Genomic DNA, 144,179 nt, shown 5'->3' with positions numbered 1-144,179 from the left:
AGCCTACGATGGCACAGAGCTGTATCCTGTTTTGTTTTGTTTTTTTTTCTCATATGAGCAATTTGAAGCTTTGAATTTTTTCCTCTAAATGCAGTTCTGTCTTTATTTCAAAAAAGTTGATTGTGCTTTGGTTGATGTCATTTCAAAATACTTGAAGGGAGCAGTGACTCATGCCTTTAACCCCAACACTTTGGGAAGACAAACTGGGAGGATCATTTCAGCCCAGGGGTTTGAGACCAACCTGTGCACCATGAAAAAAACCCTCCTCTACACAATGTTTTTTTTTTGAGGGCAGGGATGGAGTCTCACTGTGTTACCCAGACTGGAGTGCAGTGGCACGATCTCAACTCACTGTAACCTTTACCTCCCAGGTTCAAACAATTCTCATGCTTCAGTCTCCATTCTCAGAAGCTGGTATCACAGACATCTGCCACCATGCCTGGCTAATTTTTGTATTTTTAGTAGAGATGGGGTTTCACCATGCTGGCCAGGTTGGACTCGAACACCTGACCTCAAGTGATCCACCTGCCTTGGCCTCCCAAAGTGCTGGGATTTCAGCTGTGAGCCACTGGTGCACGGCCTCTTTTTTTTTTTTTATTTAGCAGGGCATGGTGACATGCATATGTAGTCCCAGTTATTTGGGTGGCTGGTGTGGGAGAATCACTTGAACCCAGAAGATTGAGGCTGCAGTGAGCCATGCTCATACCACTGCTGTACTCCTGCCTGGGCAAAAGAGAGAGAGCCTATCCAAAAAACAAAAACAAAATCTTAACCAAAAAGGATCTTTGAGCTTAATTTTAAACCAATCACATCCTCTTCCACCCAAACGGAGACATGGGTGTGGGGGTGCATGCATGTAATCCCAGCTACATGGAAGACTGAAGCATGAGAATTGCTTGAATCTTGGAGGCCGAGATAACCACAAGCCGAGATGGCACCACTGCACTCCAGCCTGGGCGACGAAGTGAGACTCAGCTCCCTCAACACCAAAAAAAATTATGAAAGCCAGGTGGTCATTGGATATATGAAGATTTCTATTGTGTTTTCTTAGGGACTGTCATCTCTGTCTTTGTAAAACTCTTTTAACTCTGAAATATTTTGATAAATTTGATGAGGCCAAGGATCCCTCAACAAAGATACTTTCAAGTTTTCTTTCTTTCTGTCTAATATCAGGAAGAGATTCAACCCTTCCCTATCTCACATTCAGGACTGTGAAGGACACATATCAGTAAAACTCCATGTTTGTGGAGGGAATCAGTGAATGAGTCCTGGACTTTCACCCTATCCGTAAATTTTTCATTTTGATGGATAAATATCTAATTCGATCAGTTAATCTGGAAGAAAGCCAAAAATCCAATCAGGATTACCTGGGTAGAGATTAAGAAGTCTAATCAAATGTAGCTCTCTCTCTCTCTCTCTCTTTTGAATCTAGCCTACCTCCCAGCTGGAATGCAGTCGTATAATGTCAGCTCACTGCAACATCTGCCTCCTGGGTTCAAGCGATCCTGCTGCCTCAGCCTCCCTAGTAGCCTGGACTACAGGTGCAGACCACTGCACCTGGCTAATTTTTGCTGTCTTAGTAGAGGCAGGGTTTTACCATGTTGGCCAGGCTGGTCTTGAACTCCTGATCTCAGATGATCCACCTGCCTTGGCCTCACAAAATGCTCAGATTACAGGTGTGAGCCGCTGCACCCAGCCAAAGTGGTTCATTTTGAATATGCGTAAGAGGTGTGCATTGGAAACATCTGTCTTGCGAACTGTCACATAGCTTTCAAAGCTTCTCACTGAAATTTTCAATAATGAGGCTGGGGTGGAGGCTCACACCTATAATCCCAGTACTCTGGGAGGCCAAGGGGGGTGTATTGCTTGAGACTAGGAGTTCAAGACCAGCTTGGACAACATAGTGAAATCCACTGTATTTACAAAATGTAAAAAAATAAAAGATTAGCTGGGTGTGGTGATGCATTACTGTGGTCCCAGCTACTTGGGAGGCTGAGGAGGAAGAATCCTTTGAGCCTGGGAGGTCAAGGCTGAACTGAGCAAAGATCCCACCACTGCACTCCAGGCTGGGTGACAGAGCAAGACCCTGTCAGAGACAGAGACAGAGAGAGAGAGAGATAAGGAGAGAGAGAAAGAGAGAGAGAGAGAATGAGAGAAGGGAGGGAGGGAGAGACAAGAAAGAAAGAAGGGAGAGAGGGGGAAAGAAAGAAAGAAGGGAGGGAGAGAGGGAAAGAAAGAATGAAGAAAGAGAGAGAAAGAGAAAAAAGCTTAAATAATGAAAAGAAAACAAATAGAATCTATTCTAGGGATGCCCCATGAATGTTCTCAACAAACTTGCTTGTAGAAACTGAAAATATAGGCATGTAGGCTTGTGACGCTCCCATTCCCATTGTTTTAGAACCCTGAGTACTTAGTAATTTCCCCAAAGGTGGGAGGGGTTAGCTTTCAGGTTCCTCCACACTCATTAGTCACTGGATGGAGCACTGGATAGAAAGGAAGTGCTAGTGGTGGCCCTGCCTCCTCACTGCTGGGGAGACGCTCGTGCTGATGCAGCAGAGGCAGAATGCTGGCTTAGTGGCCAATGAGTACAGAGTAGAATTGCAGTAAACCGAGGGCTCTTTCACCATTGCCAGAGCAGTGACTTTGGCTCTGGGAGAACATGAGATTGCATGGGCTTGGCCTGAGAGTGATGCCTTTTCTCTGGGTTTGTCCTCTGGAAGTTTTCCTTGCAGTTTCATGAAGATGAGCATCCGGACTCCACCCAGACTCCTGGAGCTTGCGGGGCAGAGCCTTCTGAGGGACAAAACCTTGGCCATCTCCACCCTGGAGGAGCTGCCCATGGAACTTTTCCCCCCACTGTTCATGGAGGCCTTCAACAGGAGATGCTGTGAGGCCCTGAAGCTGATGGTGCAGGCCTGGCCCTTCCGCCGCCTCCCTCTGAGGCCTCTGATGAAGATGCCTTGTCTGGAGGCCTTCCAAGCTGTGCTCGATGGGCTTGATGCACTGCTTACCCACGGGGTTCGTCCCAGGTGAAGTGGCCCAGGTGGGCTGGTCGGGAGGGCCCAGGCGTCCAACAGAAGGAGCAGCTGGGTCATGAGAAGTGAGGAGGCCCAAGGGGGGATGGTGGTGGTGAGGAAGCTGAGAGGCCTTGGCCATTCACCAGCTCCTCAGGGAAAGCACTGCCCACCATGCAAGTCCATGGAGGTAACAGGAATCTGTCCTCTAATGGCACTGAAAGGCACCATGAAAAGTGAGAACTGGGCCGGGCACGGTGGCTCACAATGTAATCCCAGCACATTGGGAGGCTGAGGTCGAGAGTTTGAGACCAGCCTGTCCAACACAGTAAACCCCAACTCTACTAAAAATACTAAAATTAGCTGGGCATGGTGGTGGGCTCCTGTAATCCCAACTACTTGCTAGGTTGAGGCGGGAGAATCATTTGAACCAGGGAAGCGGAGGTTGCAGTGACCTGACATTGCATCACTGCACTCCAGCCTGGGCAACAGAGGGAGACTTGGCCTCAAAAAAAAAAAAAAAAAATGTAGAAGTGGGCAGGATCCAAGGGAAAAACAGGGTGGAGAAAAGTCAGAGAGAGGGACAAGAATCAGAGAGGGGAGGAGCTGCTATCCAGTATGTGGAGTTTAAGTTCAGAAATGAGTCCTTAAATTCTCAGTCTCACCTCTATTTTCCTGCAGAAGGTGGAAACTTCAAGTGCTGGATTTACAGGATGTCTGTGAGAACTTCTGGATGGTTTGGTCTGAAGCTATGGCCCATGGGTGCTTCCTCAATGCCATGAGGAACAAAAAACCAGTGCAGGACTGTCCAAGGATGAGAGGACAGCAGCCCTTGACTGTGTTCATAGAACTGTGGCTCAAGAACAGGACTCTGGATGAATACCTCACCTGCATCCTTCTGTGGGTCAAGAACAGGAAAGATGTACTACACCTGTGCTGTAAGAAGCTGAAAATTTTGGGAATGCCCTTCCGCAATATCAGAAGCATCCTGAAAATGGTGAACCTAGACTGTATCCAGGAGGTGGAAGTGAATTGCAAGCGGATACTTCCCATCCTCACACAGTTTACCCCATACCTGGGCCAGATGAGGAATCTTCAGAAGCTCGTTCTCTCCCACATGGATGTCTCTCGCTACGTTTCCCCAGAGCAGAAGAAGGAGATTGTTGCGCAGTTCACCACTCAGTTCCTCAAGCTGAACCACCTCCAAATGCTTTATATGAACTCTGTTTCTTTCCTTGAAGGCCACCTGGACCAGCTGCTCAGGTGAGGGAGGGTGCTGAGCTTTCTCTGCAGACCACAGCAGAGCCTGTTACAGTAAACACTAGTTGGCATCTACTGTGAGCCAGCCTATGAGGATGTAATAGTGAAGGGGACACTAGAATGTCCATGCATTGTCCTGTTGGTGGCCCTGTCCTGAAATGGGTATCATGCAACCATCCCAATAGAGGCAGAGGGATCAGCTAAGGGAGATGCTATAGAGAGGCTGCCTTGCTAGGAAGCTAGCTACTGGACGGTTCAGATCTAGTGAGGGTGCCTTTCTGAATTCTTCCTGAGGACGTCTGTCTAAGTTAAGATGATGAAAACTAGGCCAGGGATGGTGGCTCATGCCTGTAATCCTAGCACTTTGGGAGTCTGAGGCAAGAGGCTAGCTTGAGCCTACGAGTTTAAGACCAGTCTGGGTAACATCCCAAGACCCCTGTCAGAAATGAATAAATAAAAGTAAAAACAAACAAGTTAAATTTTTTTTTCCGAGATGGATTTTCACTTTGATCGTCCAGGCTAGAGTGCAGTTCTGCCATTTCAGCTCGCTGCAACCTCTGCCTCCCAGGTTCAAGCGATTCTCCTGCCTCAGCCTCCTGAGTACCTGGGATTACAGGCGTGGGCCACCACACCTGGCTAATTTTTATATTTGAAGTAGAGACAGGGTTTCACCATGTTGGCCAGGTTATTCTCGAACTCCTGACTTCAGGTGATCCACCCACCTTGGACTTCCAAAGTGTGGGATTATAGGTGAGAACTACCACGCCCAGCCAACAAGCTAATTTTTAAGAAGATGATGTGAAGTAGGGAAATGCAGCGGGCACTGAAGAGGGGAATGGTCAGCAAACCTGCACGTTTCAGAATATAAGCTTTGTGCCCCACAGTTTGGTGAACATGAATGATCCCATCTCTAATTCCCTGTTGTAAAATGTTGTTTTGAGCTCCAGGTAAATTAATTACCTAGGAAATGCATGATTCTGAAACAGAGGATTGGGGAGGAGGCACAAAGAATGGTGAAAGTGACAGATGTTTTGCTGATGATACAGGTGTGTCAGGGATGCCTGCACCCCACTCACCCCAGCTCATGTTGCAGGATCCTACCTGGGTTTGTCCTTTATCTCTGAATCTCCAATGAGCTCCTGTGGCCCAGAGATGTGGTTTTCTGCCTGACAGATGAGGAAAGGCAGCTTTCAGGATTCTGTGAACTTGATCCATTCCTATAAATGGTGGAGAAATGACTCAGCCTCAAATGGAATTATTTTTCTCTCTCTTTTTTTTATTGCAGAGTCTCGCTCTGTCACCCAGGCTGGAGTATAGTGGCATGATCTCTGCTCACTGCAACCTACACCTCCTGTGTTCAAGCGATTCTCCTGCCTTAGCCTCCCAAGTAGCTGGAATTGCAGGCGCCCTCCACTGCACCTGACTAATTTTTGTATTTTTGGTAGAGAGGAGGTTTTGCCATGATCGCCAGGCTGGTCTCAAACTGCTGATCTCAACTAATCCACCAGTGTCAGCCTCCCAAAGTTCTAGGATTACAGGTGTGAGTTACTGCGCCAGGCCTAAAGTGGAAATGACGTCAGTGGCAAAGCTCTTCATCACGCATCATCCTAAGTGTTGATCATCAGGCCATCAGAATGACCCTGGGCTTGGGCAAAATGGTCTCCATCCACTACCTGGAAGCCATCCCCCTCCACCCTCCACTCACACCTATGATTCCCCAGAATTAACTTCTTGCTCTCTCTCCCCAGCTGTCTGAAGACCTCGTTAAAGATCCTCGCAATAACTAACTGTGTGCTTTTGGAATCAGACTTGAAGCATCTATCCCAGTGCCCGAGCATCAGTCAACTAAAGACCCTGGACCTGAGTGGCGTCAGACTGGCCAATTTCAGTCTTGTGCCTCTCCAAGTTCTGCTAGAAAAAGTTGCAGCCACTCTTGAGTACCTGGAATTAGATGACTGTGGTATCATAGACTCCCAAGTCAACGTCATCCTGCCTGCCCTGAGCCGCTGCTTTGAGCTCACCACCTTCAGCTTCTGTGGAAATCCCATCTCCACGGCCACCCTGGAGAACCTGCTGTGTCACACAATCAGACTCAACAACATATGCTTGGAGCTGTATCCTGCCCCACGGGAGAGTTATGATGCTGATGGTACTCTCTGCTGGAGCAGATTTGCCCAACTTAGGTCTGACCTGATGGGGAGAGTGAGGGATTTAAGGCACCCCAAGAGGATCTTGTTCTGTACTGACTACTGCCCTGACTGTGGCAACAGGTCATTTTATGACTTGGAGGCAGATCAGTGCTGCTGTTGAATGCCTGCCTATTTGGATGGATATGGCAAACATTTTCTTCTGGACACTTGGAAACTAAAACCTAGGTCTTAGGTACATCCTAAAGGGAGCACAGAACCCATCGCTTCAGACATGGGCTCTGAAAGTGGGAAAGGAAAGGTGATCAAGCAGGGGCCGGACTTGGGGGAATTGTTGCCATGGATTTGATGGGACTTTGGGGACCCGTGTCCTGTAGAGTCAGAAATGGGAATGTGAATATCTAGAGTGGAATTCAGGCTTGAGAATACATGAGGGAGTTACTCTTGCATGGATGGTTGTAAAGAAACAATCAGAAATAAAGGAAAACTGAGCGGAAACTGTCTGGTGCCCTCTATTATTAAGTAACCTGTTTTCCACTTTAAGCCTCAGGAATCTTCAGTTATTGATGGAAAAACAAAAGGCACTGAGTTGTCCAATCAATAAGATGCAGCCCAAGAAAATCAAGGCATTGAAATAAAATTTGGTTATTTTAATCAGTTTCCTCCCATTCTTTTATTTGAGACAGAGTTTCACTCTTGTTGCCCATGCTGGAGTTTGGAGTGCAATCGTGCCATCTCGGCTGACTGCAACCACCACCTGGGCTTTAAATGATTCTCCTGCCTCAGCCACCCAAGTAACTGGGATTACAGGCATGCACCACCATGCCCAGCTAATTTTTGTATGTTTAGTAGAGACTGGGTTTCCTCACTAAGTTGGTCAGGCTGGTCTCAAACTCCTGAGTTTGGGTGATTCACGCAAGTAGGCCTACCAAAGTGCTGGAATTACAGGTGCGAGCCACTGTGTTAGGCTTTTTATTTATTTGTTTTTTAAAGGTCTCTTTCTGTCACCCAGGCTGGAGTGCAGTGGCACAATCATAGCTCGCTGCAGCCTCTATTCCCTGGGTTCAAGCGATCCTCCCATCTCAGCCTCCTGAGTAGCTAGGACTACAGCTGTGTGAGCCACCACACCTGGATACTTTTTTTTAGTAGAGACAAGCCCTCGCTGTCTTGCCTAGGCTGATCTGCAACTCCTGAGCTTGTGATTCTCCTGTCTTGGCCTCCCAAAATGCAGGGAGTATAGGTGTGAGCCACCACACTTGACTTGGCCTCCTCCAGTTCTTCACTTCTTTAGATGTCTGTTAATTCCTTGTTAGTTTCTGTGGCTGTTCAATGGGTTAATACACCCCACGTGGACACCAAGGGCCTGGAACATTACTGGGCAAGAACAGTGAGCCAATCTACATGGAAAGCACCTTCTTCTCAGGGTCTTTCTCTGCTAGCCAGATGCTGAGATCCTGCCCACTCCTTGTGAGTCTCCACATGGTTCCAGAAGCCTTAGTTAGTGGATGTCAGCTTCACTGCACAAGGAGCCACTCTCTTTCCACTGCCCTGGAAGGGGATGTCCATATTGTGTATTAGCTGGAGTCTCTGGGCAGCACCAACCCTTGCTTGTTCCACTGATGACTAGCAGCCCTTCTTGAATTAAACTGGTTGTAGCCAGAAAAGACAGCCACTTTCCCTTTAACTAAAATACTAAAACTATGCAGGTGTGTAACACTTTTTAAATATTTCCATCTGATATTTAAAAAGTTACATCTTACTTGGGAGCTAAGTCAGATGGATGAGAGATTTTCTCATAGGACCTCCCCTCTCTCCCTATCAAGGAAGAGACTACTGCAGCATGTTCTGGAGTCTCACGTCATCAAAGGGTGGATAACGATCAAGTGCCTGTGGGTGATGAGTGACCTTCCCTGTGCTGAGGAAGCCTGCATAACGAGCACCCAAGTGAACGATCCTGCTGAGGTCTCACAGGCTGGTGTTGCTGTCAGGGATCTTAGCCAAGAGCCTCAGGTTCCTGTAAAATGAGGATGATGATGTCCAACGGCTTATAGGACCCTGGTAGGATCCAATCAGATGGTTCATGTTTAGGGCTTGGCATGGGGCCTGGCATACAGTAAGATCAATACATCTTGTTGTTTTTTCTCTTCTCAGCAGAAGTCCCAGCATTTTTCGTCTTTCAATCTCACTTCCTATTCCTGATAATAGAGAGGCAACAAGAACTCAGGGCATGCAATGGGGCTCAACTTCTGCTCTCTGCCACAATTTCATCATGATTCCCCCAAAGAGCAGAGCCCCAGGAGCCAGCAGGGTGAAGGGTGGGCATTTCTGGACTGGATTCATTCATAATGAGTATGAGATCAAAATTTCCAATCCATAGGTCTCAGGTGCCATCTGCTGATAGATCAGACCAGATGGTGTAATTGAGTGTTGCAAGGATTATATTTTATGGCATTTTTAAAAATTTACTATTATGAGCCAGGTGCAGTGGCTCATGTCTGTAATTCCAGCACTTTGGGAGGCTGAGGCAGGTGCATCAACTGAGGTCGGGAGTTTGAGACCAGCCTGACCAAGATGAAGAAATCCCTTCTCTACTTAAAATACAAAAAATTAGGCAGGCGTGGTGGCACATGTCTGTAATTGCAGCTACTCAGGAGGCTGAGGCAGGAGAATCATTTGAACCTGGAGGTGGAGGTTGCAATGAACTCAGACTCAGCCATTGTGCTCCAGCCTGGGCAACAGTAGCAAAACTCCGTCTCAAAAAAATAATAATAAAATAAAATTTATTTTTGTGGCCGGGCATGTCGTCTCACACTTGTAATCCCAGCACTTTGGGGGGCCAAGGCAGCCTCAGGATTTTGAGACCAGCCTCGCCAACATGGTGAAACCCCGTCTCTACTAAAAATACAAAAAATTAGCCTGGCGTGGTGATGGGTGCCTGTAATCTCAGATAGTCAGGAGGGTGAGGCAAAAGAATCACTTGAACCTGGGAGGCAAAGCTTGCAGTGAGCCGAGAATCCACCACTGCACTCCAGCCTGGGTGAAAAAGGAAGACTCCATGTCAAGGAGGGTGAGAAAAAGAATACTTAACTTGGTTTGAAAAGTCAAAACGAATGAGATTTTAAAAACCAATTTTAAAGACACTGAAAAATAATCATTTCTTCTTTAAAATATATTTAGAATAATACAATTTGAGCTTTGAAAGGAAACATTACAGTTTTAAAAAATATTGAGTTTATTTTATTTATTTTATTTTGTTTTATTTTATTTTATTTTATTTTGAGACAAGGTCTCACTCTATCGTCCAGATTGGAGTGCAGTGGCAGGATCATGGCTCACTGCAGCCTCAACCTCCCAGGCTCAGGTGATCTCCCTGCCTCAGTCCCCCCAGTAGCTGTAACAACAGGCATGCACCATCATGCCTGGCTTATTTTTGTATTTTTAGTGAAGACCAGGTTTCACCATATGGCCCAGACTTGTCTTGAACTTCTGGGCTCAAGCGATCCACCTGCCTCAGCCTCCCAAATTGCTGGGAGTGAGCCCTTATAGGCATGAGCCACCCCACCCAGCCTTGAGTTTATTTATTTATTTACTTTGGAGATGGAGTCTCACTCTGTCACCCAGGCTGGAGTGCAGTGGTACGATCTCAGTTCACTGCAACCTCTGCCTCCAGGGTTCAAGCAATTCTCCTGTCTCAGCCTCCAGAGTAGCTGGGATTACAGGCATGCACCACCACACCTGGATAATTTTTGTATTAGTATTACTGTTTTTTAGTAGAAACACGGTTTTGTCATTTTAGCCAGGCTGGTCTCAAACCCCTGACCTCAAGCCACCTGCCTCAGCTTCCCAAAATGCTAGGACTACAGACGTGAGCCACCACTCCCAGCCTATTTTTTTCTTTATAGCAGTTTTAGATTCACAGAAAAACTAAGCAGAAAGTCCAGAGTTCTCATCTGCTTCCTTCCTCCTTCAATACACAGCACCCCCTCAGGATCAACACCCACACCAACACAGAGAATTTGTCACAATTAATGAGCCACATGGACACATCATTATCCGCCAATGCCCATAGTTCACATGAGGGATCATTGCTGTTTTTGTACAGTCTATGGATTTTAACAAAGGAATAATGACATGTATCCACCATTAGAGCATCATGGAGAGTAGTTTTGTTTCCCTAAAAGTGCTGTGTCTTCTTCCCATTCATCCCATTGTACTCCCAACTCCTCGCAACCACTGGGCTTTCTACTGTCTCCATAGAAAATGGCAAAAGCTTTTTCCGGAATGCCTAACAGGATGAGTCTTTTCACATTGCCTTCTTTCACTTGTACAATAACGTGCATTTAGGAATCTTTCATGTCTTTTTATGGCTTCATAACAGTTCACTGACTGGATGGATCAGTTTGTTTATCCAGTCACTGAGTGAAGGGCAACTTGCTAGATTCCAAGTTTTGGCGATTATGAATAAGCTGCTATAAACATCGAGGTGTGGGTTTACTCATTTCATTAAATATCCAGGAGAATGATTACGGAATTGTAGGGTTATGGCATGTTTTACAAGGATTTCTTCTTCCCTGACAATCTCACTTGTTTGATATTGCTGCTAAAGATCAGGAACTTTGTCTCAATCATCCTGTGTTCCCACTGCTGAGCCTGGAACGTGGCACTTGATACCAAATGCTGTTGACCAGATGATGCATGGAAATGTTTATCATCGGTATACTCACTAAATTGCTACCTTGGGGACATCAACATTAGCTCACTACCAATAATAGAAATACATTGGATTATGAAAAAAAATGGCCCCTGTGATACTGTGGATACTCCATGTGTATCATGAAAGTCCAGCAATTGACCGGGCACAGTGGCTCACATCTGTAATCCCAGCACTTTCAGAGACTGAGGTGGGTGGATCACCTCAGTCAGAAGTTCGAGACCAGTCTGGCCAACATGATGAAACCCTGTCTCTATTAAAAATACAAAAATTAACTAGGGGATTGAGCCAAGATGGCCGAATAGGAACAGCTCCAGTCTACAGCTCCCAGCATGAGCGGCGCAGAAGATGGGTGATTTCTGCATTTCCAACTGAGGTACCAGGTTCATCTCACTGGGGAGTGGCAGAAAGTGGGTGTAGGACAGTGGGTGCAGTGCACCGAGCATGAGCCAAAGCAGGGTGAGGCATTGCCTCACCTGGGAAGTGCAAGGGGTCAGGGAATTCCCTATCCTAGTCAAAGAAATGGGTGACAGACGGCACCTGGAAAATTGGGTCACTCCCACCCTAACACTGCACTTTTCCAATGGTCTTAGCAAATGCTGCACCAGGAGATTATATCCCATGCCTGGCTCAGAGTGTCCTATGCCCACGGAGCCTCGCTCATTGCTAGCCCAGCAATCTGAGATCAAGCTGCAAGGCGGCAGCAAGGCTTGGGGGAGGAGTGCCCACCATTGCGGAGGCTTGAATAAGTAAACAAAGCAGCCAGGAAGTTGGAACTGGGTGGAGCCCACTGCAGCTCGAAGAGGCCTACCTGCCTTTGTAGACTCCATTTCTGGGGGCAGGGCATTGCCAAACAAAATGCAGCAGAATCCTCTGCAGACTTAAATGTCCCTGTCTGACAGCTTTGAAGAGAGTAGTGGTTCTCCCAGCATGCAGCTGGAGACCTGAGAACGGACAGACTGCCTCGTCAAGTGGGTCCCTGACCCCCAAGTAGCCTAACTAGGAGGCATCCACTAGTAGGGGCAGACTGACACCTCACATGGCCAGGTACTCCTCTGAGACAAAACTTCCAGAGGAACGATCAGGCACCAACATTTGCTGTTCACCAATATCCGCTGCTCTGCAGCCTCTGCTGCTGATACCCAGGCAAACAGGTTCTGGAGTGGACCTCCAGTGAACTCCAACAGACCTGCAGCTGAGGGTCCTGACTGTTGGAAGGAAAACTAACAAACAGAAAGGACATCCACACCAAAACCCCATCTGTACGTCAGCATCATCAAAGACCAAATGTAGATAAAACCACAAAGATGGGGAAAAAACAGAGCAGAAAAATGGGAAACTCTAAAAACCAGAGTGCCTCTCCTCCTCCAAAAGGACACAGCTCCTCACCAGCAATGGAACAAAGCTGGATGGAGAATGACTTTGATGAGTTGACAGAAGAAGGCTTCAGATGGTCAAACTACTCTGAGCTAAAGGAGGAAGTTCGAACCAATGGCAAAGAAGTCAAAAACCTTGAAAAAAATTAGACGAATGGCTAACTAGAATAACCAATGCAGAGAAGTCCTTAAAGGACCTGATGGAGCTGAAAACCATGGCACGAGAACTACATGACAAATGCACAAGCCTCAGTAGCTGATTCGATCAACTGGAAGAAAGGGTATCAGTGATGGAAGATCAAATGAATGAAATGAAGTGAGAAGAGAAGTTTAGAGAAAAAAGAATAAAAAGAAATGAACAAAGACTCCAAGAAATATGGGACTATGTGAAAAGAACAAATCTACATCTGATTGGTGTACCTGAAAGTAATGGGGAGAATGGAACCAAGCTGGAAAACACTCTGCAGGATATTATCCAGGAGAACTTCCCCAATCTAGCAAGGCAGGCCAATGTTCAAATTCAGGAAATACAGAGAATGCCACAAGGATACTCCTTGAGAAGAGCAACTCCAAGACACATAATTGTCAGATTCACCAAAGTTGAAATGAAGGAAAAAATGTTAAGGACAGCCAGAGAGAAAGGTCTGGTTACCCACAAAGGGAAGCCCATCAGACTAACAGCTGATCTCTTGGCAGAAACTCTACAAGCCAGAAGAGAGTGGGGACCATTATTCAACATTCTTAAAGAAAAGAATTTTCAACCCAGAATTTCATATCCAGCCAAACTAAGCTTCATAAATGAAAGAGAAATAAATTCGTTTACAGACAAGCAAATGCTGAGAGATTTTGTCACCACTAGGCCTGCCTTTCAAGAGCTCCTGAAGGAATCACTAAATATGGAAAGGAAAAACCAGTACCAGCCACTGCAAAAACATGCCAAATTGTAAAGACCATTGATGCTAGGAAGAAGCTGCATCAGCTAATGGGCAAAATAACCAGCTAGTGTCATAATGACAGAATCAAATTCACACATAACAATATTAACCTTAAATGCAAATGGGCTAAATGCTCCAATTAAAAGACACAGACTGGCAAATTGGATAAAGAATCAAGACCCATCAGTGTGCTGTATTCAGGAAACCTATCTCAGGTGCACAGACACATATAGGCTCAAAATAAAGGGATGGAGGAAGGTCTACCAAGCAAATGGAAAACAAAAAAAGGCAGGGGTTGCAATCCTAGTCTCTGATAAAACAGACTTTAAACCAACAAAGATCAAAAGAGACAAAGAAGGCCATTACATAATGGTAAAGGGATCAATTCAACAAGAAGAGCTAACTATCCTAAATATATATGCACCCACTACAGGAGCACCCAGATTCATAAAGCAAGTCCTGAGAGACCTGCAAAGAGACTTAGACTCCCACACAATAATAATGGCAGACTTCAACACCCCCTGTTGACATTAGACAGATCAATGAGACAGAAAGTTAACAAGGATATCCAGGAATTGAACTCAGCTCTGCACCAAGCGTACCTAATAGATATCTACAGAAGTCTCCATCCAAAATCAACAGAATATACATTCTTCTCAGTACCACAGCACACTTATTCCAAAAATTACCACATAGTTGGAAGTAAAGCACTCAGCAAATGTAAAAGAACAGAAATTATAACAAACTGTCTCTCAGACCACAGTGTAATCAAACTAGAGCTCAGGATTAAGAAACTCATTCAGTGTGTGATGTTCCCTTTCCTGTGTCCATGTGTTCTCATTGTTCAATTCCCACCTATGAGTGAGAACATGTGGTGTTTGGTTTTTTGTCCTTGTGATAGTTTGCTGAGAATGATGGTTTCCAGCTTCATCCATGTCCCTACAAAGACATGAACTCATCATTTTTTATGGCTGCATAGGATAGCATTAGGAGATATACCTAACGCTAAATGATGAGTTACTGGGTGCAAAAGAAACTACCATCAGAGTGAACAGGCAACCTACAGAATGGGAGAAAATTTTTGCAATCTACTCATCTGACAAAAGGCTAATACCTAGAAACTATAATCGACTCCAACAAATTTACAAGAAAACAACAAACAACCCCATGCAAAAGCGGGTGAAGGATATGAACAGACACTTCTCAAAAGAAGACATTTATGCAGCCAAAAGACACATGAAAAAATGCTCATCATCACATGAAGAAATGCACATCATCACTGGCCATCAGAGAAATGCAAATCAAAACCACAATGAGATACCACCTCACAGCTGTTAGAATGGTGATCATTAAAAAGTCAGGAAAGAACAGGTGCTGGAGAGGATGTGGAGAAATAGGAACACTTTTACACTATTGGTGGGACTGTAAACTAGTTCAACCATTGTGAAAGTCAGGGTGGCAATTCCTCAGGGATCTAGAAGTAGAAATAACATTTGACCAAGCCATCCCATTACTCAGTATACACCCAAGGGATTATAAATCATGCTACTGTAAAGACACACACACACGTATGTTTATTGCGGCACTATTCATGATAGCAAAGACTTAGAACCAACCCAAATGTCCAACAATGATAGACTGGATTAAGAAAATGTGGCACATATACACCATGGAATTCTATGCAGCCATAAAAATGGATGAGTTCATGTCCTTTGTAGGGACATGGATGAAGCTGTGAACCATCATTCTCAGCAAAGTATCGCAAGGACAAAAAACCGAACACCACATGTTCTCACTCATAGGTGGGAATTGAGCAATGAGAAGACATGGACACAGTAAAGGGAACATCACACTCTGGGGACTGTTGTGCGGTGGGGGGATGGGGGAGGGATAGCATTTGGAGATATACCTAATGTTAAATGACGAGTTACTGGGTGCAGCACACCAACATGGCACATGTATACATACATAACTAACCTGCACATTGTGCACATGTACCCTAAAACTTAAAGTACAATAAAAAAAAATTAACGACGCATGGTGGCATGCACCTGTAGTCCCAGCTACTGGGGAGGCTGAGGGAGGAAAATTGCTTGAACCCAGGTGGTGGAGGTTGCAGTGATTGAAGATTATGCCACTGCACTCCAGCCTGGGCAAAAGAGTGAGATGCCATAATAGAAAAAAAAAAAAAAAAAGAGAGAAAAGAAAACAAAACAAAAGAAAGTCCAGCATGGTAAGAGGTACATAGAGGTACATGTGGGTGAGCTTCGTTTGTTTTTCATCCTTTTTCCCTTCTCTGGACAGAATTCTCAATGCAAAACATTCCAAAAACACAGAGCAAACATCTTCTATAATCTTCCCCTTATCTGTGACTTCTCTTCACAGTGTGTGTGCTAGTGTCTTCCAGACTTTTTTGTATGATGTGCTATATAGAAGATCAGATCGAACGGGCACATTCCCAATCCTAATAAGTGGTGACTTGCCAGATGTGGACTCACTTTGCAGGGTGCTGGGACCTCTGCGGGAATCAAGCAATAGCTCCAGGACCCAGGGCTTTGGGTCTCTTCTGTGCATCTTCAGGAGCTTTTATTGACCTTTCTCACCACGACCCCCTTCTCAATTACCAACTTCCAATCTGAAAATGACATCCAACTAGATCCTGAACTTCCATCCACTTAACCCTGATTGAGTTCTCAACTTTCTTCTTATTAAGTGATTAAATTAGATATAGATTCATAAAAGTGAAAGAATTAATAATGGGGTGAAGGTCTAAAATTCATTTATTCACTTATTCCATAAACACTGGTAAAGTCACTATGTGACTTTGATAGTGATACAGGGAAAGGTTTAATCAGTTTCTGACACTAGAAAAATGTATATATATGTGGTATCTTTGTTAAAGAACCTTTGGCCACATCAAAAGCATCAAAATGTTTCAGAGTTGAAACAACTTTAAGAAGACAGTGATGTCATCCCTTAAAAACACAATAAAAATCTCGGTGTATCCACTGGTCACCTGGGTTTTGTGCTACCTAACATGGTAGATCATATGCCCATTCGGGTGGAAGACAGTAAATACTGAGGGTGTAATTTATCTCAAGGTTAAGGTCAAGGATTCTCTGAAAGAAATCAGGCCTAAATTACAAAGTGAGGTGGGGGCTGGTCTGGACAGGACTGAGTGTCTTAATGGGACCCTGGGAGGGAAGCAAGACTATATGAAACATGGCAGGTATTTTGTGGGCATTTAGACAAAAGGATTGAAAGGCTTCCTTCTAGATTGAGTTTAAAAATTTAAAAAACATAATTACAAAAGAGATAACGCAGACTCTTAAAGCATCACAGTGTCTTTGAGGGCAGAGAGGGCAGATACATTCTTGGCTCCTACTGGAAGGTGAAGCATCATTACTCACAAACATGATGGTCTTTCCTCAGAATACCAGCTTGGGAAGAGTGAATCTGCGTGTGTGAGCTGGGACACAGCCCAGAGAGGAGGAGTATGATCAGAGCTAAAGAGGGAGACTTTTGAATTGGGAAGCATGAATGGTGGAAGCTGTGTATCCGCAGAATTCAGGACAGAAATGAACCCCTTGGGGGAATCCTGCATCATCCTCTGGACTCCAGCGAGAATTCTGCAGTTTGCGGGGTCTTTCTACCATGTTCTGGTTGCCTGTGCTTCTGAAGGTGTTCCTCTGCTATCCAGGTCAGAGCAGCCTTCAGAGTCCATCTGAAGGGACGGCCTGACCTCAATTCCACTCACTGAATTTCTCCTGGGATTCCAAAGCTTCTCCAGGCATTTTGTCAGGGTCTCTAAAATATTTCTGAACATCCATTTTCCTCCCCCAGCCTGGCTGTCAGAGAAGGTGAGTCCTCTGCTTCCTGGAAATGTCAGCTGATCTCTCCTGCACCCAGGAGTATGGCCACAAACAATGCTAAGAGACACTCTCCCTGGAATCAGCAGTGATTAATAAATTCTTCCCAAATTGTACTGAGCTATTTCAGTGCCCACAGCAAGTCATAAAACAGGGAGCTCCTCAACTGCTGCTCTGGACCTAAAGAGGCACCCGGGACCAATGGAGGGGAACCTTGTCTACCTTGCACAGGAAGAGCTGATTCCTCTGGTTCTCCTAGAAGAGCCAGGCTGTTGGCAGAGCCTGGGATGGTCCAGTGTGGGGGCCATCCCTTCCCAGGCTCTGCTGGCGCAGCCTTAGAGCTGATGAGGCTGCACCTGCAATGCAGTGAGTCTGTTTCTGAGTCAGGGCTTTTCCTGTGATGTTTGCCCTCTGTGCATTTCTAACAGTCAAAAATCTCTGGTCAGGATCTGCTGGCCTCCTGTAGTCCTAAAGAGGGTTTCATTCCAGATCGCATATATAACTATCTTTCCCAAGACCAGAGGCTGCCCCTCTTTTTTCCTCCAATAAAGATATGAGGAGAAGGTCACTCTGAGAGCAGACAGTGGATGTTGAGGGAGGTGCCTGTAGCAGCCTGGGGTCGGGGAGATCTGGGAACTCACTGCCACCAGATGGAGCCAGGGGTACTCCAGAAGGGGAGCGGCCCAGAGGAGCTGATAGGGGCCAGAGTAAATGAGGAGGAGAGAGATGGCAGCAGCGTTGGGGACTGGTTTCTCTGGCTATCACAGAGCCACATCCCTGATAAAATGGAGACTTGGATCTGAGACCCTGAAAGGACTGGGGCCTGGATGTGGGGCTGTGGCTTTCCAAGGCCCTTTGATTTTGTCGTGGTCTACATGAGGTTCCATTGGCTGCCCCACCCAACCCCGGGGCAGATAGTCACTTTAACAGGGAGACCTGGGGAGAGAGGGTCAGTGGCAAACATACACACTGGATGCAAAAAAAAGGGACAGGTCAGAGGGAGGAAACCTTAGCATGAGGCCAGGGGAAGGGAGGCACTTTGGATATGGTGCTGTTCTGTTTCTGCATTTGTCACAGCCTCACAGGATTCTGAGGATTGAACTTTGCAGGAGGGAATGAGGAAGAATGGGGTCTGGACTGAAGTCCCTGTCATCCAAGTGACCCCCATCTACTCCTGCAAACCAGATGAAGGGCTTCCTAGATGTAAGTCAAACCCGGGCCTATCAGGCTAACTGGCAGTTTCTGGTGTATCCGGAAGAAGCACAGTTATCCTCGGTTGAAAAAATCCCACATTGTCCAGGGCTGAGGATTTTCAGGTGGCACTGAAGGGGGAGACTCTGGGGAAAACCCACAGAGAAGATTTTGGTACATTTCACACTCTCAACGCCCAGTGCCTCCCCTTCCTATTAGTCAGGCGTGGTGGCAGGATAATCACTTGATCCTGGGAAGCAGAAGTTGTGGGGAGCTGAGCTAGTGCCATTTCACTCCAGGCTGGGTGGGCAACAAGAGTGAAAGTCTACCTCAAGAAACAACAACAATAAAATTTCCACTGAGTGCCTGGGATGTGCCACTGCTATTCTGGGTGCTGCTGAGAAACATAAACAAGAAGCAAGGCAGCTGGAAAATGAGCTCAGCAGAATATACCTGGCTTGGAACTGCCGTGCAGATCAGAAGAAAAATGCCTGTGCAGGATACAACACGAAGAGCCATCTTTTCTTTTCTTTTCTTTTTTTTTTTTTTCCTTGTTTCTTCTTCTTTTTAAAGACAGGGCCTCACTCTGTTTCTAAGACTGGTGTGCAGTGGTGCAATCTCAGCTCACTGCAGGCTCAGCCTCTCAGGCTGAAGCAATCCTCCCATGTCGGCCTCTCAATTTGCTGGAAATACAGGTGTGTGCCACCATGCCTGGCTCATTTTGCTTATCTTTTGTAGAGACGAGGTCTCACTGTTGCCCAGGCTGGTCTTGAACTCCTGTACTCAAGTCATCCTCCCAATTTGGGCTCCCAAAGAGCTGAGATTACAGGTGGGAGCCCCATGTCCTGCAAAGCCATCTTCATAATCCATGTAGAAAATGATGGTTATCCCAAATCCTTTCATCACTCTTTGTCAGAACATTCACTACTCTCCCACTGCCAGTTAGAAATGTGCAGGAGAATGAAAGAAAAAAGTTAATATTGTCCAGGTGCGGTGGCTCAGCCCATAATCCCAGCACTTGGGAGGCCAAGGAGGGCAGATCACCTGATGTCAGGAATTCATACCAACCTGACCAACATAGTGAAACCCCATCTCTACAAAAGTAGAAAAATTAAGTTGGCATGGTGGCGGGTGGCTGTAATCCCAGCTACTCAGGAGGCTGAGGTAGAAGAATCGCTTAAATCAGGGAGCCGGAGGAGGCAGTCAGCCGAGATTGTGCCTTTGCACTCCAGCCTGGGTGACACAGTCAGACTCCATCTCAAAATAAAACAAAGAAAGTTAATATTTATTAAGTGCACCATAATTCAAAACACTAAGAATTCAAGCTCTTTATTTCCTTGGAAAAACTCACCAAGAGTGCTTAAAATTGTGACGGCCTTCCCCACAGCACAGCACAGAGGAGGCAGCCAGCATCTTCCAGGCCTTGGGGCACTGTCCTGCTTCTTTCTAAGTGGGGATCCCCTCCCTACACACTCTCCTTTGTGCTCCTCAGGCCACAAATATCTCTGAGGCCCGTGACTGTGAGGTCTCTTGCTGGTGGCGTCCCTTCCTGTTTTTTGGGACTTTCTTTTCTGGTGGGTCTCTTGCAAAAGGAATGTGAGCCTGGGAAGAACAGGCTGGACTCTACATCAGGACACAGAGACCCTGGAGGGGCAGACAGTGGAGCAAGCAGGGGCTGAATTTACCTGCTTTTTACTCAAAGGAAGCCCCTCACCACTGTCTTCCCTGCCACAGCAGCTCCAATAAAAAGAAAAAAGTTGCTAACTCAGCACATTCCCTGGAAGAGCAAGAACAAAACATCCCTCTTGGTATTTGTATAAGTATTAAGGCTAGTGTTAGCTGGTTTCTCACTTCTTTTGACATAATAACTCAAGGTACCCTGGGGATCTTGAGTGCATGGACCAGTGAGTCTGAAGGAATTTGTTCTTTGGACGTGAACCCATGGGAAGTGGGTGTGTATTCTGTGGCCAAAGTCACTGGCCTCTTTTATTAGAGGAGACAGAAGTGCCCAGGAACTACCCCCAGGCCTGTGCTTCCAGGGACTGCTCTCTCTTTCCATGTGCATGCCTGAGAGGGTTCTGGGTCTTCACCCATCACCACTGGCTCTTCTAGAGATGATGCAGCTACTCTACACTTTCAGGGGACCCGGTGAAGAAAGAAATCCAAGAACCCACGTGGGTCCACATAGAGTGAGGCTGCCTCCAGACAGGCACAGGAACCCCCAGCCTCTTAGACACTGCCAGAGCCTGAGACTGGGGCACTCACATGGAGACAAATGCATGGGACTTAAGAAGAATCAGGGTTGGAGGGAGCAGAGGAGGGCATGGATGGAACGCAGGAGTTCCTGGAAGCTTGAGGGCCTCACGCACTTGGGAGTGGGAAGGCATCATCAACAGAATGGTCAGAGTTCCTTCCATGCCCTGAGGTCACAGTGGGTGTCCCTCTCTCCCAGCTCCTCCCTGGGCTCTTGTGTCTGGAGTCAGGGCTGGCTCAGCTGGGTTATTTGGTGAGTGGGAAGGACATTAGGCACTCGCGGTCTCAAGTGTAACTTTTAAAATGATCCTCAAATGAGAATTTTCACACAGTGGCCTCCTGTCCACAGGTCCTGTGTCTTCTTGCTGGACTCCTGGGGGATTTGCCCAGACAGGGACATGAGGTATTTTACATTTATCTGCCAAGTGCAAAACGACCTTAATCTGTATGAGGCCAGCTCCATCCTGGAGGGTTGTGACTTTCTAAGTTTTCACACCGCACACACTTATATGTACATACCATGAAGTCATTGCAGAGATGCCCTCTGGGCCAGGGGTTCTCTCACAGAACCCAGTTGATAAAAGCCTCCCTTCTACTCACCTGGGGCCTAGAGACATCAGCCGCACCCTGCCCCGTTCACCCAGCATTTTTTTCTAGGGTGGAAACTGACTCAGAATGCACATAAATGAACACAGCCTCTTACTCATGGACTTAGGGGGAACAGAGAGAATGAGAAGACCAGGGTTGAAAGTGGCATGTCATGAAGTGGCACAGGCAGATGAGGCTGGAGATGTGCAGCCAGTGGCAGCGGTGGCCCAGGAGCCATTGGCAGTTTTGGACTAGTGTGGTGAGGCCACCTGAGGCCTGTTTTCCAGTTCCCCATTATGAACAGGAGGACTCTGATCCCTGAGAGAGGTAACAAGGAGGCAGGGACAACCATAAGGTGTCCACTGCAATGCCCAGGCAGGAGGTCTTGGCATCACCTGGAGTGGCTGCAGACAGCCTGGGGACATCCTGGAGGTAGAGTCAATGTGACTTGCTCTTATGGTTTCAGTAGTGGGTGTGAGGCCTGAGGAAAACCTATGGGTTGACGGCACCTCCTAGAGCTTGGTCTTGACTGAGCAAAGTTGGGAAGAGTAAGTGAGGAGCCAGCATGAAGGCAACGACTCAAGGTCTTTGCAGGACATTTAAATTTAAGGCATTTATGTTATTGAGAGAAAACAACCCAAGAACAATATAACACTCATGAAATAACCCTGTTCAATAAAATTGTAAAGGTGTATACAATTTATTCATTCTTAGGACTCACGTGATAGCTGTTCCCAGATGCTTTCCATGGACTATATATCCTGCTGCTGTAGGTGAGAGTGAGGTGAGAGCCAGGATTCCAATCCCAGCAGTTTTCAAATCCCAGACTTCAACTATGGTCAACCTCAGATCTGGAAGAGAAAAGAGGTGCAGTTTCTATCCTAATTCCATCAGGATCATTATGGGTCTGGCCACAGGGCACGCTGCACTGTTCTCCCATCTCAGAGGAGAGAGTGGGATCCCAAAAGCCAAATGTGTCCAGACATGTGTTGGCATAATATTTTAAAAAATAGAGTTTCAGTTAGAAAGGAGGAGTAAGTTGGATAACTATAGCACAGTAAGGTGACTCTAGTTAGTAATAATATATTGTATAATTGAAAATACTGAGACAGTAAATTTTAAACGTCTCCCATAAAAAAAGTAAAAATGTGAAGTGGTAGCAATGCCAATTAACTTGATTTCACTATTCCACGTTGTAGGGTATGAATACATCAAAACATCATACTGTACCCCATGAACGGATACAATTTTTATTAACAAAATGTTTATAAACGAGAAGAAAAAAACTTTATGGACATGACATAGGAATAGCAGTGATTGGTCTCAGGAAGATGGAAAACCGCAAACAAAGATAAAATAAGAACTCACAATAGAATACAAGGTAAAACAAAACTCAATATAAGAGCCAGAAAGCGGCAAAAGTCCCAGTCAGAGTGACTTGTCCAAGATGCTTCCAAAGAAACCCAGAGAAGGAAGAAAGGGGTGGTAATTTCCAGTCTCTGAAATACTCTCCTTTCCTGGAATATCTAATGACTCTTCTACCTGCTAATTAAAGAAACACCCCTGTCAATATTAGACAGATCGACGAGACAGAAAATTAACAACGTTATTTGGGACTTGAATGCAGCTCTGGACCAAACAGATCTAACACACATCTACAGAACTTTCCACCCCAAATCAACAGAATATACATTTTTCTCAGCACCACATCACACTTATTCTAAAATTGACCACATAATTGGAAGTAAAACACTCCTCAACAAATGTGAAATAATGGAAACCATAACAAACGGTATCTCAGACCAAAGTGCAATCAAATTAGTACTCAGGATTAAGAAACTTACTCAAAACTGCACAACTACAGGAAATCTGAACAACCTGATTCTGAATGACAACTGGGCAAATATCAAAATTAAGGCAGAAATAAATAAGTTATTTGAAAATAATGAGAGCAAACACACAATGTAGCAGAATCACTGGGACACGACTAAAGCTGTGTATCAAATAGACACAATAAAAAATGGTAAAGAGGATATCACCACTGATCCCAGAGAAATACAAACTACCATCTGAGAATCTATAAACACCACTATGCAAATAAGTTAGAAAATCTAGAAGAAATGGATAAATTCCTGGACACATAGACCCTCCCAAGACTAAAACAGGAAGAAGTCAAATACCTGACTAGACCAATAACAAGTTCTGAAATTGAGGCAATAATTAATAGCCTACCAACAAAACAAAGTCCAGGGCCAGAAGAATTCACAGCCGAATTCTCCCATTCCTTTGAAACTATTCCAAACAATAGAAAAAGAGGGTCTCCACCCTAACTCATTTTTATGAGACCAGCATCATCCTGATGCCAAAACCTGGCAGAGACACAACAAAAAAAAGGAAATTTCCGGACAATATCCCAGATGAACATCAATGCAAAAATCCTCAATAAAATTCTGGCAAAGTGAATCCAGCAGTACCTCAAAAAGCTTATCCGCCATGGTCAACTTGGCTTCATCCCTGGCATGCAAGGATGTTTCCACTTACACAAATCAATAAATGTAATCCATCACATAAACAGAACCAATGACAGAAAACACATGATTATTTCAATATGTGCAGAAAAGGCCTTCGATAAAATTCAACACCCTTTCTGGCTAAAAACTAGATAAACTAGGTATTGATGGAATGTATCTGAAAATAATAAGAGCCATTTATGACAAAGCCACAGCCAATACCATACTGAATGGGCAAAAGCTAGACTCATTCCCTTTGAAAACCAGCACAATGCATGGATGCCCTCTTTCACCTCTCCTATTCAACATAGTATTGGAAGTTCTGGCCAGGGCAATCAGGCAAGAGAAAGAAATAAAGAGTATTCAAATAGGAAGAGAGGAAGTCAAATTGTCTCTGTTTGCAGATGACATGATTGTATATTTAGAAAACCCCATCGTCTCAGCCCAAAATCTCCTAAAGCTGATAAGCAATTTCAATAAAGTCTCAGGATGCAAAATCAATGTGCAAAAATCACAAGCATTCTTATACACCAACAATAGACAAACGGAGAGCCAATCATGAGTGAACTCCCATTCACAATTGCTAAAATAAAATAAAATAAAATAAAATACCTAGGAATACAACTTACAAGGGATGTGAAGGACCTCTTCAAGGAGAACTACAAACCACTGCTTAAGGAAATAAGAGAGGACATAAACAAATGGAAAAACATTCCATGCTCATTGGTCTGAAGAATCAATATCATGAAAATGGCCATACTGCCCAAAGTTATTTATAGATTCAATGCTATCCCCATCAAGCTGTAATTGAGTTTCTTCACAGAATTAGAAAAAACTACTTTAAAGTTCATATGGAAGCAAAAAAGAACGCGAATACACAACACAATCCTAAGCAAAAAGAACAAAGCTGGAGGCATCACGCTACCTGACTTCAGACTATAAGACAAGGCTACAGTAACCAAAACAACAAGGTACAGTTATCAAAACAGATATGTAGACCAATGGAACAGAAGAGAGGCCTCAGAAATAATGCCACACATCTACAACCTGTTTTGACAAACCTGACAAAAACAACCAATGGGGAAAGGATTCCCTATTTAATAAATGGTGTTCGAAAACTGGATAGCCATATGCAGGAAACTGAAACTGAACCCCTTCCTTTCGCCTTCTACAAAAATTAACTCAAGATGGATTAAAGACTTAAATGTAAGATCTAAAGCCATAAAAACCCTAGAAGCAAATGTAGGCAATACCATTCAGGACATAGGCATGGGCAAAGACTTCATGGCTGAAACACCAAAACCAATGGCAACAAAAGCCAAAATTGACAAATGGGATCTAACTAAAATAAAGAGCTTTTGCACAGCAAAAGAAACTATCATCAGAGTCAACAGGCAACCTATAGAATGGGAAAAAGTTTTTGCAATCTATCCATCAGACAAATGGCTAATATCCAGAATCTACAAGAAACTTAAACAAATTTACAAGGAAAAAACAAACAACCCCGTCAAAAAGTGGGTGATGGATACTAACAGACAATTCTCAAAAAAAAAAAAAAACATTTATCCGGCCAACAAACATGAAAAAATGCTCATCATCACTGGTCATTTGATTTGCATTTCTCTAATGCAAATCAAAACCATAGTGGGATACCATCTCATGCCAGTTAGAATGGTGATCATTAAAAAGTCAGGAAACAACATATGCTGGAAAGGATGTGGAGAAATAGGAAAGCTTTGACACTGTTGATGGGGGTGTAAATTAGTTCAACCATTGTGGAAGACAGTGTGGCAATTCCTCAAGGATCTAGAACCAGAAATACCATTTGATCCAGCAATCCCATTACTAGGTATATATCCAAAGGATTAGAAATCATTCTACTATAAAGACATATGCACATGTATGTTTATTGCAGCACTATTCACAACAGCAAAGACTTGGAACCAACCCAAATGCCCATCAATGATAGACTGGATAAAGAAAATGTGGCACATATACATCATGGAATACTATGCAGCCATAAGAAAAGAAGTTCATTTCCTTTGCAGGGACATGGATGAAGCTAGAAACCATCATTCTCAGCAAACTAACACAGGAACAGTGAAACAAAACACCTCATGTTCTCACTCATAAGTGGGAGTTGAACAATGAGAACTCATGGATACAGGCAGGGGAACATTACACATCAGGGCCTCTCAGGGTGTCGAGCGCTAGGAGAGGAGTAGCATTAGGAGAAATACCTAATGTAGATGACGGGTTGAGGGATGCAGCAAACCACCATGGCATGTGTATACGTATGTAACAAAACTGCACATTCTGCACGTGTATCCCAGAACTTAAAGTGGAAAGAAAGAAAGAAACAAAGAGAGAAAAAGAAAGAAAGAGAAAGAAAGAAAGAAAGAAAGAAAGAAAGAAAGAAAGAAAGAAAGAAAGAAAGAAAGAAAGAAAGAAAGAAAAAGAAAGAAAGAAAGGAAAGAAAGAAGAAAAGAAAATACAAGACAGGGGAGAGGAGGGGAGGGGAAGCGAAGGGAAGAGAAGGGAAGGGAAGGGAAAAGAAAAGAAACATCCATAAAGTAGGAAAGCTGGCTGGTCACAGGGGAAGCATGAAAATATCAAGCAGTGATTTCATACAGCAGCAAGAAAAGAGCTTGTAATATTAGCTACAAGAATAATGATAAGCCTGGAACAATAAGACCCAAACAAGCAGGACAGGGCTAAGCTGGCTGACACTGAACTGGTCACACATGGCACTGGGTTTGACCCTTGCCCTACCCCAGGCCTAATTATACACCCATTATGACAGTAAATCACACACCAACACCAGGACAGTTCTGAGTATGCCCATATTTAGTATAAAAATAGGTGACACCTAGCCAGGCCCAGTGGCTCATGCTTGTAATCCCAACAATTTGGGAGCCCAAGGTAGGTGGATCACCTGAGGTCGGGAGTTTGAGACCATCCTGACCAACATGGAGAAATCTCATCTCTACTAGAAATACAAAATTAGCCGAGTGTGGTGGCACATGTCTGTAATCCCAGTTACTCCAGAGGCTAAGGCAGGAGAACTGGTTGAACCCAGGATGCAGAGGTTGCAGTAAGCCAAGATCATTGCTCTCCAGCCTGGGCAACAAGAGTGAAACTCCATCTCAAAACATAAATAAATAAATAAATAAATAAATAAATAAATAATAGGTGACACCTCAGTTCTGAGAAAACATCACCATTTTTTCTTTAAATCCTAATGATTATTTGAACCTCTCCTTAGAGATCCTACAAAATTAGAAACCCAAACTCCCCTGTACACAACTCACTCTTCTGAATAAGCCCTCTCTTGAGTATCTACCTTTGCTTTGCAATAGACACTTCTTACCTTTTGCTTCATTCTGCCTACTTCCTAAACTCTTTCTTGCACCGATGACAAGAATGTGGACACTGGTTGGTGACTGAGTCTCTGGGTACCTGGAGATGACCTAATCACTATGGCAATAGTCAGAGTCTAAAAATCACACAGGATATCACAATTCACTCTGGTTTTTCTTGGGGTAAAAACCCAGTAACTTTGGCCCCATATCCCCAAAGGGCATCACTCAGCACAAACTGAGAAGCAGCAGTCCTACCGCTGGGTTGTAAGCATGTGGCTTTATTTCTGGGTTCTCTATTCTGTTCCATTGGTCTATGTCTTGACCTTCATACTGGCACCATGCAGTCTTGCTTACTATTGCCTTATTGTATAAATTGAAGTCAGGTAATGTGATGCCTCCATATTTGTTCATTTTGCTTAGGATTGCTTTGGCTCTTCAGCCTCTTTTTTGGCTCCATATGAATTTTAGGATTCTTTTAGTAATCCTGTGGAAATGATGTTTGTATTTTGGTGTATGCAATTTTTAGATTGATGTCTTTAGATTGATGTTTCATGTTTGCAATTTTTAGATTGCTTTGGGCAGTGTGGTCATTTTCACGATATTGTGTCTGTCAATCCATCAGCATGGGATGTTTTTCTTCTATTTTGTCATCTATGATTTTTTTCAGCAGTGTCTTGTAGTTCTCCTTGTAGAGATCCTGTACCTAATGGTTAAGTGTATTCCTAGGTTGTTTTTGTTATTGTCAGTTTTTGTTGTTGTTTTGCAACTATTTTAAAGGGGTGGAGTTCTTGATTTGATTCTCGGCTTGCTTGTTGTTGGTATAAAAAAGTGTTACTGACTTGTACATACAGATTTTGCACCTGACACTTAAGTGAATTCATTTATCTCATCTATGAGCCTTTTGGTGGAATCTTTCAGGTTTTCTAAGCACATATGATCATATCATTGGCAAACACAGGTAGTTTCACTTCCTTCTTTCCAATTTAAATGTCCTTTCTTTCTTTTGCTTACCAGATTGCTCTGACAAAAACTTTCAGTCCTATGTTGATTACAAGTGGATAAAGTGAGCATTTTTGTCTTCTTGTAGTTCTTAGTGGGAATACTTTCAACATTTCTTCATTCAATATGATGTTGCATGTGGATTTGCCATTTTTGGCTTCTATTATTTTGATGTATGTTCTTTCTAGGCATAGTTTGTGTAAGTGTAGTCTATTATTTTACAAGCTTAGATTTGTATTCTGTTTTACCTGAGTGCATTCTGAGATTTGACACCTATTTTACCTGACATAAGTACAGATGCTCTTGCTGTTTTTTGGTTTCCAGTTGCATGGAATACCTTATTCCACCCCTTCATTTTCCATCCACATGTATGCTTATAGGTGAATTGAGTTTCTGGAAAACAGCATATAGTAGGGTCTTATTTTTTTACTCATTCAAAGACCCTATGCCTTTCACTTGCAGAATTGAGATAAATTATATTCATTGTTTTTATGGATAAAGGCTTAGTACTCCCATTTCATTTCTTGTTTTTTGGTTGTTTAGAAACCTCTCTTCCATCCTTTTCTTATTGTCTTTCTTTGTGTTTAAGTAATTTCCTCTTCTGGAATCCTTGGAATGTGACTTTTCTGGCCAGAAACCTCTGTGTCTGGGGGCAACTTTGCCAGAGTTTTGATGGGGTTCACTGGGTTCATTCTGCCCATGCAGCCTGGTAGACTACACTTGGCTTATGTTTCAGGCCTGGAGCACATGCCTATTAAGGGTGGGTCATTGCTGGAGTGGTGAGGGGTGTTTGAGTGAGCAGGTAGTCAGGCCATTTCGGACAGTCACTGGCTGATGCTGCTGCAGCAGTGGGGCGGACAGCTCCAGGTGCCAGCATGGGTGCCAGATTTCTGCAAGGCTGCAAGTGAACCAGACACAGCACAAGCCTCTTCCATGGTTGTCACTGGAACACACAGTGACACCAACACTGAAAGCTTGGAAATGCTGGGAACTGCAGAACCCCCAAAAGGGAGTCAGAGCCCTGGCCCAGGAATCGACCACATCTGGGCTCCTGGAAGAGTAGTAGCTCTTCTGTTTTTCTCTTCACCTACAACTTGGTGAGCAAGGGCCATGTTTCAGCTTTGTTTGTGTTATTGCTCTTTTAGCCCCACCATTAGGCGGGTCCCAAGTTCTTGTCCTACGACCAGGAAGAATGAAATATGCAGACAAGTGGAGGGTGAGTGAGATAAAGGGGAGCTTTGTTAAGCAATAGAACAGCTCAGAGACCCACAGTGGGTAGCTTCTTTCTGCAGCCAGGGTGTCCTGATCAGTGTTCAGCTCTGAGCAGAGAGGAGGCCCTGGGGTGGGTGACACCTCCCTCCTGGCAGGTTATTCCATCATCACCACAGCTCTCAGTAGAGAGGAGGCCCTGGAGTGGGTTACTGCTCTCTGCAGGAAAGTCATCTCATCATCTCTACAGCTCTCAGCAGAGAAAAGACCCAGAACGGATTGCTTGTCTCTGCAGGAAAATCATCCCAATAGTGGGTAGTTCCGCTCTGCCACTGGTCTTCCTAATGCTCTGCCTGAGTCAGGGGTTTTTTTGGCATCAGACAGGAGAAAGTCTGTGTTGATTGGGTCATAGGTGGCCATGAGCAGGCACAGAAAAGGCAACACATGTCCCCACTCTGGTCCCTATGACTGGTGGCGCAGCCCATGGGCTTCAGGCCCTCCTTGGTCAGAAGGTGGAGCCTTACCAGTGACCCTCACCTTCCTATCCAGGATTCTGTCTGCCTCCCACCACCAACCATGTTGCCCAGGTCACTCGTACCAAGGAGCATCCAAAGATGAGTGCTGATTTGTCCGCAAAACCCCTCAGCCTCCCTTCTACACTCATCAGGGCCCAAAGTCCAGAAGGTTCAAGACAGCAGTGGGACGGTGCATCAGCACTGACCCATGTGTGTACAGGCCCACCTGGGCTGCGACAGCATCTGGGCTTGACCACAACCACACTCCAAAATTAGAGCAGGTGCCATGAGAGATGAGGCAGTGAGAGCAGACACCCCCAAGCTGCAGGAGAAGGGGGGATCTCCTGGACCCTCGAGAGCACTGGGGGACCTCAGTTGGTAACTGTGACCTGGACAGCTTCAGTTACGCCTTTGGAGTACCTGCCCTGCCAACTCGGGAGGACCAGGACTCCCTCTTCTCCCAGGCTCCCATCAGCTCCGAAGTGTACACAGCCTCGGCTGTGACCTCTCTGTGTGTTTCCCTGCAGAGGTGACAGGTGAAATGCAGGTACACAGCAGCTCTGGCCAACAATGCACAAACAAACCCAATGCTCCTGGGTGTGGTTTAACAAGCCCCAACTGCACTCTCATCCAGGAGCTTGCAGGCTAACAGCAGGCAGTGCGCAGTGAGGTAGAAGCTGTGGTGGAGACTCCAGACCTGGGACCAGGTTCCATTTTGCCATGAGAATATGTGGGTGGCACAGTTGGCTGCCTCAGGGACATGGAGCACATTCCTGGCTCATGACCCTGCCAAGGGGGGTGCCTCCAGGAGTGGTTCATGGCTCCCAGGCCCAGCAATCAGGCTGGTCACCCCTATGTTGTGTGGATCTTTGAAACACAGCCTGGGGTGGATCCACATAGAACCTCTCTTCAAGACCCGGGAGCTTGACACTGTTAGCAGGATGGGCACAGTGGCCAGATAGCTGGCCAGGTCCTTGAAGCAGGTGCCATTTCTCCTTCTCACCCTGGCCCCCTGATGGATGGCCCCAGCTCTGCCTTCTGGGCCTGGCATCCACACATCTTGTGCGAGCGGGACACCACCCCATTCCTATCTTCTCCTTGGGGCCCCTCTCTGCCCGTCCCTTTGTGCCTGACTGAGCTGCTCCCCGTGGGCAAAAAAGTAAGAAAAAAACTGATGACTGAGGAGAAGTAAAGAATGGGTGGAGATCATCTGTATGCCTGTTTTCCCAGCGCTTTGGAAGGCCAAGGTCATTGGATCACTCAAAGACAGGATATTGAGACCAGGCTGATCAACCTGGAAAAACCCCGTCTCTATTAAAAATACAAGAATCAGCCACGCTTGGTGGAACGTGCCTGTAGTCCCAGCTATTTGAGTGGTTGAGGTGCAAGAATCACTTGAGCCCTGAAGGAAAGGATTGTGGTGAGCCCAGATTGCACCACTGCACTCCAGCCGAAATGACAAAGTGAGATTTTTGTCTCCAAAACAAAACAAAGAACAAGAATGGGCGGGAAATACTCAAAATGTTCAAATTTTATTTGGTTGCTTTGATGTTCTACAGCTGAAACTCAATCACAGACAAATTAGTATTTCATTATTTTTCCATCAGTAACTCTATCACTAGAGATTTCTGATGGATAAATTGCTACACAGGTTAAAAGTTTTCATTCAGGCACTCTTTGTTTCTGACATTCCTTGGTAACCGTCCTTGCAGGGATAACATTCTCATCAATGCAGAACTTTAGCTTCTCTTTCTGACTCTGTAGGACACGTGTCCCTGAAGTTCTCATTGACGTCACCTCAACATTTCCCTCCAGCCTTGCCCCTTGCTGTTATCTTTTTTTTTTCCCTTGCACTGAGCACTTGCCTGTGATTCCTTTAAGTTGCATGTGACCTGGACACAGTCACTCATCCCAGTAATCGCAGCACTTTAGGAAGCTGAGGCAGGAGGATCCCATAAGCCCAGCTGGAGCAACATAGAGAAACACTGTCTCAAATTGTCTTTAATAAAAATTTTGGAATTATTAAAAATGGAAATAAGAAAAGAGAAAAATAGCTTGCACCTACAGAGTAGACTTTAGTGTCCAAGAGCCTGGAAGAGTACTTTGGATTTATCTACCCCGCTAGGCACGCCTTCCCCAGCAGCAAAGATGGAGCTCCAGTTCCTCAGATGGTGATGAGCCACAGAAGGGCAGGGGGTGGGGCCAATGAAAATCCTCTTGGGCTGCCTGACTTCCCTCATTGTGCACATCAGCTCAGCCCGAAGTGGGGTGAAGATCTCCCAACTGACACGAACCAAGGAATTCAAACTCTCCTCAGGGGCAGGATACGTCTCCAGGATTAACTTGCTCAGCCCACTGGTGTGGCGCAGTAGGTCCTTCAGGGCGTCCATAGACATGCAATTTCTGCCAAAGTAGAAGGTGGTGAGTTGGGAGCAGCGGCTCAGGCCAGGCAGGATGGCACTGTGTTGGGAGTAGTGGAACTGAGAGCCCTCCAAGCTGAGAGTCTCGAGAGAGGCAGCAATTTTCTCTAGCAGAGCTCCGAGGGGTTCAAGACTGATGCGGAACAGCAGCACATAGCTGAGATTCAGATGCTTTAGGTAACCGAGGCTTGGGTACTGGGAGAGGCACTTCACATCCTCTTCCAATAAGTATCCACAAGTTAATTCCAATTTCTCCAAGGGGTTCTGGAGGCACCTGTGGAGATCAAGAAGTTGGTTCTGAGCAATGGTACCAGTTAGATGAAGGTAGTGGGGAATAACCTCAAGGAAAATGCCTGCTTCAAACAAACACATTTGCTCCCACCATCTGATGATGGTCAGCATGCAAGTTGCTGCATGATGAGGACCCTGATCATTCAGAGGCAGTCCCATGTTAGCCTCAGCCCTTTCACCATTGCTTGTGTGATTAGTTCAAGGCCACAACATCTCTAAAGCCTTTTTTTTTTTTGGTCATCTTTTAGCAGAAAACTTCATCTCTGAGCCACAGGTACCCAGTGGGAGATGTGCACAAAGAACTCAACTCAGCAAGGTGTGGGGACATCATCTAGGGCTACCTGTTGGCAGGAGCTCCCTGACATGCCTGCATCTGCAAACCAACTATCACTTTTTATCACTGTCATGCCTACTCCCTCACTCCATCCTGGAAGCCCGCATTTTCCATGTCAATTGACTATCCTGGAGTTCAGAACAACCTTTTAAAGACAGGGAATTAGAGACAGGATCATACGTAATCACTAAGCTGGTGAGGACAGACCTATTGTTAAATGCACAGGTTTCATGCACTTTCCCTCCTTTCATACCCTCGTCTATTGTCTCTTTGACATCATATCAACTTGAAACACACTTTGTAAAAGGAAATTCACACGTGCAACCCCAATAGACCTGAAACCCCCACTAACTAGCTTGTGCATGGTGTCCCTCTCTAGCTTCTACCCCAGGACCCCAGGTGACCCTTCTGCCCTTTTTGGAGTGATCCTGTGATAGCCACCCCAGGACATGGAACACTGAATGGGACAATGTGTTGACCTTCTGGTGACCCCTTCACTGCGACATTGCCACTGGCTGGCACACAGTACATGCCTTCTAGTGTTTGCTGTAGCAAAATAAGGCTGTGCTGTGGTCTGCATACAAAATGCAGGATCATTTCTCACCTGATCAGCTGTTCCAGGTGTCCACTGAAGAAGGTGATCACTTTTATTTTAAGCAACTGGAGGTGTTGCAGCCTGAGGAACACAGAACTGAATTTGGATGAACCATCCTTCGAATTCACTGTCTGACGTGTAATGATGGCACCTGGAGAAAACGAGTTTGCGAAGATTCTTCATCTCCTTCAGGTAACAACGAAGCTTTCTTATCAGTTGTGGCCAGGACATGTTGCGAATTTCCAGCTCCTGAATACTACTCAGATGTGTTATTTTCAATGACTTTCTGAGATAATTAATCGGCGTTAGATAATTGACCAGCTTACTACAGCACAGGTGTACTAAACCTCTCCTTTGGTAAACCCACTGAAAGAGGTATCTCAGGCACTCATCCTGGGGTATTTCCTTGAGGCAGACATCTATGAACACCTTTAAGATCTGGTGTTCTTCCATCCTTTGACAGTCCTCTGCTGTCTCCTTCTTACTCATGGCCTCTGGGAAGCAGGACAGGGCCCAGGCTCCAGGCCTTATGGCCCAGAAATTCTCATCAACATCCCACACATCCAGCACTTGAAGTTTCTACCTCCTGTGGGTAAAGTAAGGGAGAGGCTCAGAATTTAGAAGGACCCATCCCTGACCTTTGCTTTCATTCTCATCCCATAAGTCAGCTACTCCTGTCCTCAGTGCTCCCTGTTCACTTTGTCTTTTCTCAATCCCTTTCCCTTTTTGATTCTGACTGGTCCCCACTTCTATTCCCTTTACCTTCCACTGAGTAAAGGCAGGTTTCTGTTCCCACAGTGGACCCTGTATTGTGAGCAGTCCTTTCTCTGAGGATCTGGACAATGACCAAAGCCTCCCTGAGCTTCCTTGCCAACACCATCAGAAGACTCTGGGCCACCCTTGGGCTACTTCTCTGCCTGACCCTGCTGTTCTTTCCCTGGACACTTGAGTCCTATCTACCAGCCCTCCTGGGTCACCTTGCCTGGTGTGAACCTTCTGTGTAAGCAGCATATGAAGTCCTTCCAGCAATGCTTTTAAGGTCTCCAGATGAAGCGTCTTCATCAGCGATCCCAGAGGGAGGCAGGTGAAGGGCCAGGCCTGCACCATCACCGTCAGAGTCTGGAAGAGTCTCCTGCTGAAGGCCTCCATGAAGAGTGGGAGATAGAGCACCCTGGGCAGCTCCTCCACGGCAGAGATGGCCAAGGCCTGGTCTCTCAGCAGGCTCTGCCCCACCAGCTCCAGGGGTCTGGGTGGGACCTGGATGCTCATCCTGATGGATCTGCAAGGAAAATTTCTAGAAGACAAATCCAGGGAAAACATATCACTCTCAGGGCAAACACAATCACCTCATCTTCTCCTAGGACCAATATCATTGCTCTGGTAGAGGTAGAAAAATTACCACTTTACCCCAATTCCACTCTGCGCTTGGTGGCTTCAAATCTATATTTCTGCTTCTACTGGTACCAGGAAGAATGTCTTCCAAACACCAAGGAGGGAGGGGTCAAAGAGACCACTGGCTTATTAACTTTCATCCATTGCTCCACTGAATCCCAGAACCACCGGATAGTGCCACTGAGGATCCTGAAAGCCAAGCTCTAACTTTCTGAGGAAAAATTCCTTGTCACTTACCACCTTAAAGCAATAAGAATGAGAGTGTCCTGTGGCCCCAGACAACCTACATGCTCAGCTCACACCATGAACATGCTGGGGAAACACTAAAGGGACTTCCTAAAATCGATGCCATTATTTTTTATTTTGAAAATTTTCTACCAGAAATGGACCGGGTGCTGTGGCTCATGTCTGTACCCAACACTGCTGGACGCCAAGGCAGGCAGATCACTTGGGGTCAGAAGTTCGAGAACAGCCTAGCCTACATAATGAAACCATGTCTCTAATAAATAAAAAAAAATTAAGAATCATTTGACTCCAGAAGGCAGAGGTTGCAGTGAGCCGAGATCGCACCACTGCTCTCCAGCCTGGGTGACAGAGTTAGACTCTTAACTCAAAAATAAGCAAATTGACAAATTAATTAATTTAAATATTGGCCAAGCATGGTCATGCATGACTGTCATCCTAGCTACCGTGGAGGCAGAGGAAGGAAAATCACTTGAACCCCAGAGGCAGAGTTTCCAGGGAGCCCAGCTCAGTGCCCTGCACTCCAGTCTGGGTGACAGAGTCAGAATACATCCCAGAAAAATACAAAATAATTCACTGGAACTGTAAAAGTGGTGTGATGGTTTTCCACAGCATTTGGAAGGTATGTAGAGAAATGCTAAATGTAGCCGGGCGCAGTGGCTTACTCCTGTAATCCCAGCACTTTGGGAGCCCGAGGTGGGCAGATCACCTGTGGTCAGGATTTTGAGGCCAGCATGGCCAACATGCGAAACCCCGTGTCTACTAAAAATGCAAAAATTAGCTGGGCATGGTGGTGAGTGCCTGTAATCCAAGCTACTCAGGAGGCTGAAGCAGGAGAATCACATGTAACCGGGAGGCAGAAGTTTCGGTGAGCCAAATCACACCATGGCACTCCAGCCTGGGCAACAGTAGGGAAACTCCATCTCAAAAAAAAATGATAATAATTAACCAGAAACTGTAAAAGTGCTATGATGCTATTCTAGGGCACTGTAACTCCAAGATGAACGTTCCAATACACATCACTTCCACATACTCACAACTACCCACTTTTGGACAGATCCTAGCGGCAAAAATAAATCCCATGATCTGAGCAAAACTGCACTCTTGAGATTGGTATGTGGGATACCTTTAAGGATTTCATGAAAATGAAAGCACACTTGGAGAATCACAATAACACCAAGTCTATGAACTGTAATTGAAGGGCACAAAAACAAATAACTTCAAATATCAAGAAATAAAAATTCATCTAACTGTAAATTTTTAATATATTTATTAAAAACTGCTTCCATAAGAATTTGAAAAGGACAGAAACCAAGCACAAATCACAATTTGATGGATGAAGACAAAACTACATTTAGAGGAAAAATGAAAGCCTAAATCTCTTCATCTCACAAAACAGACAGAAAAATATTCTGTGCCACTTTGGGATGTGTGTCACCATCCCTGACTGGCTGGCTGCAGATCAAATGGGTGTGACCCTAAGAAGGTGGTGACTTACAAGCGCTGGACTCACTTTGCAGAGTTCTGGGACCTCTCAGAGAACCAAGCAGTAGCTTCAGGTACGAGTGCTGTGGGTCTCTTCTGTGTACCCTCAGGAGCTTTTATACCCCTTTCTAACCCCACCCTTCCCTTCTCAATCACCAGCTTCCAATCAGAAAGTGATACCTGATTAGATCTTGTAGTCACACCCAGTCAATCCTGATTGAGTTTTCAACTTTCTTCTGACTAACTGATTGAATTAGATACACATTTATGGAAGTCAAAGAAGAAATAATAGGGTAAAAGTCCAAAACACATTCGTTCATTTATTCCCCAAATACTGATGAAGTTTGGCTAATAGATGACTTTCATAGTGATACAGGGAAGGGATTAATCTGTTCCTGATGTTAGACAAAAAAAAAAAAGCCTTAAGGCTTCCTTATTGGAGGACGTTTGGCCCATCAAAATTGTCAAAATGTTTCAGAGCTGCAACAGCCTGAAGAAGACAGTGATGTCATTCCCAAGAAAACAGAATAAAAAGCTGTGTATATCAAATGGTCACCTTGGTTTTATGCTATCTAACATAGCAGATCATGTGCACATTCAGGTAGAAGAAAGGAACCACTGAGGGCGTGATCTATCTCAAGACTAACTGAAGGCTTCACTGAAGGAAATCAGGACAAAGTGACCAAGTGAGGTGGGGACTGACAGTATGAGACTAGGTGTTCTGATGGGAACCTGGAAAGGAAACAAGACAATATAAAACATGGCAGTTATCTTGTGGGCACCTAGATGTCAGGATTGAAAGTCTATTGTCAAGATTCAGTTTATTTATTGATTGTTTGATTGATTTTCAGACTGGGCCTCCATCTGTCACCCAGGCTGGAGTGCAGTGGCACGATTTCAGCTCACTGCAACCTCAACCTTCTGGCTTCAAGTGATTCTCTAACTTCTGCCTCCTGAGTAGCTGGGAATTATGGGTGCACTCCAACATGCCCCACTAATTTTTGTATTTTTAGTCGAGATGGGGTTTCACCATGTTGGCCCAGCTGGTCTCGAACTCTTGACCTCAAGTGATCTTCCCACCTCGGCCTCCCAAAGTGCTGCGATTACAGGCATCAGCCATCTCACCCACCCTACATTGAGTTCAGAAATTAAAAGGAGAATCATCAAAAGAGATAGGGCAGACCCTTAAACCATAACATTGGCTTTGAGAACACAGGAGGCAGGTATTGTCCTGGCCCTACTAGAAGGTAAAGTGTGTTTACCCACAAAAATGATGGGCTCCTCTCAGAAAAGCAGCTTGCAAAGATGGAATCAGAGAATGTGAGCTGGAGCAGAGGCCAGAGAGAAGATTGGGGCCAGACCTGGGAAGGGAGACTTTCCCAAGCTGGAAGCCACCCAGGTAGAAACTGTGGGCTCTACAGGATGTGAGAAAGAAATGTACGAGATTTCATATGTCCCTGTCATGGTGCAATCATCTGGAAACCTTTTCTTTAGACTCTGGAATCTTCCCACAGTGGAACATTTCCCAGCAACTATTGGCCCCAGTCATTTTCCAGGACCCTTCATCCAAATCTTAATTTCACTGACTCCCTTCCTACATTAATTTGATAATTCATTTTTCTTCCTTCTTAGAGTCTTTTCCTGCTGCTAATATTGAACGCAGAGATTCTTATCAGAGCATCACCGTGAGGCCTACAAAGAAAGCTCAGACAAAGGCACAGTGGCTCATGCCTGTAATATCAGCACTTTGTGAGGACAACGTGGGCTGATCACGAGGTGAGGATATCGAGACCATTCTGGCTACTACGGTGAAACTCGGTCTCTACTAAAAATACAAAAAATTAGCCGAGTGTAGTGGCAGATGCCTGCTCTCCCAGCTACTCAGAAGGCTGAGGCTGGAGAATCGCTTCAACCCGGGATGTGAAAGTTGCAGTGAGCTGAGATGGCGCCACTGCCCTCCAACCTGTGTGACCGCAAGACACTGTCTGAAAAAAGAACAAAAGAAAAAGCAAGCAAGCATGCAAGACAGAAAAAGAAAGTGAGAAAGAAAGAAAGAAAGAAAGAAGAAAGAAAGAAAGAAAGAGAAAGAAAGAAAGAAGGAAGGAGAGAGAGAAGAAAGAAAGAAAGAAAGAAAGAAAGAAAGAAAGAAAGAAAGAAAGAAAGAAAGAAAGAAAGAAAGAAAGAAAGAAAGAAAGAAAGAAAGAAAAAGAAAGAAAGAAAGCTCAGGCCTCCAATCCCAGTCCTTTGGGAAGCCAAGAAATGCAGAGCACTAGAGCTCAGGAGTTTGTGAGGAATATGCGCAATGTGATGAAACCCTGTCTCTAATAAAAATACAAGATATTAGCCGGGTGGAGGCAGTGTGCGGCTGTAGGCCAAGCTGCCCGGGAAGTTGAGGTGGGAGGATCACCTGAGCCCAGTGAGGCTTCTACTTCCCATGCCCCACTTTGTAAACCTGAGGCTGAGGGTGAGCTCAGCACCAATAATGGTTGTGAGAATCTGTGTTCACTGAGCATCCAAGAGGCACAACAGACAGCTGGTACCGATCATACTGGACCTCAGCTCTCACTCATGGAGAATCTAAGGCACGTTGCAATTTTCCCCATTTTTAACCTGATAAACCTGGGACTTGGCCAGAGAAAAACCTGCGCATGTTCTGGGAGCAAATGACTGGCAAATCCCTCAGGTGAGGCTCTCAGTGGAAGCCCCAAGCTGTTCAACAAACTAAGTATTGGAAAGAACTGGCTGACTGACTTCCTCTTCCTGCCTATTTCAAGGGCTGCAGCAGCACCCCCAGGACCCCAGTAAGAATCCTGCGCTTGGGGTCTTTTCTACCATGTCCTGTCACCAGTTCTTCTCGAGGTGCTCATCTGCTGCCTAGCTTAGAGCAACCTTCGAAACCCATCTCAGGAAATGATCTGACCTATTCTCCAGTCCCAGCGTCCACACTGGGATTCCAAAGCTCCTATGAGGCCCTTGCTTAGGCTCTCTAGAATATTCCTGAGCACTGTTTTCTCCCCCAGCCTGAGCTGATGGGGCCGGTGTCACTTTATGCATCCCAAGGCCATCAGCCCATCTCTCCTGGGCTTCAGAACATGGCCACAATGCAGAGAGACCCAGCAGTAATTAAGAAATTTTCCCCAATTCATGTTGAGTGATGTTGGTGAACATGGCAAGGCACAAAGCAGGAAACTCCACAGCTGCTGCTCTGGACCTAAAGAGGCACCCTGGACTTCTGGGTGGTGACGCTGCCTGGCTTTCAGAAGAAGATCTGACCCTTCTGGTCTTCCAAGGCTGCCAGGATGATGGCAGAGCCTAGGACAGGTCCCAGTGCAGGGGCCATCCCTTCCCAGGTTCCCCTGGCCCAACCCTTAGAGATGATAAGGCTGCACCTGGAATGCAGTAAGTATTTTTTTGTCCAAGCCACGTCTCTTCTTTGCCTTAGGTGAGGCTTTTTTCAGCTGGGTGCTATGGAAGAACTCCAGGCCCAGTGGGCATCACTGCATTGACCACATGGTAAGCATGTGTGTGTGTGTGTGTGTGTGCGGCCACCTAGAAAGGTACAACTCTACCTGACAGAGCTGGTTCTATGGAAGAGAAAAGTAGAACATCCCACGAATCTGATAGGACAACTTCCTCTGGGAGTCCCGCAAGAAGACATGGGATCTGCGGACAAGAGTTCGCTGGGTAAAACTCCTCATTTGAGGATAATGTGTAAAGTTGAACTTTAGACCCTGAGGGATCTATGCCTTTCCCACAGGGTTGCAGCGGAGCCAGCCCTGACTCCCATGTACAATAGCCCAGAGACATCTTGGGAGGGAGGTAAACCTGCTGGGGCCTCAGGGCTCAGAAAAAGCCCTGGACCTATCTCCCAGTCATGCCTCTCCCACTCCCAAGTGCCTCTGGTCCTGGAACTGTCAGAGACCCCTGTGTCTTTTCCATGTGCTCCTCTTCTCCTTTCACTCAGCCCTGCCTTTGCCAATGATCCTTGCATTTGCCTCCATGTGGGGCCCCCAACCCCAAGCTCTGGCAGTGGCTGGGGAGCTAGGGGTTTTTGTGCCCACCTGGAGAAAGCCTCACTCAGCATGGGCCCTTGTGGGTTCTGCAATCTTTTCCTACACAGGGTTACCTACAGGTGTTATAAATGCATCTCCCCTAGAAGAGCCAATGGGGATGGGTGAGGAATCTGAAATCACTCAGGAACCCCACATACAAATGAGAGCGAGGGTCCCTGCAAGCACAGGCCCCGGGGTAGGTCCCGGCCCTTGTTGTTACCTTCTGATTTCAGAGGCCTTGGGTTTGTGGTCACAAGAGCCCTACCTACTTCCCATGCACCCACAGCCCAAGATAAACAAACTGCTGTATCCTCTCTGGTCCACGTACGTGAGATCTCCAGATCATGCCACTTCATTCCAACCTGGGAGGCAGGGTGAGACTCGGAGCCAAAAAAATAATTAGCCGAGCATGTTGGTGGGCACTTGTATTCCCAGCTACTTGGGAGGCTGAGACAGAAGAATCACTTGAAGCTGGGAGGCAGAGGTTTCACTGAGCTGAGATAACACCACTACGCTCCAGCCTGGGTAACAGAGCAAGACTCTGTCTCAAGAAAAAAAAAAAGAAAAAAGAAAAAACAAAAGAAAAAGAAAAAAAGAAAAATTAAAAGTACTGAGCTGTGTTTTTAATGAAGTCCTGCCCCAGGAAGTCAGGCATCCATGATATTTCCTCATTTTTATCAATCCCTCCTGTTCTTTACTTCTCTTTACAAATCTATTACCTCCTTGCTTTCTTCTGTGGCTGATCGTTGGGTTAATACACACAAGATATACAGACAGGGCCAGGAACATTCTATGTGGGCAATGAGTGTGAGTCAGTCAAGTAAAGCCCCTTCTCAGGGTCCCTCCCTGCTAACCAGATGCTGAGACCCTGTTCAGTCCTAATGGGCAGATCCAGAAGAATCCATTTCTGACCATTAGCTGTGCTGGGAAACAGCTTCATTGCACAAGGAATGATCCCTGCTTTGGAAGGGTGCATTCACATCGCTGATTACCTGGAGCCTCCGGGCATCACCAACCCATACCTGCCTCATGGTGGGCAGTGGTCCTTCCTTAATTAAATTGTTGTGTCTTATAAAGATATCAAAATTCCCTTTTAGCAAAATACTACTAATAATATATAAATATGGCCAGATGTGGTGGCTCATGCCTGTAATAGTAGCACTTTGGGAGGCCGGAGCAGGTGAATCACAACATCAAGAGATCAAGACCATCCTAGCCAACAAGGTGAAACCCTGTCTCCACTGACAATACGAAAATTAGCTTTGCATGGTGTCACATGCCTGTACTCCCAGCTACTAGAGAGGCTGAGGCAGGAGAATTGCTTGAACCCTGGAGGGTGGAGGTTGCAGTGAACTGAGATTGTGCCACCACTCTCCAGCCTGGTGACAGAGCGAGATTCCATCTCAAAAACAAAACAAAACAAAATAATATATAAATACTAATAATCATATAGACATGAAACATGGTTTCAATATTTCTTTACCACATTGAAAAATCAAGCATGCTTTTTGGGGGCTAGGTCATATTGATGAGAGATCTTTTCTTAACACCCTTCCCACATCTAGCAGACTAAAGAAGAAGACTAGTGTATGCAGGGAAAAGAAAGAGAGATCAGTTTGTTACTGTGTCTATGCAGAAAAGGAAGACATAAGAAACTTCATTTTGATCTGTACCGTGACTTTGCCCTGAGAGGCTGTTATTCTGTAACTTTAGCCCAAACTTTGAGCTCACAGAAACATGTGTTGTATAGAATCAAGGTTTAAGGGATCTGAGGCTATGCAGGATGGGCTGTGCTGACAAAATGTTTACAGGCAGTATGCTTGATAAAAGTCATCACCATTCTCCATTCTCAAGTAACCATGGGCACAATGTACTGCAGAAACCCACAGGGACCTCTGCCTTGGAAAGTCAGGTATGTTCAAGGATTCTCGCAATGTCATAGTCTGAAATATGGCCTCATTGGATGGGAAAGACCTGACCTTCCACCAAGCCTGACACCCATGAAGGGTCTGTGCTGACGAGGATTAGTAAAAGAGGAAGGCCTCTTGCCACTGAGATAAGAGGAAGGCCTCTGTCTCCTGCCTGCCTCTGGTAACTGAATGTCTCAGTATAAAACCCGATTGTACATTTGTTCTATTCTGAGATAGGAGAAAAACTGCCTTGTGGTAGGAGGCAAGACATGTTGGCAGCAATTCTGCTTTGTTACTCTTACTCCACTGAGATGTTTGGGTGGAGAGGAGCATAAATCTGGCCTATGTGCACATCCAGGCATAGTACCTTCCCTTGAACTTATTTGTGACACAGATTCCTTTGCTCACATGTTATCTTGCTGACCTTCTCCCCACTATCACCCTCCTCTCCTGCCTCATTCCAATTACTGAGATAGTGAAAAGAGTAATCAGTAAATACTGAGGGAACTCAGAGACTGGTGCCAGTGCGGGTCCTCCATATGCTGAGCACCAGTCCCCTGGGCCCATTTTTCTTTCTCTATACTTTGTCTCTGTGTCTTATTTCTTTTCTCAGTCTCTCAAACCACCTGATGAGAAATACCCACAGGTGTGGAGGGGCTGGCTCCCTTCATCTGGTGCCCAACATGGGTCCTTTCTCGAGGGTGAAGGTATGCTAAAAACGTGAGCATTGAGGACAGTCAATGAGAGATTCCCGAGTACATCCACAGTCAGCCTTTTGGGAAGCTTGTGCACTCGGAGGAACCCAGGGTAACAATCGTACAAACTTAAAGTAAGTATACCTCTTATCTCAGCTTCATTAAAATTCTTCTAAGGAGGGGGAGTTAGAGCTTCTACAGAAAATCTAATTACGCTATGTCAAACAATAGAACAATTCTGCCCATGGTTTACAAACCAGGGAACTTTAGATCTAAAAGATTGGGAAAAAATTGTCAAAGAATTAAAACAAGCAAGTAGGGAAGGTAAAATCATCACACTTACAGTATGGAATGACTGGGCCATTATTAAGGAACTTTAGAACTATTTGAAATAGAAAAAGATAGTATTTCAGTTTCTGATACCCCTGAAAGCTGTGTAATAGATTGTGAAGAAGAGACAGGGACAAAATCCCAGAAAGGAATGGAAAGTTCACATTGTAAAAATGAAGCAGAGTCTGTAATGGCTCGGTCAACACAAAATATTGACTACAATCAATTCCAGGAGGTAATAGATCCTGAATCATCAAAATGCGGGGAAGGAAGTCCAGAATTATTGGGGCAATCAGAACCTAAGCCACAATGGCCATCAACTCCTTCTCCATTGGTTCAGATGCCTATAACATTACAACCTCAAATGCAGGTTTGACAACTGCAAACCGCAAGAGAATATCAAGTAGAAAAGCATAGAGTCTCTATGCCAGCAATGCCAATTCAGATACAGTATCCACAACATCAACCAGTAGAAAATAAGACCCAACCACTGGTAGTTTAAAAATACTGGCCGCCAACTGAACTTCAGTATCAGCCATCTCCAGAGGTTCAATACAGACCTCAAGTGGTGTGTCCCCTGCCAAATATCACGGCACCTTACCAGCAACCCATGGCAGTGGTGTTTAATCCTACATCACCACCTAGTGTACTAGGTAGTACACTGCATGAAATCATTGATAAAACCAGAAAACAAGGAGATCTTGAGGCATGGTAGTTCCCGGTAATTTTACAACCAATACCAGCCAGTAAAGGGGGGCAAGCAGGAGCGTCTGTCCAAATTGAGGCTAGATATGAATCTTACACCATGAAAATGTTGAAACAAATGAAGGAAGGAGTTAAACAATATGGACCCAACTCCCCTTATATGAGAACATTGTTAGATTCCATTGCTCATGGAAATAGACTTATTCTCTATGATAGGGAAATTTTGGCTAAATCTTCCCTTTCACCCTCTCAGTTCCTACAATTTAAAAACTAATGGACTGATGGAGTACAAGAACAGGTATGAAAAAATCAGGCTACTTATCCTGCTGTTAATAAAGATACAGATCAATTGCTAGGAGCAGGTCCAAATTGGAGCACAATTAGCCAACAATCAGTAATGCAGAATGAGGCTATTGAACAACTAAGAACTATTTGCCTCAGGGCCTGGGAAAAAATTCAGAACCCAGGAACCACTTGCACTTCTTTTAATTCAATTAGACAAGGCTGTAAAGAGCCACATCCAGACTTTGTAGCAAGGTTGCCAGATGCCACTCAAAAATCTATTTCAGACGACAATGCCCAAAAAGTTATTGTAGAAATAATGGCTTATCAAAATGCAAATCCAGAATGTCAATCAGCCATAAAGCCATTAAAAGGAAAAGGTCCAGCAGGAGATGATGTAATTACAAAATATGTTAAAGCTTGCGCTGGGATTGGAGGAGCTATGCCTAAGGCAATGCTAATGGCTCAAGCAATGATGGGAGTCACTTTAGGAGGACAGTTAGGAGATTTGGGGGAAAATGTTATAATTGTGGTCAAATAGGTCATCTAAAAAGAACTGCCCAGTCTTAAATAAACAGAGTGAAAATAAGGAGCTACCTGGCCTGTGTCCAAGATGTGGAAAACGAAAACGCTGAGCTAATCAATGTCATTCCAAATTTGATAAAATTGGGCAACTATTGTTGGAAAACAGGATGAGGGGCCAGCCTAAGGCCCTACAACAAACTGGGGCATTCCCGATTCAGCCATTTATTCCTCAGGGATTTCAGAGACAGCAAACCCCACAGCAAATACCACCACTTCAGGGAGTCAGTACAACAATACAACAGCAGTCCCCCGCCACAGCAGGCAGCGCAGCAGTAGACTTATGTTCCACTCAAAAGGTTTCTTTACTCCCTGGAGAGACCCCCCCCCCAAAAGATTTCTACAGGGGTATATGTCCCACTGCCAGAAGGGACAGTGGGTCTTATTTTAGGGAGATGAAGTCTAAATTTGAAGGGGGTCCAAATTCATACTGGCATAATTGATTCCAATTTTAAAGGGGAAATTCAGTTAGTGATCAGCCCACTATTCCCTGGAGTGACAATCCAGGTGATAGAATTGCTCAATTATTGCTTTTGCCTCATATTAAAATTGGAGAAAACAAAACGGAAAGAACAGGAGGATTTGAAAGTACCAACCCTGCTGGAAAAGCCACTCATTGGGCTAGTCAGGTCTCAGAGAATAGACCTGTGTGTGCAGTCACTATTCAGGGAAAGCAGTTTGAAGGATTTGTGGATACTTGGGCTGATGTTTCTATCATCGTCTTGAATCAATGGCCAAAAAAATGGCCTAAATGAAAGCCTGTTACAGGAGTTGTCAGTGTGGACGCCGCCTCAGAAGTGTATCAAAGTGCCATGATTTTACATTGTCTAGGACCTGATCATCAAGAAAGTACAGTTCAACCTATGATTACTTCTATTCCAATTAATATATGGGGCCAAGACTTGCTACAACAATGGCATGCAGAGATTACTATCCCAGACTCCCTATACAGCACCACGAGTCAAAAAATCATGACTAAAATGGGATATCTCCCTGGCAAAGGATTAGTCAAAAATGGAGATGGCATTAAAGTCCCAAATGAGGCTGAGGGAAATCAAGAAAGAAAAGGAATAGGATATCCTTTTTAGGATTGGCCACTCCAAAACCCATTCCATTAACTTGGAAAACAGAAAAACCTGTATGGGTAAATCAGGGGCTGCTACCAAAACAAAAGCTGAAGGCTTTACAGTTATGAACAAAAGAACAATTTGAAAAGGGACATATTCAGCCTTCATTTTCACCTTAGAATTCTCCTGTGTTTGTAACTCAGAAAAAAATCCGGCAGACGGCCCATGCTAACTGATTTAAGAGCCGTCGATGCTGTAATTCAACCTATGGGGGCTCTCCAACCTGGGTTGCCTTCTCTGGCCATGATCCCCAAAGATTGGCCTTTAATTACAATTGATCTGAAGGATTGCTTTTTTACCATTCCTCTAGCAAAACAGGATTTGGAAAAATTTGCTTTTACTATACCAGTCATAAATAATAAAGAACAAGCCACCAGGTTTCAGTGGAAAGTGTTGCCTCAGAGAATGCTTAATTGTCCAACCATTTGTCAGACTTTTGTAGCTCAAGCTCTTCAGCCTGTTAGAGACAAGTTTTCAGACTGTTATATCATTCATTATGTTGATGATATTTTGTGTGCTGCAGAAATGAGAGACAAATTAATTGACTGTTACACATTTCTGCAGACAGAGGTTGCAAATGCAGGACTGAAAAAAGCATCTAAGATTCAAATCTCTACTCCTTTCCATTGCTTGGGAATGCAGGTAGAGGAAAGAAAAGTTAAACCACAAAAAATATAGATAAGAAAAGACACATTAAAAACATTAAATGACTTTCAAAAATTGCTAGTAGGTATTAATTGGATTTGGCCAAATCTAGGCATTCTTACTTATGCCATGTCAAATTTGTTCTCTATCTTGAGAAAGGATCCAGAATTGAATAGTAAAAGAACATCAACTCCAGAGGCAACTAAAGAAATTGAGTTAATTGAAGAAAAATTTCGGTCAGCACAAGTAAATAGAATAGATCACTTAGCCCCACTCCAACTTTTGATTTTTGCTACTGCACATTCTCCAACAGGTGTTATTGTTCAAAATACAGATCTTGTGGAGTGGTCTTTCCTTCTTCACAGTACGATTAAGACTTTTACATTGTACTTGGATCAAATGGCTATGTTAATTGGTCAGGAAAGATTACAAATAATAAAATTGTATGGAAGTGACCCAGATAAAATCATTGTTCCTTTAAACAAGGAACAGGTTAGACAAGCCTTTATCAATATTGGTGCATGGCAGATTGGTCTTGCTGATTTTGTGGGAATTATTAATAATCATTACCCAAAAACAAAAATCTTAAAGTTTTTAAAATTGACTACTTGAATTTAACCTAAAATGACCAGACATAAAGCTTTAGAAAATGCTCTGGTGGTGTTTACTGATGGTTTCAGCAATGGAAAAGTGGCTTACACCAGGCAAAAAGAACGAGTCATTTAAACTCAGTATCACTCAGCTCAAAGAGCAGAGTTGGTTTCTGTCAGTTCAGAGTTATAAGATTTTAATCAGCCTATTAACATTGTATCAGATTCTGCATATGTAGTACAGGCTACAAACGATATTGAGACAGACCTAATCAAACATAGTATGGATGATCAGTTAAATCAGCTGTTTAATTTGTTACAACAAACTGTAAGAAAAAGAAATTTCCCATTTTATGTTACTCATATTCGAGCACATACTAATAATATACCAGGCCTTGAACTAAAGCAAATGAACAAGCTGACTTGATAGTGTCGTCTTCATTCATGGAGGCAAAAGAAGTTCATACCCTGACTCATGTAGATGCAACAGGACTAAAAAACAAATTTGATATCACATGGAAACAGGCAAAAAATATAGTACAGCATTGCACTCAGTATCAAGTCCTACACCTGCCCACTCAGGAGGCAGGAGTTAATCCCAGAGGTCTATGTCCTAATGCGTTATGGCAAATGGATGTCAAACATGTACCTTCATTTGGAAAATTGTCATTTGTCCATGTGACAGTTGATACTTATTCACATTTTGTATGGGCAACCTGCCCAACAGGAGAAAGTACTTCCCATGTTAAAAGACATTTATTACCTTGTTTTGCTGTCATGGGAGTTCCAGAAAAAAATTAAAACTGATAATGAGCCAGGATACTGTAATAAAGCATTTCAAAAATTCTTAAATCATTGGAAAATTACACATACAACAGGAATCCCCTATAATTCCCAAGGACAGACCATAATTGAAAAAAACTAATAAAACACTCAAAGCTCAATTGGTGAAACAAAAAAAGGAAAAAGAAAGTAAGGAGTATAAGACTCCCCAGATGCAACTTAATCTAGCACTCTATACTATACATTTTTTTAACATTTATAGAAATCAGACCACTACTTCTGCAGAACAACATTTTACTGGGAAAAAAGAACCAGCCCACATGAAGGAAAACTGATTTAGTGAAAAGACAACAAAAATAAAACATGGGAAATAGGAAAGGTGATAATATGGGGGAGAGGTTTTGCTTGTATTTCCCCAGGAAAAAAACCAGCTTCCAGTTTAGGTACCTACAATTTACTGAAGAAGTTGTCATCCACCAAGGAAGTGGAACCGCTGACCTGGGCCCAACTAAAGAAGCTGACACAGTTAACTAAAAAAAGCCAGAGGAATATAAGGCTAACACAAACTCCAGAGACTATGCTGCTTGCAGCTTTGATGATTGTATCAATGGTGGTAAGTCTCCATGTGACTGTAGGAGCAGCTGCAGCTAATTATACTTACTGGGCCTATGTGCCTTTCCCACCCTTAATTCAGGCAGTCACTTGGATGGATAATCCTATTGAAGTATATGTTAATAATAATGCATGGGTACCAGGCCCCACAGATGACCATGGCCCTGCCCAACCTGAAGAAGAAGGAATGATGATAAACCTTTCCATTGGGTATTATTATCCTCCTAATAGCCTGCAGAAAGCATCAGGATGCTTAATGCCTACAACGCAAATTTGGTTGGTAAAAGTACCTACTGTCAGTGTCACCAGTAGATTTACTTATCGTGTTATAAGCAGAATGTCACTTGGGTCACAGATAAGTAATTTACAGTACTCTTCTTATCAAAGATCATTAAAATTTAGGCCTGAGGGGAAGCCTTGCCCCAAGGAAATTCCCAAAGAATCAAAAGACCCAAAAGTCTTAGTTTGGGAAGAATGTGTGGCTGATACTGTGGTGGTATTACAAAACAATGAATTTGGAACTATTATAGACTGGGCCCCTTGAGGCTAATTATATAATAATCATATGGGCCAGACTCACTCATGCTCACAGGCTCCATCTGTCTGGCCCACTAATTCGGCCTATGATAGTGATTTAACTGGAATGCTGGACCAGGTTTAGAGAAAGTTAGAATCACCCTATCCATGGAGATGGGGTGAAAAGAAAATTTCATCACCTCGACCAAAGTTAGTTAGTCATGTTACTCATCCTAAACATCCAGAATTATGAAAGCTTACTGTGGCCTTGCACCACATTAGAATTTGTTCTGAAAATCAAGCTGAGGGAACAAGAAGTCGTAAGCCATATTATACTATTAACCTAAATTCCAATCTGACAATTCCTTTGCAAGGTTGTGTAAAACCCCCTTATATGCTAGTTGTAGGAAACATAGTTATTAAACCAGATTCTCAAACTATAACGTGTGAAAATTGTAGATTTTTTACCTGCATTGATTCAACTTTTGATTGGCAGCACCCTATTCTGCTGGTGAGGGCAAGAGAGGGCATGTGGATCACTGTGTCCATGGACCGACTGTGGGAGGCTTTCCCATCTGCCCATATTTTAACAGAAGTATTATAAGAAGTTCTAACTAGATCCAAAAGATTCATTTTTGCATTGATTGCAGTGATTATGGGTCTTATTGCAATTACAACTACTCCTGCGGCTGCTGGAATTGCTTTACATTCCTCTGTTCAAACTGCCAAATATGTAAATAATTGGCAAAAGAATTTCTCAAAATTGTGGAATTCTCAAAACCAAATAGATCAAAAATTAGCATACCAAATTAATGATCTTAGACAAACTGTCATTTGGATGGGAGATAGGCTCATGAGCATGGGATATCTTTTTCAGTTACAGTGTGACTGAAATACTTCAGGTTTTTGTATTACACCCCGAGCCTATAATGAGTCTGAGACATGTTTAGATGCCATCTACAAGGAAGAGAAGATAATCTTACTTTAGATATTTCAAAATTAAAAGAACAAATTTTTGAGGCATGAAAAGCCCATTTAAATCTGGTGCCAGGAAATGAGCCAATCATGAAAGCTGCTGATGGCCTCACAAATCTTAACCCCGTCACTTGGATTAAAACTATCAGAAGTTCCACTATTGCAAATTTTGTATTAATCCTTCTGTGTCTGTTTTGTCTGTTGTTAGTCTACAGGTGTATGCAGCAGCTCTGGAGAGACGGCAACCAGTGAGAACAGGCTATAATGACGATGGCAGTTTTGTCAAAAAGAAAAGGGTAATATGTAGAGAAAAGAGAAATCAGACTGTGATTGTGTCTGTGTAGAAAGGGAAGACATAAGAAACTCCATGTTGACCTGTACCCCGAACAATTGCTTTGCCCTGAGATGCTGTTAATCTCTAACGTTACCCCAACCACTGTGCCCCAAGCTTGAGCTCACAAAAACATGTGTTGCATGGAATCAAGTTTTAAGAGATCTGGGGCTGTCCAGGATGTGCCTCATTAACAAAATGTTTACAAGTAGTATGCTTGGTAAAGTCATCATCATTCTCCATTTTGATAAACCCGGGGCACAATGCACTGCAGAAAGCCACAAGGACTTCTGTCCTGGAAAGCCGGATATTGTCCAAGGTTTCTCCACATGTGATAGTCTGAAATATGGCCTCGTGGGATGGAAAAGACCTGACCCTTCCCCAGCCCAACACCCATGAATGGTCTGTGCTGAGGAGGATTAGTAAAAGAGGAAAGCTTCTTGCAATTGAGATAGAGGAAGGCCACTGTCTCCTGCCTGACCCTGGGAACTGAATGTCTCGGTATAAAACCCAACTGTACATTTGTCCAATTCTGAGATAGGAGAAAAACCACCCTATGGCAGGAGGTGAGACATGTTGGCAGCAATGCTGCTTTGTTATTCTTTACTCTACTGAGATGTTTGGGTGGAGAGAAACATAAATCTGGCCTACGTGCACATCCAGGCATAGTACCTTTTCTTGAACTTATTTGTGACACAGAATCCTTTGCGCACATGGTTTCTTGCTGACCTTCTCCCTATTGTCACCCTGCTCTCCTACCACATTCCTGTTGCTGAGACAGGGAAAATAGTAATCAATAAAAACTGAGGGAACTCAGTGACCTGTGCTGGAGCAGGTCCTCTGTATGCTGAGTGTCGCTCCCCTCGGCCCACTTTTCTTTGTCTATCCTTTGTCTCTGTGTCTTATTTCTTTTCTCAGTCTCTCATCTCACCTGATGAGATATACCCACAGGTATGGAGGGGCAGGCCACCCCTTCACTCTAGTCATCAAAAAAGTCTGATTTCAGGTCAGATTCATAAACATCTTGCTTAAACCAGGGGCTGCCCTTCTTTCTTCCTTCAATAAAAAACTGAGTAGAAAAATCACTCTGAGAGCAGAGAGTTGATCCTGAGGGAGGTGCTTGTAGCAGCCCAGGGGTTGGGGGAGGCCTGGGGACTCATCCGGGCTGGATAAGGCAAGAGCAATGAAGAAAAGGGACAGGGCACAAAAAGGGAGTGGCCCGGAGGAGCTGATAGGGCCCAAATAAAAAGGAAAGAGGGAGGTGGCAGCAGGGCAGTGGACCAGGTTCTCTAGCTCTCACAGATCTCTGTCCACCAAAGCCTGGAGACTTGTGCCTGAGACCCTGGGGAATGTAGGGCTTGGATGTGGGGCTGTTAGTTCATAAGGCCCTGCGCTGCCTTAGGTGCAATGGGCTGCCCCACCCCACCCCAGGGGCACAGAATCAGGCCAGTGAGAAGTGCTAGGGAGGAAGAGTGGGTGGTGAGTGTCCATCCATAATGCAAAGACAAGGGACAGGTCAGAAGAAAGCAACCTTGGTATGATGCCAAGGGAATGTTGCTATTTGGAAATTATACAGTTCTGTCTCATCTCCTTACTCGTCAGAGCCTTATGGGACCATAAGGAGTGGGCTTTACAGGAGAGAATGAAGCAGAATGGGGTCTGGGTCAGAGTCCCTCTCTTCCATTCGACCCCAAATCTCTTCCATGGAGGACAGAAGTCAAGCCAGGGCCCATCAGGTTTTCCAGCACTTTTCTGTGAATCCAGAAGAGGCCTAATCATCCTCACTCAAAGAAATTATTCAATTTCAAGTTCTGAGGCTCAACAGGAGCCTCTAGAGGGAAGACTCTGGGAAAGGTCCAAAGAAAAGATTCTGGCATATGTAGCCCCCCAAAAACACAAGGCCTCCCCATTTACTCTCTTCTTTTCTTTCATTCAAATATTTTTACTGAGTTTCTAGAATATTCCACGTGCTATGCCGGGTGCTACTGAGGAAGAAAAAGTAAAGGCAAGGAAGCTGCAAAATGAAATCAGCAGAGAACATTTGTCTCCACATTGTGGTCCCGGCCAGAAAAATAACTGTGCAGGAGGAAATGTGCAGAGTGATCTTCATAATCCATATGGGGAACATGAGTTGCCCCATGTCCTCACATCAGCAGGACCAAGAACAGAAACCATATGATCTTTTCAATAGATGTTGAAAAAGCTCTCAATAAAACTCAACATCTCCTTATGATAAAACTCTCCACAAACTGGGTATAGATAATAACACCTCAAAATAATAAAGGCTGTTTTTGACAAACCCACAGCCAACATCATACTGAATGGGGAAAAATGGAAAGCCTTTTATCTGAGATCTGGAACAAGACTAAGATGCCCACTTTAACCATTTTTTAACATAATACTGGAAGTCCTGGCCAGAGCAATAAGGCAAGAGAAAGAAATAAAAGGCATCCAAATTGGAAAGCAAGAAGCCAAATTAGCGTTGTATGCAGAAGACATGATCTCATATTTAGAAAAGCCTAAAGACCTTAACAAAAAGTCTATTTTCCTAAAAATTTAGGGTACAAAGACAACATACAAAATTAGTGGCATTTGTGTATGCCAAAAGCAAACAATCTTAAAGGCTGTTAAAGAAATGAAGAAATTATTCCCATTTTCAATAGCTACAAAGAATATAAAATACCTTTCCTGGTATGTTCAACATCCTATCCTTTACTACAAGCTTGTTCATCCTAAGCTTTATCACAAGCTTGTTCTACCTGCAGCCCTTGGGCCACATGCAGCCCAAGAGCTCTTTGAGTGCGTAAATGGTTCCAGGGCAGAGTCCTACCTGATCCGGGGGCTACATTTGTAAGGCACTAGTCTAACTGTCCCATGGAAAGGTAGTTTAGCAAAGGGAGTGGCAATCTTAGGGTAAGAGGATGTTTAAACACATCAGTTAATAGATTCAGATTAATTAGGTGATGAGGATAATAGGAGAAAATGGTTGATGTCAACTCAGTCACCACACAATTCTTTTTACTTTCCTCCCTCAATTATCTCTTCAGCATTTTATTTTTCTTCTTCATCTTTAGTACTTGGTATTTTCCAGAAGCTCTTTTGGAATCAGTCAGTCTTTTAGAATCCTCCAAAAGTCAATTCTTAAAAATGCGTTTCTGTGTTTCTGAGGTGTCCAGGATTTCTCCTTTTCCTATGAGTCCTGTTATTCTTTTGGTGGACATTTTTTTTTCTTTTGTAATTTGTGGCTGTTACAAAAACAAAAGCTTTATATGTCTGACTTTTGCCTTTCTACCAAAATGGCTGGACAGTACCAGAGATAATTTAAGTTTGTAGTGACCGAAAAGAGGAAGGTTTAATCTAAATAAATTGTTCATTTACAGGACAATGATTGTGGATGGACTAAAGTGTGGTCTGTCCATACAGTAGAACACTGCACAGTAATAAAAACGAAGAAACTACCTATGCACACAACAACGTAGATAATTCTCAAAATTACCAATCAGAACAAAAGAAACCAGACACAAAGACAGCATCCTGTATGCTTCCATTTATATGACATTCCAGAAAATAGCCTAAAAAGACCAATTGGGCTGGGCATGGTGGCTCATGCCTATAATCCTAGCACTTTTGGAGGCCAAAGCAGGAAGATCACTTGAGGTCAGGAGTTCAAGACCAGCTGAACAAGACGGTAAAACCCCATTTCTAACAAAAATACAAAATTAGCCGGGTGTGGTGGTACACCCCTGTAACTGTAGCTACTTGGGAGGCTGAGGCAGGAGAATCATCTGAACACAAGATAATCACTGGAACTCAGGAAGCAGAGTTTACAGTGAGCTGAGATCATACACTGCCCTCCAGCCTAAGTGACAGAGCCAGACTACATCTCAAAATAAATAAATAAATAAAGGCCGCATGCAGTGACTCATACCTGTAGTCCCAGCACTTTGGAAGGCCAAGGCGGGTGGATCACAAGGTCAGGAGTTTGAGATCAGCCTGGCCAATATGGTGAAACCTCATCTCTACTAAAAATCCAAAACTAGCCTGGCATGGTGGGGGGCGCTTGTAGTCCCAGCTACCTGGGAGGCTGAGGCAGGAGAATCGCTGGATCCCAGGAGCTAGAGGTTGCCATGAGCCAAGGTCACACCACTGCACTCAAGCTAGGGTGGCAGAGCAACACTGTCTCAAAAAAGAAAAAAAAAAGACCAGCTGTTTCCACAAACTAGAGATAGTGTGACAAACCACAAAGGACACAGGAAACCGACTAGGAGTCGTGAAAATGGGTTATGTCTCTCATGAGTGAAAACGCATGTTAAAACTCATCAAACAGGCAGGGCATGGTGGCTCATGCCTATAATCTCAGCATTTTGGGAGGCAGAGGCAGTCACATCACCTGAGGTCAGGAGTTGGAGACCAGCCTGGCCAATATGGGGAAACCCAGTCTTTTCTTTTTTTTTCTTTTTTGAGATGAAGTCTCTCTCTGTTGCCCAGGCCAGAGTGCAGTGGCATGATCTTGGCTCACCACAACCTCTGCTCCCTAGGATGAAGTGATTCTTCTGCCTCAGGCTCCCAAATAGCTGGGAATACAGGCACCCACCACCACACCCATCTAGTGTTTGTATTTTTAGTAGAAACAGGGTTTCACTATGTTGGTCAGGCTGGTCTAGAACTTCTGACCTCGTGATCTACCCATCTCAGCCTCCCAAAGTGCTGGGATTACAGGCATGAGCCATCGTGCCCAGCTGAAACCCCATCTTAAATAAAAATTTGAAAAAACCAACAAATGAAAAAAAAAGCTCATCAAAATGTACACTTGAAATGTGTATTATTTTCTATCAATAGATTATAGGAAAATATGATTTATTTTTTAACTAAATTAATCAATGTACATCTATCTCAAAACTAACATCTTGTTCCTGAAAAAACATTGAAGGAAGTCATATGAAGGATGGCACCCATGTACATTTTATCAGCACCCAATGTAATGTCTTTTATTTAGAGACAAATGTATGAAGACTATCTTTAAAACATGCATAGCAATAATGTAATAAACTCAAGAAAGTGGCTACCTCTGTGCAGGAAGAGACAGGGCTTCAGCAACAGGGGAGGGTTACCCAGGAAGAGTCATCTGTAGCTATAAATTTATAAGAGGTTTAAAAAATTTTTTAAAAAAATGAATATTGTAAGTGTAATAATGAGTGTGAGTATCTGTGTATTTTTGATATTAGTCAGTATACTGTAATGTGGCTTTGTGTTTCTGTTTTTGTTTTGAAGACAAGCTCTCATTCCACTCTATTGCCCAGGCTGGAGTGCAGGAGCACAGTCATGGTTCACTGCAGGCTCAACCTCCTGGACTCAAGTGATTCTCCCTGCTCAGCCTCCAGAGGAGCTGGGGCTACAGGTGTGCCAAAAGAAGCCCAGCTGTTTTTTTATTTTATTTTATTTTATTTGAGATGGGTCTTGCTTTGTTGCCAAGCTGCTCTTGAAATCCTCGGCTCCAGCAATCTTCCCACCTCAACCTATAAAAGTGCTGGGATTACAGGTGTGAGCAAACACAGCTGGCTTCTGTGTATTTTTCTTTCTTTCTTTCTTTTTTTGAGGCAGAGTCTCACTCTGTCACCCAGGCTGTACGCAGTGGCACAATCTCAGCTCACTGCAACCTCCACCTCCTGGGTTCAAGTGATTGTCCTGCCTCAGCCTCCTGAGTATCTGTGATTTGCCAGGCATTTGTCTGTCATTTGCCATGATGCCTGGCTAATATTTGTATTTTTAGTAGAGACGGGGTTTCACCATGTTGACCTGCTGGTCTCAAACCCCTGACCAGGTGATCTGCCTGCCACAACCTCCCAAAGTGCTGGGATTACAGGCATAAGCCACCGCACCAGACCTGCTTTTGTGTTTTATTTACAGTGTAAACAAAAATGACAGTGGCGACATATGAGAGATTAGGACAGAGTGACAGGGAATGTGGAGAACTCTTTAGAGAAGTTTGCTATGAGGAAAAACATAAGGAATAACAGATAGAGAAGAATATGGAGATAAGCAAACTTTGTGTTTCCTTTCCTTTTGTTTCTTTCCCTAACAGAAGATTGGGGAGAGGCTGTTTATAAATTGCTAAAAATGATCTATCTGAGAAAATGAAATTGCAGAGATGGAATTGATGTGGAGAGACAACATTGAGAAGCTAAAGAGCAGCTTTGGTGTGTGCAAGAATATTTATGACCTTATTGTTGGTAATTGAAGCAAATCAGAAGAACATTGACATAGAAAAATTGGCAAAGGGTTCAGCTGTGGACGATCCATTGTGTGGAATACTGTATAGAAGTAAATATGAATAAGGATGAATCTTTAAGACCTACACCTAAGTGAATAAAAGCAAGATGATCATCAATGCCACAGGAAGACACCATTTCCATAAGGAAATAATCAGATGTCTCTATGTGCCCATAGAATTCTGTAAGAAATCTTCCCAAAAATATCTGGAAGGTGCTCTAAACTGAGCCCTCCAGATAGAAGCCTGGGAGAAAAAGAAAAGTCAGGGGAGATGTTTGCTTTATCACCTGTGCTGTTAGAAGGTTTACACTGAGGCTGGGTGTGGTGACTCACTCCTGTACTCCCAGCACTTTGGGAGGCTGAGGCAGGTTGATCACGAGGTCAGGAGATCGAGACCATCCTGGCTAACATCGTGAAATCCCACCTCTACTAAAAATACAAAAAAAAATTTAGCAGGGCCTTGTGGTGGGTGTCTGTAGTCCTAACTACTTGGGAGTCTGAGGCAGGAGAATGGTGTGAACCTGGGAGGTGGAGGTTGCAGGGAGCCAAGATCATGCCACTGCACTCCAGCCTGGGTGACTGAGGAAGACTCCATCTCAAAAACAAAACAAAACAAAAAAAGCCAAACAAGGTTTACACTGAGAATGCTGTACTGCATTACTTGAGAAAAACAAGTGTAAAATACAAATGAAGTTTGAGAAATAAAAAGAAAATGCTAAGCCCACTAGCCAACTGAAAGGACTCCCTCTTGGCCAAGGGGGCCCCAGAGAAACCTTAAATATGAGGTGCTCCTCATAAGGGCACAGGAGGTAAAGAAGACTTGCTCCATTGCTGATTTCAGCCAACCACCTGAGGCTGTAGCCAGACTCCCCTCCTTTTTGTGATCTAGCCACAACAGCTAAGCAGCATTAATGCTAAAATACAGGTCATAAGACTCACTGAGCAGACTATGTGTGGCAAAAAGATAGCAACCCACAAACAGGACCTTAGGCCCTGCCAGGCAAGAGTGAAGTCCCAAGTCCCTTCATGGAAAGATTCAACTATGTTCTGACTGCAACACCATTTTCCTTTTTCTCCAGCAGCTCAACCAGCACCAGCCTCTGGATAAGCCAGATGTAAACAACTGCAGCTCACCAGCCACCAAATGCAGACCAGCTGACCCCTTCTCCACAAGCCAGGACTGCAACTGTGATTGGACAGGGGACTCATTTCAGTAACTTTCTCTTGATGAAGGACCCCGAACCATGGACTTCTGGCCAATTGACAGAGGCTGCCCACTGAGTGGAAAAGGGAAAGGGAATTCTCAACAACATGTAGCTTTTTCCCCACAAGATACAACTGTGCAGTTCTAATTCAAGATATGACCAAGAAGCATATTTGGGCTTAAAATCTTTTGACTTCTTTTATTATCTGTCATGCGATGCCATACCAGAGTCAGGCTGGAAAACAAGCCACTTTACAGAGGGTTAAATAAACCCTCACTAAGGGGACTTTGTGTTTTGTAGGAGGTGACTCCCAAGGCCCTTTAGATAGGAATTGGGGACCTTCATTCCCAACTTCACCTTTGGATGTAGGAAACCTAATTATAATGCATTTAAATGTAAAGCCTCCACTGCAAAGTGAACCTGGGAACTATGTGACAGACATGTTTGCTTACTATAAATGTATGCATTCCCCACGCTGTGAATTTTCACAGCTGCTCCAATAACCTGGTGAATATGCCCACTTGGCCAACAGGTTCAGCATAGATTCCTGGGTCTCTCCCTCCCTTCAAGCTCTTGCCTCAGGTCCTGCCTGGAGGCCCATTTCCCAGCGAGCAGGTTGTAAATGTTTAGAAGAAATTACACTCTCTTTTTCTAAATCTATAGACCCCATGATTCTTAGTGGATCTCATTGTTGTTAGAAGTGAGATTCAAAGGAGACCTCCAATATCTTCCTGAGGCCTCCAGAACCAACGCATCCCTCACTGGCAAGAGACCCCTGAGCTCTTCTTGGTGGTGCCATGGGAAGGCCTCAGGTAAATCTTCCGGAATTCAGATGTCCAGCTCTTAGGTGGAAGATCACAGAGACTTTAATTGTTCCCAGTTGGTTCTCTGCAAACAGGCCCTTGAGGGCACCCTCTCTGTCAGTTCCAGGTTTAGGGATATAAGGGACCTTCCCTTCCCAGTTCCCTCTCAGTCCCTGTCCTGGCTCCCTAATTGGGACCTTGCAGGGAATCTCTTTGTTGGTCCTGGGTTTGAGGAGACTCTTCCAGTTCCCTCCATCTGGACCCAATAGAATATTTCTCTGAGGACCCCTGCCTAGCAGGGAGGCATTCAGGTTGGACTCCATGGCTCCATCAAGTTTGGTGAAGATGCTCACCCTCTAGTGGTGCTTACAGGGATGCCTTTGGTAGGTAAGTGCCCTTATGAGGGACCTTAGTTCCAAGGGGACAGACTCAGGCCAGTGACAGTCAGAAACCCTGGTGATTCTGTGTTTAAAGACTGTGTCCTGTATTATGTGGGGGGAAATCTATAAAAAACAGATGAAGTTCATCCATGTGATGACAGCACTGCCATGACACACAGGTAGGGACCACAGCATCAGGAGGGTGACTTCCTCCATATTCAACGTGTTTATATTATTACCGGAAGCTCATGTTGGCTGCCTGACATTTGCATTTTAGTGGTTATAAACTGACTTTTAAGCGCTATGTGATCAACAAGCATTTACAGCCACCTGCCAGGCTCCATGCTCTGCTGTGGGACCACAGGGTGACAGAGACACAGTCCCTCCCCTTGAAGAAGCAATCTCTGTCTACCATGAGATTGTCAAGGAAAAAAATCATTATCAAACACAACCTAGGCACATGGTCCAGCAGCCACGCTCCTTGGCATTTACCCAAATGAGAAAACCTAAAACCTGGATGTTTTTAACCACTACATTCATAATAGACAAAACTTAATAGGGACCAACATGTTCTTCAGCAGATAAATGGATGCATAAACTGTAGCATATCCTGACAATGTAAATTATTAAGTCTTAAAAGACATAGAGGAAACTTAAATGCACATAACCAAGTGAAAGAAACCAACATGAAAAGGCCACATGACATTCTGGAAAACGCAAATCTATGGACACAGTAGAAAGCCCAGGGGTTGCCAGGAATCAGGGTAGAGTCGGATGGATAGAAAGAGAACAGGTGATTTTTTAGGGCACAGAAGCTACTCTACATGGTGGTTTAAGGGTGAATATATGTCATCATCAATTCATCAGAGCTCATAGAATATGCAACACCAACTGTGAACCCTTAATATTAATTATGAACTTTGAGTGATAAGGATGGTTCATGTGGTTCATGCATTGGAGCAAATGGACCATGCTGGGGCAGGATGTTGATCCTTCAGGAGTCCACGCTAGTGTGGGGTCATGAAGTATGTGGGAACGATCTACTTTCTGCTCAACTTCACTGCAACCTTATAACGGCTCTAAGAAAATAAATCATATATCCTTAAAAATATTGCACTTCCTTCCAGCTCCAAAATTGTATAAATGTAAATATTTTTAAATAAGAGCAATTCTTATTCATTGATCTTCAAAATCAGTTTAAAAGGTGTAATTTTATTTGAGACTCAAAACCACATTAAGCATTTTTTAATATACTTTAAGTTCTCGGATACATGTGCACAACTGTAGAGAAAAAAAGAGAGATCAGACTGTTACTACGTCTATGTAGAAAAGGAAGACATAAGAAACGCCATTTTGATCTGTACCCTGAAAAATTGCTTTGCCCTGAGATGCAGTTAATCTGTAACCTTGCCCCAACCTTCAGCCCACAAAAACATGTGTTGTATGAAATCAAAGTTTAAGGGATCTGGGGCTGTGCAGGATGTGCCTTGTTAACGATGTGTTTACAGGCAGTGTGCTTGGTAAAAGTCACCACCATTCTCCATTCTCGATTAACCGGGGGCACAATGCACTGTGGAAAGCCACAGGGACCTCTGCCCTGGAAAGCCAGGTATTGTCCAAAGTTTCTCTCCATCTCATAGTCTGAAATATGACCTAGTGGGATGGGAAAGACCTGACCATCCCCCAGCCTGACCCCCGTGAAGGGTCTGTGCTGAGGAGGATTAGTAAAAGAGGAAAGCTTCTTGCAGTTGAGATAGAGGAAGGCCACTGTCTCCTGCCCGACCATTGGAACTGAATGTCTCAGTATAAAACCCGACTGTACATTTCTTCAATTCTGAGATAGGAGAAAAACTGCCCTATGGCGGGAGGTGAGACATGTTGGCAGCAATTCTACTTTGTTACTCTTTACTCCACTGAGATGTTTGGGTGGAGAGAAACATAAATCTGGCCTACGTGCACATCCAGGCATAGTACCTTCCCTTGAAATTATTTGTGACACAGATTCCTTTGCTTACATGTTTTTTTGCTGACCTTCTCCCTATTATCAACCTGCTCTCCTACCACATTCCTCTTGCTGAGATAGTGAAAATGATAATTAATAAAAACTGAGGGAACTCAGAGACCGGTGCTGGTGCATTTCCTCCTTATGCTGAGTGTCAGTCCCCTGGGCCCACATTTCTTTCTCTATACTTTTTCTCTGTTTCTTATTTCTCTTCTCAGTCTCTCATCCCACCTAATGAGATATACCCACAGGTGTGGAGGGGCAGGCCACCCCTTCACAGAACATGTGGGTTTGTTACATAGGTACACATATGATGTGGTGTTAGCTATACCTAAGAAGCCTTCATCTACACTAGTATTTATCCTTACACTATCTGTCCCTCAGCCTACATTCTGGGCTTTTCCCCTATGATACTCACAGGAGGTGGAAACTTCAAGTGCTGGATTTGTGGGATGTTGATGAGAATCTCTGGACTGTATGATCTGGAGCCAGGGCCCTCTCATGCCCTGCAGAGGCCTTGAGTCAGAGGCAGACAGTGGAGGACTGTTCAAGGATGGGAGAGCACCAGCCCTTGAAGGTGTTCATAGACCTCTGCCTAAAGGAAAGTACACTGGATGAATGCCTGAGTTACCTCTGTGGGTGGATGCACTACAGAAGAGGTCTAGTGTACCTGTGTTGTAATAAGGTGCAGAATTACTCAATGCCAACTTCAAGTTTCAGAAATTTATTGCAAAGCATATACCCAGAGAGTGTCCAGGAGTTGGAAGTCTGGAAAAAGTCCTCTCTGAATAAAACAGGAAAGTTTGCCCATTACCTGAGCCAGATGAGCAATCTTTGCAAACTCTTTTTAGTCTTTGGTTATGAGCGTGAGTTATACATGAGCAGCCAATGGCAGTTCACTCCTGACGTGGACTCTCCATTCCTCTGCCTGTCCTACCCCCAGATGCTTTATATAAGAAAGGTCAGTAACATCAAAGATTACCCAGAGCACCTGCTCAGGTAGGAAAAGATGGTGAGCTTTCTCTGCAGACCATAATACAGACTTTTGTTGTTTTTCACAGTAAACGCTAGTGGGCATCTACTGTGTGCCAGCCACTGGTGATGTCAAAGGGAATGGGATGCTAGAATGTCAATGCATTATGCTTGTTCAGTGCTCTATATTCTGAAGTGGGTATCACAAGACCGCTCAAATAAGGGCAGAGGGATGGCCTGGGGTAGAAGCTACAGAGAGAGATGTGTAGGGCGCTAGTTATTTGGGGATTCAGATCTAGTGAGGGTGTATTTGTGAATTCCTTGTTAGGAAGTGTGTATAAAGTTAATATGATGAAAACCTATTCTTCATAAAGAGGAGGGTATGAAAGAAGGGAAAGTGTGGCCAGGCATGGTGTATCACACCTGTAATCCCAGCACTTTTGGAGGCCAAGGTAGGGGAATCATGATGTCAGGAGTTCGAGACCAGCCTGGGCAACACAGTAAATCCCCATCTCTCTAAAAATACTAAACAAATAGATAGGCATGGTGATGGGCACCTGTAATGTCAGCTCCTTGGGAGGCTGAGGCAAGGGAAGTGGAGGTTGCAGTGAGCTGAGATTGTGCCACTGCACTCCAGCCTAGATTACAGTGTGAGACTCCATCTCAAAAACAAAAAAAAAAAAAAAAGGGGGAAGAGGAAATGAATCAAACTTGTGCATTTCACAGTAGAAACTCTGTCCTCAGCAGCTTAGTAAAAACCAATGATCCTGTTTCTAATTCCCTGTCTGTAAAAGGTTGTTTTGAACTCCAGGAAAGGTAATTGATATGGGAAGTTCATGCTTCTGGGATGGAGGATGAGGGAGTAGGCATGAGAGTGGTACCAATCACACAAGCAAGGGTGAAAGGACTGAGCCTAAAATGGAGCTGCCCCTGAATGATCTGAGTCTTCATCAGGCAGCACCTTGCACGCAGACCATCATCTGATGATGGGAACAAACTTGTGTTTGGGTGAAACAGGCTTCCCCATTGCAGGTTACTATAACACCTGTGTTGTAGTAAGGTGCAGAATTACTCAATGCCCATTTCAAGTTTACCATTGAGATTATTTCCCACCTGCCTCCTCTAACTGGCACCACTGAGCATAACTAACTTCTTGCTCTCCCCAGGTACTTCAAGAACGTCTTGGGGGCTTTTACATTCTGTCATGCTTTCCTAACTGATCGGGACATGGAGTTTCTGTCTCAGTGCCCAAGCCTCAGTCAGCTAAAGGAGCTGCATCTGATTCATATCCTAATGTGGACCACCAATCTTGAGCCCCTTGGAACTCTGCTAGAGAAAGTTGCTGCTACTCTTGAGACCCTCGTCTTAGAAGACTGTCGGATCCAGGATCCCTGACTCAGGGTCCTCCTGCCTGCCCTGAGCTGCTTCTCCCAGCTCACCACCTTCTACTTTCATGTAAAGGAGACCTCCACGAATGCTCTGAAAGACCTGCTGTGTCACACAGGCGGGCTGAGCAAGTTAGGCCTGGAGTTGTATCCTGCCCCTCTGGAGTGTCTTGACAACAGGGGTCATATCAATTGGGAGATCCTCGCCCCATTTCGGGCTGAGCTGATGTGTACACTCGGGGAAATCAGGCAGCCCAAGAGAATCTTCTTTGGTCCCGCCCCCTGCCCTTCCTGTGGTTCATGGCCATCTGAGAAACTGGACTTCCATCTTTGCTCCTAGGGAAGGTCTGTAGTGGGATGGATAAGCTTTCTTCCAGACACGTGAGAACTAAAATCTTGTACATGGGTGTATTTTTTAAATTTTAACTTAATTTTATTTTGTATATTTTTATTTTATTTATTTATTTATTTTATTATACTTTAAGTTTTAGGGTACATGTGCACAACATGCAGGTTTGTTACATATGTATACATGTGACATGTTGGTGTGCTGACCCCATTAACTAGTCATTTAACATTAGGTATATCTCCCATTGTTATCCCTCCCCCCTCTCTCCACCCCAGAACACAACAGGCCCCAGTGTGAGACAGAGTCTCATTCTATCCCTTAGGATGAAGTGCAGTGGCACAGTCTCAACTCACTGCAAGCTCTGCCTCCCGGGTTCAAGTGATTCTCCTGTCTCAGCCTCCCAAGTAGCTGGTGTTATGGGTGTGTACCCCCACACCCGGCTAAGTTTTGTATTTTTAGTAGAGACAGGGTTTCATGATGTTGGTGGAGGTTGGCCTTGAACCCCTGACCTCAAGTGATCTGACTGCCTTGGCCTTCCACAGTGCCTGGTTTACAGGTGTGAGCAGCCGGGCCTGGTCAGGCGCTTTTCAAAGGAAGCACACAGCCGTGTGTTTGAGGCACGTGCTCACTGTGAGTGGAAAGACAAAGGTGACTCAGCCAGGGGCAGGACTGAGTGAAAATGCTGATGTGGCATAAATGAGGGCTTCAGGGACTCAGACATAGAACCTGAAGTTCTAGAGTGATGCAGGAGTTACCACCACAAGGATGGTTATTTAAAAATGTCATAAATAAATGGAACCTGAATGGAAACTTTCTGTTGTCCTCCATGATTCTTCAACCTGTTTTAGACATTTACACTTCAGAAGTTTCTAGAAATCTGCCTCCTGGGTTCAAGCAATACTCTGCCTCAGCCTCCTGAGTAGCTGGGACTACAGGGACCCGCCACCATTCCTGGCTAATTTTTGTATTTTTGTAGAAAGGGAGTTTCACCAAGTTGACCAGGCCGGTCTCGAACTCCAGACATCAGGCAAACCACCCGCCTCAGCCTCCCAAAATGCTATGATTGTAGACATGAGCCACTGCACCTGGCCTCATATTCTGATATAAGCATAAAATGTGTAATGTTCAAATCATGGTAATGGGGATATCCACCATCTCAAGAATTTATCATTTCTTTGTGTTAACAACATTCTAATTCCATTGTTTAAATTATGTAGAAATTTACTATGAAGTACTGTCAACATAAGTTACCCTATTGTGCTACTGAACCCTAGATCTTATTCCAATCTGTGTTTTTGTTCCCATTAACCATCCCCTTCTTATTCTCCATTTCCCAGTACCCTTTCTAGCTTCTGATAACCGTCATTTTACTATTTTTAAGTTTTGTGATTTTTAATTCCCAAATATGAGTGAGAACCTGCCATGTTTGTCTTTCTGTATCTGGCTTACTTCACTTAACATAACGCCCTCCAGTTCCATCCATGTTGTAGCAGATGACAGGATTTCATTCATGTTTATGGCTGAATGATATTCTATTGAGTATATTTACCATATTGTCTTGATCTATTCATCTGTTGATGGACACTTAGGTTGATTCCATATATTGGTTATTGTGGATAGTGCTGCAATAAATAGGAGAGTGCAGGCTGGGTGCAGTGGCTCATGCCTGTAATCCCAGAACTTTAGGAGGCTGAGGTAGGTGGATTACTTGAGGTTATGAGTTTGAGACCAGCCTGACCAACATGGTAGTGTAGATATCTTCTGGATATATTTATTTAATTTTGGATATATATCCAGCAGTGGGATTTATGGTTCATATGGAAATCCTATTTTTATTTTTTTGGGGGAAACTCCATACTGTTTTTCATAGTAGCTGTACTAATTTACATAACTACCAATGGTGTACCAGTGTTCTCATTTCTGCATATCTTCCCTAGCATGCATTATTTTCTGTTGGTTTTTTATTTTTATTTGTTCAGAGACAGAGTTTTGCAGTGTTGCCCAGGTTGCTTTTGAACTTCCGGCCTCAAGTGATCCTCCCACCTCAGCCTCTCAAAGTGCTGGGATTACAGGTGTGAGTCAGTGCACCAGATCTACTGAGTGAATTAGAATCCTCGCAGGAGGCTGTGACTCTGAGTTAGCTGGTTTATATCAGTTGACACACATTTATTAGGACCGGGAAAGCATAAAAATAAATGACTACAGCAGGGTGGAAAAAGCCTGAGGAAAGTATTATCATCCCTTCAAAAGCTACTTCCAGAGATGACCCAAAAGATGCAGCAATCCCCACTGCCTTGCCACGAAAGATTGACTGGTCCCTTGTTATTTATTTATTTATATTTTCTGAGACAGGATCTCCCTCTGTTAACACACCTGGGCTGGAGTGCCTTGGTGTGATCATAGCTCACTGCAGCCTCAACCTCCTGGTCTCAAGCAATCCTCCCACCTCAGCCTCCTGAGTAGCTGAGACCACAGATGCACGCCACCACAGCTGGCGAAATTTTTGTGTTTTTATACAGATGGGGCCTCACTCTCTTTGCTAGGTTGGTCTCTAACAACTGGCTCAAGTGATCCTCCTGTCTCCGCCTCCAAAAGTGCTGGAATTAGTCTTCAGTCACCACACATAGCCAACTGGTTTATTATTGAATCATGTAAACAGAAGACAGAAGTGTCAGTTTTTGATTCCAAGTTTAGAATAGTAATTTCCTATGTAAAACATTCTGGTCTTATGTTAATAGCTAGGGAGTATTTCCTGCTAGAACTTGAAAGGCTCGGACAACTTTACTCATTAATGTACTTCGACCACAGCTTGGTAACCTGATTGAAAAACATAACATAAGAAGTTACCAGGCCGGGAGCAGTGGCTCACACCTGTAGTCCCAGCACTTTGGTAGGCCGAGTTGGGTGGCTTATTTGAGGTCAGGAGTTCAAGACGAGCCTGAATAACATGGTGAAATCCCATCTCTACTAAAAATACAAAAGACCAGGCACAGTGAGTGGCTCATGCTTGTGATCCCAGCACTTTGGGAGGCTGAGGTGGGTGAGAATCACGAGGTCAGGAGTTCAAGAGCAGCCTGTTTAACATAGTGAAACTCCATCTCTACTAAAAATACAAAAATTAGCCACGTGATGGCACAAGCCTGTAGTTCCAGCTACTTGGGAGGCTGAGGCAGGAGAATCACTTGAACTCAGGAGGCAGAGGTTGCAGTGAGCCAAGATCATGCTACAGCACTCCAGCCTGGGCGATAGAAGGAGACTCCGTCTCAAAAAAAAAAAAAAAAAAGAAATTACTATACTATGATATGACTGAATTGGTCACCATAGGTGAACATTTTAAGAGAGTTCTAGAACATAAAATTATCCAATTTTGAAAGAAAAGAATGCAAAGGATCATAAAGTGTTTGTAGCTAAAACAGCTGAAGGGACAAGAGCAAGGGGAGCTCCCCTTACTATTAAAACTCAAATCCAGTTCGTTGTAAACACAGAAACCCTGCTAGAGTTGCCTGCCACCTTTGAAACAGGCCATTGGAATGAAAATTGTCCACCTATGCACCAGGTCTCTATTGGACCGAATGCTTTTGTCCCAGATGTTGTTCACATTACAGGACTTTTCTTTTCTTTCATGTCTTTTTTTTTTTTTTTTTTTTTGAGATAGAGTTTCAATCTTCTTGTGAGGCTGGAGTGCAATGGTGGGATCTCAGCTCACTGCAACCTCCATCTCCCGAGTTCAAGTGATTCTCCTACCTCAGCCTCCCAAGTAGCTGGGATTACAGTCATGCGGCACCACAGCTGGCTAATTTTGTATTTTTAGTAGAAACAGGGTTTCTCCATGTTGGTTAGGCTGGTCTTGAACTCCCAACCTCAGGTTATTCCCCCATCTCGGCCTCCCAAAGTGATGGGATTACAGGCGTGAGCCACCGCATCTGGCTAGAGGAGATTTCTGATGTCTCCATATTGATGGAATTTAAAATAACACTCTGGTAAATTTTTTTCTATAATAGCCTCAAATAAAAATGGAGAAGCTGAGATTCAGATCATTGCAGACTTAGGTACAAAATTGGTGAATACAAAGGCTGCCATATCCAGTTTACAGCCAATATATCAGCAAATCCATTGGAGTAAGGAAAATATTTCTGAGAAGGGGTTTCACATGAAGTTCAGAAAATTCCTGTGTTTGAAGCAGTCCAAATGACATTTGGACCATTTTTAGGAAAGTATGCCTTTTTACTAAGTGACAACATAGGGTTGAGATTTGCTTTCTAAGTTAAGGTGATGTCAAAAGCTTTCTTTGGAGGGAGAGAAAACCCTAGGATTTCATAACTTTCCTTAACCTGAACTGCTTGGTTCCCTAGAAGCCGAAATCTATCATATCGGAACCAAAACTCATACCAACCTTGACCTTCGTGAAGTACTCAAGTGTTTCTACTCTTCCTCCTCATGTGATGTAGAAAGTATTAAAAGTGATGAGTTTAGGTCGGGCATGGTGGTTCATGCCTGTAATCTCAGCACTTTCAGAGGCCAAGTTGAGTGGATCACCTGTGGTCAGGAGTTCCAGACTAGCCTGGGCAACATGGTGCAAATCTGTCTCTACTAAAAATACAAAAACTAGCTGTGCGTGGTGGCCTGTGCCTGTAATTCCAGCTAACCAGGAGACTCAGGCAGGAGAATCACTTGAACCAGGAGGCAGAGGTTGCAGTGAGCCGAGATTGCACCATTGCACTCCAGCCTGGAAAACAAGAGTGAAACTCCATCTCAAAAAAATTAATAAATAAATACATTATAAATAAATAAATAAATGCTTTAAAGAAAAAAGAAATAAACTTTACCTACAAGTTTCATATGCAATTGAATACCTCTTAAATTTTGATGTGAACCGACCAGGCATGGTGGCTCATGCCTGTAATCCCAGCACTTTGGGGGGCCGAGGCGGGCAGATCACGAAGTCAGGAGATTGAGACGATCCTAGTTAACACGGTGAAACCCTGTCTTTACTAAAAATACAAAAAATTAGCCGGGTGTAGTGTCATGCGCCTGTAGTCCCAGCTCTTTAGGAGGCTAAGGCAGGAAAATAGCTTGAACCGGGGAGGCAGAGGTTGAAGTGAGCTGAGATTGTGCCACTGCATTCCAGCCTGGTGACAGAGCGAGACTCCGTCTCAAAAAATAAATGAATAAAATAAATAAATATATAAATAAATAAAAATATTGTGATGTGAACCAACATTGCTCAACTTGTACACTAATGTCCTACAAAATCCTTTCCTTTTCAACTTCAAATGTCCATTTCAAACGCTACACTCTGCATAACTCTACCACTTTGATGCCATTTTCTGATGATGGAGAAGATCACACATGTGTGTGTGGCATCAGAACTATTGACTCCTCCTATTGATGTTTAAGATATTCCATTACACAAACCTGGGTTCATACTTTTTGTTGATAGATCTTATGCCAAAAATGTAGGCAAAAAATGCCAAGCAGGAAATGCCATCACTTCTGAAGATGAATTCATAGAGATGAAATTCTTTCAGATTTTATTTTTCCAGCTTTTTTCTTTGTTTGTTTTTGTGTTTTTGTTTGTTTCCTTGATTTTTGTTTGTTCTGAGACGGAGTCTTGCTCTGTCACCTGGTTGGAGTGCAGTGGTGCAAACTTGGCTCACTGCAACCTCCTCCTCCTGGGTTCAAGCGACTCTCCTGCCTCAGTCTCTTGAGCAGCTAGGACTATGGGTGGGCATCACCATGCCCAGCTAATTTTTGTATTTTTAGTAGAGACAGGGTTTCACCATGTTGGCTAGGATGGTCTCAATTTTCTGGCATCATGATCTACCTGCCTTGGCCTCCTGAAGTGCTGCGATTACAGGTGTGAGCCACCACCATGCCCGGCCTTTTTTTTTTTTTTTTCTTTTGAGATGGAATCTCACTCTATTGCCCCAGCAGGGAATGGGACTCCTCCTATCAATTTTTTTAATTTTATTTTTTTTATTGACATGGCAAGGCTCAAATAAAGTTGAGTTTTTGTTTTTTTTTTTCCATTGGAAGGGACAATACAGAGGTTAAAATCATTGGCTTTAGATGACAACAAAACAGGATAAAACATATTCCTTGCAAGACAACCAGCAAAATTTCATGATCAGAATCAAATCAGTGTCCTTCTCACTGTCAGTAGGTGGAAGCCTTTATCAATACTTGTAGAATTTGAGGCACTCATGAACTCACGATCAGACTCTTTACTCAGGGACAGGATATAAGAGAATCAAAAGACCTTCCACAGGTGGTTAATTTGGAAGCCTGCCCAATGTGACCTGCAGGTTTTCACTGGCAATATGCAGGTGCAGATATGACAAAGAATAACCATGACCTTTATATCCCATGACCCCCAGCTGTTGAGGAATACGATCGTTTTGACACTTTCTGTCCATAAAACCAGGTTACTCATCTTGTGTGGCAACAAAATATATGGTCTACTTAACAGAGAAGAAGACTCTGTAAAAAAAAAAAAAAAAAAAAAAATGTTTATTATGAAGTAAGCAAAGAAATGGGAATAGACGTGAGATTATTCAGGGAGATAAAGGAAGTTGAAGGTTTTGAAAGGAAAAATAAGGAGGATTATATAAATTGTTTTGAGAGACTCCTACTTGGTCATAAGGAATAAAACCAAAAGGGCATCAGAGCAATGATAGATAGATTCCTCTTACATCCCCTCAATAACCCCCAACATGACCACCAAGTCTCGGTTCACTCCCATTAAAAACCCAGCTCAACCCTGACCTGCTCCACCTTCACTTCCATTTGTAATTTTGACATGACTTTATTACAGGACCATGAGGTTCCTATGCCTGCTGCACAGTAACTTAGCAATATTCTGAGACAGCAGGGTTTGCAGCAGAGAGTTTAATGATCACAAGGTGGCTGAATGAGAACCTAGGAGGAGATCCTCAAATTCATCTCCCCAAGGAGTACTGAGCATTTCCAGTGGATCCTGGATAGCAAGGGGCTGGAAAGTTGGGGTAGCGGTAAGAGGGAAGAACTCAACAGGATGTAGAAACTGCATTCTTTGGTGAGTTAGTGCATTGCAGGGCCCTTCAGATCAGCTGGCATCACTAGTTTCACTGACATGCCGAACCTGAAAGAATATCTCAGATGAAAAATGTTAATGTTTTACAATGCTTACATTGTTGTCTGCAGGGAAGTTAAGGGGAACTGTAATCTAAGGTCTATATGATTTTGGAACAGTAGGCTGCCAGCAGCCATGAGGAACCAGGTCAGATAGCAAGCTGACCTCCTGATGAATGCTGAATGTGTTGCAAGCTTGGTTTATTTTTGTTTCTCTCCCTCCCTTCTTCGCGATTACATTTATAAAGTTTATGGATGTGGTTTCAATTTCTTCCAAAGAAGACTGAACCTAAGTCCTGAGACCACTCACGCCCTCAGTGACACCTCTCCTCCACCAGAACGAGCATATAATCTGCTACCTTAGGTTATACAAAATCCCCAAGACCATTCGATACATTGAGATTTTTATTCTGACTTTGTAGGGATGACTCCTCTGTTTTTATAAAGTAAGTATAAAGCATTTTTATATTTTGATGTGACCAAAGATCTCCTAGCAACACTACTTTCAGATTGTATTTTTCTGTCTAATGTCGTAAACAGATCAAGCCCCTCCCTGCCTCACACTCAAGACTATGAAGTTCACATATTAGTAAAATTCCATCAGTGTTTGTGGAGTTCATGAATGAATGAATTTTTTTATTTTTTGACAGAATCTCCCTCTGTCACCCAGACTGGAGTGCAGTGGCACAATTCTGGCTCACTCAGACCATTATCTCCTGGGTTGAAGCAATTCTCCTGCCTCAGCCACCCAAGTAGCTGGGTTTCTTGTGCCTGCCATCAGGCCTGGCTAATTTTTGTATTTTTGTATTTTTGTAGAGACGGGGTTTCACCTTTTTGACCTGGCTGGTCTTGAACTCCTGACATCAGGTGATCTACTCAACTTGCCCGTCCAAAGTGCTGGGATTACAGATATGAGCCACCTCACCCGGCCTTGAATGAATGTATTCTTAACTTCTACCCTATCCCTAACACTGTCAATTTCTTGCTTCACGAACTGAATACAGATATGTGATATGAATGGATATCTGATTCAATCCATTAATCTGGGGAGAGCCAAAAACTCAATCAGGATGAAGTGGGTGGAGCTTCAGAAATGCAATCAGATATCGCTTTTTGATTGGAAGCTCGCAGCGGATATGTGGAGGGGTGTGGGTGGGAGTTGTGATTAGAAAGCTCAATAAAAGCTTCTAAAGACCCACAGGAGAGACGCAAAGTCCTCAAGCCTGGAGTTCCTGCTTGGTTCTTCCTGAGGTCTGAGCACCTTCTAAACTACATCCAGATCTGGTAAGTCACTAAGTTCTGTAAGAACACTCCCATCTGACCTACAGTCAGCCAGTCTGGGATGTTGACAGTGCAGCTTACGATGGCACAGAGCTATATCCTGTCTTTTTTTTTTTCATACGAACAATTTAAAGCTTGAATTTTTTCCTCTAAATGCAGTTCTGTCTTTATTTCAAAAAAGTTGATTGTGCTTTGGTTGATGTCATTTCAAAATTCTTGAAGGGAGCAGTGACTCATGCCTTTAACCCCAACACTTTGGGAGGCCAAAGTGGGAGGATCATTTCAGCCCAGGGGTTTGAGACCAACCTGGGCAACATGACAAAAACCCTCCTCTACACAACGTTTTTTTTTTTTGAAGGCGGGGATGGAGTCTCGCTGTGTTGCCCAGACTGGAGTGCAGTGGCATGGTCTCAACTCACTGCAACCTTTACCTCCCGGGTTCAAGCAATTCTCATGCCTCAGTCTCCATCCTCAGAAACTGGTATCACAGCCATCTGCCACTATGCCTGGCTAATTTTTGTATTTTTAGTAGAGGTGGGGTTTCACCATGCTGGCCAGGTTGGTCTCGAACAGCTGACCTCAAGTGATCCACCTGCCTTGGCCTCCCAAACTGCTAGGATTAGAGCCATGAGCCACTGGTGCTCAGCCTCTGCTTTTTTTTTTTTTTTTTAATTAGCCGGGCATGGTGGCATGCATCTGTAGTCCCAGCTATTTGAGTGTCTGGTGTGGGAGAATCACTTGAGCCCAGAAGATTGAGACTGCAGTGAGCCAAGCTCACACCACTGCTGTACTCCAACCTGGGCAAAAAAGAGAGACCCTGTCCAAAAAACAAAAACAAAATCTTAACCAAAAAGCATCTTTGACCTTTATTTTAAACCAATCACATCCTCACTGTAATTCTTCCACCCGAATGGAGACATGGGTGTTGTTGTGCATGCCTGTAATACCAGCTATGTGGAAGGCTGAAGCATGAGAATTGCTTGAATCTCAGAGGCAGAGGTTACAGTGAGCTGAGATGCGCAGCTGCACTTCGGCCTGGGTGACAAAGTGAGACTCAGTTTCCCCAACACCAAAAAAAATTAGATTATACCACCCAGGTGATCATTGGATACACGAAGATTTCTATTGTGTTTTCTTGGGGACTGACAACTCTGTCTTTGAAAACTGTTTTAACTCTGAAATATTTTGGTAAATTTGATGTGGCTAAGGATCCCTCAACGAAGATACTTTCAAGTTTTTTCTTTCTGTCTACTGTCAGGAAGAGATTCAACCCTTCCCTATCTCACACTCAGAACTTTGAAGGACACATATTAGTAAAACGCCATGTTAGTGGAGGGAATCAGTGAATGACTTCTGGACTTTCACCCTATCCCTAATTCTTTCACTTTGATGGATGAATATCTAATTCGATCAGTAAATCTGGAAGAAAGACAAAAATCCAATCAGAATTAACTGGGTAGAGTTTAAGAAGTCTAATCAAATAATCAAATATAGTTCTCTCTCACTCTCTTTTTTCTTTTTTCTTTTTTTTTGAATCTAGCCTATTTCCCAGGCTGGAGTGCAGTGCTGTATTGTCAGCTCACTGCAACCTCTGCCTCCTGGGTTCAAGCAATCCTCCTGCCTCAGCCTCCCTAGTAGCTTGGAGTATAGGTGCAGACCACCACACCTGGCTAATTTTTGTAATTTTAGTAGAGGTAGGGTTTTACCATGTTGACCAGGCTGGTCTCAAACTCCTGACCTCAGATAATCCACCAGCTTCTGCCTCCCAAACTGCTGGGATTACAGCTGTGAGCCACCTTGCTCAGCCTTGAATGAAGGTATTCTTGACTTCTACCCTATCCCTAACACTGTCAATTTCTTGCTTCATGAACTGAATATAGATATGTGATATGAATGGATATCTGATTCAATCCATTAATCTGGGGAGAGCCAAAAACCCAATCAGGATTAACTGGGTGGAACTTCAGAAATGCAATCAGATATCACTTTTTGATTGGAAGCTGGCAGCGGATACATGGAGGGCTGTGGGTGGGAGTTGTGATTAGAAAGCTCAATAAAACTTCTGAAGACCCACAGGAGAGACACAAAGTCTTCAAGCCTGGAGTTGCTGCCTGGTTCTTCCTGAGGTCTGAGCACCTTCTAAACTACATCCAGATCTGGTAAGTCACTAAATTCTGTAGGGACACTCCCATCTGACCTACAGTCAGCCGGTCTGGGATGGGGACAGTGCAGCCTATGACAGCACAAAGCTATATCCTGTCCTTTTTTTCTTCATATGAACAATTTGAAGCTTTGAATTTTTTCCTCTAAATGCAGTTCTGTCTTTATTTCAAAAAAGTTGATTGTGCTTTGGTTGATGTCATTTCAAGATTCTTGAAGGGAGCAGTGACTCATGCCTTTAACCCCAACACTTTGGGAGGCCAAAGTGGGACGATCATTTCAGCCCAGGGGTTTGAGACCAACCTGGGCAACATGACAAAAACCCTCCTCTACACAACGTTTTTTTTTTGAGGATGGGGATGGAGTCTCACTGTGTTGCCCAGACTGGAGTGCAGTGGCATGTTCTCAACTCACTGCAACCTTTACCTCCCGGGTTCAAGCAATTCTCATGCCTCAGTCTCTGTCCTGAGAAGCTGGTATGACAGCCATCTGAAACCATGCCTGGCTAGTTTTTGTATTTTTAGTAGAGGGGGGATTCACCATGCTGTCCAGGTTGGTCTCGATCTCCGGAACTCAAGTGATCCACCTGTCTTGTCCTCCCAAAGTGCTGGGATTAGAGCCATGAGCCACTGGTGCACGGCCTCTACTTTTTTTTTTTTTAATTAGCTGAGCATGGTGGCATGCATCCGTAGTCCCAGCTATTTGGGTGTTTGGTGTGGGAGAATCCCTTGAGCCCAGAAGATTGAGACTGCAGTGAGCCATGCACACACCACTGCTTTACTCCAGCCTGGGCAAAGGGAGAGACCCTCTCCAAAAAAGCAAAACCAAAATCTTAACCAAAAAGGATCTTTGACATTAATTTTAAAGCAATCACATCCTCTTCCACCCAAAAGGAGACATGGGTGTGGTGGTGCATGCCTGTAATCCCAGCTACGTGGAAGGCTGAAGAATGAGAATTTCTCGGATCTTGGAGGCCGAGGTAACAGTGAGCTGAGATGGCATCACTGCACTCCAGCCTGGGCGATGAAGTGAGACTCAGCTCCCTCAACACCAAAAAAAATTATGCCACCCAGGTGATCATTGGATATATGAAGATTTCTATTGTGTTTTCTTAGGGACTGTCATCTCTGTCTTTGTAAAACTCTTTTAACTCTGAAATATTTTGATAAATTTGATGTGGCCAAGGATCCCTCAACAAAGATACTTTCAAGTTTTCTTTCTTTCTGTCTAATATCAGGAAGAGATTCAACCCTTCCATATCTCACACTCAGGACTATGAAGGACACATAATAGTAAAACTCCATGTTTGTGGAGGGGATCAGTGAATGAGTCCTGGACTTTCACCCTATCCCTAAATCTTTCATTTTGATGGATGAATATCTAATTCAATCAGTTAATCTGGAAGAAAGCCAAAAATCCAATCAGGATTAACTGGGTGGAGATTAAGAAGTCTAATCAAATGTAGCTCTCTCTCTCTCTCTTTTGAACCTAGCCTATTTCCCAGGCTGGAGTGCAGTGGTATAATGTCAGCTCACTGCAACTTCTGCCTCCTGGGTTCAAGTGATTCTGCTGCCTCAGCCTCCCTAGAAGCTTGGACTACAGGCGCAGACCACTGAACCTGGCTAATTTTTGCAGTCTTAATAGAGGCAGGGTTTTACCACTTTGGCCAGGCTCAATTTGAACTCCTGATCTCAGAAGATCCACCTGCCTCGGCCTCACAAAATGCTCCAATTACAGGTGTGAGTCACTTCACCCAGACAAAGTGGTCCATTTTGAATATGTGTAAGACGTGTGTATTGGAAACATCTATCATGCGAATGATGCATAACAGTGTCACATAGCTTTCAAAGATTCCCACTGAAATTTTCAATAATGAGGCTGGGGCGGAGGCTCACACCTATACTCCCAGTATTTGGGAGGCCAAGGGGGGTGGATTGCTTGAGACTAGCAGTTCAAGGCCAGCTTAGACAACATAGCGAAATCCACCGTCTTTATAAAAAGCCAAAAAATAAAAGATTAGCTGGGTGTGGTGATGCATAACAGTGGTCCCAGCTACTTGGGAGGCTGAGGAGGAGGAATCCTTTGAGCCTGGGAGGTCAAGGCTGAACTGAGCAAAGATCCCACCACTGCACTCCAGGCTGGGTGACAGAACAAGAGCCTGTCAAAAAGAGAGAGAGAGGGAGAGAGAGAGAGAGAATGAGAGAAGGGAGGGAGGGAAAGACCAGAAAGAAAGAAGGGAGAGAGAGGGGGAAAGAAAGAAAGAAGGGAGGGAGAGAGGGAAAGAAGGAAAGAAGAAAGAGAGAGAAAGAGTAAGAAAGATTAATAATGAAAAGAAAACAATCAGAACCTATTCTAGGAATGCCCCATGAATGTTCCCAACAAGTTTATTTGTAGGAACTGAAAATGTAGGCATGTAGGCTTCGGACGCTCCAATTCCCATTGTTTTCGAACCTTGAGTAATTAGTAATTTCCCCCAACGGTGGGAGGGGTTAGCTTTCAGGTTCCTCCACACTCACTAGTCACTGGATGGAGCACTGGATAGAAAGGAAGAGCTAGTGGTGGCCCTGCCTCCTCACTGCTGGGGAGACGCTCGTGCTGATGCAGCAGAGGCAGAATGCTGGCTTAATGGCCAATGAGTACAGACTAGAATTGCAGTAAACTGAGGGCTCTTTCACCATTGCCAGAGCAGTGACTTTGGCTCTGAGAGAACATGAGATTGCATGGGCTTGGCCTGAGAGTAATGCCTTTTCTCTGGGTTTGTCCTCTGGAAGCTTTCCCTGCAGATTCATGAAGATGAGCATCCGGACTCCACCCAGACTCCTGGAGCTTGCGGGGCGGAGCCTGCTGAGGGACAAAACCTTGACCATCTCCACCCTGGAGGAGCTGCCCATGGAACTTTTCCCCCCACTGTTCATGGAGGCCTTCAACAGGAGACGCTGTGAGGCCCTGAAGCTGATGGTGCAGGCCTGGCCGTTCCACCGCCTCCCTCTGAGGCCTCTGATGAAGATGCCTTGTCTGGAGGCCTTCCATGCTGTGCTCGATGGGCTTGATGCACTACTTACCCACGGGGTTCGTCCCAGGTGAGGTGGCCCAGGTGGGCTGGTGGAGAGGGCCCAGGTGTCCAACAGAAGGAGCAGCTGGGTCATGAGAAGTGAGGAGGCCCAAGGGGGGATGGTGGTGGTGAGGAAGCTGAGAGGCCTTGGCCATTCACCAGCTCCTCAGGGAAAGCACTGCCCACCATGCAAGTCCATGGAGGTAACAGGAATCTCTCCTCTAATGGCACTGAAAGGCACCATGAAAAGTGAGAACTGGGCCGGGCATGGTGGCTCACAATGTAATCCCAGCACATTGGGAGGCTGAGGTCGAGAGTTTGAGACCAGCCTGTCCAACACAGTAAACCCCAACTCTACTAAAAGTACTAAAATTAGCTGGGCATGGTGGTGGGCTCCTGTGATCCCAGCTATCTGTGAGGTTGAGACAGAAGAATCGTTTGAATCTGGGAAGTGGAGGTTGCAGTGACCTGACATTGCATCACTGCACTCCAGCCTGGGCGACAGAGGGAGACTTGGTGTCAAAAAAAAAAAAAAAAAATTGTGGAAGTGGGCAGGATCCAAAGGGAAAACAGGGTGGAGAAAAGTCAGAGAGAGGGACAAGAAGCAGGGAGAGGAGGAGCTGCTATCCTGTATGTCGAGTTTAAGTACAGAAATGAGTCCTTAAATTCTCAGTCTCAAGTCTATTTTCCTACAGGAGGTGGAAACTTCAAGTGCTGGATTTACAGGATGTCTGTGAGAACTTCTGGATGGTTTGGTCTGAAACTATGGCCCATGGGTGCTTCCTCAATGCCATGAGGAATAAAAAACCAGTGCAGGACTGTCCAAGGATGAGAGGACAGCAGCCCTTGACTGTGTTCATAGAACTTTGGCTCAAGAACAGGACTCTGGATGAATACCTCACCTGCCTCCTTTTCTGGGTCAAGGAGAGGAATGATTTACTACACCTGTGCTGTAAGAAGCTGAAAATTTTGGGAATGCCCTTCCACAATATCAGAAGCATCCTGAAAATGGTGAACCTAGACTGTATCCAGGAGGTGGAAGTGAATTGCAAGTGGATACTGCCCATCCTGACACAGTTTACCCCATACCTGGGCCAGATGAGGAATCTTCAGAAGCTCGTTCTCTCCCACATGGATGTCTCTCGCTACGTTTCCCCAGAGCAGAAGAAGGAGATTGTTACACAGTTCACCACTCAGTTCCTCAAGCTGCACCACCTCCAAAAGCTTTATATGAATGCTGTTTCTTTCCTTGAAGGCCACCTGGACCAGCTTCTCAGGTGAGGGAGTGTGGTGAGCTTACTCTGCAGACCACAGCAGAGCCTGTTACATTAAATGCTAGTGGGCATCTGCTGTGAGCCAGCCAATGAGGATGTAACAGTGAAAGGGACACTAGCATGTAAATGTGTTGTCCTGTTGGTGGCCCTGTCCTGAAATGGGTATCACGCAGCCATCCCAATAGAGTCAGAGGGATCAGCTGGGGTAGATGCTATAGAGAGGCTGCCATGCTAGGAAGCTAGCTACTGGGGGGTTCAGATCTAGTGAGGGAGCCTTTGTGAATTCTTTCTGAGGACGTGTGTAAGTTAAGATGATGAAAACGAGGCCAGGGATGGTGGCTCATGCCTGTAATCCTAGCACTTTGGAAGTCTGAGCAAGAGGATAGTTTGAGCGTAGGAGTTTAAGACCAGTCTGGGTAACATCCCAAGACCCCTGTCAGAAATGAATAAATAAAAGTAAAAACAAACAAGACCATTTTTTTTTCCGAGATGGATTTTCACTTTGATCCTCCAGGATAGAGTGTAGTTGTGCCATTTCAGCTCGCTGCAACCTCTGCCTCCCAGGTTCAAGTGATTCTCCTGCCTCATCCTCCCAGGTACCTGGGATTACAGGCGTGGGCCACCACACCAGGCTAATTTTTATATTTTAAGTAGAGACAGGATTTCACCATGTTGGCCAGGTTATTCTCGAACTCCTGACTTCAGGTGATCCACCCACCTTGGATTCCCAAAGTGCTGGGATTATAGGTGTGAGTTACCATGCCCAGCCAAGAAGATAATTTTTAAGAAGATGATGTGAAGTAGGGAAGTGAAGCGGGCACTGAAGGGAGGAATGCTTAGCAAACATGCACATTTCAGAAAATCAGCTTTGTGCCCCACAGTTTGGTGAACACAAATGATCCCATCTCTAATTCCCTGTTGTAAAATTTTGTTTTGAGCTCCAGGTAAATTAATTACCTAGGAAATGCATGATTCTGAAACAGAGGGTCAGGGAACGGGCACAAAGAATCGTGAAAGTGATAGATGGTTTGTTGATGATACAGGCGTGTCAGGGACACCTGCAGGCCACCCACTCCAGCTGATGTTGCAGGACCCTGCCTGGCTTTGTCTTTTATGCCTGAATCTCCCCTGGGCTCCTGTGGCCCAGAAATGTGGTTTTCTGCCTGACAGAGGAGGAAAGGGAGCTTTAGGGATTCTGTGAACTTCATCCATTCCTGTAAATGACGATGAAATGACTCAGCCTCAAATGGAATTATTTTTTCTCTCTTTTTTTTTAATACGAGTCTCGCTCTGTCACCCAGGCTGGAGTATAGTGGCATGATCTCTGCTCACTGAAACCTACACCTCCTGGGTTCAAGCGATTCTCCTGCCTCAGCCTCCCAAGTAGCTGGAATTGCAGGCGCCCTCCACCGCACCTGACTAATTTTTGCATTTTTAGTAGATAGGAGGTTTTGCCATGATCACCAGGCTGGTCTCAAACTCCTGATCTCAAGTAATCCACCAGTGTCAGCCTCCCAACGTTCTGGGATTACAGGTGTAAGTTACTGCGCCGGGCCTAAAATGGAATTCTCCTCAGTGGCAAAGCTCTTCATCACACATCATCCTAAGTGTTGACCATCAGGCCATCAGAATGACCCTGGGCTTGGGTAAAATGGTCTCCATCCATTACCATGAAGCAATTCCACACCACCCTCCACTCACCCCTATGATTCCCCAGAACTAACTTCTTACTCTCTCTCCCCAGCTGTCTGAAGTCCTCGTTAAAGATCCTCGCAAGAACTAACTGTGTGCTTTTGGAATCAGACTTGAAGCATCTATCCCAGTGCCTGAGCATCAGTCAACTAAAGACCCTGGACCTGAGTGGCGTCAGACTGGCCAATTTCAGTCTTGTGCCTCTCCAAATTCTCATAGAAAAAGTTGCAGCCACCCTTGAGTACCTGGATTTAGATGACTGTGGCATCGTAGACTCCCAAGTCAACGCCATCCTGCCTGCCCTGAGCCGCTGCTTTGAGCTCACCACCTTCAGCTTCTGTGGAAATCCCATCTCCATGGCCACCCTGGAGAACCTGCTGTGCCACACAATCAGACTCAACAACTTATGCCTGGAGCTGTATCCTGTCCCACGGGAGAGCTATGATGCTGATGGTACTCTCTGCTGGAGCAGATTTTCCCAACTTAGAGCTGAACTGATGAAGAGAGTGAGGGACTTAAGGCATCCCAAGAGGATCTTGTTCTGTACTGACTACTGCCCTGACTGTGGCAACAGGTCATTTTATGACCTGGAGGCAGATCAGTGCTGCTGTTGAATGCCTGCCTATTTGGATGGATATGTCAAACGCTTTCTTCTGGACACTTGGAAACTAAAACCTAGGTCTTAGGTACATCCTAAAGGGAGCACAGAACCCATCGTTTCAGACATGGGCTCTGAAAGTGGGAAAGGAAATGTGATCAAGCAGGGGTTGGACTTGGGGGAAATGTTGCCATGGATTCGATGGGACTTTTGGGAGCTATGTCCTGTAGAGTCAAAAGTGGGAATCTGAATGTCTAGAGTGGAATTCTGGCTTGAGAATACATGAGGGAGTTACTCTTGCATGGATGGTTGTAAAGAAACAATCAGAAATAAAGGAAAACTGAGTGGAAACTGTCTGGTGCCCTCTATTATTAAGTAACCTGTTTTCCAGTTTAAGCCTCAGGAATCTTCAGTTATTGATGGAAAAAACAAAAGACACTGAGTTGTCCAATCAATAAGATGCAGCCCAAGAAAATCAAGGCATTTAAATGAAATTTGGTTATTGTAATCAGGTTCCTCCCATTCTTTAATTTGAGACAGAGTTTCACTCTTGTTGCCCAGGCTGGAGTTTGGAGTGCAATGGTGCCATCTCGGCTGACTGCAACCACCACCTAGGGTTTAAACGATTCTCCTGCCTCAGCCACCCAAGTAGCTGGGATTACAGGCATGCACCACCATGCTCAGATAATTTTTGTATGTTTAGTAGAGACAGGGTTACATCACTATGTTGGTCAGGCTGGTCTCAAACGCCTGACTTTGGGTGATTTACACAAGTTGGCCTACCAAAGTGCTGGGATTACAGGTGTGAGCTATTGTGTCAGGCTTTTTTTTTTTTCTTTTTTTAAAGTCTCCTTCTGTCACCCAGGCTAGAGTGTAGTGGCACAATCATAGCTCACTGCAGCCTCAATTTCCTGGGTTCAAGCGATCCTCCCACCTCAGCCTCCTGAGTAGCTAGGACTACAGTTGTTTGAGCCACCACACCTGGATGCTTTTTTTTTAGGAGAGACAAGACCTCGCTGTCTTGCCCAGTCTGATCTGGAACTGCTGAGCTTGTGATTTTCCTGCCTTCACCTCCCAAATTGCAGGGAGTATAGGCATTGGCCACCAAGCTTGGCTTGGCCTCCTCCAGTTCCTCATTTCTTTAGATATCTGTTAATTCCTTGTTAGTTTCTGTGGCTGTTCAGTGGGTTAATACACACTAGGTGGACACCCGGGGCCTGGAACATTACTGGGCAAGAACAGTGAGCCAATCCACATGGAAAGCACCTTCTTCTCAGGGTCTTTCACTGCTAGCCGGATGCTGAGGCCCTGCCCACTCCTTGTGAGTCTCCACATGGATCCAGAAGCCTCAGTTGGTGGAAGTCAGCATCACTGCACAAGGAGCCACTCTCTTCCCACTGCCCTGGAAGGGGATGTCCATATTGTGTATTAGCTGGAGACTCTGGGCAGCACCAACCCTTGCTTGTTGCCCTGATGACCAGCAGCCCTTCTTGAATTAAACTGGTTGTAACCAGTAAAGACAGCCACTTTCCCTTTAACTGAAATAATAAAACAATACAGGCATGTAACACTTTTTAAATATTTCCATCTGATATTTAAAAAGTTACATCTTTTTGGGGAGATCGATGAGAGAATTTCTCATAACACCTCCCCTCTCTCCCTATCAAGGAAGAGACTAGTGCAGCATGTTCTGGAATCTCACATCATCAAAGGGTGGATACCGATCAAGTGCCTGTGGGTGATGAGTGACCTTCCCTGTGCTGAGGAAGCCTTCATAATGGGCACCCAAGAGAAGAATCCTGCTGAGGATTCAGGGACTGGTGTTGCTGTCAAGGATCTTAACCAAGAACCACAGGTTCCTGTAAAATGAGGAGGATGATGTCCAACGGCTTATAGGATCATGGTAGGATCCAATAAGATGGTTCATGTTTAGGGCTTGGCATTGGGCCTGGCATACAGTAAGATCAATACATCTTGTTCTTTTTTCTCTTCTCAGCAGAAGTCTCAGCATTTTTCATCTTTCAGTCTCACCTCCTATTCCTGATAACAGGGAGGCAACAAGAACTCAGGGCATGCAATGGGGCTCAACTTCTACTCTCTGCCACAATTTCATCATGATTCCCCCAAACAGCAGAGCCCCAGGAGCCAGCAGGGGGCAGGGTGGGCATTTCTGGACTGGATTCTTTCATAATGAGTATGAGATCAAGATTTCCAATCCATAGGTCTCAGGTGCCATCTGCTGATAGATCAGACTAGATGGTGTAATTGAGTGTTGCAAGGATTATACTTTATGGTGCTTTTAAAACTTTACTATTATGAGCCAGGTGCAGTGGCTTATGCCTGTAATTCCAGCACTTTGGGAGGCTGAGGCAGGTGGATCACCTGAGGTCGGGAGTTTGACACCAGCCTGACAAACATGAAGAAATCCCTTCTCTACTTAAAATACAAAAAATTAGCCAGGTGTGGTGGCACATGTCTGTAATTGCAGCTACTTGAGAGGCTGAGGCAGGAGAATCATTTGAACCTGGGAGCTGCAGGTTGTGCTGAGCTCAGAATGAGCCATTGCACTCCAGCCTGGGCAACAGTAGCAAAACTCCATCTCAAAAAACATAATAAAATACAATTTATTATTATGACCAGGCATAGTGTCTCACCCTTGTCATCCCAGCATTTTGTGAGGCCAAGGCAGCCTCAGGATTTTGAGACCAGCCTCGCCAACATGGTGAAACCCCATCTCTACTACAAACACAAAAAATTTGCTGGGAGTGGTGGCATTCACCTGTAATCCCAGGTATTCAGGAGGCTGAGGCAGAACAATCACTTGAACCCGGGAGGTGAAGGTTGCAATGAGATGAGATCGCACCACTGCACTCCAGCCTGGGCGACAGAGCATGAAAAAATTTTACTATAATGTGAATACTATTAGAGTATAAATATTTGTGTTGTAATTTATGTATATGAAAGATATAGAACTTTTAAAGCATGCAATGTGATATTTTAAGAATGGTTAATGACCAGGTGTGGTGGTTCATGCCTGTAATCCTGGCACTTTGGGAGGCAGCGGTGGGCATATCATGAGGTCAGGAGTTCGAGACCAGCCTGGCCAACATGGTGAAACGCCGTCTCTACTAAAAATACAAAAAATTAGCCTGGCGTGGTGACGGGCGCCTGTAATCCCAGATAGTCAGGAGGCTGAGGCAAGAGAATCGCTTGAACGTGGGAGGCAAAGGTTGCACTGAGCCGAGAATGCACCACTGCACTCCAGCCTGGGTGAAAGAGGAAGACTCCGTCTCAAGGAGGGTGAGAAAAAGAATACTTAACTTGGGTTGAAATTTCAAAACAAATAAGATTTTAAAAACTAATTTTAAAGACACTGAACAATAATCATTTCTTCTTTAAAATGTATTTAGAAAAATACAATTTGAGCTTTAAAAGGAAACATTACAGTTTTAAAAAATATTGAGTTTAGTTTATTTTATTTTATTTTGAGACAAGGTCTCACTCTGTCGTCCAGATTGGAGTGCAGTGGCATGATCACGGCTCACCGCAGCCTCAACCTCCTAGGCTCAGGTGATCTCCCTGCCTCAATCCCCCTAGTAGCTGTAACAACAGGCATGCACCATCATGCCTGGCTTATTTTTGTTTTTTTAGTGAAGACCAGGTTTCACCAAGTTGCCCAAAATGGTCGCGAACTTCTGGGCTCAAGCAATCCACCTGCCTCGGCCTCCTAAATTGGTGGGAGTGAGCCCTTATAGACATGAGCCACCGCACCCAGTGTTGAGTTTATTTATTTATTTATTTATTTTGGAGATGGAGTCTCATTCTGCCACCCAAGCTGGAGTGCAGTGGTACGATCTCAGCTCACTGCAACCTCTGCCTCCAGGGTTCAAGCAATTCTCCTGTCTCAGTCTCCAGAGTATCTGGGATTACAGGCATGCACCACCACACCTGGATAATTTTTGTATTAGTATTATTTTTTAGTAGAGACAGGGTTTTGTCATTTTAGCCAGGCTGGTCTCGAACCCCTGACCTCAGGTGATCCACCCTCCTCGGCTTCCCAAAATCCTAGGACTACGGACGTGAGCCACCACACCCAGCCTATTTTTTTTTTAATAGCAGTTTTAGATTCACAGAAAAACTAAGCAGAAGGTCCGGAGTTCTCATCTACCTTCTTCCCCCTTCAATACACAGCATCTCCACAGGATCAACACCCACACCAACACAGAGAATTTGTCACAATCAATGAGCCACATGGACACATCATTATCCCCCAATGTCCATAGTTCACATGAGGGATCATTGCTGGTTTTGTACATTCCATGGATTTTAACAAAGTGATAATGACATGTGTCCACCATTAGAGCATCATGGAGAGCAGTTTTGTTTCCCTAAAAGTCCTCTGTCCTCTTCCCATTCATCCCATTGTACTCCCAACCCCTTGCAACCACTGGGCTTTCTACTGTCTCCATAGAAAAAGGCAAAAGCTTTTTCCAGAATGTCTAACAGGATGAGTCTTTTCACATAGCCTTCTTTCACTTGTACAATAACGTGCATTAGGAATCTTTCATGTCTTTTTATGGCTTTATAATAGTTCACTGATTGGATGGATTAGTTTGTTTATCCAGTCACTGACTGAAGGGCAACATGCTTGCTTCCAAGTTTTGGCCATTATGAATAAGCTGCTATAAACATTCAGGTGTGTGTTTACTCATTTCATTAAATATCCAGGAAAATGATTACGGAATTGTAGGGGTATGGTATGTTTTACAATGTTTTCTTCTTTCTTGACAATGTTACTTGTTCAATACTGCTGCTAAAGGTCAGGAACTTTGTCTCAATCATCCTGTGTTCCCACTGCTGGGCATGGAACATGGGACTTGGTAGCAAATGCTGTTGACCACGTGATGCATGGAAATGTTTATCATTGGTATAGTCAATAAATTGCTACCTTGGGGACATCAACATTAGCTCACTATCAATAATATAAATACATTGGATTATGGAAAAAAATGGCCCTTGTGATACTGTGGATACTCCATGTGTATCATGAAAGTCCAGCAATTGACCAGGCACAGTGGCTCACATCTGTAATCCCAGCAATTTCGGAGACTGTGGTGAGTGGGTCACTTCAGTCAGGAGTTCGAGACCAGTCTGGCCAACATGATGAAACCCTGTCTTTATTAAAAATGCAAAAATTAACTAGGGGATTGAGCCAAGATGGCCAAATAAGAACAGCTCCAGTCTACAGCTCCCAGCATGAGCAGTGCAGAAGACGAGTGATTTCTGCATTTCCAACTGAGGTACCAGGTTCATGTCACTGGGGAGTGTCAGAAAGTGGGTGCAGGACAGTGGGTGCAGTGCACCGAGTGTGAGTCAAAGCAGGGCGAGGCATTGCCTCACCTGGGAAGTGCAAGGGGTCAGGGAATTCCATTTCCTAGTCAAAGAAAGGGGTGACAGATGACACCTGGAAAATCGGGTCACTCCCACCCTAATACTGCGATTTTCCAACAGTTTTAATAATTGGTGCAACAAGAGCTTATATCCTGTGCCTGGCTCAGAGGGTCCTATGCACGTGGAGCCTCACTCATTGCTAGCACAGCAGTCTGAGATCAAACTGCAAGGCGGCAGCAAGGTTGGGGGAGGGGCGCCCGCCATTGCCGAGGCTTGAGTAGGTAAACAAACAGCCAGAAAGCTGGAAATGGATGGAGCTCACTGCAGCTCAGGGAGGCCTGCCTGCCTCTGTAGACTCCATTTCTGGGGGCAGGGCATTGCCAAACAAAAGGCAGCAGAATCCTCTGCAGACTTAAATGTCCCTGTCTGACAGCTTTGAAGAGAGTAGTGGTTCTCGCAGCACACAGCTGGAGATCTGAGCGTGGACAGACTGCCTCCTCAAGTGGGTCCCTGAACCCCAAGTAGCCTAACTGGGAGACACCACCGAGCAGGGGCAGACTGACACCTCACATTGCCAGGTACTCCTCTGAGACAAAATTTCCAGAGGAACGATCAGGCAGCAACATTTGCTGTTCACCAATATCTGCTGCTCATCAATATCTGCTGTTCTGCAGACTCCACTGCTGATACCCAGGCAAAGAGGGTCTGGAGTGGAACTCCAGTAAACTCCAACAGACCAGCAGCTGAGGGTCCTGACAGTTAGAAGGAAAACTAACAAACAGAAAGGGCATACACACCAAAAACCCATCTGTATGTCAGCATCATCAAAGACCAAATGTAGATAAAACCACAAAGATGGGGAAAAAACAGAGCAGAAAAACTGGAAACTCTAAAAATCAGAGTGCCTCTCCTCCTCCAAAGGAACGCAGCTCCTCATCAGCAATGGAACAAAGCTGCATGGAGAATGACTTTGGTGAGTTGAGAGAAGAAGGCCTCAGACAATCAAACTACTCTGAGCTAAAGGAGGAAGTTGGAACCCATGGCAAAGAAGTCAAAAACCTTGAAAAAAAATTAGACGAATGGTTAACTAGAATAACCAATGCAGAGAAGTCCTTAAAGGACCTGATGGAGCTGAAAACCATGGCACGAGAACGACATGACAAATGCCCAAGCCTCAGTAGCTGATTCGATCAACTGGAAGAAACGGTATCACTGATGGAAGATCAAATGAATGAAATGAAGCGAGAAGAGAAGTTTAGAGAAAAAGAATAAAAAGAAATGAAAAAAGCCTCCAAGAAATATGGGACTATGTAAAAAGACCAAATCTACATCTGACTGGTGTACCTGAAAGTGACTGGGAGAATGGAACCAAGCTGGAAAACGCTCTTCAGGATATTATCCAGGAGAACTTCCCCAATCTAGCAAGCCAGGCCAACGTTCAAATTCAGGAAATACAGAGAATGCCACAAAGATACTCCTTGAGAAGAGCAACTCCGAGACACATAATTGTCAGATTCACCAAAGTTGAAATGAAGGAAAATATGTTAAGGGCAGCCAGAGAGAAAGTTCGAGTTACCCACAAAGGAAAGCCCATCAGACTAACAGCTGATCTCTCAGCAGAAACTCTACAAGCCAGAAGAGAGTGGGGGCCAATATTCCACATTCTTAAAGAAAAGAATTTTCAACCCGGAATTTCATATCCAGCCAAACTAAGCTTCATAAGTGAAGGAGAAATAAATTCCTTTACAGACAAGCAAATGCTGAGAGATTTTGTCACCAGGCCTGCCCTACAAGAGCTCCTGAAGGAAGCACTAAACATGGAAAGGAACAACCAGTACGAGCCACTGAAAAAACATGCCAAATTGTAAAGACCATTGATGTTAGGAAGAAACTGCATCAGCTAATGGGCAAAATAACCAGCTAGTGTCATAATGACAGAATCAAATTCACACATAACAATATTAACCTTAAATGTAAATGGGCCAAAGTCTCCAATAAAAAGACACAGACTGGCAAATTGGATAAAGAATCAAGACACATCAGTGTGCTGTATTCAGGAAAGCCATCTCACGTGCAGAGACACACATAGGCTCAAAATAAGGGATTTAGGCAGATCTACCAAGAAAATGGAAAACAAAAAAAGGCAGGGGTTGCAATCCTAGTCTCTTATAAAACAGACTTTAAACCAACAAAGATCAAAAGAGACAAAGAAGGCCGTTACATAATGGTAAAGGGATCAATTCAACAAGAAGAGCTAACTATCCTAAATATGTATGCACCCAATACAGGAACACCCAGATTCATAAAGCAAGTCCTTAGAGACCTACAAAGAGACTTAGACTCCTGCACAATAATAATGGGAGACTTCAACACCCCACTGTCAACATTAGACAGATCAATGAGACAGAAAGTTAACAAGGATAAACAGGAATTGAACTCAGCTCTGCACCAAGCGGACCTAATAGACATCTACAGAACTCTCCATCCAAAATCAACAGAATATACATTCTTCTCAGCACCACACCACACTTATTCCCAAAATTACCACAAAGTTGGAAGTTAAGCACTCCTCAGTAAATGTAGAAGAACAGAAATTATAACAAACTGTCTCTCAGACCACAGTGCAATCAAACCAGAACTCAAGTTTAAGAAGCTCACTCAATGTGTGATGTTCCCTTTCCTGTGTCCATGTGTTCTCATTGTTCAATTCCCACCTATGAGTGAGAACATGCAGTGTTTGTTTTTTGTCCTTGTGATAGTTTGCTGAGAATGATGGTTTCCAGCTTCATCCATGTCCCTACAAAGGACATGAACTCATCAATTTTTATGGCTGCATATGATAGCATTAGGAGATATACCTAACGGTAAATGATGAGTTAATGGGTGCAGCACACCAACATGGCACATGTATACATATTTAACAAACCTGCACGTTGTGCACATGTACCCTAAAAATTAAAGTATAATAATAAAAAAAAGAACCACTCAAAACTGCTCAACTACATGGAAACAGAACAACCTGCTCCTGAATGACTACTGGATACATAACGAAATGAAGGCCAAAATAAAGACGTTCTTTGAAACCAATGAGAACAAAGACACAAAATACCAGAATCTCTGGGACACATTCAAAGCAGTGTGTAGAGGGAAATTTATAGCACTAAATGCCCACAAGAGAAAGCAGGAAAGATCTAAAATTGACAAGCTAACATCACAATTAAAAGAACTAGAGAAGTAAGAGCAAACACATTCAAAAGCTAGCAGAAAGCAAGAAATAACTAAGATCAGAGCAGACCTGAAGGAAATAGACACACAAAAAAATCCATCAAAAAATCAATGAATCCAGGAGCTGATTTTTTGAAAAGATCAACAAAATTGACAGACTGCTTGCAAGACAAATAAAGAAGAAAAGAGAGAAGAATCAAATAGATGCAATAAAAAGCAATAAAGGGGATATCACCACTGACCTCACAGAATTACAAACTACCATCAGAGAATACTAAAAACACCTCTGTGCAAATAAACTAGGAAATCTAGAAGAAATGATTAAATTCCTCGACACATACACCCTCAGCAAACTAAACCAGGAAGAAGTTGAATCTCTGAATAGACCAATAACAAGCTCTGAAATTGAGGCAATAATTAAAAGCCTACCAACCAAAAAAATTCCAGAAACAGATGGATTCACAATCGAATTCTACCAGAGGTACAAGGAGGAGCTGATACCATTTCTTCTGAAACTATTCCAATCAATAGAAAAAGAAGGAATCCTCCCTAACTCATTTTATGAGGCCAGCATCATCCTGATACCAAAGCCTGGCAGAGACACAAGAAAAAAAGAGAATTTTAGACCAATATCCCTGATGAATATCCATGCCAAAATCCTCAATACAATACTGGCAAACCGAATCCAGCAGCACATCAAAAAGCGTATCCACCATGACCAAGTGGGCTTCATCCCTGGGATGCAAGGCTGGTTCAACAAGTGCAAATGAATAAGCATAATCCAGCATATAAACAGAACCAACAGCAAAAACCAAATGATTATCTCAATAGATGCAGGAAAGTCCTCTGACAAAATTCAACAACCTTCATGCTAAAGACCCTCAATAAATTACGTATTGATGGGATGTATCTCAAAATAAAAAGAGCTATCTATGACAAACCCACAGCAAATATAATACTGAATGGACAAAAACTGGAAGCATTCCCTTTGAAAACTGGCACAAGACAGGGATGCCCTCTCTCACCACTCCTATTCAACAGAGTGTTGGAATTTCTGGCCAGGACAATCAGGAAGGAGAAGGAAATAAAGGATATTCAATTAGGAAAAGAAGTCAAATTGTCCCTGTTTGCAGATGACATGATTGTATATCCAGAAAATCCCATCGTCTCAGCCCAAAATCTCCTTAAGCTGATAGGCAACTTAAGCAAAGTCTCAGGATACAAAATCAATGTGCAAAAATCACAAGCATTCTTATACACCAATAACAGATAAACAGAGAGCCAAATCATGACTGAACTCCCATTCACAATTGATTCAAAGAGAATAAAATACCTAGGAATCCAACTTACAAGGGATGTGAAGGACCTCTTCAAGGAGAACTACAAACCACTGCCCAATGAAACAAAGGAGGATACAAACAAATGGAAGAATATTCCATGCTCATGGGTAGGAAGAATCAATCTCATGAAAATGGCCATACTATCCAAGGTAATTTATAGATTCAATGCCATCCCCATCAAGCTACCAATGACTTTCCTCACAGAAATGGAAAAAACTATTTTAAAGCTCATATGGAAACAAAAAGAGCCCATATACCAAGTCAATCCTATGTCAAAGAACAAAGCTGGAGGCATCATGCTACCTGACTTCAAACTATACTGCAAGGCTACAGTAACCAAAACAGCATGGTACTGGTACCAAAGCAGAGATATAAACCAATGGAACAGAACAGAACCCTCAGAAATAATGCTACATATCTACAACCATCTGATCTTTGACAAACCTGACAAAAACAAGAAATGGGGAAATGATTTCTTATTTAATCAATTGTGCTGGGAAAACTGGCTAGCCATATGTAGAAAGCTGAAACTGCATCCCTTCCTTACACCTTATACAAAAATTAATTCAAGATGGATTAAAGACTTAAACATTAGACCTAAAGACATAAAAACCCTAGAAGAAATCCTAGGCAATATCATTCAGGACATAGGCATGGGCAAGGACTTCATGTCTAAAACACCAAAAGCCATGGCAATAAAAGTCAAAATTGACAAATGGAATCTAATTAAACTAAAGTGCTTCTGCACAGCAAAAGAAACTACCATCAGAGTGAACAGGCAACCTACAGAATGGGAGAAAATTTTTGCAGTCTTCTCATCCGACAAAGGGCTAATATCCAGAATCTATAATGAACTCCAACAAATTTACAAGAAAAAAACAAACAACCCCATCCAAAAGCGGGTGAAGGATATGAACAGACACTTCTCAAAAGAAGACATTCATGCAGCCAAAAGACACATGAAAAAATGCTCATCATCACATGAAAAAATGCTCATCATCACTGGCCATCAAATTAATGCATTTGCATCAAATCAAATGCAAATCAAAACCACAATGAGATACCATCTCACACCAGTTAGAATGGCAATCATTAAAAAGTCAGGAAAGAACAGGTGCTGGAGAGGATGTGGAGAAATAGGAACACTTTTACACTCTTGGCGGGAATGTAAACTAGCTCAACCATTGTGGAAGTCAGTGTGGCAATTCCTAGGGGTCTAGAACTAGAACTACCATTTGACCCAACCATCCCTTTACTGGGTATATACCCAAAGGATTATAAATCATGCTGCTATAAAGACATATGCACAAGTATGTTTATTGCAGCACTATTCACAATAGCAAAGACTTAGAACCAACCCAAATGTCCAACAATGATAGACTGGATTAAGAAAATGTGGCACATATACACCCCGGAATACTATGCAGGCATGAAAAAGATGAGTTCATGTCCTTTATAGGGACATGGATGAAGCTGGAAACCATCATTCTCAGCAAACTATCGCAAGGACAAAAAACCAAACACCGCATGTCCTCATTCATAGGTGGGAATTGAACAATCAGAACACATGGACACAGGAAGGGGAACATCACACACAGGGGCCTGTTGTGGGGTGGGGGGTGGGGGGAGGGATAGCATTTGGAGATATACCTTATGTTAAATGATGAGTTACTGTGTGCAGCACACCAACATGGCACATGTATACATATGTAAGTAATCTGCACATTCTGCACATGTACCCTAAAACTTAAAGTATAATTTAAAAAATTAACTAGGCATGGTGGCATGTACCTGTAGTCCCAGCTACTGGGGAGGCTGAGGGAGGAAAATTGCTTGAACCCAGGAGGTTGAGGTTGCAGTGATTTAAGATCATGCCACTGCACTCTGTTGCCCAGCCTGGGCAACAGAGCGAGATGCCATAACAGAAAAAAAAAGAGAAAGGAAACAAAACAAAAGAAAGTCCAGCATGGTAAGAGGTACATAGAGGAACATGTGGGTGAGCTTCATTTGATTTTCATCCTTTTTCCCTTCTCTGGACAGAATTCTCAATGCAAAACATTCCAAAAACACAGAGCAGACGCCTTCTATAATCTTCCCCTTATCTGTGACTTCCCTTCACAGTGTGTGTGCCAGTGTCTTCCAGACCTTTTTGTATGATGTTCTATACAGAAGATCAGATCAAATGTGCACATTCCCAATCCCAATAAGTGGTGACTTGCCAGATCTGGACTCACATTGCAGGGTGCTGGGACCTCTGTGAGAAACAAGCAGTAGCTCCAGGACCCAGGGCTTTAGGTCTCTTCTGTGCATCTTCAGGAGCTTTTATTGACCTTTCTCACCACGACCCTCTTCTCAATTACCAACTTCCAATCTGAAAATGACATCCAACTAGATCCTGAACTTCCATCCAGTTAACCCTGATTGAGTTTCCAACTTTTTTCTTATTAAGTGTTTAAATTAGATATAGATTCATAAAAGTGAAAGAATTAATAATTGGGTGAAGGTCTAAAACTCATTTATTCACTTATTCCATAAACACTGGTAAAGTCACTATGTGACTTTCATAGTGATACAGGGAAGGGTTGAATCAGTTTCTGACATTAGAAAAACATATATATATATATATATATATATGGTATCTTTATTAGAGAAACTTTGGCCACATCAAAAGCATCAAAATGTTTCAGAGTTAAAACAACTTTAAGAAGACAGTGATGTCATCCCTAAAAAACACAATAAAAATCTCGGTGTATCCACTGGTCACCTGGGTTTTGTGCTACCTAACATGGTAGATCATATGCCCATTCGGGTGGAAGACAGGAACTACTGAGGGTGTAATTTATCTCAATGTTAAGGTCAAGGATTCACTGAAAGAAATCAGGCCTGAATTACAAAGTGACGTGGGGGCTGGGCTGGACAGGACTGAGTGTTTTAATGGGACCCTGGGAGGGAAGGAAGACAACATAAAACATGACAGGTATTTTGTGGGCATTTAGAAAAAAGGATTGAAAGAGTTCTTTCTAGATTGAGTTTAAAAATTAAAAAAAACATAATTACAAAAGAGATAATGCAGACTCTTAAAGCATCACAGTGTCTTTGAGGGCAGAGAGGGCAGATACAGTCTTGGCTCCTACTTGAAGGTGAAGCATCATTACTCACAAACATGATGGGCTTCCCTCAGAATACCAGCTTGGGAAGAGTGAATCTGAGTGTGTGAGCTGGGGCAGAGCCCAGAGAGGAGCAGTGTGTTCAGACCTAAAGAGGGAGACTTTTCAATCTGGAAGCATGAATGGTGTAACCTGTGTGTCTGCATAATTTGGGAGAGAAATGAACCCCTTGGGGGAATCCTGCATCATCCTCAGGACCCCAGCGAGAATCCTGCAGTTTGAGGAGTCTTTCTACCATGTTCTGGTTGCCTGTGCTTCTGAAGGTGCTTCTCTGCTATCCAGGTCTGAGCAGCCTTTAGAGACCATCTGAAGGGACAGCCTGACCTCAATTCCACTCACTGAATTTCTACTGGGATTCCAAAGCTTCTCCAGGCTTTTGATGGGGGTCTCTAAAATATTTCTGAACTTCCATTTTCTTCCCCCAGCCTGAGCTGTCAGAGAACCTGAGTCCTCTGCTTCCTGGAAATATCAGCTGATCTCTCCTGCACCCAGGAGTATGGCCACAAGCAATGCTAAGAGACACTCTCCCTTGAATTAGCAGTGATTAATAAATTCTCCCCTAATTGTACTGAGCTATTTCGGTGTCCACAGCAAGGCATAAAGCAGGGAGCTCCTCAACTGCTGCTCTGGACCTAAAGAGTCAGCCTGGACCAATGGAGGGGAAACTTGTCTACTTTGCACAGGAAGAACTGACTCCTCTGGTTCTCCTAGAAGTTCCAGGATGTTGGCAGAGCCTGGGACAGGTCCCAGAGATGACGAGGCTGCACCTGGAATGCAGTGAGTCTGTTTCTGAGTCACTGCTTTTCCTGTGGTGTTTGCCCTCTGTGCATTTCTAACAGTCAGAAATCTCTGGTCAGGCCCTGCTGGCCTCCACTAGTGCTCAAGAGGATTTCATTCCAGTTTGCGTTTATAATTATCTTCCCCAAGACCAGGGGCTGCCCCTCTTTTCTCCTCCAATAAAGATATGAGGAGAAGGTCACTCTGAGAGCAGACAGTGGATGTTGAGGGAGGTGCCTGTAGCAGCCTGGGGCCGGGGAGATCTGGGAACTCACTGTCACCGGATGGAGCCAGGGGAACTCCAGAAAAGGAGTGGCGCAGAGGAGCTGATGGTGGCCAGAGTAAATGAGGAGGAGAGAGATGACAGCAGCTTTGGGGACCGGGTTCTCTGGCTTTCACAGAGCCACATCCCTGATAAAATGGAGACTTGGATCTGAGACCCTGAAAGGACTGGGGCCTGGATGTGGGGCTGTGACTTTCCAAGGCCCTTTGATTTTGCCGTGGTCTACATGAGTTTCCATTGGCTGCCCCACCCAACCCCAGGGGCAGAAAGTCACTTTAGTAGGGAGACCTGGGGAGAGAGGGTCAGTGGCAAGCATCCACCCGGGATGCAAAGACAAGGGACAGGTCAGAGGGAGGAAGCCTTAGCATGAGGCCAGGGGAAGGGAGGCACTTTGGATATGGTGCTGTTCTGTTTCTGCATTTGTCAAAGCCTCACAGGACTGTGAGGACTGAACTTTGCAGGAGGGAATGAGGGAGAATGGGATCTGGACTGGAGTCCCTGTCATCCAAGTGTCTCCCTATCTACTCCTGCAAACCAGATGACGGTCTTGCTACATGTAAGTCAAACCCGGGCCTATCAGGCTAACGGGCACTTTCTGGTGGATCTGGAAGAAGCACAGTGATCCTCGGTTAAAAAAATCTCAAATTGTCCAGGACTGAGGATTGTCAAGTGGTGCTGAAGGGGGAGACTCTGGGGAAGAACCACAGAGAAGATTTTGGTACATTTCACACTCTCAACGCCCAGTGCCTCCCCTTCCTATTAGTCAGGCGTGGTGGCAGGATGATCACTTGAACCCGGGAAGCAGAGGTTGTGGTGAGCTGAGCTAGTGCCATTTCACTCCAGGCTGGGTGGGCAACAAGAGCGAAACTCTACCTCAAGAAACAACAACAATAACAACAACAACAAAACTTCCACTGAGTGCCTGGGATGTGCTGCCTGCTATTCTGGGTGCTGCTGAGAAAGATAAACAAGAAGCAAGGCAGCTGGAAAATGAGCTCAGCAGAATATACCTGGCTCAGAACTGCAGTGCAGATCAGAAAAAAAAAATGCCCGTGCAGGATACAACACGAAAAGCCATCTTTTGTTTTCTTTTTTTTGTTTGTTTCTTCTTCTTTTTAAAGACAGGGCCTCACTCTGTTTGTAAGACTGGTGTGCAAAGGTGCAATCTCAGCTCACTGCAGGCTCAGCCTCTCAGGCTGAAGCGATCCTCCCATGTCAGCCTCCCAATTTGCTGGAAATACAGGTTTATGCCATGATGCCTGGCTCATTTTGCTTATCTTTTGTAGAGACGAGGTCTCACTGTTGCCCAGGCTGGTCTTGAACTCCTGTACTCAAGTCATTCTCCCAATTTGGGCTCCCAAAGTGCTGAGATTACAGGTGGGAGCCCCATGTCCTGCAAACCTATCTACATAATCCATGTGGAAAATGATGGTTATCCCAAATCCTTTCATCACTCTTTGTCAGAACATTCACTACTCTCCCACTGCCAATTAGAAATGTGCAGGAGAATGAAAGAAAAAAGTTAATATTGTCCAGGTGCGGTGGCTCAGGCCATAATCCCAGCACTTGGGAGGCCAAGGAGGGCAGATCACCTGATGTCAGGAATTCATACCAGCCTGGCCAACATAGTGAAACCCCATCTCTACAAAAGTAGAAAAATTAGGTTGGCATGATGGCAGGTGGCTGTAATCCCAACTACTCAGGAGGCTGAGGCAGAAGAATCGCTTGAACCAGGGAGCCAGAGGTGGCAGTGAGCCGAGATTGTGCCTTTGCACTCCAGCCTGGGTGACACAGTCAGACTCCATCTCAAAACAAAACAAAAAAAGTTAATATTTATTAAGTGAACCATAATTCAAAACACTAAGAATTCAAGCTCTTTATTTCCTTGGAAAAACTCACCAAGAGTGGTTAAAATAGTGATGGCCTGGCCGGGCACGGTGGTCCACGCCTGTAATCCCACCACTTTGGAAGGCCAAGGTGGGCGGATCACGTGGTCAGGAGATCCAGACCATCCTGGCTAACACGGTGAAACCCCGTCTCTACTAAAAATACAAAAAATTAGCCGGGCGGGGTGGCGGGCGCCTGTAGTCCCAGCTAATCAGGAGGCTGAGGCAGAAGAATGGCGTGAATTTGGGAGGCGGAGCTTGCAGTGAGCGGAGATTGCGCCACTGCACTCCAGCCTGGGAGACAGCGACACTCCCTCTCAAAAAAAAAAAAAAAAAAAAATTGGTGACGGCCTTCCCCACAGCACAGCACAGAGGAGGCAGCCAGCATCTTCCAGGCATTGCGGCACTGTCCTGCTTCTTTCTAAGTGGGGATCCGCTCCCTACACACTCTCCTTTGTGCTCCTCAGGCCATGAATATCTCTGAGACCTGTGAGTGTGAGGTCTTTTGTTGGTGGCGTTCCTTCCTGTTTCTTGGGACTTTCCTTTTTGGTGGGTCTCTTGGCATAAGGAATGTGAGCCTTGGGAGAACAGGCTGGACTCTGCATCAGGACACAGAGGCCCCGGAGGGGCAGAGAGTGGAGCAAGCAGAGGCTGAATTTACCTGCTTTTTACTCAGAGGAAGCCCCTCACCACTGTCTTCCCTGCCACAGCGGCTCCCATAAAAAGAAAAAAGGTGTTAACTAAGCACATTCCCTGTAACAGCAAGAAGAAAACATTCCTCTTGGTATTCGTATAAGTACTAGGAGTAGTGTCAGCTGGTTTCTCTCTCCTTTTGACATAATAACCCAAGGTACACTGGGGATCTCGAGTGCATGGACCAGTGAGTCTGAAGGAGTTTGTTCTTTGGATATGAACTCATGGTAAGTGGGTGTGTATTCCTTGGCCAAAGTCACTGGCCTCTTTTATTAGAGGAGACAGAAGTGCCCAGGAACTACCCCAGGCCTGTGCTTCCAGGGACTGCTCTCTCTCTTTCCATGTGCATACCTGAGAGGGTTCTGGGTCTTCACCCATCACCATTGGCTCTTCTAGAGATGATGCATCTACTGTACACTTTCAGGGGACCTGGTGAAGAAAGAAATCCAAGAACCCATGTGGTTCCACATAGAGTGAGGCTGCCTCCAGACAGGCACAGGAACCCGAGTCTCTTAGCCACTGCCACAGCCTGACTAGGGCACTCACATGGAGACAAATGCATGGGACTTTAGAAGAGGCTGGGTTGGAGGGAGCAGAGGAGGGCATGGATGGAATGCAGGTGTCCCTGGATTCTTCAGGGCCAGAGGCACTTGTGAGTGGGGAAGGCATCATGGAAAGAAAGGTCAGGGCTCCTTCCATGCCCTGAGGTCACAACGGGTCTCCCTCTCTCCCAGCTCCTCCCTGGGCTCTTGTGTCTGGGGTCAGGGCTGCCTTAGCTGGGATTCTTTGGTGAGTGGGAAGGACATAGGGCACTCGGTGTCTCAAGTGCAACTTTTAAAATGATCCTCAAATGAGAGGTTTCACCCAGTGGCCTCCTCTCCACAGATCCCATGTCTTCTTGCTGGACTCCTGGGGGATTTGCCCAGCCAGGGACATGAGGTATTTTACATTTATCTGCCAAGTGCAAAAGCATTTTTTTTAAAGTTTTTTTTTTATTATTATACTTTAAGTTTTAGGATACATGTGAACAATGTGCAGGTTAGTTACATAAGTATACATGTGCCATGCTGGTTTGCTGCACCTATTAACTCGCCATTTAGCATTAGGTATATCTCCTAATGCTATCCCTCCCTGCTCCCCCCACCCCACAACAGTCCCCAGAGTGTGATGTTCCCCTTCCTGTGTCCATGTGTTCTCATTGTTCAATTCCCACCTATGATTGAGGACATGCGGTGTTTGGTTTTTTGTCCTTTCAATAGTTTACTGAGAATGATGATTTCCAATTTCATCCATGTCCCTACAAAGGACATGAACTCATCCTTTTTTTATGGCTGCATAGTATTCCATGGTGTATATGTGCCACATTTTCTTAATCCAGTCTATCATTGTTGGACATTTGGGTTGGTTCCAAGTCTTTGCTATTGTGAATAGTGCCACAATAAACATACGTGTGCTTGTGTCTTTATAGCAGCATGATTTATAATCCTTGGGGTACATACCCATAATGGGATGGCTGGGTCAAATGGTATTTCTAGTTCTAGATCCCTAGGAATCACCACACTGACTTTCACAATGGTTGAACTAGTTTACAGTCCCACCAACAGTGTAAAAGTGTTCCTATTTCTCCACATCCTTTCCAGCACCTGTTGTTTTCTGACTTTTTAATGATTGCCATTCTAACTGGTGTGAGATGGTATCTCATTGTGGTTTTGATTTGCATTTCTCTGATGGCCAGTGATGATGAGCATTTTTTCATGTGTCTTTTGGATGCATAAATGTCTTCTTTTGAGAAGTGTCTGTTCATATCCTTGGTCCACTTTTTGATGGGGTTGTTGTTTTTTTCTTGTAAATTTGTTGTAGTTCATTGTAGTTTCTGGATATTAGCCTTTTGTCAGATGAGTAGGTTGCAAAAATTTTCTGTCCCTGTTTGCAGATGACATGATTGTATATCTAGAAAACCCCATTGTCTCAGCCCAAAATCTCCTTAAGCTGATAAGCAACTTCAGCAAAGTCTCAGGATACAAAATCAATGTACAAAAATCACAAGCATTCTTATACACCAATAACAGATAAACAGAGGGCCAAATCATGACTGAACTCCCATTCACAGTTGCTTCAAAGAGAATAAAATACCTAGGGATCTGACTTACAAGAGACGTGAAGGACCTCTTCAAGGAGAACTATAAACCACTGCTCAAGGAAATAAAAGAGGATACCAACAAATGGAAGAACATTCCATGCTCATGGGTAGGAAGAATCAATATCATGAAAATGGCCATACTGCCCAAGATGATTTATAGATTCAATGCCATCCCCATCAAGCTACCAATGACTTTCTTCACAGAATTGGAAAAAACTATTTTAAAGTTCATATGGAACCAAAAAAGAGCCCACATCGCCAAGTCAATCCTAAGCCAAAAGAACAAAGCTGGAGGCATCATGCTACCTGACTTCAAACTATACTACAAGGCTACAGTAACCAAAACAGCATGGTACTGGTACCAAAACAGAGATATAGATCAATGGAACAGAACAGAACCCTCAGAAATAACACCGTGTATCTACAACTATCTGATCTTTGACAAAACTGAGAAAAACAAGCAATTGGGAATGGATTCCCTATTTAATAAACGGTGCTGGGAAAACTGGCTAGCCATATGTAGAAAGCTGAAACTGGATCCCTTACTTACACTTTATACAAAAATTAATTCAAGATGGATTAAAGACTTAAACATTAGACATAAAACCATAAAAACCCTAGAAGAAATCCTAGGCGTTACCATTCAGGACATAGGCATGGGCAAGGTCTTCATGTCTAAAACACCAAAAGCAATGGCAACAAAAGCCAAAATTGACAAATGGGATCTAATTAAATTAAAGAGCTTCTGCACAGTAAAGAAACTACCATCAGAGTGAACAGAAAACCATCTTAACCTATATAAGGCCAGCTCCATCCTGGAGGGTTGTGACTTTCTAAGTACTCACACCACACACACATATATGTACATAACATGAAGTCATTGCAGAGATGCCCTCTGGGCCTTGGGTTCTCTCACAGAACCCAGTTGATAAAAACCTCCCTTCTACTCATCTAGCACCTAGAGACATCAGCCGTCCCCTGCCCGTTTCACCCAGGATTTTTACTCAGTGGAAACCATCTCAGAAGGCAGATAATTGAACACAGCCTCTAACTCATGGACTTAGGGGGAACAGAGAGAATGAGAAAACCAGGTTTGAAAGTTGCATGTTGTGAAGTGGCACAGGCAGATGAGACTGCAGAGTGCAACCAGAGCCAGGGGTGGGCCAGAGGTCATTGGCAGTTTTGGACTAGGGTGATGAGGCCACCTGAGGCCTGTTTTCCAGTTCCCCATTATGGCCAGGAGGACTCTGATCCCTGAGAGAGGTAACCAGGATGCAGGGACAACCATAAGATGAACACTGTAATGTCCATGCAGGAGGTCTTGGCATCACCTGGAGTGGCGGCAGACAGCCTGGGGACATCCTGGAGGTAGAGTCAATGTGACTTGCTCTTATGGTTTCTGGAGTGGATGTGAGGCCTGAGGAAAAGCGATGGGTTGACCACACCTCCTAGAGCTTGGTTTTGACTCAGTGAAGTTGGGAAGAGTAAGTGAGGAGGCAGCATGAAAACAACGACTCAAGGTCTTTGCAGGACATTTTAAATTCAAGGCATTTATGTTATTGAGAGAAAAATCCCCAAGAACAATATAACACTCATGAAATAACCCTGTTCAATAAAATTGTAAAGGTGTATACAATGTATTCATTCATAGGACGAACACGATAGATGTTCCCAGATGCTTCCCATGGACTATATATCCTGCTGGTGTAGGTGGGAGTGAGGTGACAGCCAGGATTCTAATCCCAGCAGTTTTCAAATCCCAGACCTTCAATTAAGGTCAACCTCAGATCTGGAAGAGAAAAGAGGTGCGGTGTCTTTTCTAATTCCATCAGGATCATTCTGGGTCTGGCCACAGGGCAAGCTGCACTGTTCTCCCATCTCAGAGGAGAGGGTGGGATCCCAAAAGCCAAATGTGTACAGATATGTGTTGGCATAATGTTTTAAAAAATAGACTTTCAGTTAGAAAGGAGGAGTAAGTGGATATCTATAGCATAGTAAGGTGACTCTAGTTAGTAATAATATATTGTATAATTGAAAATACTGAGACAGTAAATTTTAAATCTCTCCCCATAAAAAAAGTAAAAATGTGAAGTGGTAGGAATGTCAATTAGCTTGATTTCACTATTCCACATTGTAGAGTATGAATATATCAAAACATCATACTGTACCCCATGAACAGATACAATTTTTATTAATAAAATGTTTATAAAAGAGAAGAAAAAACTTTATGGGCATGACATAGGAATAGCAGTGATTTGTCTCAGGAAGACGGAAAACCGCAAACAAAGATAAAATAAGAACTCAGCGAAGGAACACAAGGTAAAACAAAACTCAATATAAGAGCCAGAAAACAGCAAAAGTCCGGGTCGGAGTGCCTTGTCTAACATTCTTCCAAAGAAACCCAGAGAAGGAAGAAATGGGTGGTAGTTTCCAGTCTCTGAAATTCTCTCCTTTCCTGAAATATCTAATGACTCTTCTACCTGCTAATTAAAGAAACACCCCTGTCAATATTAGACAGATCAACGAGACAGAAAATTAACAACGATATTCAGGACTTGAATGCAGCTGTGGACCAAACAGACCTAGGAGACATCTACAGAACTCTCCACCCCAAATCAACAGAATATACATTCTTCTCAGCACCACATCACACTTATTCTAAAATTGACCACATAATTGGAAGTAAAACTCTCCTCAGCAAATGTGAAAGAATGGAAATCTTAACAAACAGTATCTCAGACCAAAGTGCAAACAAATTAGTACTCAGGATTAAGAAACTTACTCGAAACTGCACAACTACATGAAAACTGAACAACCTGATTCTGAATGACACCTGGGCAAATAACAAAATTAATTAAGGCAGAAGTAAATAAGTTCTTTGAAAACAATGAGAACAAAGACACAATGTACCAGAATCTCTGGGACACAGCTAGAGCTGTGTTTAGAGGGAAATTTATAGCACTAAATGCCCACAGTAGAAAGGGGGAAAGACCTAAAATTGACACCCTAACATCACAATTAAAAGAACTAGAGAAGCAAGAGCAAATAAATTCAGAAGCTAGCACAAGACAAGAAATAACTAAGATTGGAGCACAACTGAGAGAGACAGAGACACAAAAAACCCTTCAAAAAATCAACGAATCCAGGAGCTGACTTTTAGGAAAGATTAACAAAGTAGACCACTAGCCAGATCAATTAAGACAAAAAGAGAGAAGAATCAAATAGACACAATAAAAAATGGTAAAGGGGATATCACCACTGATCCCAGAGAAATACAAACTACCATCTGAGAATCTAAAAACACCTCTATGCAAATAAGTTAGAAAATCTAGAAGAAATGGATAAATTTCTGGACACATAAACCCTCACAAGACTAAACCAGGAAGAAGTCAAATCCCTGACTAGACCAATAACAAGTTCTGAAATTGAGGCAATAATTAATAGCCTACCAACCAAAATCCAGGACCAGACGAATTAGCAGCCGAATTCTACCGTTCCTCTGAAACTATTCCAAACAATAGAAAAAGAGGGTTTCCTCCCTAACTCATTTTTATGAGGCCAGCATCATCCTGATACCAAAACCTGGCAGAGACACAACAAAAAAAAGAAAATTTCAGGCCAATGTCTCTGATGAACATGGATGCAAAAATCTTCAATAAAATTCTGGTAAACTGAATCCAGCAGCACATCAAAAAGCTTATCCACCATGATCAAGTTGGCTTCATCCTTGGCATGCAAGTCTGGTTCCACATACGCAAATCAATAAATGTAATCCATCACATAAACAGAACCAATGACAAAAACCACATGACTATTTCAATATGTGCAGAAAAGGCCTTCAATAAAATTCAACACCCTTTCAGGCTAAAAACTCCTAGATGAACTAGGTATTGATGGAACGTAAGAAAAATAATAAGAGCCATTTATGACAAAGCCACAGCCAATATCATACTGAATGGGCAAAAACTGGAAGCATTCCCTTTGAAAACTGGCACAATGCAAAGATGCCCTCTCACCACTCCTATTCAACATAGTATTGGAAGTTCTGGCCAGGGCAATCAGGCAAGAGAAAGAAATAAAGAGTATTCAAATATGAAGAGAGGAACTCAAATTGTGTCTGTTGTCAGATGACATGATTGTATACTTAGAAAACCCCATCATCTCAGCCCAAAATCTCCTAAAGCTGATAAGCAACTTCAACAAAGTCTCAGGATACAAAATCGATGTGCAAAAATCACAAGCATTCCTATACACCAAAAATAGACAAACGGAGAGCGAATCATGAGTGGATTCCGATTCACAATTGCTGCAATAAAATAAAATACTTAGGAATACAACTTACAAGGGATATGAAGGACCTCTTCAAGGAGAACTACAAACCACTGCTCAAGAAAATAAGACAGGACACAAACAAATGGAAAAACATTCCATGCTCATGGGTCTGAAGAATCAATATCATGAAGATGGCCATACTGCCCACAGTAATTTATAGATTCAATGCTATCCCCATCAAGCTATAACTGAGTTTCTTCAGAGAATTAGAAAAAACTACTTAAAACTTCATATGGAAGCAAAAAAGAACCTGTATACACAACACAATCCTAAGCCAAAAGAACAAAGCTGGAGGCATCATGCTACCTGATTTCAAACTATACTACAAGGCTACAGTAACCAAAACAACATGGTAGAGTTATCAAAACAGATATGTAGACCAATGGAACAGAACAGAGGCCTCAGAAACAGTGCCACACATCTACAACCATCTGATCCTTGACAAACCTGACAAAGACAACCAATGGGGAAAGGATTCCCTATTTAATAAATGGTGTTGCGAAAACTGGCTAGCCATTTGCAGAAAACTGAAACTGAACCCCTTCCTTTCACCTTCTACAAAAATTAACTCAAGATGGATTAAAGACTTAAGTTAAGACCCAAAACCATAAAAACCCTAGAAGGAAACCTAGGCAATACCATTCAGGACATAGGCATGGGCAACGACTTCATGGCTAAAACACCAAAACCAATGGCAACAAAAGCCAAAATTGACAAATGGGATCTAATTAAAATAAAGAGCCTTTGCACAGCAAAGGAAACTATCATCAGAGTCAACAGGCAACCTATAGAATGGGAGAAAATTTTTGGAATCTATGCATCAGACAAATGGCTAATATCCAGAATCTACAAGGAACTTAAACAAATTTAGAACAAAAAAACAAACAACCGTGTCAAAAAGTGGGTGAAGGATACTAACAGACAATTCTCAAAAAAAAAAAAAGCATTTATCTGGCCAACAAACATATGAAAAAAAGCTCATCATCACTGGTCATTTGATTTGCATTTCTCTAATGCAAATCAAAACCACAGTGATATACCATCTCATGCCAGTTAGAATGGTGATCATTAAAAAGTCAGGAAACAACATATGCTGGAAAGGATGTGAAGAAATAGGAATGCTTTGACACCGTTAGTGGGAGTTTAAATTAGTTCAACCATTGTGGAAGACAGTGTGGCAATTCCTCGAGGATCTAGAATCAGAAATACCATTTGATCCAGCAATCCCATTACTGGGTATATACCCAAAGGATTAGAAATCATTCTACTATAAAGACACATTCACACATATGTTTATTGCACCACTATTCACAACAGCAATGACTTGGAACCAACTCAAATGTCCATCAATGATAGACTGGATAAAGAAAATGTGGCACATATACATCATGGAATACTATGCAGCCATAAAAAAATAAGTTCATTTCCTTTGCAGGGACATGGATGAAGCTAGAAACCATCATTCTCAGCAAACTAACACAGGAGCAGTAAACAAAAACACCACATGTTCTTATTCATAAGTGGGAGTTGAACAATGAGAACTCATGGACACAGGTAAGGGAACATCACACATCAGAGCCTCTTGGGGTGTGGAGTTCTAGGAGAGGAGTAGCATTAGGAGAAATACCTAATGTAGATGATGGGTTGATGGGTGCAGCAAGCCACCATGTCATGTGTACACGTATGTAACAAAGCTGCACATTCTGCACATGTATCCCAGAAGTTAAAGTGGAAAGAAAGAAAGAAAGAAAGAAAGAAAGAAAGAAAGAAAGAAAGAAAGAAAGAAAGAAAGAAAGAAGGAAGGAAGGAAAGAAGGAAGGAAAGAGAGAGAGAGAAAGAGAGAAAGAGAAAAGAAAAAGGAAAAGAAAAGAAAGGGAAGGGAAGAGAAAAGAAAGTTAAAGTGGAAAGAAAGAAAGAAAGAAAGAAAGAAAGAAAGAAAGAAAGAAAGAAAGAAAGAAAGAAAGAAAGAAAGAAAAGAAAGAAAGAAAGAAAGAAAGAAAGAAAGAAAAGAAAGAAAGAAAGAAAGAAAGAAAGAAAGAAAGAAGGAAGGAAGGAAAGAAGGAAGGAAAGAAAGAGAGAGAGAAAGAGAGAAAGAGAAAAGAAAAAGGAAAAGAAAAGAAAGGGAAGGGAAGAGAAAAGAAAAGAAATACCCATAAAGTAGGAATGCTGGCTGGTCACAGGAGAAGCATGAAAATATCAAGCAGTGATTTCATACAGCCGCAAGAAAAGAGCTTGTAAAATTAGCTACAAGAATAAGGATAAGCCTTGACCAATAAGATCCGAACAAGCAGGATGGGGCTAAGCTGGCTGACACTGACTCGGTCTCACATGGCGCTGGGTATGAACCATGCCCTACCCCAGTCCTAATTATACACTCGTTATGACACTAAGTCACACACCAGCGCCAGGACGGTTCTGAGCATATCCATATTTATTATAAAAACAGGTGACACCTAGCCAGGCGCAGTGGCTCATGCCTGTAATTCCAACATTTTGGGAATCTGAGGCAGGCGAGTCACCTGAGGTCGGGAGTTTGAGACCACCCTGACCAACATAGACAAATCTCGTCTCTACTAAAATTACAAAATTAGCACAGTGTGGTGGCCCATGTCTGTAATCCCAGCTAATTCAGAGGCTGAGGAAGGAGTATTGCTTGAACCTGGGAGGCAGAGGTTGCAGTAAGCCAAGATCGTGCCATTGCACTCCAGTCTGGGCAACAAGAGTGAAACTCCATCTCAAAACATAAATAAATAAATAAATAAATAAATAAATAAATAGGTGACACCTCAGTTCTAAGAAAACTTCACAATTTTTTCTTAATATCCTAATGATTATTTCAACCTCTCCTTAGAGATCCTATAAAATTAGAAACCCAAACTCCCCTGTACATGAATCGCTCTCCTGAATAAGCCCTCTCTTGAGTGTGTTCCTTTGCTTTGCAATAGACACTTCTTGCCTTTTGCTTCATTCTGCCTACTTCCTAAACTCTTTCTTGCCGTGGTGACAGGAATGTGGACACTGGTTGGTTATTGAGTCTCTGGGCACCTGGAGACGACCTAAGCACTATGGCAATAGTCAGAGTCTAAAAATCACACAGAATATCACAATTCACTCTCTGGTTTTTCTTGGGGGAAAAATCCGTAACTTTGGCCCCATATCCCCAAAGGGCATCACTCAGCACAAACTGAGAAGCTGCAGTCCTACCGCTGGGTTGTAAGTATGTGGCTTTATTCCTGGGTTCTCTATTCTGTTCCATTGTTCTATGTCTCGACCTTCATACTGGCACCATGCAGTTTTGTTTACTATTGCCTTACTGTATAAATTGAAGCCAGGCAATGTGATCCCTCCATATTAGTTCATTTTGCTTAGGATTGCTTTGGTTCTCCAGCCTCTTTTTCATCTCCATATGAATCTTAGGATTCTTTTTTTAACCCTGTGAAAATGATGTATATATTTTGATGTATACAATTTTTAGACTGCCATTTTTAGACTGATGTTTGATGTCTGCAATTTTTAGATTGCTTTGGGCAGTGTGGTCATTTTCACAATATTTTGTCTGTCAATGCATGAGCACAGGATGTTTTTCTACTTTTTTGTCGTCTATGACTTTTTTTCAGCAGTGTCTTGTAGTTCACCTTATAGAGATCCTTTACCTAATGGTTAAGTGTATTCCTAGGTTGTTTTTGTTATTCTCACTGTTTTTATTGTTGTTTTGCAACTATTGAAAAGGGATGGAGTTCTTAAATTGATTCTCACCTTGCTTGTTGTTGGTATAAAACAGTGCTACTTATTTCTACATACAGATTTTCTACCTGAGATTTAAGTGAATTCACTTATTTCCTCTACGTGTCTTTTGGTGGAATCTTTCAGGTTTTCTAAACACATATGATCACATCATTGGCAAACACAGGTAGTTTCACTTCCTTCTTTCCAATTTAATTGTCCTTCATTTCTTTTGCTTACCAGATTTCTCTGACAAAAACTTTCAGTCCTATGTTGATTACAAGTGGATAAAGTTGGCATTTTTGTCTGCTTGTAGTTCTTAGTGGGAATACTTTCAACATTTCTTCATTCAATATGATGTTGCATGTGGATTTGTCATTTTTGGCTTCTATTATTTTGATGTATGTTCTTTCTAGGCATAGTTTGTGTAAGTGTAGTCTATTATTTTACAAGCTTAGATTTGTATTCTGTTTTACCTGAGTACATTCTGAGATTTGGCATCTATTTTACCTGTTTTAAGTACAGCTACTCTTGCTGTTTTTTTGGTTTCCAGTTGCATGGAATATCTTATTCTACCCCTTCATTTTCCATCTACATGTATGCTTAGAGGTGAAGTGAGATTCTGGAAAACAGCATATAGTAGGTTCTTATATTTGTACTCATTCAAAGACCCTATGCCTTTCACTTGCAGTATTGAGATAAATTATATTCATTGTTTTTATTGATAAAGGCTTAGTACTCCCATTTCATTTCTTGTTTTCTGGTTGTTTAGAGACTTCTCTCTTCCATCCTTTTCTTATTGTATTTCTCTGTGTTTAAGTAATTTTCTCTTCTGGAATCCTTGGATTGTGACTTTTCTGGCCAGAAATCTCTGTGGCTTGGGGCACCTTTGCTGGAGATTTGATGGGGTTCACTGGGTTCATTCTGCCCACTCAGCCTGGTAGATTACACTTGGCTCATGTTTCAGGCCTCGATAACATGCCTATTAAGGAAGGATCAGGGCTGGAGTGGTGAGGTGTGTGTGAGTGAGCAGGGGGTCTGGCCACTTTGGACAGTCACTGGCTGCTGCTCCAGCAGTGGGGCAGGCAGGTCCAGGTGCCAGCATGGGTGCCAGATTTCCGCAAGGCTGCAAATGAATGAGGCACAGCACAAGCAGCTTCCATGGTTGTCACTGGAATACACAGTGACACCAGCACTGAAAGCTTGGAAATGCCAGGAACCACAGAACCCTCAAAAGGGAGTCACAGCCCTGTTTCAGGAAGCTCCCATGTCTGGGCTCCTGGAAGAGTAGTAGCTCTTCTCTTTTTCTCTTCACCTACAACTTGGTGAGCAAGGGCCATGTTTCAGCTTTGTTTGTGTTATTGCTCTTTTAGCCCCACCATTAGGTGGGTCTCAAGTTCTTGTCCTGTGACCAGGAGCAATGAATTATGCAGACAAGTGGAGGGTGAGAAAGATAAAGACGAGCTTTATTGGGCACTAGAACAACTCAGAGACCCACAGTGGGTAGCTTCTTTCTGCAGCCAGGGTGTCCTGATGAGTGTTCAGCTCTGAGCAGAGGAGGCCCTGGGGTGGGTGACCCCCTCTCCTGGCAGGTTATTCCATCATCACCACAGCTGTCGGAAGAGAGGAGGCCCTGGAGTGGGTTGCTTCTCTCTGCAGGAAAGTCATCTCTTCATCTCTACAGCTCTCAGCAGAGAAAAGACCCAGAACGGGTTGCTTCTCTCTGCAAGAAAATCATCCCAATAGTGGGTAGTTCTTCTCTGCCACAGGTCTTCCTGATGTTCTCCCTGAGTCTGGGGCTTTTTTCAGCATCAGACGGGAGAAAGTGTGTGCTGATTGGGTCATAGGTGGCCACAGGCAGGCACAAAAAAGTCAACGCATGTTCCCACTCTGGTCTGTAGGACTGGTGGCCTAGCCCAAGGGCTTTAGCCCTCCTTGGTCAGAAGGTGGAGCCTCACCAGTGACCCTCATCTTCCTGTCCAGGATTCTGTCTGCCTCCCACCACCAACCATGGAGCCCAGGTCACTTGTACCAAGGCGCATCCAAAGACCAGTGCTGATCTGTCTGCAACCCCCTCTCAGCCTCCCTCCTACACTCATCAGGGCCCAAAATCCAGAGGGTTCAAGGCAGCCATGGGATGCTGCATCAGCACTGACCTGAGTGTGCACACACCTGCCTGGGCTGCGGCAGCATCCGGGCTTGACCACAACCACACTCCAAAATTAATGCAGGTGCCATGAGAGACCAGACAGTGGGAGCAGACACCCCAAAGCTGCAGGAGAAGGGAGGAACCTCCTGGGCCCTTGAGAGCCCTGGGGGACCTCAGTTGGTAACTGTGAACTGGACAGCCTCAGTTGTACATTTGGAGCTACTGTCCTGCCAACTGGGGAGAACCAGGACTTCCTCTTGTCACAGGCTCCCATCAACTCCAAAGTGTATGCAGCCTTGGCTATGCCCTCTTTCTGTGTTTCCCCACAGAGGTGACAGGTGAGATGCAGGTTCACAGCAGCTCTGGCCAACCCTGCACAAAGAAACCCAATGCTCCTGGGTGTGGTTTAACGAGCCCCAACTGCACTTTCGTCCAGGAGCTTGAAGGCTAACAGCAGGCAGTGGGGAGTGAGCTGAAGGCTGTGGTGGAGACTCCAGACCTGGGACCACGTTCCATTTTGCCATGAGAGGGTGTGGGTGGCACAGCTGGCAGCCTCAGGGATGTGGAGCACAGGACTGTCTCAAGACCTTGCCAAGGGGGGTGACTCCAGGAGTGGCTCATGGTCTCCAGGCCAGGTAATCAGGCTCCACGGTAACCCCTATTGGAGGGTGGATATTGGAAACACAGCCTGGGGTGGATCCGCATAGAACCTCCCTTCAAGACCCGGGAGCTTGACACTGTTAGCAAGATGGACACAGTGGCCAGATAGCTGGCCAGGTCCTTGAAGCAGGTGCCATTTCTGCTTCCCATCCTGGCCCCCTGATGGATGGCCCCAGCTCTGCCTTCTGGGCCTGGCATCCACACATCTTGTGCGAGCAGGGCACCAGCCCATCCCTATCTTCTCCTTGGGACCCCTCTCTATCCATCCCTTTGCACCCGACTGAGCTGCTCCCCACAGGCAGAAAAGTAAGAAAAATGCTGATGACTGAAGAGTAGTAAAGAATGGGTGCAGATCATCTGCACCCCTGTTTTCCCAGCACTTTGGAGGCCAAGTTTGGTGGATCACTCGAAGCCAGGATCTTGAGACCAGGCTGATCAACATGGAAAAACCCCATCTCTATTAAAAATACAAAAATCAGCAAGGCTTGGTGGAACGTGCCTGTAGTCCCAGCTATTAGAGTGGTTGAGGCATGAGAATCCCTTAAGCCCTGAAGGAAAGGATTGCAGTGAGCACAGATTGTACCACTGCACTCCAGCCTAAATGACAAACAGATTTTGTCTCCAAAACAAAACAAAAAACAAAAGACAAGAATGAGTGGAAAATACTCAGAATGATCTAAATTTATTTGGCTGCTTTGATGTTCTACAGCTGAAACTCAATCACAGACAAATTGGTATTTTATTTTTCCATCAGTAACTCAATAACTAGAGATTTCTGATATACAAATTGCTACAACAGATTAAAAGTTTTCATTCAGGTGCTCTTTATTTCCAATATTCCTTGGTAATCAATCTTGCAGGGATAACATTCTCATCACTGTAGAAGTTTAGCTTCTCTTTCTGACTCTGTAGGAAACGGGTTCCTGAAGGTCTCATTGATGTCACCTCAACATTTTCCTCCAGCCTTGCCCGCTGCTGTTATTTTTTTTTTTTTTTTTTTTTTTTGCCTCACACTGAGGGCTTGCCTGTGCTTCCTTTAAGTTGCATGTGGCCTGGACACAGTCACTCATGCCAGTAATCCCAGCACTTTAGGAAGCTGAGGCAGGAGGATCCCATAAGCCCAGCAGTTTGAGACCAGCAGGAGCAACACAGCGAAACCCTGTCTCAAACTGCCTTTAATAAAAATTTTGGAATTATTAAAAAAGGAAATGAGAAAAAAGAAAACAAACTTGCTCCTACATATTAGATTTTAGCGTCCAAGTGCCTGGAAGGGAACTTTGGATTTATCTACCCCGCTAGGCACGCCTTCCCTAGCAGCAAAGATGGAGCTCCAGTTCCTCAGAGGGTGATGAGCCACAGGAAGGGCAGGGGGTGGGACCAATGAAGATCCTCTTGGGCTGCCTGACTTCCCTCAGTGTACACGTCAGCTCAGCCATAAGTGGGGTGAACATCTCCCAATCGACACGAACCAGGGAATTCGAACTCTCCTCAGGGGCAGGATACGTCTCCAGGGTTAACTTGTTCAGCCCACTGGTGTGGCGCAGCAGGTCCTTCAGGGCGTCCATAGACATGCAATTTCTGCCAAAGTAGAAGGTGGTGAGCTGGGAGCAGTGGCTCAGGCCAGGCAGGATGGCACTGAGTTGGGAGTAGTGGATCTGACAGCCCTCCAACATGAGGGTCTCGAGGGAGGCAGCAATTTTCTCTAGCAGAGCTCTGAGGTGTTCAAGACTCATGCGGAACAGCAGCACATAGCTGAGATTCAGATGCTTTAGGTAACTGAGGCTTGGGTACTGGGAGAGACACTTCACGTCCTCTTCCAATAGGTAGCCACAAGTTAATTCCAAGTTCTCCGAGGGGTTCTGGAGGCACCTGTGGAGATCAAGAAGTTAGTTCTGGGCAATGGTACAAGTTAGATGAAGGTAGTGGGGAATAACCTCAAGGAAAATGCCTGCTTCAAACAAACACAAGTTTGTTCCCATCATCTGATGATGGTCGGCATGCAGGTTGCTGCACGATGAGGACCCTGATCATTCAGGGGCAGTCCCAATTTAGGCTCAGCCCTTTCACCATTGCTTGTGTGATTGGGTCACGGCCACAAAATCTCTAAAGCCTTTTTTTTTTCATCTTTCAGCAGAAAACTTCATCTCTGGGCCACAGGTATCCTGTGGGAGATGTGCACAAAGAACTCAACTCAGCAAGGTCTAGGTACATCAGCTAGGGCTACTTGCTAGCAAGGGCTCCCTGTCATGCCTGCATCTGCAAACCAACTGTCACTTTTTACCACTATCACGCCTAATCCCTCACCTCCATCCTGGAAGCACGCATTTCCCACGTCAATCACCTTTCCTGGAGTTCAAAACAACATTTTACAGACAGGGAATTAGAGACAGGATCATTCATGATCACTAAGCTGGTGAGGACAGACCTTCTGTAGTGAAATGCACAGGTTTGATGAGCTTTCCCTCCTTTCATAACCTCCTCTGTTATCTCTTTGACACCATATCAACTTGAAACACACTTTGTAACAAGAAATTCACACATTGCACCCCCAGTAGAGCTGAAACCCCCACTAACTAGCTTGTACATTGTGTCCCTCTCCAGCTTCCACCCCAGGTGACCCCTCTGCCCTTATTGGAGCGATCCTGTGATAGCCACTCCAGGACATGGAACACTGAATAGGACAATGTGTTGACATTCTGGTGTCCCCTTCACTGTGAATTTGCCACTGGCTGACACACAGTACACGCCTTCTAGTGTTTCCTGTAACAAAACAAGGCTGTGCTGTGGTCTGCATACAAAGTGCACGACCCTTTCTCACCTGATCAGCTGTTCCAGGTGTCCAGTGAAGAATGTGATCAATTTTATTTTAAGCAACTGGAGGTGTTCCAGCCTGAGGAACACAGACCTGAATTTGGCAACTAACCGTCCCTCAAGTTCATTGTCTGATGTGTAATGATGGCACCTGGAGAAAATGAGTTTGTGAAGATTCTTCATCTCCTTCAGGTAACAACGAAGCTTTCTTATCAGACGTGGCCAGGACATGTTGCGAATTTCCAGCTCCTGAATACTATTCAGGTGGATTATTTTCAATGACTTTCTGAGATATTTAATTGGCATTAGATAGTTGACCAGCTTACTACAGCACAGGTGTACTAAACCTCTCCTTTGGTAAACCCACTGAAAGAGGTATCTCAGGCATTCATCCTGGGGTATTTCCTTGAGGCAGACGTCTATGAACACCTTTAGGGGCTGGTGCTCTTCCATCCTTGGACAGTCCTCTGCTGTCTCCTTCTTACTCATGGCCTCTGGGAAGCAGGACAGGGCCCAGGCTCCAGGCCATCCAGCCCAGAAATTCTCATCAATATCCCGCAAATCCAGCACTTGAAGTTTCCACCTCCTGTGGGTAAAGTAAGGGAGAGTCTCAGAATTTAGAAGGACCCATCCCTGAACTTTGCTTTCATTCTCATCCCATAAATCAGCTACTCCTGTCCTCAGTGCTCCCTGTTCTCTTTGTCTTTTCTCAATCCCTTTTCCTTTTTGATTCTGACTGGTCCCCACTTCTATTCCCTTTACCTTCCACTGAGTAAAGGCAGGTTTCTGTTCCCATGGGGGACCCTGTATGGTGAGCAGTCCTTTCTCTGAGGATCTGGACAATGGCCAAAGCCTCCCTGAGCTTCCTTGCCAACACCATCAGAAGACTCTGGGCCACCCTTGGGCTACTTCTCTGCCTGACCCTGCTGTTCCTTCCCTGGACACCTGAGTTCTATCTACCAGCCCTCCTGGGTCACCTCACCTGGGGCGATCCTTCTGTGTAAGCAGCATATGAAGCCCTTCCAGCAATGCTTTTAAGGTCTCCAGATGAAACGTCTTCATCAGCGATCCCAGAGGGGGTGGGTGAAGGGCCAGGCCTGCACCATCACCATCAGAGTCTGGAAGTGTCTCCTGCTGAAGGCCTCCATGAAGAGTGGGAGATAGAGCACCCTGGGCAGCTCCCCCATGGCAGAGATGGCCAAGGCCTGGTCTCTCAGCAGGCTCTGCCCCGCCAGCTCCAGGAGTCTGGGTGGGGCCTGGATGCTCATCCTGATGGATCTGCAAGGAAAATCTCTAGAATACAAATCCAGGGAAAACGTACCACTCTCAGGGCAAACACAATCACCTCATCTTCTCCTAGGACCAATATCATTGCTCTGGTAGAGGCAGAAAAATTACCACTTTACCCCAATTCCACTCTGCACTTGGTGGCCACAGGTCTATATTTCTGCTGCTACTGGTACCAGGAAGAATGTCTTCCAAACACCAAGGAGGGAGGGGTCAAAGGGACCACTGGCTTATTAATTTTCATCCATTGCTCCACGGAATCCTAGAGCCACTGGACAGTGCCACTGAGGATCCTGAAAGCCAAGCTCTACCTCTTTGAGGAAAAATTTTTTGTCACTTACCACCTTAAAGCTATGAGAATGAGAGTGTCCTGTGGCCCCAGACAGCCTACATGCTCAGTTCACACCATGAACATGCTGGGGGAACACTAAAAGAACTCCCTCAAATCGATGCCATTATTTTTTATCTTGAAAATTCTCTACCAGAAATGGACCAGGTGCTGTGGCTCATGTCTGTAATCCCAACACTGCTCGATGGCAAGGCAGGCAGATCACTTGAGGTCAGGAGTTAGAGAACAGCCTGGCCTACATAATGAAACCATGTCTCTACTAAATATAAAAAAATTAAGAATCATTTGACTCCAGAAGGCAGAGGTTGCAGTGAGCTGAGATCACACCACTGCACTCCAGCCTGGGTGTCAGAGTCAGATTCTGACTAAAAAATAAGCAAACTGACAAATTAATTAATTTAAATATTAGCCAGGTGTGGTCATGCATGACTGTAATCCTTGCTACTCTGGAGGCAGAGGAAGGAGAATCACTTGAACCCCACAGGCAGAGTTTCCAGGGAGCCCAGCTCAGTGCCCTGCACTCCAGTCTGGGTGACAGAGTCAGAATACATCCCAGAAAAAAAAAGTAATTCACTGGAACTGTAAAAGTGGTGTGATCGTTTTCCACAGCATTTGGAATGTATGTGTAGAAATGCTAACTGTAGCCGGGTGCAGTGGCTTACTCCTGTAATCCCAGCACTTTGGGAGTCCAAGGTGGGCAGATCACCTGTGGTCAGGAGTTTGAGGCCAGCATGGCCAACATGTGAAACCCCGTGTCTACTAAAAATGCAAAAATTAGCTGGGCATGGTGGTGAGCGCCTGTAATCCAAGCTACTCAGGAGGCTTAAGCAGGAGAATCACATGTAAACGGGAGGCAGAAGTTTCAGTGAGCCCAAATCGCACCATGGCACTTCAGCCTGGGCAACAATAGGGAAACTCCATCTCAAAAAAAAAAAAAAAGAAAATTAACCACAAACTGTAAAACTGCTACGATGCTATTCTAGAGCACTGTAACTCCAAGATGAAGGTTCCAATACACATCACTTCCACATACTCACGATTACCCACCTTTGGACGGATCCTAGCAGCAAAAATAAATCCCATGATCTGAGCAAAACTGCACTCTTGAGATTGGTATGTGGGATACCTTTAAGGATTTCATGAAAATGAAAGCACACTTGGAGAATCACAATAACACCAAGTCTATGAACTGTAATTGAAGGGCACGAAAGCAAATAACTTCAAATGTCAAGAAATAAAAATTCATTTAAATGTAAATTTTTAATATATTTTTTAAAAACATGCTTAGCTAAGAATGTTAAAATGACAAAAACCAAGCATAAATCACAATTTGATGGATGAAGACAAAACTACATTTAGAGGAAAAATGAAAGCCTAAATCTGTTCATCTTACAAAACAGACAGAAAAATATTCTGTGCCACTTTGGGATGTGCATCACCATCCCTGACTGGCTGGCTGCAGATCAAATGGGCATGACCCTAAGAAGGTGGTGACTTACCAGCACTGGACTCACTTTGCAGAGTCCTGGGACCTCTCAGAGAACCAAGCAGTAGCTTCAGGTATGAGTGCTGTGGGTCTCTTCTGTGTACCCTCAGGAGATTTATACACCTTTCTAACACCACCCTTCCCTTCTCAATCACCAGCTTCCAATCAAAAAGTGATACCTGATTAGATCTTGTAGTCCCACCCAGTTAATCCTGATTGAGTTTTCAGCTTTCTTCTGACTAACTGATTGAATTAGATACACATTTATGGAAGTAAAAGAAGAAATAATAGGGTGAAAGTCCAAAACTCATTCATTCATTTATTCCCCAAATACTGATGAAGTTTGGCTAATAGATGACTTTCATAGTGATACAGGGAAGGGATTAATCTGTTCCCAATATAAGACAAAAAAAAAATTAAGATGTCCTTATTGGAGGATGTTTGTCCCATCAAAATTGTCAAAATGTTTCAGAGCTATAATAGCCTGAAGAAGATAGTGATGTCATTCCCAAGAAAACAGAATAAAAAGCTGTGTATATCGAATGGTCGCTTGGGGTTTATGCTATCTAACACAGCAGATCATATGGACATTCAGGTAGAGGAAAGGAAGCACTGAGGGTGTGATCTATCTCAAGACTAAGTCAAGGCTTCACTGAAGGAAATCAGGACAAAGTGACCAAATGAGGTGGGGACTTAGCAGAATGAGACTAGGTGTTCTAATGGGAACCTGGAAAGGAAACAAGACAATATAAAACATGGTGGTTATCTTGTGGGCATCTAGATGTCAGGACTGAAAGTCTTTTGTCAAGATTGAGTTGATTTATTAATTGTTTGATTGATTTTCAGACTGGGCCTCCACCTGTCATCAAGGCTGGAGTGCAGTGGCACGATTTCAGCTCACTGCAACTTCAAACTTCTGAGTTCAAGCAATTCTCTCACCTCTGCCTCCTGAGTAGCTGGGAATTACATGAGCACTCCAACATGCCCACTAATTTTTGTATTCTTAGTCGAGATGGGGTTTCACCATGTTGGCCAGGCTGGTCTTGAACACTTGACCTCAAGTGATCTCCCCACCTCGGACTCCCAGAGTGCTGGGATTACAGGCGTCAGCCATCTCACCCACCCTAGATTGAGTTCAGAAATTAAAAGGAGAATCATCAAAAGAGATAGGGCAGACTCTTAAACCAAAACATTGGCTTTGAGAACACAGAGGACAGGTACAGTCTTGGCCCTACTAGAAGGTAAAGTGTGTTTACCCACAAAAATGATGGGCTCCTCTCAGAAAAGCAGCTTGCAAAGATGGAATCTGAGAATGTGAGCTGGAGCAGAGGCCAGAGAGAAGATTGGGGCCAGACCTGGGAAGGGAGACTTTCCCAAGCTGGAAGCCACACAGGTAGAAACTGTGGGCTCTACAGGATGTGAGAAAGAAATGTACAACAGTTCATTTGTCCCTGTCATGGTGCCATCATCTGGAAACCTTTTCTTTAGACTCTGGGATCTTCCCACAGTGGAACATTTCCCAGCAGCCATTGGCCCCAGTCATTTTCCAGGACCCTTCATCCAAATCTTAATCTCACTGACTCCCTTCCTACTTTAATTTGATAATTCATTTTTCTTCCTTCTTAGAGTCCTTTCCTGTTGCTAATATTGAACACAGAGATTCTTATCAGAGCATCACCATTAGGCCTACAAAGAAAGCTCAGACACAGGCACAGTGGCTCATGCCTGTAATGTCAGCACTTTGGGAGGACAAGATGGGCTGATCATGAGGTGAGGATATGGAGACCATTCTGGCTACTACGGTGAAACTCTGTCTCTACTAAAAATACAAAAAATTAGCCGAGTGTAGTGGCAGATGCCTGCACTCCCAGCTACTCAGAAGGCTGAGGCAGGAGAATCGCTTCAACCCGGGATGTGAAAGTTGCAGTGAGCTGAGATGGCGCCACTGCCCTCCATCCTGTGTGACCACATGACACTGTCTGAAAAAAGAACAAAAGAAAAAGCAAGCAAGCATGCAAGAAAGAGAAAGAAAGAAAGAAAGAAAGAAAGAAAGAAAGAAAGAAAGAAAGAAAGAAAGAAAGAAAGATAGAAAGGAAGGAAGGAAGGAAGGAGAAGAAAGAAAGAAAGAAAGAGAAAGAAAGAAAGAAGGAAGGAGAGTGAGAAAGAAAGAAAAGAAAAAAGAAAGAAAGAAGAGAGAGAGAAAGAAAGAAAGAAAGAAAGAAGGAAGGAAGGAAAGAAAGAAAGAAAGAAAGAAAGAAAGAAAGAAAGAAAGAAAGAAAGAAAGAAAGAAAGAAAGAAAGAAAGAAAGAAAGAAAGAAAGAGAAAGAAAGAAAGAAAGCAAGCTCAGGCCTCCAATCCCAGCCCTTTGGGAAGCCAAGAAAGGCAGAGCACTAGAGCTCAGGAGTTTGTGAGGAATATGGGCAATGTAATGAAACCCTGTCTCTAATAAAAATACAAGATATTAGCCGGGGGTAGGCAGTGTGCACCTGTAGGCCAAGCTGCCCGGGAAGTTGAGGTGGGAGGATCACCTGAGCCCAGTGAGGCTTCTACTTCCCATGCCCCACTTTGTAAACCAGAGGCTGAGGGTGAGCGCAGCACCAATAATGGTTGTGAGAATCTGTGTTCACTGAGCATCCACGAGGCACAACAGAGAGCTGGTACCGATCATACTGGATCTCAGCTCTCACTCATGGAGAATCTAAGGCACATTGCTATTTTCCCCATTTTTAACCTGATAAACCTGAGACTTGGCCAGAGAAAAACCTGCCCATGTTCTGGCAGCAAATGATTGGCAAACCCCTCAGGTGAGGCGCCCAGTGGAACCCCCAAGCTGTTCAACAAGCTAAATATTGGAAAGAACTGGCTCACTGACTTCTTCTTCCTGCCCATTTCAAGGGGTGCAGCAGCACCCCCAGGACCCCAGTGAGAATTCTGCACTTGGGGTCTTTTCTACCATGTCCTGTCACCAGTTCTTCTCGAGGTGCTCATCTGCTGCCAAGCTTAGAGCAACCTTCGAAACCCATCTCAGGAAATAACCTGACCTATTCTCCAGTCCCAGAATCCACAATGGGATTCCAAAGCTCCTATGAGGCCCTTGCTTAGGCTCTCTAGAATATTCCTGAGCCTCCGTTTTCTCCCCCAGCCTGAGCTGATGGGGCTGGCATCATTTTATGCATCCCAAGGCCATCAGTCCATCTCTCCTGGACTTCAGAACATGGCCACAATGCAGAGAGACCCAGCAGTAATTAAGAAATTTTCCCCAATTCATATTGAGTGATGTTGGTGAACATGGCAAGGGACAAAGCAGGAAACTCCACAGCTGCTGCTCTGGACCTAAAGAGGCACCCTGGACTTCTGGGTGGTGACGCTGCCTGGCTTTCAGAACATCTGACCCTTCTGGTCTTCCAAGGCTGCCAGGATGATGGCAGAGCCTAGGACAGGTCCCAGTGCAGGGGCCATCCCTTCCCAGGTTCCCCTGGCCGAACCTTAGAGATGATAAGGCTGCACCTGGAATGTAGTAAGTATTTTTTTGTCCAAGCCACGTCTCTTCTTTGCCTTAGGTGAGGCTTTTTTCAGCTGGGTGCTATGGAAGAACTCCAGGCCCAGTGGGCATCACTGCAATCACCACATGGTAAGCATGTGTGTGTGTGTGTGTGCGGCCACCTAGAAAGGTACAACTCTGCCTGACAGAGCTGGTTCCATGGAAGAGAAAAGTGGAACATCCCATGAACCAGATAGGACAACTTCCTCTGGGAGTCCAGCAAGAAGACATGGGATCTGCGGACAAGAGGTCGCTGGGTAAAAGCCCTCATTTGAGGATAATGTGTAAAGTTGAACTTTAGACCCTGAGGGATCTATGCCCTTCCCACAGGGTTGCAGCGGAGCCAGCCCTGACTCCCATGCACAATAGCCCAGAGAAATCTTGGGAGGGAGGTAAACCTGCTGGGGCCTCAGGGCTCAGAAAAAGCCCTGGACCTATCTCCCAGTCATGCCTCTCCCACTCCCAAGTGCCTCTGGTCCTGGAACTGTCAGAGACCCCTGAGTCTTTTCCATGTGCTCCTCTTCTCCTTTCACTCAGCCCTGCCTTTGCCAATGATCCTTGCATTTGCCTCCATGTGGGGCCCCCAACCCCAAGCTCTGGCAGTGGCTGGGGAGCTAGGGGTTTTTGTGCCCACCTGGAGAAAGCCTCACTCAGCATGGGCCCATGTGGGTTCTGCAATCTTTTCCTACACAGGGTTACCTACAGGTGTTATAGATGCATCTCCCCTAGAAGAGCCAATGGGGATGGGTGAGGAATCTCAAATCACTCAGGCACCCCACATACAAATGAGAGCGAGGGTCCCTGCAAGCACAGGCCCCGGGGTAGGTCCTGGCCCTTGTTGTTACCTCCTGATCCCAGAGGCCTTGGGTTTGTGGTCACAGGAGCCCTACCTACTTCCCATGCACCCACAGCCCAAGATAAACAAACTCCTGCATCCTCTCTGGTCCATGTACTTGAGATCTCCAGATCGTGCCACTTCATTCCAACCTGGATGGCAGGGTGACACTCGGAGCCAAAAAAATAATTAGCCAAGCATGGTGGTGGGCACTTGTATTCCCAGCTATTTTGGAGGCTGAGACAGAAGAATCACTTGAAGCCGGGAGGCAGAGGTTTCACTGAGCTGAGATAACACCACTACACTCCAGCCTGGGCAACAGAGCAAGACTCTGTCTCAAAAAAAAAAAAAAAAAAGAAAAAGAAAAAGAAAAAAAGAAAAATTAAAAGCACTGAGCTGTATTTTTAATGGGGTCCTGCCCTAGGAAGTCAGGCATCCAGATGAAATTTCCTCATTTTTATCAATCCCTCCTGTTCTTTACTTCTCTTTACAAATCTGTTACCTCCTTGCTTTCTTCTGTGGCTGACCAGTGGGTTAATACACACAAGATGCACACACAGGGCCTGGAACATTCTATGTGTGCAATGAGTGTGAGTCACTCAAGTAAAGCCCCTTCTCAGGGTCCCTCCCTGCTAACTAGATGCTGAGACCCTGTTCAGTCCTAATGGGCAGATCCAGAAGAATCCATTTCTGACCATTAGCTGTGCTGGGAAACAGATTCACTGCACAAGGAATGATCCCTGCTTTGGAAGGGTACATTCACATCACTGATTACCTGGAGCCTCAGGGCATCACCAACCCATACCTACCTCATGGTGGGCAGTGGTCCTTCCTTAATTAAATTGTTGTGTCTTATAAAGAAATCAAAGTTCCCTTTTAGCAAAATACTACTAATAATATATAAATATGGCCGGGTGTGGTGGCTCATGCCTGTAATAGTAGCACTTTGGGAGGCTGGAGCAGGTGAATCACAACATCAAGAGATCAAGACCATCCTAGCCAACAAGGTGAAACCCTGTCTCCACTGACAATACGAAAATTAGCTTTGCATGGTGTCACATGACTGTACTCCCAGCTACTAGAGAGGCTGAGGCAGGAGAATTGCTTGAACCCAGGAAGTGGAGGTTGCAGTGAACCGAGATTGTGCCACCACTCTCCAGCCTGGTGACAGAGCGAGATTCCATCTCAAAAACAAAACAAAACAATATAATATATAACTACTAATAATCATATAGACATGAAACGTGGTTTAAATATTTCTTTACCACATTGAAAAATCAAGCATGCTTTTTGGGGGCTAGGTCATATTGATGAGAGATCTTTTCTTAACACCCTTCCCACATCTAGCAGACTAAAGAAAAAGCCTAGTGTATGCAGGGAAAAGAAAGAGAGATCAGACTGTTACCGTGTCTATGCAGAAAAGGAAGACATAAGAAACTTCATTTTGATCTGTACCCTGACTTTGCCCTGAGAGGCTGTTTATCTGTAACTTTAGCCCCAAATTTGAGCTCACAGAAACATGTGTTGTGTAGAATCAAGGTTTAAGGGATCTGGGGCTATGCAGGATGTGCTGTGCTAACAAAATGTTTACAGGCAGTATGCTTGATAAAAGTCATCACCATTCTCCATTCTCAAGTAACCATGGGCACAATGTACTGCAGAAACCCACAGGGACCTCTGCCTTGGAAAGCCAGGTATTGTTCAAGGTTTCCCGCAACATCATAGACTGAAATATGGCCTCATTGGATGGGAATGACCTGACCTTCCACCAAGCCTGACACCAATGAAGGGTCTGTGCTGAGGAGGATTAGTAAGAGGAAGGCCTCTTGCCACTGAGATAAGAGGAAGGCCACTGTCTCCTGCCTGCCTCTGGTAACTGAATGTCTCAGTATAAAACCTGATTGTACATTTGTTCTATTCTGAGATAGGAGAAAAACTGCCTTGTGGTAGGAGGCAAGACATGTTGGCAGCAATGCTGCTTTGTTACTCTTACTCCACTGAGATGTTTGGGTGGAGAGGAGCATAAATCTAGCCTATGTGCACATCCAGGCATAGTATCTTCCCTTGAACTTATTTGTGACACAGATTCCTTTGCTCACATGTTATCTTGCTGACCTTCTCCCCACTATCACCCTGCTCTCCTGCCCCATTCCAATTACAGAGATAGTGAAAATAGTAATCAATAAATACTGAGGGAACTCAGAGACTGGTGCCAGTGCAGGTCCTCCATATGCTGAGCACCAGTCCCCTGGGCCCATTTTTGTTTCTCTATACTTTGTCTCTGTGTCTTATTTCTTTTCTCAGTCTCTCAAACCACCTGATGAGAAATACCCACAGGTTTGGAGGGGCTGGCTCCCTTCATCTGGTGCCCAACATGGGGCCTTTCTTGAGGGTGAAGGTATGCTAAAAACGTGAGCATTGAGGACAGTCAATGAGAGATTCCCGAGTACATCCACAGTCAGTCTTTTGGGAAGCCTGTGCACTCGGAGGAACCCAGGGTAACAATCGTACAAACTTAAAGTAACTATGCCTCTTATCTCAGCTTCATTAAAATTATTCTAAGGAGGGGGAGTTAGAGCTTCTACAGAAAATCTAATTATGCTGTGTCAAACAATAGAACAATTCTGCCCATGGTTTCCAAAACAGGGAACTTTAGATCTAAAAGATTGGGAAAAAATTGTCAAAGAATTAAAACAAGCAAGTAGGGAAGGTAAAATCATCACACTTACAGTATGGAATGATTGGGCCATTATTAAGGAACTTTAGAACTATTTGAAATAGAAAAAGATAGTATTTCAGTTTCTGATACTCCTGAAAGCCATGTAATAGATTGTGAAGAAAAGACAGGGACAAAATCCCAGAAAGGAATGGAAAGTTCACATTGTAAAAATGAAGCAGAGTCTGTAATGGCTTGGTCAACGCAAAATATTGACTACAATCAATTCCAGGAGGTAATAGATCCTGAATCTTCAAAATTGGGGGAAGGAAGTCCAGAATAATTGGGGCAATCAGAACCTAAGCCACAATGGCCATCAACTCCTCCTCCAGTGGTTCAGATGCCTATAACATTACAACCTCAAATGCAGGTTTGACAAGTGCAAACCGCAAGAGAATATCAAGTAGAAAAGGATAGAGTCTCTATCCCAACAATGCCAATTCAGATACAGTATCCACAACACCAGCCAGTAGAAAATAAGACCCAACAACTGGTAGTTTATCAATACTGCCAACCAACTGAACTTCAGTATCAGCCATCTCCAGAGGTTCAATACAGACCTCAAGTGGTGTGTCCCCTGCCAAATAGCAGGGCACCTTACCAGCAACCCATGGCAGTGGTGTTTAATCCTACATCACCACCTAGTGTACTAGGTAGTACACTGCATGAAATCATTGATAAAACCAGAAAACAAGGAGATCTTGAGGCATGGTAGTTCCCGGTAATTTTACAACCAATACCGGCCAGTAAAGGGGGGCAAGCAGGAGCGTCTGTCCAAATTGAGGCTAGATATGAATCTTACACCACGAAAATGTTAAAACAAATGAAGGAAGGAGTTAAACAATATGGACCCAACTCCCCTTATATGAGAACATTGTTAGATTCCATTGCTCATGGAAATAGACTTACTCTTTATGACTGAGAAATTTTGGCTAAATCTTCCCTTTCACCCTCAGTTCCTACAATTTAAAACTTGATGGACTGATGGAGTACAAGAACAGGTATGAAAAAATCAGGCTACTTATCCTGCTGTTAATAAAGATACAGATCAATTGCTAGGAGCAGGTCCAAATTGGAGCACAATTAGCCAACAATCAGTAATGCAGAATGAGGCTATTGAACAACTAAGGACTATTTGCCTCAGGGCCTGGGAAAAAATTCAGAACCCAGGAACAGCTTGCACTTCTTTTAATTCAATTAGACAAGGCTGTAAAGAGCCACATCCAGACTTCGTAGCAAGGTTGCAAGATGCCACTCAATAATCTATTTCAGATGACAATGCCCAAAAAGTTATTGTAGAAATAATGGCTTATCAAAATGCAAGTCCAGAATGTCAATCAGCCATAAAGCCATTAAAAGGAAAAGGTCCAGCAGGAGATGATGTAATTACAAAATATGTTAAAGCTTGTGCTGGGATTGGAGGAGCTATGCCTAAGGCAATGCTAATGGCTCAAGCAATGACGGGAGTCACTTTAGGAGGACAGTTAGGAGATTTGGGGGAAAATGTTATAATTGTGGTCAAATAGGTCATCTAAAAAGAACTGCCCAGTCTTAAATAAACAGAGTGAAAATAAGGAGCTACCTGGCCTGTGTCCAAGATGTGGAAAACGAAAACGCTGAGCTAATCAATGTCATTCCAAATTTGATAAAATTGGGCAACTATTGTTGGAGAACAGGATGAGGGGCCAGCCTAAGGCCCTACAGCAAACTGGGGCATTCCCGATTCAGCCATTTGTTCCTCAGGGTTTTCAGAGACAGCAACCCCCACAGCAAATACCACCACTTCAGGGAGTCAGTACAACAATACAACAGCAGTCCCCCGCCACAGCAGGCAGTGCAGCAGTAGACTTATGTTCCACTCAAAAGGTTTCTTTACTCCCTGGAGAGACCCCCCCCAAAAAGATTTCTACAGGGGTATATGGCCCACTGCCTTGTTTTAGGGAGATGAAGTCTAAATTTGAAGGGAGTCCAAATTCGTACTGGCGTAATTGATTCCAATTTTAAAGGGGAAATTCAGTTAGTGATCAGCCCACTATTCCCTGGAGTGACAATCCAGGTGATAGAATTGCTCAATTATTGCTTTTGCCTCATATTAAAATTGGAGAAAACAAAATGGAAAGAACAGGAGGATTTGAAAGTGCCAACCCTGCTGGAAAAGCCACTCATTGGGCTAGTCAGTTCTCAGAGAATAGACCTGTGTGAGCAGTCACTATTCAGGGAAAGCAGTTTGAAGGATTTGTGGATACTTGGGCTGATGTTTCTATCATCGTCTTAAATCAATGGCCAAAAAAATGGCCTAAACAAAAGCCTGTTACAGGAGTTGTCAGTGTGGACGCCGCCTCAGAAGTGTATCAAAGTGCCATGATTTTACATTGTCTAGGACCTGATAATCAAGAAAGTACAGTTCAACCTATGATTACTTCTATTCCAATTAATTTATGGGGCCAAGACTTGCAACAACAATGGCATGCAGAGATTACTAACCCAGACTCCCTATACAGCACCACGAGTCAAAAAATCATGACTAAAATGGGATATCTCCCTGGCAAAGGACGATTCAAAAATGGAGATGACATTAAAGTCCCAAATGAGGCTGAGGGACATCAAGAAAGAAAAGGAATAGGATATCCTTTTTAGGATTGGCCACTGTAGAACCTCCAAAACCCATTCCATTAACTTGGAAAACAGAAAAACCTGTATGGGTAAATCAGTGGCCACTACCAAAACAAAAGCTGAAGGCTTTACAGTTATGAACAAAAGAACAATTTGAAAAGGGACATATTCAGCCTTCATTTTCACCTTAGAATTCTCCTGTGTTTGTAACTCACAAAAAAATCCAGCAGATGGCGCATGCTAACTGATTTAAGAGCCGTCGATGCTGTAATTCAACCTATGGGGGCTCTCCAACCTGGGTTGCCTTCTCTGGCCATGATCCGCAAAGATTGACCTTTAATTACAATTGATCTGAAGGACTGCTTTTTTACCATTCCTCTAGCAAAACAGGATTTGGAAAAATTTGCTTTTACTATACCAGCCATAAATAATACAGAACCAGCCACCAGGTTTCAGTGGAAAGTGTTGCCTCAGAGAATGCTTAATTGTCCAACTATTTGTCAGACTTTTGTAGCTCAAGCTCTTCAGCCAGTTAGAGACAAGTTTTCAGACTGTTATATCATTCATTATGTTGATGATATTTTGTGTACTGCAGAAATGAGAGACAAATTAATTGACTCTTACACATTTCTGCAGACAGAGATTGCAAATGCAGGACTGACAAAAGCATCTGATAAGATTCAAATCTCTACTCCTTTCCATTGCTTGGGAATGCAGGTAGAGGAAAGAAAAGTTAAACCACAAAAAATAGAGATAAGAAAAGACACATTGAAAACATTAAATGACTTTCAAAAATTGCTAGGAGGTATTAATTGGATTTGGCCAAATCTAGGCATTCTTACTTATGCCACGTCAAATTTGTTCTCTATCTTGAGAAAGGATCCAGAATTGAATAGTAAAAGAACATCAACTCCAGAGGCAACTAAAGAAATTGAGTTAATTGAAGAAAAAATTCGGTCAGCACAAGTAAATAGAATAGATCACTTAGCTCCACTCCAACTTTTGATTTTTGCTACTGCACATTCTCCAACAGGTGTTATTGTTCAAAATACAGATCTTGTGGAGTGATCTTTCCTTCTTCACAGTATGATTAAGACTTTTACATTGTACTTGGATCAAATGGCTACATTAATTGGTCAGGCGAGATTACAAGTAATAAAATTGTGTGGAAGTGACCCAGATAAAATCATTGTTCCTTTAAACAAGGGACAGGTTAGACAAGCCTTTATCAATACTGGTGCATGGCAGATTGGTCTTGCTGATTTTGTGGGAATTATTAATAATCATTACCCAAAAACAAAAATCTTCCAGTTTTTAAAATTGACTACTTGAATTTAACCTAAAATTACCAGACATAAACCTTTAGAAAATGCTCTGGTGGTGTTTACTGATGGTTTCAGCAATGGCAAAGTGGCTTACACCAGGCCAAAAGAACGAGTCATTTAAACTCAGTATCACTCAGCTCAAAGAGCAGAGTTGGTTTCTGTCAGTTCAGAGTTATAAGATTTTAATCAGCCTATTAACATTGTATCAGATTCTGCATATGTAGTACAGGCTACAAAGGATATTGAGACAGCCCTAATCAAACATAGTATGGATGATCAGTTAAATCAGCTGTTTAATTTGTTACAACAAACTGTAAGAAAAAGAAATTTCCCATTTTATATTACTCATATTCGAGCACATACTAATATACCAGGCCTTGAACTAAAGCAAATGAACAAGCTGACTTGATAGTGTTGTCTTCATTCATGGAAGCAAAATAAGTTCATGCCCTGACTCATGTAGATGCAACAGGACTAAAAAACAAATTTGATATCACATGGAAACAGGCAAAAAATATAGTACGGCATTGTACTCAGTGTCAAGTCCTACACCTGCCCACTCAGGAGGCAGGAGTTAATCCCAGAGGTCTATGTCCTAATGCGTTATGGCAAATGGATGTCAAACATGTACCTTCATTTGGAAAATTGTCATTTGTCCATGTGAAAGTTGATACTTATTCACATTTTGTATGGGCAACCTGCCCAACAGAAGAAAGTATTTCCCATGTTAAAAGACATTTATTACCTTGTTTTGCTGTCATGGGAGTTCCAGAAAAAAATTAAAACAGATAATGAGCCAGGATACTGTAATAAAGCATTTCAAAAATTCTTAAATCATTGGAAAATTACACATACAACAGGAATCCCCTATAATTCCCAAGGACAGACCATAATTGAAAAAACTAATAAAACACTCAAAGCTCAATTGGTGAAAAAAAAAGGAAAAAGACAGTAAGGAGTATAACACTCCCCAGATGCAACTTAATCTAGCACTCTATACTATATTTTTTTTAACATTTATAGAAATCAGCCCACTACTTCTGCAGAACAACATTTTACTGGGAAAAAAGAACCAGCCCACATGAAGGAAAACTGATTTAGTGAAAAGACAACAAAAATAAAACATGGGAAATAGGAAAGGTGATAACATGGGGGAGAGGTTTTTCTTGTATTTCCCCAGGAAAAACCAGCTTCCAGTTTAGGTACCTACAACTTACTGAAGAAGTTGCCATCCACCAAGGAAGTGGAGCTGCTGACCTGGACCCAACTAAAGAAGCTGACACAGTTAACTAAAAAAAGCCTGAGGAATACAAGGGTAACACAAACTCCAGAGACTATGCTGCTTGCAGCTTTGATGATTGTATCAATGGTGGTAAGTCTCCATGTGACTGCAGGAGCAGCTGCAGCTAATTATACTTACTGTGCCTATGTGCCTTTCCCGCCCTTAATTCAGGCAGTCACTTGGATGGACAATCCTATTGAAGTATATGTTAATAATAATGCATGGGTACCAGGCCCCACTGATGACCGAGGCCCTGCCCAACCTGAAGAAGAAGGAATGATGATAAACCTTTCCATTGGGTATTATTATCCTCCTATTAGCCTGCAGAAGGCATCAGGATGCTTAATGCCTACAACCCAAAATTGGTTGGTAAAAGTACCTACTGTCAGTGTCACCAGTAGATTTACTTATTGTATTATAAGCAGAATGTCACTCGGGTCACAGATAAGTAATTTACAGTACTCTTCTTATCAAAGATCATTAAAATTTAGGCCTGAGGGGAAGCCTTGCCCCGAGGAAATTCCCAAAGAATCAAAAGACCCAAAAGCCTTAGTTTGGGAAGAATGTGTGGCTGATACTGTGGTGGTATTACAAAACAATGAATTTGGAACTATTAGAGACTGGGCCCCTTGAGGCCAATTATATAATAATCGTATGGGCCAGACTCACTCATGCTCACAGGCTCCATCTGTCTGGCCCACTAATTCGGCCTATGATAGTGATTTAACTGGAATGCTGGACCAGGTTTAGAGAAAGTTAGAATCACCCTATCCATGGAGATGGGGTGAAAAGAAAATTTCATCACCTCGACCAAAGTTAGTTAGTCATGTTACTCATCCTAAACATCCAGAATTATGAAAGCTTACTGTGGCCTTGCACCACATTAGAATTTGTTCTGAAAATCAAGCTGAGGGAACAAGAAGTCGTAAGCCATATTATACTATTAACCTAAATTCCAATCTGACAATTCCTTTGCAAGGTTGTGTAAAACCCCCTTATATGCTAGTTGTAGGAAACATAGTTATTAAACCAGATTCTCAAACTATAACCTGTGAAAATTGTAGATTTTTTACCTGCATTGATTCAACTTTTGATTGGCAGCACCGTATTCTGCTGGTGAGGGCAAGAGAGGGCGTGTGGATCCCTGTGTCCATGGACCGACTATGGGAGGTTTCCCATCTGTCCATATTTTAACAGAAGTATTAAAAGGAGTTCTAACTAGATCCAAAAGATTCATTTTTGCATTGACTGCAGTGATTATGGGTCTTATTGCAGTTACAGCTACTCCTGCGGCTGCTGGAATTGCTTTACATTCCTCTGTTCAAACTGCCAAATATGTAAATAATTGGCAAAAGAATTCCTCAAAATTGTGGAATTCTCAAACCCAAATAGATCAAAAATTAGCATACCAAATTAATGATCTTAGACAAACTGTCATTTGGATGGGAGATAGGCTCATGAGCATGGGATATCTTTTTCAGTTACTGTGTGACTGAAATACTTCAGGTTTTTGTATTACACCCGAAGCCTATAATGAGTCTGAGACATGGTTAGATGCCATCTACAAGGAAGAGAAGATAATCTTACTTTAGATATTTCAAAATTAAAAGAACAAATTTTTGAGGCATGAAAAGCCCATTTAAATCTGGTGACAGGAACTGAGCCAATCATGAAAGCTGCTGATGGCCTCACAAATCTTAACCCTGTCACTTGAATTAAAACTATAGGAAGTTCCACTATTGCAAATTTTGTATTAATCCTTCTGTGTCTGTTTTGTCTGTTCTTAGTCTACAGGTGTATCCAGCAGCTCTGGAGAGACGGCGACCAGTGAGAACAAGCTATAATGACGACGGCAGTTTTGTCAAAAAGAAAAGGGTAATATGTAGAGAAAAGAGAAATCAGACTGTGATTGTGTCTGTGTAGAAAGGGAAGACATAAGAAACTCCATGTTGACCTGTACCCCGAACAATTGCTTTGCCCTGAGATGCTGTTAATCTGTAACGTTACCCCAACCTCTTTGCCCCAACCTTGAGCTCACAAAAACATGTGTTGCATGGAATCAAGTTTTAAGAGATCTAGGGCTGTCCAGGATGTGCCTCGTTAACAAAATTTTTACAAGTAGTATGCTTGGTAAAGTCATCATCATTCTCCATTTTGATAAACCAGGGGCACAATGCACTGCAGAAAGCCACAAGGACCTCTGTCCTGGAAAACCGGGTATTGTCCAAGGTTTCTCCACATGTGATAGTCTGAAATATGGCCTCGTGGGATGGAAAAGACCTGACCCTTCCCCAGCCCAACACCCATGAATGGTCTGTGCTGAGGAGGATTAGTAAAAGAGGAAAGCTTCTTGCAGTTGAGATAGAGGAAGACCACTGTCTCCTGCCTGACCCTGGGAACTGAATGTCTCGGTATAAAACCCAACTGTACATTTGTTCAATTCTGAGATAGGAGAAAAACCACCCTATGGTGGGAGGTGAGACATGTTGGCAGCAATGCTGCTTTGTTATTCTTTACTCTACTGAGATGTTTGGGTAGAGAGAAACATAAATCTGGCCTACGTGCACATCCAGGCATAGTACCTTTTCTTGAACTTATTTGTGACACAGATTCCTTTGCGCACATGGTTTCTTGCTGACCTTCTCCCTATTATCACCCTGCTCTCCTACCACATTCCTGTTGCTGAGACAGGGAAAATAGTAATCAATAAAAACTGAGGGAACTCAGTGACCGGTGCCAGAGCAGGTCCTCTGTATGCTAAGTGTCGCTCCCCTCGGCCCACTTTTCTTTGTCTATCCTTTGTCTCTGTGTCTTATTTCTTTTCTCAGTCTCTCATCCCACCTGATGAGATATACCCACAGGTATGGAGGGGCAGGCCACCCCTTCACTATAGTCCTCAAAAAAGTCTGATTTCAGGTCAGATTCATAAACATCTTGCTTAAACCAGGGTCTGCCCTTCTTTCTTCCTTCAATAAAAAACTGAGTAGAAAAATCACTCTGAGAGCAGATAGTTGATCCTGAGGGAGGTGCTTGTAGCAGCCCAGGGGTTGGGGGAGGCCTGGGGACTCATCCGGGCTGGATAAGGCAAGAGCAATGAAGAAAAGGGACAGGGCACCAAAAGGGAGTGGCCCGGAGGAGCTGATAGGGCCCAAATAAAAAGGGAAGAGGGAGGTGGCAGCAGGGCAGTGGACCAGGTTCTCTGGCTCTCACAGAGCTCTGTCCACCAAAGGCTGGGGACTTGTGCCTGAGACCCTGGGGAATGTAGGGCTTGGATGTAGGGCTGTTAGTTCATAAGGCCCTGGGCTGCCTGAGGTGCAATGGGCTGCCCCACCCTACCCCAGGGGCACAGAATCAGGCCAGTGAGAAGTGCTAGGGAGGAAGAGTGGGTGGTGAGTGTCCATCCATAATGCAAAGACAAGGGACAGGTCAGAAGAAAGCAACCTTGGTATGATGCCAAGGGAATGTTGCTATTTGGAAATTATGCAGTTCTATCTCATCTCCTTACTCGTCAGAGCCTTATGGGACCATAAGGAGTGGGCTTTACAGGAGAGAATGAAGCAGAATGGAGTCTGGGTCAGAGTCCCTCTATTCCAGTCGACCCCAAATCTCTTCCATGGAGGACAGAAGTCAAGCCAGGGCCCATCAGGTTTTCCAGCACTTTTCTGTGAATCCAGAAGAGGCCTAATCATCCTCACTCAAAAAAATTATTCAATTTCAAGTTCTGAGGCTCAACAGGAGCCTCTAGAGGGAAGACTCTGGGAAAGGTCCAAAGAGAAGATTCTGGCATATGTAGCCCCCCAAAAACACAAGGCCTCCCCATTTATTCTCTTCTTTTCTTTCATTCAAATATTTTTACTGAGTTTCTAGAATATTCCACTTGCTATGCCGGGTGCTACTGAGGAAGAAAAAGTAAAGGCAAGGAAGCTGCAAAATGAAATCAGCAGAGAACACTTGGCTCCACATTGTGGTCCCGGCCAGAAAAATAACTGTGCAGGAGGAAATGTGCAGAGTGATCTTCATAATCCATATGGGGAACATGAGTTGCCCCATGTCCTCACATCAGCAGGACCAAGAACAGAAACCATATGATCTTTTCAATAGATGTTGAAAAAGCTCTCAATAAAACTCAACATCTCCTTATGATAAAACTCTCCACAAACTGGGTATAGAGAAACACACCTCAAAATAATAAAGGCTATTTTTGACAAACCCACAGCCAACATCATACTGAATGAGGAAAAATTGAAAGCCTTTTATCTGAGATCTGGAACAAGACTAAGATGCCCACTTTAACCATTTTTTAACATAATACTGGAAGTCCTGGCCAGAGCAATAAGGCAAGAGAAAGAAATAAAAGGCATCCAAATTGGAAAGCAAGAAGCCAAATTAGCGTTGTATGCAGAAGACATGATCTCATATTTAGAAAAGCCTAAAGATCTTAACAAAAAGTCTATTTTCCTAAAAATTTAGGGTACAAAGACAACATACAAAATTAGTGGCATTTGTGTATGCCAAAAGCAAACAATCTTAAAGGCTGTTAAAGAAATGAAGAAATTATTCCCATTTTCAGTAGCTACAAAGAATATAAAATACCTTTCCTGGTATGTTCAACATCCTATCCTTTACCACAAGCTTGTTCATCCTAAGCTTTATCACAAGCTTGTTCTACCTGCAGCCCTTGGGCCACATGCAGCCCAAGAGCTCTTTGAGTGTGTAAATGGTTCCAGGGCAGAGTCCTACCTGATCCAGGGGCTACATTTGTAAGGAACTAGTCTAACTGCCCCATGGAAAGGTAGTTTAGCAAAGGGAGTGGCAATCTTAGGGTAAGAGGATGGTTAAACACATCAGTTAATAGATTCAGATTAATTAGGTGATGAGGATAATAGGAGAAAATGGTTGATGTCAACTCAGTCACCACACAATTCTTTTTACTTTCCTCCCTCAATTATCTCTTCAGCATTTTATTTTTCTTCTTCATCTTTAGTACTTGGTATTTTCCAGAAGCTCTTTTGGAATCAGTCAGTCTTTTAGAATCCTCCAAAAGTCAATTCTTAAAAATGTGTTTCTGTGTTTCTGAGGTGTCCAGGATTTCTCCTTTTCCAATGAGTCCTGTTATTCTCTTGGTGGACATTTTTTTTCTTTTGTAGTTTGTGGCTGTTACAAAAACAAAAGCTTTATATGTCTGACTTTTCCTTTCTACCAAAATGGCTGGACAGTACCAGAGATAATTTAAGTTTGTAGTGACTGAAAAGAGGAAGGTTTAATCTAAATAAATTGTTCATTTACAGGACAATGATTGTGGATGGACTAAAGTGTGGTCTGTCCATACAGTAGAACACTGCACAGTAATAAAAACGAAGGAACTACCTATGCACACAACAACGTAGAGAATTCTCAAAATTACCAATCAGAACAAAAGAAACCAGACACAAAGACAGCATCCTGTATGCTTCCATTTATATGACATTCCAGAAAATAGTCTAAAAAGACCAATTGGGCTGGGCATGGTGGCTCATGCCTATAATCCTAGCACTTTTGGAGGCCAAAGCAGGAAGATCACTTGAGGTCAGGAGTTCAAGACCAGGTGAACAAGACGGTAAAACCCCATCTCTACCAAAAATACAAAATTAGCCGGGTGTGGTGGTACACCCCTGTAACTGCAGCTACTTGGGAGGCTGAGGCAGGAGAATCATCTGAACACAAGATAATCACTGGAACTCAAGAAGCAGAGTTTACAGTGAGCTGAGATCATACACTGCCCTCCAGCCTAAGTGACAGAGCCAGACTACATCTCAAAATAATAAATAAATAAAGGCCACATGCAGTGACTCATACCTGTAGTCCCAGCACTTTGGAAGGCCAAGGCGGGTGGATCAAAAGGTCAGGAGTTTGACACCAGCCTGGCCAACATGGTGAAACCTCATCTCTACTAAAAATCCAAAACTAGCCTGGCATGGTGGGGGGCGCTTGTAGTCCCAGCTACCTGGGAGGCTGAGGCAGGAGAATCGCTGGATCCCAGGAGCTAGAGGTTGCCATGAGCCAAGGTCACACCACTGCACTCAAGCTAGGGTGGCAGAGCAACACTCTGTCTCAAAAAAGAAAAAAAAAGACCAGCTGTTTCCACAAACTAGAGATAGGGTGACAAACCACAAAGGACACAGGAAACCGACTAGGAGTCGTGAAAATGTGTTATGTCTCTCATGAGTGAAAATACATGTTAAAACTCATCAAACGGGCAGGGCGTGGTGGCTCATGCCTATAATCTCAGCAATTTGGGAGGCAGAGGCAGTCACATCACCTGAGGTCAGGAGTTGGAGACCAGCCTGGCCAATATGGGGAAACCTGGTCTTTTTTTTTTTCTTTCTTTCTTTTTTGAGATGAAGTCTCTCTCTGTTGCCCAGGCCAGAGTGCAGTGGCATGATCTTGGCTCACCACAACCTCTGCTCCCTAGGATGAAGTGATTCTTCTGCCTCAGGCTCCCAAATAGCTGGGAATAGAGGCAACCACCACCACACCCAGCTAGTGTTTGTATTTTTAGTAGAAACAGGGTTTCACTATGTTGGTCAGGCTGGTCTAGAACTTCTGACCTCGTGATCTATGCATCTCAGCCTACCAAAGTGCTGGGATTACAGGCATGAGCTACCGTGCCCAGCTGAAACCCCATCTTAAATAAAAATTTGAAAAAACCAACAAATGAAAAAACAAGCTCATCAAAATATACACTTGAAATGTGTATTATTTTCTATCAATAGATTATAGGAAAATATGATTTATTTTTTAACTAAATTAATCAATGTACATCTATCTCAAAACTAACATCTTGTTCCTGAAAAAACATTGAAGGAAGTTATATGAAGGATGGCACTCATTTACATTTTATCAGCACCCAATGTAATGTCTTTTATTTAGAGACAAATGTATGAAGACTATCTTTAAAACATGCATAGCAATAATGTAATAAACTCAGGAAAGTGGCTACCTCTGTGCAGGAAGAGACAGGGCTTCAGCAACAGGGGAGGGTTACCCAGGAAGAGTCATCTGTAGCTATAAATTTATAATAGGTTTTAAAAATTTTAAAAAAAGAATATTGTAAGTGTAATAATGAGTGTGAGTATCTGTGCATTTTTCATATTAGTCAGTATACTGTAATGTGGCTTTGTGTTTGTTTTTGTTTTGAAGACAAGCTCTCATTCCACTCTATTGCCCAGGCTGGAGTGCAGGAGCACAGTCATGGTTCACTGCAGGCTCAACCTCCTGGACTCAAGTGATTCTCCCTGCTCAGCCTCCAGAGGAGCTGGGGCTACAGGTGTGCCAAAAGAAGCCCAGCTGTTTTTTTATTTTATTTTATTTTATTTGAGATGGGTCTTGCTTTGTTGCCAAGCTGCTCTTGAAATCCTCGGCTCCAGCAATCTTCCCACCTCAACCTATAAAAGTGCTGGGATTACAGGTGTGAGCCAACACAGCTGGCTTCTGTGTATTTTTCTTTCTTTCTTTCTTTTTTTGAGGCAGAGTCTCACTCTGTCACCCAGGCTGTAGTGCAGTGGCACAATCTCAGCTCACTGCAACCTCCACCTCCTGGTTTCAAGTGATTGTCCTGCCTCAGCCTCCTGAGTATCTGTGATTTGCCAGGCATTTGTCTGTCATTTGCCACCATGCCTGGCTAATATTTGTATTTTTAGTAGAGACGGGGTTTCACCATATTGACCTGCTGGTCTCAAACCCCTGACCAGGTGATCTGCCTGCCACAACCTCCCAAAGTGCTGGGATTACAGGCATAAGCCACCACACCAGACCTGCTTTTGTGTTTTATTTACAGTGTAAACAAAAATGACAGTGGCGACATATGAGAGATTAGGACAGAGTGACAGGGAATGTGGAGAACTCTTTAGAGAAGTTTGCTATGAGGAAAAACATAAGGAATAACAGATAGAGAAGAATATGGAGATAAGCAAACTTTCTGTTTCCTTTCCTTTTGTTTCTTTCCCTAACAGAAGATTGGGGAGAGGCTGTTTATAAATTGCTAAAAATGATCTATCTGAGAAAATGAAATTGCAGAGATGGAATTGATGTGGAGAGACAACATTGAGAAGCTAAAGAGCAGCTTTGGTGTGTGCAAGAATGTTTATGACCTTATGGTTGGTAATTGAAACAAATCAGAAGAACATTGACATAGAAAAATTGGCAAAGGGTTCAGCTGTGGATGATCCATTGTGTGGAATACTGTATAGAAGTAAATATGAATAAGGATGAATCTTTAAGACCTACACCTAAGTGAATAAAAGCAAGATGATCATCAATGCCACAGGAAGACACCATTTCCATAAGGAAATAATCAGATGTCTCTATGTGCCCATAGAATTATGTAAGAAATCTTCCCAAAAATATCTGGAAGGTGCTCTAAACTGAGCCCTCCAGATAGAAGCCTGGGAGAAAAAGAAAAGTCAGGGGAGTTGTTTGCTCTATCACCTGTGCTGTTAGAAGGTTTACACTGAGGCTGGGTGTGGTGGCTCACTCCTGTACTCCCAGCACTTTGGGAGGCTGAGGCAGGTTGATCACGAGGTCAGGAGATCGAGACCATCCTGGCTAACATCGTGAAATCCCATCTCTACTAAAAATACAAAAAAAAATTTAGCAGGGCCTTGTGGTGGGCGTCTGTAGTCCTAGCTACTCGGGAGTCTGAGGCAGGAGAATGGTGTGAACCTGGGAGGTGGAGGTTGCAGGGAGCCAAGATCATGCCACTGCACTCCAGCCTGGGTGACTGAGCAAGTCTCCATCTCAAAAAAAAAAACAAAACAAAAAAAGCCAAACAAGGTTTACACTGAGAATGCTGTACTGCATTACTTGAGAAAAACAAGTGTAAAATACAAATGAAGTTTGAGAAATAAAAAGAAAATGCTAAGCCCACTAGCCAACTGAAAGGACTCCCTCTTGGCCAAGGGGGCCCCAGAGAAACCTTAAATATGAGGTGCTCATCATAAGGGCACAGGAAGTAAAAAAGACTTGCTCCATTGCTGATTTCAGCCAACCACCTGAGGCTGTAGCCAGACTCCCCTCCTTTTTGTGATCTAGCCACAACAGCTAAGCAGCATTAATGCTAAAATACAGGTCATAAGACTCACTGAGCAGACTATGTGTGGCAAAAAGATAGCAACCCACAAACAGGACCTTAGGCCCTGCCAGGCAAGAGTGAAGTCCCACGTCCCTTCATGGAAAGATTCAACTATGTTCTGACTGCAACACCATTTTCCTTTTTCTCCAGCAGCTCAACCAGCACCAGCCTCTAGATAAGCCAGATGGAAACAACTGCAGCTCACCAGCCACCAGATGCAGACCAGCTGACCCCTTCTCCACAAGCCAGGACTGCAACTGTGATTGGACAGGGGAGTCATTTCAGTAACTTTCTCCTGATGAAGGACCCCGAACCATGGACTACTTCTGGCCAATTGACAGAGGCTGCCCACTGAGTGGAAAAGGGAAAGGGAATTCTCGACAAAATGTAGCTTTTTCCCCACAAGATACAACTGTGCAGTTCTAATTCAAGATGACCAAGAAACATATTTGGGGTTAAAATCTTTTGACTTCTTTTCTTATCTGTCATGCGATGCCATGCCAGAGTCAGGCTGGAAAACAAGCCACTTTACAGAGGGTTAAATAAACCCCCGCTAAGGGGACTTTGTGTTTTGTAGGAGGTGACTCCCAAGGCCCTTTAGATAGGAATTGGGGACCTTCATTCCCAACTTCACCTTTGGATGTAGGAAACCTAATTATAATGCATTTAAATGTAAAGCCTCCACTGCAAAGTGAACCTGGGAACTATGTGACAGACATGTTTGCTTACTATAAATGTATGCATTCCCCACGCTGTGAATTTTCACAGCTGCTCCAATAACCTGGTGAATATGCCCACTTGGCCAACAGGTTCAGCATAGATTCCTGGGTCTCTTTCCCTCCCTCCAAGCACTTGCCTCAGGTCCTGCCTGGAGGCCCATTTCCCAGCAAGCAGGATGTAAATGTTTAGAAGAAATTACACTCTCTTTTTCTAAATCTATAGACCCCATGATTCTTAGTGGATCTCATTGTTGTTAGAAGTGAGATTCAAAGGAGACCTCCAATATCTTCCTGAGGCCTCCAGAACAAATGCATCCCTCACTGGCAAGAGACCCCTGAGCTCTTCTTGGTGGTGCCCTGGGAAGGCCTCAGGTAAATCCTCCGGAATTCAGATGTCCAGCTCTTAGGTGGAAGATCTCAGAGACTTTAATTGTTCCCAGCTGTTTCTCTGCAAACAGGCCCTTGAGGGCACCCTCTCTGTCAGTTCCAGGTTTAGGGATATAAGGGACCTTCCCTTCCCAGTTCCCTCTCAGTCCCTGTCCTGGCTCCCTAATTGGGACCTTGCAGGGAATCTCTTTGTTGGTCCTGGGTTTGAGGAGACTCTTCCAGTTCCCTCCATCTGGACCCAATAGAATATTTCTCTGAGGACCCCTGCCTAGCAGGGAGGCATTCAGGTTGGACTCCATGGCTCCATCAAGTTTGGTGAAGATGCTCACCCTCTAGTGGTGCTTACAGGGATGCCTTTGGTAGGTAAGTGCACTTATGAGGGACCTTAGTTCCAAGGGGACAGACTCAGGCCAGTGACAGTCAGAAACCCTGGTGACTCTATGTTTAAAGACTGTGTCCTGTATTATGTGGGGGGAAATCTATAAAAAACAGATGAAGTTCATCCATGTGATGACGGCACTGCCATGACACACAGGTAGTGACCACGGCAACACGAGGGTTACTTCCTCCATATTCAACGTGTTTATATTATTGCTGGAAGCTCATGTTGGCTGCCTGACATTTGCATTTTAGTGGCTATAAACTGACATTTAAGCGCTATGTGATCAACAAGCATTTACAGCCACCTGCCAGGTTCCATGCTCTGCTGTGGGACCACAGGGTGACAGAGACACAGTCCCTCCTCTTGAAGAAGCAATCTCTGTCTACCATGAGATTGTCAAGGAAAAAAATCATTATCAAACACAACCTAGGCACGTGGTCCAGCAGCCACGCTCCTTGGCATTTACCCAAATGAGAAAACTTAAACCTGGATGTTTTTAACCACTGCATTCACAATAGACAAAACTTAATAGGGACCAACATGTTCTACAGCAGATAAATGGATGAATAAACTCTTGCACATCCTGACAATGTAAATTATTAAGTCCTAAAAGACATAGAGGAAACTTAAATGCACATAACCAAGTGAAAGAAACCAACATGAAAAGGCCACATGACATTCTGGAAAATGCAAATCTATGGACACAGTAGAAAGCCCAGGGGTTGCCAGGAGTCACAGTACAGTGGGATGGATAGAAAGAGAACAGGTGATTTTTTAGGGCACAGAAGCTACTCTACATGGTGCTATAAGGGTGAATACATGTCGTCATCAATTCATCAGAGCTCATAGAATATGCAACACCAACTGTGAACCCTTAATGTTAATTATGAACTTTGAGTGATAAGGATGGTTCATGTGGTTCATGCATTGGAGCAAATGGACCATGCTGGGGCAGGATGTTGATCCTTCAGGAGTCCGTGCTAGTGTGGGGTCATGAAGTATGTGGGAACGATCTACTTTCTGCTCAACTTCACTGCAATCTTATAACGGCTCTAAGAAAATAAATCATATATCCCTAAAAATATTGCACTTTCTTCCAGCTCCAAAATTGTATAAATTTAAATATTTTTAAATAAGAGCAATTCTTATTCATTGATCTTCAAAATCAGTTTAAAAGGTGTAATTTTATTTGACACTCAAAACCACATTAAGCATTTTTTAATATACTTTAAGTTCTCGGATACATGTGCACAACTGTAGAGAAAAGAAAGAGAGATCAGACTGTTACTACATCTATGTAGAAAAGGAAGACATAAGAAACGCCATTTTGATCTGTACCCTGAACAATTGCTTTGCCCTGAGATGCAGTTAATCTGTAACCTTGCCCCAACTTTCAGCCCACAAAAACATGTGTTGTATGAAATCAAAGATTAAGGGATCTGGGGCTGTGCAGGTTGTGCCTTGTTAACGATGTGTTTACAGGCAGTGTGCTTGGTAAAAGTCATCACCATTCTCCATTCTTGATAAACCGGGGGCACAATGCACTGTGGAAAGCCACAGGGAACTCTGCCCTGGAAAGCCAGGTATTGTCCAAAGTTTCTCCCCATCTCATAGTCTGAAATATGGCCTAGTGGGATGGGAAAGACCTGACCATCCCCCAGCCTGACACCTGTGAAGGGTCTGTGCTGAGGAGGATTAGTAAAAGAGGAAAGCTTCTTGCAGTTGAGATAGAGGAAGGCCACTGTCTCCTGCCTGACCATGGGAACTGAATGTCTCGGTATAAAACCCGATTGTACATTTCTTCAATTCTGAGATAGGAGAAAAACTGCCCTATGGCGGGAGGTGAGACATGTTGGCAGCAATTCTACTTTGTTACTCTTTACTCCACTGAGATGTTTGGGTGGAGAGAAACATAAATCTGGCCTACGTGCACATCCAGGCATAGTACCTTCCCTTGAAATTATTTGTGACACAGATTCCTTTGCTTACATGTTTTTTTGCTGACCTTCTCCCTATTATCAACCTGCTCTCCTACCATATTCCTCTTGCTGAGATAGTGAAAATGATAATTAATAAAAACTGAGGGAACTCAGAGACCGGTGCTGGTGCAGGTCCTCCTTATGCTGACTGTCAGTCCCCTTGGCCCATATTTCTTTCTCTATACTTTTTCTCTGTTTCTCATTTCTTTTCTCAGTCTCTCATCCCACCTAACGAGATATACCCACAGGTGTGGAGGGGCAGGCCACCCCTTCACAGAACATGTGGGTTTGTTACATAGGTACACATACGATGTGGTGTTAGCTATACCTAAGAAGCCTTCATCTACACTAGTATTTATCCTTACACTATCTGTCCCTCAGCCTACATTCTGGGCTTTTCCCCTGTGATACTCACAGGAGGTGGAAACTTCAAGTGCTGGATTTGTGGGATGTTGATGAGAATCTCTGGACTGTATGATCTGGAGCCAGGGCCCTCTCCTGCCCTGCAGAGGCCATGAGTCAGAGGCAGACAGTGGAGGACTGTTCAAGGATGGGAGAGCACCAGCCCTTGAAGGTGTTCATAGACCTCTGCCTAAAGGAAAGTACACTGAATGAATGCCTGAGTTACCTCTGTGGGTGGATGCACTACAGAAGAGGTCTAGTGCACCTGTGTTGTAATAAGGTGCAGAATTACTCAATGCCAACTTCAAGTTTCAGAAATTTATTGCAAAGGATATACCCAGAGAGTATCCAGGAGTTGGAAGTCTGGAAAAAGTCCTCTCTGAATAAAACAGGAAAGTTTGCCCATTACCTGAGCCAGATGAGCAGTCTTTGCAAACTCTTTTTAGTCTTCGGTTATGAGCATGAGTTATACATGAGCAACCAATGGCAGTTCATTCCTGACTTGGACTCTCCATTCCTCTGCCTGTCTTACCCCCAGATGCTTTATATAAGAAAGGTCAGTAATATCAAAGAGCACCCAGAGCACCTGCTCAGGTAAGAAAAGATGGTGAGCTTTCTCTGCAGACCATAACACAGACTTTTGTTGTTTTTCACAGTAAACGCTAGTGGGCATCTACTGTGTGCCAGCCACTGGTGATGTCAAAGGGAATGGGATGCTAGAATGTCAATGCATTATGCTTGCTCAGTGCTCTATATTCTGAAGTGGGTATCACAAGACCACTCAAATAAGGGCAGAGGGATGGCCTGGGGTAGATGCTACAGAGAGAGATGTGTAGGGAGCTAGTTATTTGGGGATTCACGTCTAGTGAGGGTGTATTTGTGAATTCCTTGTTAGGAAGTGTGTATAAAGTTAATATGATGAAAACCTATTCTTCATAAAGAGGAGGGTATGAAAGAAGGGAAAGTGTGGCCAGGCATGGTGTATCACGCCTGTAATCCCAGGACTTTTGGAGGCCAAGGCAGGGGGATCATGATGTCAGGAGTTCGAGACCAGCCTGGGCAACACAGTAAATCCCCATCTCTCTAAAAATACTAAACAAATAGATAGGCATGGTGATGGGCACCTGTAATGTCAGCTCCTTGGGAGGCTGAGGCAAGGGAAGTGGAGGTTGCAGTGAGCTGAGATTGTGCCACTGCACTCCAGCCTAGATTACAGTGTGAGACTCCATCTCAAAAACAAAAAAAAAAAAAGGGAAGAGGAAATGAATCAAACTTGTGCATTTCACAGTAGAAACTCTGTCCTCAGCAGCTTAGTAAAAACCAATGATCCTGTTTCTAATTCCCTGTCTGTAAAAGGTTGTTTTGAACTCCAGGAAAGGTAATTGATATGGGAAGTTCATGCTTCTGGGATGGAGGATGAGGGAGTAGGCATGAGAGTGGTACCAATCACACAAGCAAGGGTGAAAGGACTGAGCCTAAAATGGAGCTGCCCCTGAATGATCTGAGTCTTCATCAGGCAGCACCTTGCACGCAGACCATCATCTGATGATGGGAACAAACTTGTGTTTGGGTGAAACAGGCTTCCCCATTGCAGGTTACTATAACACCTGTGTTGTAGTAAGGTGCAGAATTACTCAATGCCCATTTCAAGTTTACCATTGAGATTATTTCCCACCTGCCTCCTCTAACTGGCACCACTGAGCATAACTAACTTCTTGCTCTCCCCAGGTACTTCAAGAACCTCTTGGGGGCTTTTACATTCTGTCATGCTTTCCTAACTGATCGGGACATGGAGTTTCTGTCTCAGTGCCCAACCCTCAGTC

General features: G+C 43.9%; 2 protein-coding genes and 6 pseudogenes across 2 annotated transcripts in view; 6 read left to right on the top strand and 2 right to left on the bottom strand.

Moving 5' to 3' along the window:
• The window catches only part of LOC112131927 (PRAME family member 15), a 6,702-nt gene extending 118 nt beyond the window's left edge, over positions 1–6,584 (top strand). The window contains exons 2-4 of the mRNA XM_024241831.1: positions 2,721–3,029; positions 3,696–4,277; positions 6,023–6,584. Coding sequence (XP_024097599.1) covers positions 2,737–3,029; positions 3,696–4,277; positions 6,023–6,584 — 1,437 coding nt within the window. The 5' untranslated portion in view covers positions 2,721–2,736. The remainder of the gene's footprint in view (positions 1–2,720; positions 3,030–3,695; positions 4,278–6,022) is intronic.
• Positions 6,585–32,060: 25,476 nt separating this feature from the next.
• LOC112128512 (PRAME family member 1-like) lies at positions 32,061–34,848 on the bottom strand (annotated as a pseudogene).
• Positions 34,849–49,091: 14,243 nt separating this feature from the next.
• Positions 49,092–50,847, top strand: LOC129060475 (endogenous retrovirus group K member 7 Env polyprotein-like; annotated as a pseudogene).
• A 1,959-nt stretch (positions 50,848–52,806) lies between these two features.
• On the top strand, positions 52,807–64,191 carry LOC129058083 (PRAME family member 17-like; annotated as a pseudogene).
• A 13,332-nt stretch (positions 64,192–77,523) lies between these two features.
• LOC100436253 (PRAME family member 5) lies at positions 77,524–81,383 on the top strand. The gene is made up of 3 exons (XM_024241669.2): positions 77,524–77,831; positions 78,499–79,080; positions 80,822–81,383. Exons 1-3 carry the CDS (start codon positions 77,539–77,541, stop codon positions 81,381–81,383), a joined length of 1,437 nt encoding a protein of 478 aa, XP_024097437.2. The 5' UTR covers positions 77,524–77,538.
• Positions 81,384–112,443: 31,060 nt separating this feature from the next.
• On the bottom strand, positions 112,444–115,212 carry LOC112131769 (PRAME family member 1-like; annotated as a pseudogene).
• Positions 115,213–129,546: 14,334 nt separating this feature from the next.
• Positions 129,547–134,142, top strand: LOC129058079 (endogenous retrovirus group K member 7 Env polyprotein-like; annotated as a pseudogene).
• Positions 134,143–137,435: 3,293 nt separating this feature from the next.
• LOC100453206 (PRAME family member 17-like) overlaps positions 137,436–144,179 on the top strand; it is a 7,208-nt pseudogene continuing 464 nt past the window's right edge.

Source organism: Pongo abelii, chromosome 1 (genome assembly GCF_028885655.2).
Source record: "Pongo abelii isolate AG06213 chromosome 1, NHGRI_mPonAbe1-v2.0_pri, whole genome shotgun sequence".
NCBI lineage: Eukaryota > Metazoa > Chordata > Mammalia > Primates > Hominidae > Pongo > Pongo abelii.
The sequence above is the reverse complement of the archived record's forward strand: the minus strand, read 5'-3'. Positions and strand labels throughout refer to the sequence as shown.

Bases quoted from the DNA above. Each gene is read 5' to 3' on its own strand.
- LOC100436253 (XM_024241669.2), top strand. From the start codon at position 77,539: ATGAAGATGAGCATCCGGACTCCACCCAGACTCCTGGAGCTTGCGGGG. The intron at 77,832-78,498 runs GTGAGGTGGCCC...ATTTTCCTACAG, and splicing joins ACCCACGGGGTTCGTCCCAG to GAGGTGGAAACTTCAAGTGC. The intron at 79,081-80,821 runs GTGAGGGAGTGT...CTCTCTCCCCAG, and splicing joins CACCTGGACCAGCTTCTCAG to CTGTCTGAAGTCCTCGTTAA.